The 105,939-nt window shown below is 62.3% G+C and overlaps 4 protein-coding genes across 10 annotated transcripts; 2 read left to right on the forward strand and 2 right to left on the reverse strand.

Annotated features, from left to right (window-relative positions):
• Positions 1-9,031: 9,031 nt before the first annotated feature.
• ASPG (asparaginase) lies at positions 9,032-30,257 on the reverse strand. Of its 4 annotated transcripts, none has more exons than XR_009451363.1 (16): positions 30,120-30,257; positions 24,265-24,373; positions 23,668-23,779; positions 21,658-21,783; positions 21,228-21,311; positions 20,741-20,867; positions 17,141-17,253; positions 16,441-16,623; positions 16,155-16,268; positions 15,538-15,651; positions 14,083-14,178; positions 13,743-13,906; positions 11,570-11,656; positions 10,025-10,124; positions 9,645-9,751; positions 9,032-9,237 (listed from the first exon to the last, which is right to left on the reverse strand). XR_009451363.1 is itself a non-coding variant. In XM_059685037.1 (16 exons), exons 1-16 carry the CDS (start codon positions 30,199-30,201, stop codon positions 9,217-9,219), a joined length of 1,713 nt encoding a protein of 570 aa, XP_059541020.1. In that variant the 5' UTR covers positions 30,202-30,253; the 3' UTR covers positions 9,032-9,216. The 4 variants fall into 4 exon arrangements, 2 of the variants coding, with proteins under 2 accessions (XP_059541020.1, XP_059541038.1); XM_059685037.1 differs by having other exon boundaries at positions 9,645-9,725; positions 30,120-30,253; XR_009451364.1 differs by lacking the exon at positions 13,743-13,906 and having other exon boundaries at positions 9,183-9,237; positions 9,645-9,725; positions 30,120-30,256.
• A 3,892-nt stretch (positions 30,258-34,149) lies between these two features.
• TDRD9 (tudor domain containing 9) lies at positions 34,150-87,625 on the reverse strand. The gene is made up of 37 exons (XM_059660822.1): positions 87,434-87,625; positions 83,560-83,585; positions 77,665-77,771; positions 71,417-71,514; positions 70,206-70,427; positions 69,723-69,845; positions 68,593-68,673; positions 66,135-66,299; positions 65,452-65,555; positions 60,426-60,490; positions 59,681-59,735; positions 59,468-59,552; positions 58,377-58,434; positions 57,070-57,174; positions 54,823-54,920; positions 54,310-54,441; positions 53,240-53,405; positions 53,107-53,170; positions 52,969-53,032; positions 52,434-52,478; positions 51,670-51,723; positions 49,418-49,534; positions 48,652-48,759; positions 47,341-47,441; positions 46,084-46,257; positions 44,172-44,283; positions 43,376-43,588; positions 43,044-43,133; positions 41,943-42,203; positions 41,064-41,216; positions 40,021-40,091; positions 38,628-38,737; positions 37,843-37,939; positions 36,899-37,037; positions 36,445-36,563; positions 35,434-35,506; positions 34,150-34,403 (listed from the first exon to the last, which is right to left on the reverse strand). Exons 1-37 carry the CDS (start codon positions 87,623-87,625, stop codon positions 34,302-34,304), a joined length of 4,149 nt encoding a protein of 1,382 aa, XP_059516805.1. The 3' UTR covers positions 34,150-34,301.
• Positions 81,075-82,350, forward strand: RD3L (RD3 like). The gene is made up of 2 exons (XM_059660758.1): positions 81,075-81,421; positions 81,712-82,350. Exons 1-2 carry the CDS (start codon positions 81,123-81,125, stop codon positions 81,974-81,976), a joined length of 564 nt encoding a protein of 187 aa, XP_059516741.1. The 5' UTR covers positions 81,075-81,122; the 3' UTR covers positions 81,977-82,350.
• Positions 87,626-91,336: 3,711 nt separating the features above from the next.
• ATP5MJ (ATP synthase membrane subunit j) lies at positions 91,337-97,649 on the forward strand. 4 transcript variants are annotated; one of them, XM_059685096.1, is made up of 4 exons: positions 91,337-91,414; positions 95,940-96,063; positions 96,722-96,745; positions 97,514-97,649. In XM_059685096.1, exons 2-4 carry the CDS (start codon positions 95,940-95,942, stop codon positions 97,546-97,548), a joined length of 183 nt encoding a protein of 60 aa, XP_059541079.1. In that variant the 5' UTR covers positions 91,337-91,414; the 3' UTR covers positions 97,549-97,649. The 4 variants fall into 4 exon arrangements, with proteins under 4 accessions (XP_059541079.1, XP_059541051.1, XP_059541061.1 ...); XM_059685078.1 differs by lacking the exon at positions 91,337-91,414 and adding an exon at positions 91,983-92,115; XM_059685089.1 differs by lacking the exon at positions 91,337-91,414 and adding an exon at positions 91,995-92,115 and having other exon boundaries at positions 95,919-96,063.
• The last annotated feature ends 8,290 nt before the right edge of the window (positions 97,650-105,939 follow it).

The raw sequence follows: 105,939 nt of genomic DNA on the forward strand, positions 1-105,939 counted from the left end.
CGCCAGCTGAGAACAGGCACGAGCGGGGCAGAGGGACACGTGGGGCCGGAGTCCCCCGGAGCTCCCGGGCCCCTTGCCTGAGGCTGTGGTCCGGAAAGCTCCGGAAAAGCCCCCGGGGCAGCTGCAGCGCCACCTTGTCACTACGCCAGACACGGCTCGGCCTCGCCACGTGCCTCCCGACCTCCTAGTTCAGTGGTCGGCAAACTGCGGCTCGCGAGCCACATGCGGCTCTTTGGCCCCTTGAGTGTGGCTCTTCCACAAAATACCGACGTCTGCGCATGGGCCACGAAGTTTCAACCGCACTGTACGCGCGCGCCCGCACGTGGTATTTTGTGGAAGAGCCACACTCAAGGGGCCAAAGAGCCGCGTGTGGCTCGCGAGCTGCAGTTTGCCGACCACTGTCCTAGTTCATAGGTTGACGCTCACCCACTGAGCCAGGCTCCGGCGGTCTCCCACATTGAACACCCGAGCTGGGCTCCCGCGGGACCAGCCACTCCATGTCTCTCCCACTTCGATGTTTCGCTCTCTCTCCCGCCTCCTTCCACTCTCTCTGGAAACAGCAAAGGAGAAAATATCCTCAGGCGGGGTTTTCTTTTTCAAGTTTAAAAAATTACCAGACGCACAAAGAAACAGAGAATGGCATGAGGAGGAGAAAAACCAGATGACACAGATCCCCGCGTTAGCAGGCAAGAGCGTGGGGACCGTCTTGCGACCGTATTTCCGTGCGTTCGGGGGACGCAGGCGCTTGGATCCCTTGAGCAGAGGTTGAGAAGCCGCAGAGGAGACCCCATCAGACTCCCGCGGGCGGACAAGGCCGTGTCCCGGATGAAAATGACACGGTGGGACCGAAGCGAAGTGGACACTGCAGAAGACACACGTCGATGGAATTCTCCGAAACTATTCCCGATGACGCAGGACGCGAGGCTACGGCCATGAGGGGAGCCGCGGGACGGCGAGTCCACCCCAGGCAGCTGCGGAGGGAACAGGAAAGGGAAGCAAAAGAAGTGGAAGCAGGAACAGGAAGGAGCAGAGGTCAGAGTGGAAAGCAGCGACACAGAAGACTCAGAGAGAATCAACGCAACCAGAAGCCGGTTCCTGCAGAAGATCAATAAAAATGATACACCGCTGGCCCGGCCGAGAAAACACCAACCATCGATATTCAGAATGAGAGAGGGGCCTGGCCGGGAGCTCGGTTGGTGAGAGCGTCGTCCCGGGGCGCCAAGGGCCCGGGTTCGACCTCCGGTCAGGGCACATACAAGGGGCAGCCAGCGAGTGCACAGGTAAGTGGAACAATGTCCATCTTTCTCTCTTTCTCTCACTCTCGCTCTCAAATCAATTTTTTTTAAAAAAGAATGAGATGGAGCATTGCCACAGAGCCTACAGATATTAAAAAGATCACAGTGGTTTTTTATTGATTTCAGAGAGGAAGGGAGAGGGAGAGAGAGATAGAAACGTCAATGATGAGAAAGAATCATGGATCTTCTGCCTCCTGCACACCCCACACTGGGCATCGAGCCCGCAATCCAGACACGTGCCCTGACCAGGAATCGAACCGTGACCTCCTGGCTCAGAGGGCGACGCTCACCCACTAAGCCAGGCTGGTGGGCAATAATGGGGTTTTATGCCAGTAACGCTGACAACTTAGATGAGCAGATTCCTGGAAAGCTAGGAACTGCTACAACTCAACCGAGAAGAAACAGGCTGAACAGCCTGCCTCTGTTACAGATGCTGAATGCGCTGCTGAAAATCTCCCAACAGAAAAGCAACATCAGGGCAGGGCCTCAGGGGCAGGGCCCTGGGACAAGGACCGGAGGGCCACAGAGAGCCAGGGTGGCCCTCTGGGTGGTGGGTCTGCTGGCTTGACTGCACGAGGCTTCACGGTGCACACACATCAAATGTCATCAGGTGACGCCGTAACACGGGCAGCTCACCATGTGCCCTCACACCTGTGAACTGGACAATGATGAGCAGGGCCTTCCCCAAAGACTGGGGGAGGCTCAGGAAACTTCATTTGAACGTGTCCCCCCATCCATGTCCCCCAACTGTGTTCCCCCATCCATGACCCCCCATTCATGTTTCCTACCCATGTCCCCCATCCATGTCCCCATCTGTGTACCTCTATCCATGTACCCCTATCCGTGTCCCCCATCCATGTACCCCATCCATGTCCTCCTATACATGTCCCCCATCCATGTCCCCCTATCCGTGTCCCCCATCCGTGTCCCCCATCCATGTACCCCTATACATGTCCCCCATCCATGTCCTCCTATACATGTCCCCCATCCATGTCCCCCTATCCGTGTCCCCCATCCATGTCCCCCTATCCGTGTCCCCCATCCTTGTCCCCCTATACATGTCCCCCATCCATGTACCCCTATCCGTGTCCCCCATCCGTGTCCCCCATCCATGTCCTCCTATACATGTCCCCCATCCATGTCCCCCTATCCGTGTCCCCCATCCATGTCCCCCATCCTTGTCCCCCTATACATGTCCCCCATCCATGTACCCCATCCATGTCCTCCTATACATGTCCCCCATCTGTGTCCCCCATCCGTGTCCCCCATCCGTGTCCCCCATCCATGTACCCCATCCATGTCCCCCTATACATGTACCCCATCCATGTCCCCTATCCGTGTCCCCATCCATGTCTCCCATCCATGTCCCCCATCTGTGTCCCCCATCCGTGTCCCCCTATCCATGTCCCCATCTGTGTTCTCCCATTGTGTCCCCCCATCCATGTCCCCCATCCATGTACCCCTATCTGTGTCATCTGTGTTCCCCATCCATGTCCCCCTATCTGTGTCCCCCATCTATGTCCCTCTATCCGTGTCCCCCTATCCATGTCCCCATCTGTGTTCTCCCATTGTGTCCCCCATCTGTGTCCCCCATCCATGTCCCCCTATCTGTGTCCCCATCCATGTCCCCCATCCATGTCCCCCATCCATGTCCCCACCCATGTCCCCCTATCTGTGTCATCTGTGTTCCCCATCCATGTCCCCCTATCTGTGTCCCCCATCTATGTCCCTCTATCCGTGTCCCCCTATCCATGTCCCCATCTGTGTTCTCCCATTGTGTCCCCCATCTGTGTCCCCCATCCATGTCCCCACCCGTGTCCCCCTCTCCATGTCCCCTGAAGCCTCTCAGACCAGAGCAGAAGCTCAGCCAGGTCCCCGCTGGCCCGGAGCCCTCCCAGGTGGACAGGTCTGTTTTTCGGGGTTCACCTGTCACTGAGGGTGTGGAGAAAGTGAGGAGCCGTCCCCTGCTCTCCTCCCACAGCAGTGGCGGCAGTGGGCGGAAGCCCTCAGGGCGGCCAGGGCTTACGGCCCGGGCAGGGAGGCTGTGCCCGCCCGCTGGGGGCGCCTCGGCTGAGGAACAGAGGGCCGGCAGGACCAGGGCATCCCCCGAAGGCCCAGGCCGGGGCTGTGTCCCCTCCGTCCACCCTGTTCTCTGGCTGAGGTCTAGCACCTCAGCCTCAGGCCTGTCACCCTGGACTTGGGGCAGCGGCCCCCGGCTCCTCGCCAGCCCTCGGGGACGCGCCCGCAGCGGCTTGGGAAGCGCGGGCTCCGGGGGCTGCCTGGTGGAGCTATGTGAACAGAGAGCAGCGGCTTGGGAAGGACAGGGGTTCATTTCTCTGGCGGAAAAGACGAGCGGTCCCAGGAGCGAGGGCCGCGTGTCCCCCGCCGGGGCTCCAGGACCGACTCGGAGCCGCAGCCGGGAAGTCCCGCTCACCGCGTGCCGGCCCCTCTCCGCGGCCCTCGGGGGCCTGGCTGGCCGGGAGGGGGGGACGGGGCAGGTGCGCCGGGCAGAGCCCCACGCCAGCAGCCCGTGTGCTAACAAGGGAGGCGGACTCCGCCCCGCAGGGTGAAGGCAGAGGAGAGGCTGGGATGCAGGGGCCGAGACCCGGGAGGGCTGGGCTTGTGTCTGCCAAGCAGGAGCCGCCAGAGACCCGGGAATGGAGGGGACACTTTTGAGACGCCACCCCATTGCCACCCGGCTTCCCCCACCAGCCCTCCCACGGGAGCGCGGGCCCAGGCCAGCGCCGGGGGTTGGGCTGCATCACCTCCGAGGAGCCTCCCGTAGCCCCACGAGGTGGGCAGGCGGGCGCCGCTCCCTTTAACCAGAGGGGGGGTGCTCTGCGGGAGGGGGGACTGGCCAGGTCACCTGCTCATAGGCAGCGGGGCTGGGATGTGAACCCCATGGACTCCCCCGCCTGTGTCATGCCGGCCATGGCGGGGGGGGGGATCCTTGGTCCTCCTACCCTCACCCTCCAGCCTCGCCCCTGCAGAGGACCAGGGCCCCAGCCAGGCGTGAGGGGAGCAGCCAGGGGGCGCTGTGGCAGGGGTGGGGGCCTTCTGAGACCAGAGCCAGAGGCAGGGCTGAGCCAGGCCCGCCTGGTCCTCGGGGATGAGAAGGGAGGGGGAGACCCCACGTGAGGATGCCGCCCGAGGGCGGAAGGACTGCGGCCCAGGAGCGGTTCAGTGTTGGATCAGGTGTTTATTTCCGTGGGTCACAACGTGCACATCCACCGCGGACACAGTGGCCCAGCCCTAAACAGCACCGGAGGCTCCCAGGCCTGCAGCGGGCCCAGGCTCCGGCCACCAGGTGTCCCGCCCTCCTCCGCACCCCAGTCCCTGTCCCAGGGACCCTTCATTCATCCGCGCTCACCGGACGCCTGCGCGCCCCCAGGGCCTCGGGAAGTGCGGGCTCGACGGCACAATCCCAGCTGCTCCCAGCGCCCGGTGGTGACCAGCTCCCGGCCAGGAGGGCACCGGCTGCACCTCGCCAGCTCCAGGCGGGCAGAGCGCACCTCGCCAGCTCCAGGCGGGCAGAGCGCACCTCGCCAGCTCGGGAAGCCGAAGCCGGGGCGTGCCCTCCCTCCGCGGGGCCCACCGCCAGGTCCCGGCTGGGAATTCTGCGGAGTTTCGAGAAGGGTGGGGCGCTCCAGGCGCTGGAGGGCGGCGGTGGCGTCTCCCGGCCGGCAGCGAGCCAGGAGCGTGGGGGCGGGGGCGGCCGCAGCACCGGGCGGCTCCCCGCACCGGTGGCCACCAGCGCCAGGCATCCACACGTCCGGCCACCTCCCAGCAGCACGCGCCCCTCGGCCAGGGCCGGGCTGCCGGCCGCCACACCGAGCTCGGAGGAGACGGGCGGATCCGGCGCGGCCCTGCCCCTGACTCTGCGCGGAGCGGGGCCGCGCAGGACGCGCCGTCGGTGTCGCTCGCGCAGTCGGTGTCGCCTGCGCCTCCGTGTCGCTGTCGCTGCCGCCGCCGGGCGCGCCGGGGCTAGTGGTCCTAAACATTTCACAATTGCGCTACAGACTGTTGAACTGTTGAGAACCACTGGCCCCTGCGCGCTGTCCGCCGCCGCCGCGCTGCGGAGAGAAACCCGCCACCCGCCCGGGCCGGCCCTGCGCTCCGTGCGCCCCGACAGCCCGACGGCGCGGACGCCCGGCCCGGCGCAGGGGAACACAGCCCGGGGCCGGCATGCCCGCCGCGCCGCGTCCGTCCGCGGAGCCCCGAACCCCCGACGTCCCTGCGCGTGGCCGACGGTGCGTCGTTGCCGCGGAGGGCAGCGCGGCGGCACCTTTTAAGCCACGGCCGAGGCGCCCTCCCCCGCCCGGAATGCGCCCGCGCGGCGCTGGCCCGACCGGTTCTTCCGGGCGGGGCGGCTCCCGCCGGCCCGTGGGTCGCGCGGCGGGTCGTCCGCAGCCGGTACCTGCGGGTGCGCCCCTGCGGGGGTGGCCCTGACTCACCGGCCGTGGCCCCGCCCGGCGCACCTGGCGTCCCCCGGGTCTCGCTCCCGGTGGGGGGGCCACGCCCGCACCGTCTGGCGTGGGGCGGGGGCGGGTGACACAGGCCGCCCGGGCCCGGGAGGCCGGCGGGAGGACGCAGCCTGTGGGCGGGGGCCGGGCCTGGGCTGCGCGCCCATCCCTGTCCCTCTCACTTCAAAGGAGCTCGGTGGGAGGGGAGGAGGGGAACAAAGAGAAAGTGAAACCAGAGGTGGGAGCGCGCGCAGGTTTCTAGGTCTCAGACCCAGTGCCTTCCCAGAGGGAGGGTGGCGCCGAATCCAGACCGGCACCCACACTGTGCGCCCGCCCTGCCCCCTCCCTCCCACAGGGCCCCATCCTGCCCCCCCCCCCCCACACACGCAGTGCTCCATGCCCCCATGCCCTGTGGTCTGGCCTCCTGGTCACCTGGAGATGAGGGGGAGGGGGCGGCCAGGGTGATGGTCACAGTGAGCTGCCCATGGCAGGCACACGGGCGGGGGGGTTGAGGGGGGACCGGGGTTCGAGCTTTAGGGAAGAGAAAGCTTTGGGGGAGGTGGCCCCAAAAGCCCTTGGCCACCTGGAGCCAGGGGTGTGGCTGCATGGGATGGGGCTTGGCCCAAGTCCAGGGACTGCACATTAGGGAAACTGAGGCTCAGAGAGGGGCAGCGACCTCCCGGAGGTTTCACAAGGCCCGGTGGTGGGGTCAGGGGCTGGGGCCAGGGTGAGGGAGTGATCGTCACCGAAGTGTGTGACCAAGAGGAGCCTAGGCATTCCTGCCCCCAGACCTCCACCTCGGGGGCCAGAGGACGCCCCTCTCCATCCCCAGCTGAAGCCCTCGGACAGCCCAGTCCCAGGCAGACCCCCCTCCACGCCCTCTCCTGCCTGCACCGTCTCCCGCACCAGAGGGGCCAGCGAGAAGGAAGAGGGGATGGGAGGGACTGAGGTGTGAGCAGAGGGGAGGCGGGGCGGCCCGGGGCGGGGCTGCCGAAAAGCCTGACTCTATGATGGAAAGCGCCGGGTGATGGCACTAGCAGCCGGAGATCCAGAGATAGGCCGGGACGGGATCCGCCAGGAGCCAAGCCCCACCCAGAGGGAATTGCTAGGTGTGAGCTTGCGGGGGAGGCTGGTCCCTCGGGCACCCTGAGGGGCCCTGGCTGCCTCCCACCCTCACCCTGCCCTCGCCATGCCAGGCCTTGCTCCCTGTCTCAGGCCAGCCCCACCCCACCTCCAGGAGCTGAGGAGGCTGCCCCGGTCAGTGCCAGGCGGGCGCATCGCCAGCCGCCACGGGCAGTGTGGGACCCTGCGCGCACACTGGGCCTCGCGTCTTCAGCTGTAAAGGGGGTGGGCCAGGGCCCCTCGGGCATTCGGACAAAATAAGCTGCACGCGGCATTGTCCTGGGTGGGGCTGTCCCATGCCAGTGTCCTGCGTGCCAGCCTGGACCCCGGGGCCACTCGGGGATTCTCGGAGGAGCTGGCCTGGCTCTGGACACAAAACAGCCTGAGGAACTTTCCCACTTGTGCCTGCGACTCCCCCAGCTTCCTGAGGTGCGGGCTGGTCCCTGGCCGCTCACCGCAGGGCTCTGTGTCCCCGAGTGTGGGGACCCGGAAATGGGGTCAGCCGGCCGGCCCTGGGGGCGAGGGGGAGCGCCTGGATCTGCTGGCCGAGCCGCCCCTGCCGTCCGTGACCCACTTGGAGAAGGGCCGGCTGGCAGTGTCTCCTCCGTGGGCACGCAGGACAGTGGGCGTCTCAGCTGGCAGGACCCATCCCAGGACAGGGTTCCGCACCAGCAGGCCGGCACCTGCTCTGGGCGGGCGGTGCGCTGTGGGGTGACAGGAGGGGCTTTCACAATCCCTCGTCCTCAGTCCCCTCGGAGCAGGGCCAGAGGCGGGGGGGGGGGGCACCCGAGAGGACGGGTGCCCAGCTTGGGCCTCCACCGGGCCTTCGTCTGGCTGCCCGCCCCCAGCCTTCTGAGGGTCCCAGGCCCCCAGTAGCAGCGGGGCTCCTCCAGCCCCTCCTCCCCCCTACGGCCCCCACACCCCACCATCAGGTGTTGGGGCAGAGGCCCAGGACCCACCGTGCCCACGTGGCGTCACTGGTTGTGCAAGGCCCTGGCACACCCGAGGCTGGGTGAGAATCTGGGCGGCGGCCAGCCGGGCCTGGGAACCAGGCTGAGGAGCCTGGGGCGCAGGTGGCGCCGCCCCCGGCCTGGCCCACCTGGGAGAGGCCCCAGTTGCACGGTGGGTGCCAAGGTGGAGCTCTGAGTTCACGCTTTTGCCCCAAACCTACAGGGCACAGGCTCTCCGCCCGGGGGCACAGACAGATGGACAGACAGCCGAGAGCCCTCCTATGGGAAGTTGAAGAGGTGCCAGGTGCTGGGGGACCTGGAAGGAGGCAGCCCCCGGCTCCTCAGGCCCATCAGGGAGGGGTTGGGGGTGTGGGGGGGAGGGGAAGGGATCCCCCGGGAAACCCAGGCAGAGTCACAGGTGGGGCCGAGCCTGGGGAGTGCCCACCCCACTGGACCACGTAGATGGACAGAGGACCAGCTTGGGGACCAGACGCCTGGTCTCAGTCGCACCTGGGCCTCTGAGGACGGAGCTGCCCAACGGCCTGGGCCTGCCCGCCCACCTCACACCTACGGGGGCGCGGGGGAGGGCAGCCATCCGCCCACCCGGAACCAGGGCTGCACAGGCCACCCCCTCTGGCTCCCCAGGCAGGTGGCCTGGCCGGCGGGGCTCACAGTGAGTAGTGAGTCAGGGCCCCGGGCAGATCGGGACTGGCATGAACCCCGTGGAAGGGCTGGCCCACTGCAGGGGCCCCCAGGTAGCAGCAGGCAGGCGAGGACCTGAGAGACGACCCCTCAGGAGAGTTGGAGGGGAGCGCGCATGGGTGGGGGGCCGCCTGGAGGAGGTGACTCCAAGCTCTAAGAATGAGGATTCCCACGGAGGGGATGGGGCAGAGGTTGTCTGGAGGAGGGAACAGCCCGCAGGCGGGGAGACAGGGCAGTGGGGAAAGGGGACCATTGGCCCTCCCGGCAGGGCCTGGCGCGCACTCCTGCTGCCCGGGACAGGCTGGCTCAGTGTCTCACCCGGGGTGCTGGTCACCACCCTGTGAGCCAGCGCCTGGGCCTCGCCCCTCCCCACCCAACACACACACGCACGCATGCACGCACATATACACATACACACACATACATACATATGCACACACACATACACACACACACACAGCGCGGGGCCCCAGACAGACCCACGCACAGGCTCTGGGGACCCAAGAGGGAGTGTCCCTGAGACTTTATTGTCACGCCGCCCAGCACAGACACGAGGCCGGTCTCGGGAACAGGACGGACAGAGTCCTGGCGGCGGGGGCACCAGTCAGAGCCACAGGGAGGGGTGCCCGCGACCCCCGCTGCAGGTCACAGGAGGGATGGCTGATGCCGCAGCAGACGGTTCGGTCAGACACCGGGCAGCACTTCCTGAAAAGAGAGGTCTGCTGAGGCCCTGGGCGGACGGACAAGCCCGGGCTTTCACCGGGAGGGGCCCCCTGAGGCCCAGACACATCCACCAGCCTCGAGCACCTTCCCGAGGCCGCGGAGGGAGTGCGGGTGGGCTGTCGGCGGGGGCCTGGCCAGCACAGCCTGGGAGGCAGGGGGGCACCCGGTCAGGGGGGACCTGGGGTAAGTGGGTCAGGGCGGGCAGGACACGCAGCAGGGGCATCTGAGGTGGCCCCTCCTCCAGGCAGCCCTCCCTGACTGCTCCCATCTCCCACCAGCACATTCACCTCCCCCTACACAGTGGGTGCCCGCCCACAGGAGAGGCTCTGGCCCACGCTGGGGTCCGGCCAGGCAGCTGGGAGGGGTCGGCCCTGCCTGAGGGGACTTACCGGCCCTGGAGCCGGGGCCCCAGCCCCACCCTGGAGGCTCTGTAGGAGAGTCACCACCTCCACGTTTCCAGCGGCTTCTGCCTGCAGGAGGGGGCCCGAGGGAGGAGCTGCTGAAGGGTTACTGACCAGCCACCTGGCCTCCACCCAAGCTTCCCCAGCCCGAAGCCCCCCACCCCACCTCCTCCCGCCCAGGCACACGGGGCCCATGTGTCACTCTCGCCCCCACAGCTCCGGCACTGGAAGGGGGTCATCCCTCCCCCCCACCCCACCTGGGCCCCCAAGTGTGAAGCGTGTTCACCAGGAGAGTGTGGGCATTTGTGGGAGGGGCAGGGGGGCCTTCCTGGAGGAGGCGGTGGTCCTGGAGCCCGGGGGGCACTCACCACGAGCAGGGCGCTGCGCCCATCGTAGCCCGGCTGCCCCAGGTCAGCCCCTGCCTGCCACCACGCCCGCAGGCCTTCGCTGTCCGCCCTGGAGGCCAGCCTGGGAGGGAGCCAAGGGGGGCCGTCAGGGCCTGCTGGGCGCCGGCCAGCCATCAGCCCACCTGCCTGCCCGGGTGCCGGCAGCGTCGGTACAGAGCCAACGCCAAACAGCTGACCCAGCAGCGCCGGCCGGCCCAGGGGGCGGAGGCGGGAGTGGCGGCCTGGGTCTGGTTTCACCCAGCGCGGGTGCCTGTGACTCAGGTCAGGGGTGCACACACACGCACACACACACACGCACGCACACGCAGGAGCACGCACACACGGGCATGCAGGCCCGGGCACACGTACACACCCCGTGCTGAGAGCTGCGTGCCAGTTTCACATTTCACAACACGCTCTCCCTGGGCGGGGCCCGCGGGGCCAGGAGAGTCTGAGGCAGACCCGGGGGAGGGGGGGCAGGACGGGAGTGAGCCCGGCAGCTCACGGAGGGGCCTGCCTGCCCTGGAGGAGGGGGTGGCGGGTGGCAACCCCCAAACCCCTGCCCTCTTGGAGGAGCCCACCCCCAGCTCTGGGACCTGGGGGTGCGGGCAGCCCCCCAAAGCGGCCCTAGTGACCCCCTCCTAGTCAGGAACCCACAGTAGTCCCCACGGCGGTGCTGGGTAACTTCTGAGTGCACCCACCATCCCCTCTGGGACCTGGCTGACCCGACCGCTCCCTGCCTCGGTTTCCCCATCTGTCAGTGAGGCCGAAAAGGCCCACCTGCGGGTGCAGCCTGCACCAGAGGCCCCTCTCGATCCAGACCAGAGGCTGTGGGCGGCCACACAGGTTCGGCCCGAGCCCCTCCCTCCTGGCCCACCCCCATCTGCTGGCCCAGCACACCCTCCTCCCTGACAGAGCGGTGGGGGCAGGGCCCGTTAGTCCTCAGGCGTGACCCCCACGACCCTGAAGCCAGGGCTGGAGGGGAGCTGGGGCTTTGGGGTGGGTGAGGGGGCAGAGCTGGGGGTCTTCTCCCTGTGAGCAGGCAGCTCGCCCCACCTCACTCCCCACCCGTCGTCCCGAGACCCCACCGTCATCTCAAGCCCTGGGCCCGGGCTCTGAGCTTCAGGGGGGCACACCACAGCCCCAGCCAGCGCCCCAACCCAGGCACACGGGACAGGCCTCGCCCTGCTGTCCTCCCCGCTGCCCTTGTGCCGTCTTCCCGCCTCCACCGCCCGCAGGCCAGCCTGTGGGCAGCCCGGCCGGACGCGGGAGCTGCTGGCGGCTCAGGGGGCAGCGACGGGGCCTGGGCACCCTGGGGAGGGTCCCAGGGACGGAGGAAGCCCTGGCCTGCCCTCCGCAGCCACCCACACCCTCAGCGGGGACCTCCAGGCCCGTCCCCTAGGCTGGCTGTGGTGGTCGCTCAGGGCAGCTGGGAGGTCAGTCATGCTGGCAACGGGCATGGTGCTCCGAAGCCCCCACCAGCTGCCCCCGCACAGGCCTCCCTCCCCGCCCGGCCCCAAGCCTCACCTGCACAGCTCTGTCCCCACGTCCTCCAGCTCCCGGGCCGACAGGCAGGCCCCGGCCGCCCGCAGGAGCCCGATGGCGCCCCGGTGCCTGCACGGGAAGGGGCGCTGAGACACCGCGGGGCTCCGGGCCTGCGCTCAGGACAAGAGCCCCCTGCCCCAGACCAGACCCCACGCCCCCGCGGGTCCAGGGCACCCTGGCTCCCCAGGGCGGGCCAGCCAGCCCCCTGGGAAGCTCCTGCCTCGCCCCCTGAGGTCTCCCCGCCCCCCATGCTGGGGCTGCGGCACCCCTGTGAGCACCTGGGACAGCCCGCCTGGGGGACAGTCCCCAGGCCCAGCTGCCCACCCCCTGGCACACCCACCCTGGCCGTGCTGGGCCTGGGGAAACGGAGTCCATGGGGCGGACTCTGCCCTTGGGGTGGGGAGGGGACGAACATGGGCTGGGCTGGGGGAGCAGGCCTGGCGTGGACAGTTGTCAGAGGCCGAGTCCCCGGGCCAGCCAGGCTGAGCCGGCCACAGGAAGTTGGGTGGGTGTAGCTGGGGAAGCCAGGGCAGCCTAGCCGCTGCAGTGGAGGGCGGAGACCCCTCCCCCACAGTGTCCAGGTCGACCAGAACCCCACGGCCACCTCCCCTCAAGGAGGCTGGAAGGAGGGTGACCCCAGCCCTCCCTCCCCCTCCCCACGCTGCCAAGAGCCTGCGGAACCACCCCAGGGCACAGCAGGGTGGGCAGGGGGAGGAGGCGGGGAGACCGGTTTGGGGGGTGTTGTGACAGCCGCGCGGGTGGGGAGGAGGGTGGGACCCAGGTGGGGTGACCTCATGTGCTACCCATCCCCGCCCCTGTGAGCTCCAGCCAGATCGCCAGGCACTGGGGTCCACCCTGAAGGCCCCTCCGCCCTCCGCCCTCTGCCCACCGCCCACCGCCCACCGCCAGGCCTGTGCTGAGGGCTCCGTGCTCACAGGAGCCTGGGAAGGAGGTGGAGCCCTTCACCCCTTCACCAGGGGATGCACCCCGCCCAGGGTGCACAGTGGAGGAGGGCACCAGGGCTGGGCCCTGACAGTCTGGGGGCCCAGGCCCCATACCCTCACCGTCTGCCCTGAGACTCTGGAGCCCCTCCCTGAGATAACTCAGGACCCGCAAGCACGCCCCATGCCCCCCCACCCTGCCCAGAGAATGCTGAGGGGCCCGGGCCAGGGTGGGGCCGGGGTGGGGGCTGGGAAGGGGGCTGGGGGGGGCTGGGAGGGGGGCTGGGGTGGGGCGGGGTGGGGGCTGGGGTGGGGACTGGGGGTGGCTGGGAGGGTGGCTGGGGTGGGGCCGGGGTGGGGGCTGGGAGGGGGGCCGGGAGGGGGGCCGGGAGGGGAGCCGGGAGGGGGGCCGGGAGGGGGGCCGGGAGGGGGGCCGGGAGGGGGGCCGGGAGGGGGGCCGGGAAGGGGGCTGGGCTATGGACACGGCAAGCCTGGCTCTGCCCTGGGAGGAGGAAGACTTCCCAGGGGTGGGAGGGGTGAAGAGCAACGCTGAGGTCACTGCCCAACACACGTGTTCATGCGTGCTCACAGAGACGCTGCGTCCGGGGCTGCTCTGGGCACACGCGGGCAATGGGGCCGGACGCCAGCCGGCCCCGCCCCACCTGCTGGGCAGCCACAGCGCCTGCCCAGCCCCTCCGGCCCTGTCACCTCAGGGCCACCACCCCCGGGTGTGGACTGTCCGTCAGGGCAGGTGAGGGCGGCCCCGGAGAGAGGACGGCCTGGGGAGGGCGAGGAGACGCCGGAGAAGGCACGCGGCACCCTCAGGCCCACGGCCCGCCCGCCTGACCACGGGAGGGAGTCAGCGGGCAGCCCAACAGGTGCAGCCCCTCACGGCAGCGCGTCTGGAGGCCCCCGGCTCCGGCCCGGCCGCCGGGCAGGACACCCCACTGCCTCTCCGCCCGGTGTCCTCTGCCCCCTCCCTCGAGGAGACCCCACTGGCATGCCAAACACGCCCCGGCTGGGCCCCTGCCTCAGAGAGACGGTGTGGGCCCCACTCGGAGGCACTCCTCCCGCCGCCGGGCAGGCTCAGCCTGTCTGGGGGCACCTGTGCCCACCCAGCCTGGCACCTGGCACCGTCAGCGGGCCCAGAGCTTGCCCCGCCCGGAGGTAGCTGGGTCCAGCCCCCTGCCCACATGTGCGCGCGGGGCCGGTACCTGCCCCTGACGGCCAGCAGCAGGGGGCTGAGGCCCTCCTGGTCCCGGGCGTCCACGGCCGCCCCGCAACGCAGCAGCAGGCTCACCGCCGCCGTGTGGCCCCTCCGGGCGGCCGCGTGCAGCGGAGTTTGACCCTGAAAGTCCTCCAGGCTCAGGTCGCTGCCCTGGGGTGACGTAAGGACATGTCCCCACTGCAGAAGGGCTGGCAGGGTGAGGTGGGCCACCGGGAAGGGACAGGCGGGGCGGGGTGCCCCGGGGTGGGGCCCGGCATGGGGCGCGATGGAGCCCCAGAAAGACCACCCTGCCCCCCCGGCCCAGGGTCGCACCCCCGGGGGCTCACCCGCTCTGCCAGGGCCTGCAAGGCCTCCAGGTCGCCGGCGTGGGCCGCGGCGCAGGCCAGGCTGGGGGTCAGGGCGTCTCGCACAGCAGCCGCCTCCTGGGGGGGGGGGCGGGGGGGGACGCAGCATCTGGGACCATTGCCTCACCCGGGGCTCTCAGCATCCCCCAGAGCAAGTCCAGGGCGGGAGGCTGCCACCCGCTCTGTCCTCACCAGCTGTGCCCAGGGCCCCTGCCCCTGAGACCCGCCTGCTGCACCACCTTCCGGGACATGTGACCACCAGGCTCGGGGCTCTTGGGAGGGAGCCAGCCCCCGCCCCCCCCCAGAAAGAGCCCAGCTCCACACATCCCAGAGCCCCAGCACCAGGAACCTGGGCTCTCTAGGAGCTCACCCGATGCCAGAGGCCGGGGGTCCCAGCAGAGGCCGGGCCAGGCAGCCCCGCACCGGGCTCAGCCCACGCTCAGCCCACGCCCAGCCCACGCTCAGCCCACGACCAGCCCACGCCCAGCCCACGCCCAGCCCACGCTCAGCTCGCACCTGTGGCCGGGCCTGACCACAAAGCCACCCTAATAACAGGCCACACGCATCCGGCCTCATCTGACCACCACCCAGGGGAACCGCAGTTAAAGCTCCAAAGCTCCCATGACCGGTCCACCCACCCCTGCCGTGCTGAGGGGAAACTGAGGCACCGGGCGTGACCCAGGGCCACCCTGGGTGCATGTTCTGTCCCTGGGTGCGTGTTCTGTCCCTGGGTGCGTGTTCTGTCCCTGCAAGGCTCCCACGCCAGGTCCCACTTCACCCGAGGTCGGGTGTGTGAAGGGGCACAGGGAGGCCCCAGCCTCCCCTGCAGACCTGGCCCCAGCCCCCCTCCTCTGCCCTTCCTGGTCCCGGCAGCTAGGCCGAGAAGGGGGAGGAGAGAGAGCTCGAGGCCGGCGAGGCCGTGGGGCCTAGAGCCTCACCACGTGGAGCCGGTGCTCAGAGCCTGAGAGACCCCTGAGCTGGAGCCCCTCCCTTCCAGCCCCCAGGACCCCCACCTCACGAGGCAGCCTGCACCAGGGCCACAGCGGCACCGACAGCAGCCTGGCACCGTCCCTCCAGCGACACCGTCCCACCCGCGACAGCCCCTCCAGCGACAGTCCCACCCGCAACAGTCCCACCCGCGACAGTCCCACCCGCGACAGTCCCTCCAGCGACAGTCCCACCCGCGACAGTCCCTCCAGGGACAGTCCCACCAGCGACAGTCCCTCCAGCGACAGTCCCACCCGCGACAGTCCCACCCGCGACAGTCCCACCGGCGACACGCTGCAGAGGCTCCCCTGCTCCCCGGCCTCCTCCCGCGCTGCTCCATGAACCCGCAAACCCTCCCGCTGTGGATCTGACCTCGGAAACAGGGGACCTGGGTCCGTGCCTGGTGGCCGGCGCCTGGCACAGCGCGCAGACCCGCCCCCACGGGCGTACCTGGCTGAGGCTGAGGAGCTGGGCCACCCCGAGTCCCAGGCTGCTCTGAGGGGAGGGCCGGCACGTGTCCGCCTCGGGCAGCGTCATCTCGCCCCGGAGGTCCCTGGCCAGCAGCTGGGGGAGCACAGGAGGGCGGGCCTCGACGCAGCCCCGCAGCCAGCGCCCCGTGGACATGCAGTGAGGGGCGCCCTGGGCCTGCGGCTCCTCCATTCGGGCTCCATCCGTCAGCCTGAGCACCAGGCCCTGCAGGCCAGCCCGCCCTCCACCCCCCCTCGCTCAGGGTCCCCAAGGCCCAGGCCTCCGCCCAACCAGGTGGCTGTGCCTGGGGTTGCCTGGGGGTGAGAGGGGCTCTCTAGGGCAGTTTGGGGAGCGTCTGGGTGTGCCCGACCTCAGGCTCCCCAAGAAGGTGAAAGGACACGTGGGGGGTCGGCAAAGGGTGGGGAGCGGGGGCCCCAGAGCGGTCCCTTTGCAGCATGGGAGGCCCATATCCTGCCCCCTTTCCAAACACAGGCACAGCCCTGGACCCCGACCCCGACCCCCCTCCCCTGTCTGCCCTGTCACACCCCAGCCCGCCCTCAGGATCCCGCTGACATGCCCACAGCCTGAGGGGCTCGCACCTCCTTCCTGTCGTCCAGGCTCAGCCCGGGCTGGCCCAGCACATACGACAGCTTGGCCAGGGCAGCCTCGGACGTCATGTCGAAGCCCGAGATGATGCCAGCTCCCGCCGAGGCCTGTGGGGGAGGGGCGGCGGTAAACTGGTGTGGGTCCCAGCCCAGCTCGCCCTGTGCCCTCACCAGCCCCCCCGCCCCCCCCCCACTATGCCCACCGCAGCCTGCAGAGGGGCGTGGTGGGAGGGGGGCGGTGGTGCCCTCGCCCACCCGCTCCAGGCCCAGCCCTGCCCACCATGCCCGCCGCGTAGTCCGAGGTCACGGTGCCCTGCAGGCAGTGGGTGCAGTTGAGGATGAGCAGGCCGCGCGCAGCCGCCGCCCGCAGCTCCCGCAGCAGGTCCGGCTTGGTGGGCCCGTTCCCGGAGCCGAAGGTCTCCATGACCACACCCTTCAGGGGCGGCTGCAGGAAGGCCCGGACCTGCGGGCCAGGAGGGTGAGGCCTGGGCGTCCTGGGTGACCGGCCAGAGGCAGCCGCTGCCGCTGTGCTCCAGCGTGGCGGGCGCTCCACCCATCCTCCCAGCGGGACCCTGGCCCCTGCCGTGTGCGCGCGGCTGTGGCCGGTGTGGGGATGCCCTGCCACGGGAAAGGGGTCAGAGGGGGCTCCCACCTCCCTCCCGGCCGCCCGCACACGGGGAGGCTCCCAGCAGCCGGGGTTTGGGGAAGGCCTTGCAGCTAAGCCCACATCCCCAAAAGGTGAGACTAGGCCCCAAAGCCCTGAGGAGGGGGGAGGCTGCAGGTCCCCCACCCGAGCCCGGGACACACCCCCTCCAGGCACGAGGGGCGCCCTGCCTGAGGCCGGCTTCCGGGTGCCAAGCAGCCTGTGCAGCGGGGGCAGGATGGCAGGGCAGGCGGGCAGGGCCAGCTGGTGCCACACTGGGGAGCCCCGGGGGCAGGGGAGTGAGGGCACTCGGGGGGGGGGGCTCGGCGGGACCTACCAGGCTGGCGGGGATCCCGGGGTAGAGGCGCAGCAGGCCCACGTCGCGCTCCATGCAGCTGTGCACCGCCAGCCGGGCCTGCCCGCGCGCCGTCCTCACCAGCTCCCGGTTGACTGTGGGGGCAGAGGGGCCGCGTGGGGCCAGGGAGCCACCTTTTGGCCAAGACCCCAGCCCAGCTCCTCAGCCCTTTGTGCTGCTGGCTCCCCGCCTGCCCCCGGCCCTCCGCCAATCCCCGCCATTTCCAGAGCCCTGAGCGTCCCCCGGCCACTGGGCCCTCCTGGCGCCCAGCCCTGGGCTCACCAATACCTGGCGTGTGCCAGGCCCCTGGGGCACAGTGCCCAGGGGGGAGGAGGACCCCAGGGTGGGGCCTGCCTGAGTTGCGGCTGCAGAGGTGGTGGTGGGGGAAGGCATTTGAGGCGGAGGAACAGCAGGTGGGAAGGCCGGGAGGCACAACAGATGGGGCCAGCCGCAGGATCCCCAGCAAAGTCTGCTGTCCGGGACCCCGGGGGAAGTCGGGGTGGCCTTCTCAGAACAGACAGCCTCACCTGCCCCTACCGGGCACCTACCCTGCCACAGCTGAGAGAGTGAAGGAATGAGTGAATGAGTGAAGGAATGAGTGAGTGAATGAATGAGTGAATGAATGAGTGAGTGAATGAATGAGTCTTCTGGACCCCTCACTGTTAGGGAAAGACAACCTCCATCGGATTCACCCCAAAGCCTCAGAGGCCTAATGTGTGCCCACCACTCCCCATGGCAGGGTGGGTGACGGGGGTCCCAGCCCTGTGGGTGGAGGGGCAGATGCTTGGGGTTGGTACCCCTCAAGCCGCCATGCAGAGGCTCGGGGTCTCCAGTCTGAAGGACCGACCACGGGGGTCCCCGGGGGCGAGGGGCTGGGCAGCAGGTCTGGCCTGCGAGCCCCAGGAGCCCGGAGCCCCTCTCGGCCCGGCAGCCTGGCTGGGGTTAGAGCCCATCCCGGGCACAGGCACCGAGAGGCCCGCCCATCCCAGGACACGGAGGCCCAGCGGGGGGGGCCCAGCCTCGGCTGCCGGAGTCAGGGCAGGGGCTGGAGGGGATGGGGGGCTCTGGGATCTCCACCCGGGCCTCCTCCGCCCCCACGGGGTGGGTGTCAGCCTCTGTGCCCGCTGTACCCGCCAGAGCAATGCACAGGTGATAATGACCTGGGAGACATTCCAGACACCCTGGCCTCTCACGGGGAGCTGGGGGGGCAGGGGGCACTGGAGGGTGGGCAGCCAGGAGGGGCCAGGAGGGCAGAGGCAGGAGACCCTGGGGCCAGGGCAGCAACCAGAGGGCCTTTAATTCAGGGCCCTTAGCCCCAGGGGGGAGCAGATAAGACAGTGGCAGGTGGGGGCTGACTCCATGACGGGGTTATGGCTGCAGAGGGTTTTAGAGACAAAGATGGCCACGTCCCCACAGACGCCACCCCCCTGAGCCCACAGGGCCAAGTCCCCGCCAGGCGCGCTGCCCACCACCAGAGAGGACGAGGCCTCCTGGGGGCCCAGTGTGGACCACGTGCCTCGGCCGCTGGACAGCTGCGGTCCACAGCCGGGGGGTCAGGGCTGGCCGCCCCCTCGGACCCGGCGGGGCAGGCCGCAGCACCCCCGCGCCCACCCACACGGCTGTCTCCTGAGCCCCCTGCCCGCCGCCTGCAGGGCCTCTGGGAGGGCAGTGAAAACACAAGCACCGGGGAGGGGCCCTCCGCTGCCGTGCCCACACCCCAACCACCCAGGGCCCCGCCAGCCACACCCTGGGCCTGGGCAGAGCTCCCTGTTTCTCAACAGCAGCTGCCAAACCGGACAGGCCTGGGCGGGCGAGGCCGGGTTCTCACACCCGCACGCAGCCCAGCCGGTGGGAAGCCAGCGGGGATCTGGGCCTGGGGGCCTCTTCCCTGGGGCCCGCCTCAGCCCTGCCCCCGCCGAGCCTCTGGGCCTGGCAGAGCAGGTGGTCCTGAGCCCGTGGCCTGCCTGGGCTTGGCGAGACCCCGCCAGGGGCCCAGGACCCAGCACCCTCCTCCATGCCCGCCAGCAGGCTTCACCCCCCAGGCTCCGCTCATAAGCTCCAGATAAGGGGTGACTCAGCCCCCACGGGGGAGGGTCCCTGCTCCTTCCTTCTTCAGCTGGGCTGGGTCTCCCCACACAGGCAGGAGGGGCTGAGTGCCACCACCCAGCATGGGCAGGGAAGCCAGGCCTTCTGTCAGCGCCAGCATAGGTGCCACCCCCTCCAGGAAGCCCCTGGATTGCTCCAGCTCTCAGCGAGCAGGAAGACCCTCCCCCAGCCCCCGGAGTCCTGGGAGTGCTGCACAGGCGTGAGGTGCACTGACATGTTCTGGGCCTCACTCCCCCGGGAGGCCCCCGGGAGGGAATGAGGGAATGGGCGGGGTGGGCCCAGTGGGGTGCAGGTCAGAGCTCGGGAATGGGAGTCGGGGCTCAGGGCCAAGTCAATGCCCCCCGTGTGGCCCTGCCCCTCTCCACCTCGGTCCCACCATGGGGCCCTCCTGCCCTGACGCCCTGAGCCCCTGGCAGAGGGACCCGCCCGTCACTGAGCCTGACCCCACAGCTGTGTCCTGACCTGAGATCCGAAGGCTCTGGGGGCGTTCAGGGTCACACGACCAGCCCGCCTGCTGGGAAAGAGCCCGTCCCTGCAGGACTGACCCCAGGCCTCCGGGGCTCCCCCCTGCAGACCCCGCGGGCGCCACCTCGCAGGGGCAGAGGCCGTGTGGGCGAGGCCACCTCCTTGTTCCGAGGGCCGGACGCTCAGGCAGGCGGACCAACCAGAAGAGCTGGTCCTGTGTGTCCCACAGAAGCGGCCCCACCCGGAGCGAGGCCCCAGGGCCCCAGCGCCCCCAGGAAGGGGCCACAGCGGGGGCGGGGCGGGTGCCCCAGAGTTCCTGCTCTGCCAGGAAGCACAGGCACAGCGGCTGGGGTGTCCCTTACACGCCGGGGCCAGGGGTGGCCAGGCCCCTGGGGAGGACCCACATGCCACAGGGCCGTGGGGACGCTCGGCCTGTCCCAGGAGGGCTGCCTGGGTGTGGCGGGGAGGGGAGGCACTGGCCAGCCCACTCGGACCCGGGCAGGGGGGGACACCACGGGCCTGCAGGTCTAGGGGACCCTTCGGGGCCATTCGGTGGCCCTGAGCTCGCCCCAGCAGCCTGGTCGAGCAGCTCCCACACCCAAAGCAAGTGGGGCGTCCTCCCCGGAGGTCAGGACACATGACCTGCTGGAGACAAGGGGTGCGGGCTGCCTGCCAGGCCCAGGGGACAGAGAGAAGGGCCCTGGGACCAAGGTGCATGGTGGAGCCGTGGCCTCTGAGAGGGCCTCCTGGGCTGGGGCCACCTGGCGGGGGGTGGGCACACAAGGGTCAAATCCCCCAAACCTGTTCCTCCTCCGGCCAACTCCTGGCCCAGGCTCCCCCCCACCACCCCCCCAAGCTCCCCTTATCCCCCCAGCCCCCGGGCAGAGCCGAGCTGTGCTGTCCCAGCTCAGGGGCGGTGGGTGCTCCCGGCCCAGTCTCTCCACCCAGCTCCCTGCAGGGTCCGCAGGCGCCTCCCGCCGCCCACGGCCCCTTTCCCGGCACACCGCTTACTGGTGACGTCCGCGCCCACCACAGCCAGCGGCGGCAGGTTCGGGGAGCAGAAGGCGGCGAACTTGCGGGCATCCACCTTGGTCACCCGCGTGCCCCGAAACAGCTGGTTCTGGAAGAACAGGCAGACCTGCGGGCGGGGGAGGGGGGGGGGACGGGTGACAGGGGCCCGACCGCCCCTCCGTGAAGGCCCCCCGACATGTGGGGGGCGGGAACCTCACGAATGACTCCTGGGCCCACGCACCCGGGCCAGGTGCTGAGGAGGGAACAGCCGGCTCAGAACCACGGGTTCCGTCTGCCTCGTGGGGGCTCACCCACGGGCACCAGAAAGGCGCCAGGTCTGGAGGGAAACCCATAGACTACGGCGCGCCCGGAGGCCACGTGGGCGACCTCCCTCCCTCCCTCTCCCACGGCGCACGTGCGTGTCAATCACAGGTGCGGGCAGCCCTCAGACCCGAGCCCCTGCCTCCTGGGGTGGGGGGCGGGGTACCTCGGGGATCACGTACTGGCCGGCCATGAGCAGGGCCCCCAGCAGGTTCTCGCGGCCGTCGCTCCACAGCGCGTGGATGGGCACCTGGGGAGGCGCACGGAGCTAAGGCCGCGGCTCAGGCTGGGGGAGCGGGGTCTGCGGGCCCTGCCCCCCGAGAACCGCCCCTGCTGATGCTGCTGGCCCAGCCTGGCCCTTCCCCTCGCTGCCCCCGCTGGTCCCCACACTGGGAGGTTCCCGCCCGCCTTCCTGCCACCCACAGGGACCTCACCACTGCCCAGCCCAGCCCCTGGTCCCGAGGGCACCGCGCTCCCGGGCAGGACGGGCCCTGACAGAGACGCCCTGGGAGCGCCCGAGCCGGAGCGGGATGCCCGGCCCCGCAGCCTCCCCGGCGGCCACAGGAAGGCCTGGCCTCGGGCCGGGCCCGGGTCACCTGGGCGCCCGTGAGGACCACCGTCTTCTGCAGGTTCTCCAGCGCGAAGGCGAGCGCGGCGGCGGCGAAGGCCATGGTGTCGGTGCCGTGGATCACCACGAAGCCGTCGAACTGCTCGTAGCGTGTCTGCGGAGGGCGGCTCGCTCAGCCCAGCGGCTGCGGCCTCCTCCTGGGAGCGGGGGCCTTCCCCTCCACCGCCGGCCACGGGAAGGGCCCCGACGCAGAGCGGGGCGGGGTGGGCGCCGGGGACCTGGCCTTGAGGCCGGCTGGGCAGGCTGGAGTCCCGGCCCCGCTCCCCCCGCCCCGGGACGGCTCCTTCCCTGGCTCCTGGTGTGAGCCCACCGTGACGGGGTCAGTGGACGTCCCCCGAGGACAAGCAGGACCCCCTCTAGGCTTCCAGGTTGTGTCCCCCCGAGGGGAGGCCCAGGCAGGACTCCCGAGAACACTGGTCAGTGGGGGACCGGCCAGAACCCAGCTCAGAGAGCCCTGTGCTGAGTGACATCCGCCCCAGGGCAGCAGGAGGGTGGGGGGAGCAAGCCCTGGGCCTGGCTGTCCAGCGGGTGGACCAGGCATGGGCACAGTGATGGGCAGAGGCACAGGCAGCACTGGGAGCGGCAGGGGATGCGGGCAGGCAGGCAGGTGCCGGCGGGCAGTGGTGAAGGGTCCTTCCAGGCACAGCCCTCCTGGCCAGCTCGGCAGGAGTGAGGGTGGCTGCGGGGACAGCCTCCGGCCACCACCTCCTGGAGGGCCGCCAAGACTGAGCTTCGGAGTGGTTGCAAGGGGCCCAGTTTCGGGACAAGGGGACCATGGTGGAAAGACCAGCAGCTGGCGGGGATGGCAGAGCCGAGCCACCGGGCGGGCTGGGGCGCCACCTGCTGGCCACACAGGGCTCGGTCACAGGCAGGTGACCAGCTCCAAAGGCCCTGCCTGGGCTGGCTGGACCCTGCAGCCAGGACAGTGGGCGTGTGCTCAGCAGTGCACAGGCCCCTCGGGAGGGAGACTGCCCCGGACAAGGGCCCCGACATGCCCACTGGTAGCCGGTGGCCCCATTCAGGGACATAAGGGCCAGGCCTAGCCACACGCCCTGTCCCAGACGCTCACAGTGAAGGGGAGGCAGGAGACAAGCTGTGACTGTGGGCCAGGCCCTAGGCTGCCAGGGAAGGGGAGCCTGTGTGATGACCCCCTGGGGGCCAGTGAGAAGTGGGCCTGGAGGATGGGAGGGCCCCCACCCCGGGAGCCAGGACCAGGATCGTGCAGGATGGGGTGGGCGGCGGGGGACAGAGAGGACAGCTGGTGGAGGGCGCCTGGGCCTCCGGAAAGGCATGCTGTGAGCCAAGACACCCCTCGGGGCCCTGCACCCTTTCCTGGCCCTGCCTCGGGGGCGGGCGAGGGGCGGGCAGCGGGGAAAGGGCCAGGTGTGGGCTTGTCAGTCTGCGGGCAGGTGTCACACACCCGGACCCAAGTTCCTACTGGGACAAACCAAGCGCATGAACCAACCAGAACTGCTGTCTGTCACCGGAAAGAGCTACCCTCCCCTTGCACAGGGGAGGTGGGGAGAGGGGGCGGGATGAGGGGGGGGCAAGGGCCTCAGAGGCTCTGCAGCTGGGAGGTGACCCGAGGGCCTGGCGCTTTCCTGAAGCCGCAGACCCACCACATACCCAGAGCGCGCTGCCCAATAGCCCTGCCTGACTGCAGCCCCGCCCACAGTCCCAGCCCCACCCACATCCTGCAGCCCCGCCCACTCCCGCAGCCCCGCCCACAATCCCAGCTCCACCCATGCCTCAGCCCCTCCCACATGCTACAGCCCTGCCCACTCCCACAGCCCCGCCCACAGTCCCAGCCGCTCCCACAAGCTACAGCCCCTCCCACATGCTGCAGCCCCGCTCACTCCCACAGCCCCGCCCACAATCCCAGCTCCACCCATACCTCAGCCCCGCCCACATCCTGCAGCCCCGCCCACTCCCACAGCCCTGCTCAGCATGCACAGCCCCGCCCACACACCCTGCTAACCTCAATGGTCTGGGCAATCTGAACCCACTCAGTGATGGTCATGTCACTGGAGTCGAAGAGGGGCTGGCACTCCAGCACCGTGTAGAGGATCCTCTGGTCGGGACTGGCGGGCCTGCGGGGGCAGAAGGGCGATGCCCACTGACTCCCACCTTGGCCACCTGTTCCCCTCCAGGCAGGGCCTCTGCACCAGCCTGTGTCTGCGCTTCCACACTCGCATCCTGAGTACAGGGCCCGCCTCCCTCCCTCCACCCGGCTTTCCCAGGAGCAGGGACCTGGGGCTGGGAGGGCCCAGCACAGCCCTGAGGGATGGGCCAGGCCGGCCTGGGAGGCGGTGGCGGCCGAGGAAGGTCAGTGACCAGGAGGGCGACTCCCCACGCGCCTGCCAGCCGTGAAGGGCACCAGGCAGCTGGGCCGAGAGCCGGGAAGCAGGGCCTTCACGTGGGAGGAGGGGCCAGCGGGCCACCCCAGCGGGTGGGGTCTGAGGCGCTCTCCAAGGGGGACTGGGTCAGGTTAAAGCCGTGGAAGTGGACATGAGTGACGGCCCTCCCCTGGACAGCCGGCCGCCCCCCTGGCCACCGCGAGGGAGCCCACACTCACGGCAGCACCAGGGTGTCCTCGGGGAGGCCGCGGGCCCGGGCGTGCTCCTCGTCGTGGAACATGGGCAGTGTCCTCAGGACGGCGGCCAGGCCGCTCCCCGGGACCAGCACTGCGGGGGGGAGGGGGTCAGGGGCTGGCGGCCACCACCAGCTCCCACAGCCGCGGCCCCTCCGTTCTGTGCTGGGCATTTACTGCCCCGTGCTGGGGGCCAGGCCTGGGCCGGGGTGTGGGCAGGGAGCAGGGCTGGCCCAGGTGCGCTCGGGCCTCAGGGAAGTCGGAGGCCAGGTGGACAGGCCTGCAGCTGCCAGGGCCCCATGTCCAGGTGAGCCCACGCAGGCTCCTGGGGCCTTGGCCCTCCGTGGCCTCTTTCTCAGATGCCCACTCTCCTGCCCCCACTCCACAGAGCACCCACAGACACGCTCCTGGCTCTGCCAGGAAGTTCTCAGCCCCAGCTCTCTTCCAGCCTGTCAGGTGCTTCACCCCAGCACAGGGCACTGCCTCCAGGAAGCCCTCCATGATGCCCAGGCCCTGGTGCCTTTCCCACATGCCCTCCACGGCCTCTGCTCCCTTGCTGGGCTGTGTGCCACCCCTCCAGGGTCCCGCCCAGGCCTCCGCCTGCAGCCTCTGTGCCCCAGAAACATGCTTCTACCGAAGGCCCTGGCAGAAAGGGCGCCGGGTTCTAGGCAAACCCTAAAATAGGGGTGGGGACGTCCAGCCCCGCCATGGCCTCAGGGGTGAGTTAGTTCAATGTCTGACCGCATAGAGCAGGCTCCTTTTTAAGTGGATCATTTTGTGTGGCCCGAGGGTGACGTTACAAATGTCCAACGGCCCTGGGCAGGGAAAAGGGTGCCCACCCCTGCCCTAAGCGGTCACAGTGTGCCTCCTGGAGACACCACTCCTCAGCACAGGCCTCCGCCCCACACTGCTCCCTCCAGGCACCGCGCCCTCGGGCACAGTCACTCCTCGCTGAGGCTCTGCTGGGCGTCTCCCATGTGCTCAGCTGCACTGGGCACCCGGACTCAGCAGCAAGGACAACAGGGTCCCCACCCACCCCCACCGAGAAGTATCCTCGGCTGGAACATGTAAGGCCTTCAGGACCACGGTCAGAGGTCACTCCCAGGTGACAGGCTTGCCCCAGCCTTCGCATCTGCCGGGTGTATCAGTCCCCGCTGCTGTGTAACAAACTGCCCCAGGCTGGACTGCGTAAAACAGCACCACTGCTGCCTCGCGGCTCGGGGAGTGTTGGGGGCTGTGTCCCAGCTCCCTCGGCTGTTGTCAGAATCCGGTCCCATGTGCGGACCACTGTCCCGGCTGCCTCTGACCCACCACTCTCAGCTTCTCCGGCTCCCAGCACCCAGGCCCGGGCCCCTGGCTCTGCCTTCAACGCCAGGTCAAGTCCTCACGCTTCGAACCTCTCTGACCTCCTCTGCTCATCTTTTCCCTTAAGGAGCCCAGAAGCCCGCTAGCCTGATCCCCGAGGGTCCGTCTCTGGGGCTCGGGGCCAGTCCGCTCCCTCCCTCGGGGTCAGCAGCTGAGCTCAGACCCCCACTCCTCACCCTGGGGCCAGGGGCACCAGTTTCCATCCTGTTATGTGTCCCGACAGCTTGGCCTTAGGACCAGGGCAGTGTCTTCTCTGGTGTCCACCACCTGGAAGGTGCACTGACCGGGTGCAGCGGGCGGCCAGGCGCATAGGCCGCGGGTCCAGCCCTGCTTGGTCCGGCCCAGCCAGCTCCCAGGCCACTGTGTCAGGGGGCCCAGCCCACAGGGGCTCTGTCCTCTCAACCCGTGTTGCTTGTTAGCGCTGGAAACAAAGGGCTTCGTTCGCTTCCTCCACTTTCTGGTTTCCCATAAACGGCTCATCGCTTGCGTCGCGCTCAATCCCAGGCCTGACCATGGACCCTTTTTCTTAGAAAAATTTCTACATGGAAAACAAAGCAGCTGTTTTCCGGGAAAGCTCTCCTAACGGTGTCATTAGGGTTCCCTCAATGAGCCCGGCCGCTGGCTCCGCGCTGAGCGACGACCTATGAACCAGGCAGTCACATGTGAGAAGCCGCCTATTGTCTTCTCCAGCAGAGAGGTGTGGACAAGGAACCCGGGAGCTGGTGACCCTTGAAGCCCTGGCAAGGTCAGGGCTGTGCACCCACTGTTAGTCCAGACAATGGTCGCTGAAGCAACTTCCCCATTTACTATTGTGTAAATCCTTGCTGATGGGCTAGTCAGCCTGTTACTGGAAACTGCTGGCCTAAGGGCTATGGGTGGATCCCAAACCAACAAAAGGTTGGTGAGGCCTGAGCACCAGGGAAGTCCTTCCCCTGGGGTTGGACTTGCCCGCCTGGCCCCCCGACATTTCCAAATTATTTCTTGTCTCGTCTCTTTCATTTGCGTGCGGCTCCTCTTCCGGATCCTGAACCCTGAACCACACGGGACGTGGGGGAACAAACACACAACTCTACACATCTGGCGCCTCAACGGGACATCTGGAAGAGAAGACTTCACTAGAGCGAAGAAGCGAAGATTCACCGTAAAGGTGGGGAAGAATTCACCGTATGGGGGGAGAATTCACCGTAAAGGTGGGGAAGATTCACCGTATCGGGGGGAGATATTTCACTGCACACAAAGCCCACGATCAGCCGCAGAATCAGGACCTGTAAGTAGGGTGGGAACGTTTCCTTAGCCAGGCGAATGGGGCAGAATTCGGCTTAAAAAGTAAGAAACTTTATTGAAGGTTTTTGTTTGCATGCTTACGGAGTTTAAGCTTCAGAAGGGAATCTCTTACAGCTTTTGCATGTTATTATAGGACGTAACCCTTGGTTTCTTGAAGAAGGTACATTAGATCTTGAATGTTTTGCCAAAAGTTGGTCAGAACTTGAAAGAAAGGTCAGCAGCCTCCAGACTGTTCCCCTTGTGGAACGCAGGATTTCATTTGCTAGAGCCTTCAGGAGAGGCCGGGAGGACAGATCTCCTCCCCTCGCACCCTCTGCTCCTAGGTTGGGCCGGAAAGAAACTTACTACAGACTGATTCATCTGCCTCTCAGCATAACCACTATCGCTTGTCTCATTTTTGTTCCCATGTTTATTTCTAGTCTGCAGATGCAGAATGAAGAGTCTTAAAAGGACTCGAACCCTTTTAGGTGGCATTCACTTTTCAAGATTTTTTAAGGAAATGAGAAGGGGGAGATGTGGGAAGCCGCCTATTGTCTTCTCCAGCAGAGAGGTGTGGACAAGGAACCCGGGAGGCTGGTGACCCTTGAGCCCTGGCAAAGGTCAGGGCTGTGCACCCACTGTTAGTCCAGACAATGGTCGGTGAAGCAACTTCCCCATTTACTATTGTGTAAATCCTTGCTGATGGGCTAGTCAGCCTGTTACTGGAAACTGCTGGCCTAAGGGCTATGGGTGGATCCCAAACCAATAAAAGGTTGGTGAGGCCTGAGCACCAGGGGGAGTCCTTCCCCTTGAGTTGGACTTGCCCGCCTGGCCCCCCAATATTTCCAAATTATTATTTCTTGTCTCGTCTCTTTCATTTGCGTGCGGCTCCTCTTCCGGATCCTGAACCCTGAACCACGTGGGACGTGGGGGAACAAACAAACACATCTACAGTCACAGCTCGATTCTCGGTCAGGGCACAGGCCCGGGTTGCGGGGCGTGCGGGAGGCAGCCCATCAGTGATGTTTCTCTCTCCTCCTTTCCTCTCCCGAAAACGCAATAAAAGCAGATACACACATTAAAGACCTCTCAATAAGATCCAAGGGCAGCGGTCACATGACCAGCCCACCTGCTGGGAGAGAGCCCGTCCCTGCAGGGGCTGCACCTAAGCCCTCCTCTGCCCCTCACCCCCCTCGCTGCCCTGACCTTGGCACAGCTTGGCTGTGCCGTGTACCCTGGCGGCTGCTGTTTACCTGCAGGTGCAGAAGTGCCCTCGACAGTGACGATCCAGACAGCTTTGCTGAGGCCGAGCCACCTCCCTCCCGACCTCCCGGGGGCAGAGCCCACGTCAGCAGCCCGGCCAGTTAATCATTGACACCGACACCATCCCAGGGAACGCCGGGCGGGGGGCCTGCAGTCCCAAGTTCACCCCCCTCCACCCCCCACCCCTGCTGGGCCAACTCTGCCCTGGACATGGAAAGGTCCAAGCCACCCGTGTCTGAGGACAGCCAGACACCTCAGTGCGGGTCGGGCACCGGGGCCCTCGCTGCTCCTCTCCTAGGGGGTCGGCAGGGACAGGCTCAGGTCTCCCCTCCTTCACCCCCGTGGCCTTCCGTCTGGGCCACCACTGCCTCCTGCGGGGGAGGGTCTGGCAGCGGCCGGGAGGCACGGGGGCAGGTGCCCAGTGGCGGGTTCCTTCTGGGGCAGAGCCCTCAGTTCAGAGCAAAGATGCTGCCACCGCCGCCGCGATCCCAGTGGGCCAGGCTGGGGTGCCTGCTCTGAGACCCCAGGGCTCAGAAGGCCGGTGTCCCCGCTGGCTGGGGCAGGCTGGCTGCTCTGAGCCTGAAGGGGACGCCAGGGGGCCAGGCCCAGACGAGTGGGCAGGCCAGCCCTCGAGGGAGCAGCGGCCTCTCTCCCCAGCCCTCCCAGACACAGGCTGGTCCGGCAGTCAGGTGCCCGCGGCCCCGCGGCAGGCTCCTCTGGGACCACCCCAGTCCCGGGGCTGCTGGTTTAAGGTCCAAGCTGAGGGACCTTAGTGTGGCGCGGCCCTCCTGGCGTCCACCAGCGGCGAACTGTCCAGATCGGGGATGCGGGAGGCACAGCAGCGGACAGCAGGCTCCTGGCAGCCCGGGGAGCCTCGGCCGCGATGCAGAGCACCCTGTCCCAGAGCCCGAGCCCCTCCGACAGGGCCCGGCCACTGGGCGCCCTGAGGATCTCTGTGAAGTGACCGTCGCTTGTGGTGGATGGACTAACGGGGGCTGAGGCCCGGGAAGCACTGTCGGAGGGCAGAGGGCAGAGGGCAGAGGGCAGAGGGCAGAGGGCAGAGGGCTGAGGGGCTGCTTCGGTGGGCAGCGTGGGGAAGGAGGGAGGAAGGGACAGGCAGTGCCCAAGGACGGGCCAGGGCAAAGGAGGACGTTAGATCTGGTGGGGGGGGGGGGTGCTGAGTTAGCGCTGAGGCAGGGAGGCAGGGAGGCAGGCCCCAGAGGGGCAGCTGGGAGCGGGTTGGAGGACCCCCGGGGCCGGGTGTGGGGCCGCCCCAGGTGTGGCCGGCACGTGGGGGAGCGGCTGGGAGGCGGCAGGACAGGGCCTGGGAAGTGGGGCTCCGGAGGGACAGTTCACCTGCGGACCGCCCGGAGGGGGAAGGGGCTGGAGGATGAGGCTGAGGCTGGCCTGCCGCCCGGGGAGGCGCCCCACAGGCCGGTCACGGCGCCCGGAGCAGCCTCTGCGGCGGGACCCGCAGCGCCGCCCGGAACCGGACAGCGATGCTCTTCCCTCCCCGAAGGCAGCCCCGGCCGGCAGCCTTGGCACTGGGAGCCCTGGCGGCCCTCGCCGCACACAGAGCGGCCGCCCCTGCTGACTCCGGTCAGGCCTAGGCCACAGGCAGACAAGACACAGCCCCCAGACCCCTGCACGCTGACCTCCCCCAAAGGGTCAGAGCCCCCAGGCCGGCCAGGGGCTCAGAGCAACAGGGTGGCTGGGCCGCATCACCGCGCTCAGGTCCTGGAGAGGCGCCCGCGGCAGTCGGCTGGGGAAGGGGCGACGGGTGCCCGGCCCCGCCTCCCACCCCAGGCCGAGCCGTCACCGCAGGACGCGCTGGCCGCACGCCCCCTGCCCTCCAGGTGCAGGCACCTGGGAGGAGGGGCTCGGTCCGCGGCTGGGACCACCCGTCCCGCCGACCAGAGGCCGCCCTTCCCGGCCGCCCGCCGACTCACCGCCGCGGTGGCTCCGCATCCCGATGGTGCCCCCCGTGTAGATGGCCAGGAGCCGCCGCTCGGGGCCCGCCGCGCGCGCCATGCTGGCAGGGGCGAGGGAGCGGGCAGAGAGGGCCGCGGGCGCAGGCAAGGCTGCGGGGGAGCCCGGGACTTCGGGGGGCTCTGGGGGCGGCGGGAGCCGGGACTGAGGAGGAGAGCGCCCAGGGCACCGGGGATGGTGGTGCTCGCTGGAGGCGGGGCCTGCTCGGGGAGGGGCCCATTGGGGCGGGGCCTGGAGGGCGGGGCCTATTGGGGCGGGGCCTGGAGGGCGGGGGCTACTCCGGGAGGGGCCTATTGGGGCGGGGCCTGGAGGGCGGGGCCTATTGGGGCGGGGCCTGGAGGGCGGGGCCTATTGGGGAGGGACCTGGAGGGCGGGGCCTGAGCTCCGCGCGATCCCAGTGTCCCAGGACCTGTGACAGGGGCGTAGGCTTGTGCCCCACAGACAGTGGTATCAGCAGCCGCATGGGCCTCGGTGCCCAGAGAGCCGGCGCTGTTGACCACCTTCGGTGTCCACTCCATGGGGGCCGGGCATGGGCAGAGGCCACAGCCGCCCCTTGCACCCCGTCCAGGAAGCCCGAGGGGACCAAGGGGATCTCCAGGGCAGAGCCAGGAAGAAAGTAGCTGCAGCGCAGGCTCCGTGCGGACTGATATGGAGCCTCCCTCCTGGGCACCAGCCCCCCAGCAGGCGGGACTCTGTATCAGTTTGTGGGGGTTCTGTATCGGTTTGTGGGGGGTTTGTATGGGTGTGTGGGGGGTCTGTATCGGTTTGTAGGGGATCTGTATTGGTTGGGGGGGGGTCGATGTCAGTTTGCTCTGGCAGCCCCAGCGGGAGGGCAGATGGGCAGCTTATACACAGACCGTGTCTCAGTCCTGGAGGCTGGAGTCTGAGGTCTGGGCACAGGCTGGGCTCCTCCCCAGGCCCCTCCTTGGAGCCTGGACGGCCCTCCTACACGTGATCCCCGGTGTCTGTGTCCACATCTCCTCTACAAGGTCACAGGTCGGGCTGGCTGGGACCCACACTCACGGCCTCCATTTACTCTAGTCCCCCCCAAAGGCCTGGTCTCTGAGCACAGTCGCATTCTGAGGTGCTGGGACCAGGGTTTCCACACGTGGGCGGCGGGGGTGGGGTGGGGGGAGGGGACCCAGGCTGCAGCTCCTGTCACTCTCCTGCTCTGCGTCTGCCTTGGGCTCTCCCTGCGGGTCTGACCCGGGCCTGGGCCTGGCTGTGGCAGGCCGCTCTTCCCCACGGGCCGCAGTCCACGCCTGGGGGAGCCACGCGAACACCCGCGGCGGCCCGGAGACGGGGCTCTGCTGCTGCCCTTAACAGCGCTGCTCCTCCGGGGGGTGCAGGCCGCGCCCTGTTCACGGCAGACGCGGGGTCTCTGGGCCGCAGCTGCTCTCCGCCCGCTTCCGCTCCAGCTGCACCCATGGGCTCGCTCACCCGCTCTTCGGCACTGGACTTGGCAGTGGTTTTTTGGATGTGACACCAAAAGCACAGGCAAGATACGCAGACAGACAAATGGACACAGCAGCTTAAAACATCTGTGCTCGAAGGACACTAGGACACAGCGGGAAAGCGGCATTTCCCAGCCCCACAGCCGATCATGGCTGGACGCGCGGATGCTCCCTCTGACCCAGCAGCCCGGCTCCCGGATGTGCCCAGAATCACTGCGGGTCCTGAGGACACACGTGCACCCGTGCTCACAGCTGCCCCTCACAGCAGCCAAGAGGCGGGGCCCAGTGTCCTTTAAGGATGAGGGTGAACGAAGCCGTGGTGTGCGCCGCACTCGGGACCTGCCCCCGGTGCCGCAGGATGGACCTGGGGGCCTGTGTGGCGGACAGCTGCTCACTGCTCACAGGGGACCCAGTCCGAGCGGGGCGGGAGGGTGGGGGCGGGGCGGGAGGGTGGGGGCGGCCCTCTTTATGGGGAGCTTCAGACAGCGATGGGAGTCCTGGAGACTCTCTCACAATGTGAATGTCCCGAACACCTGCAATCGGTTATGATGGAAAACGCTGTTTAACTCAGTAAATGAGTCAGACAGACAGACTAGGAAGAAATGTCACAAACAGGCCTGGCAAAGGGCTCGCATCCTGAAGGAAGGAACCCCTACAACTCCACACCCACGGGGTTCCGGCAGAAAACGAGCAGGAAGTCCCTCCAGTGCCCTCTGCTGGCAAGGCCTGGCGTTGCGCCCCTGGAAGCCCGAGGAGGCAGGTCCAGCACGATGTGGGCAGCAAGGGAAGGCGGCAGCGGAGGAGAGGCTAGGGCTCCAGCCAGCAGGGGGCGCACGCGCCCCAGGCCCTTCGGGTACGAAGGTAACGGCCACCCGCTGGATGACCCAGGAGGCCCACCTCAGGCGTCGCCTGTCGTCCATGAGGCTTGCTCGCAGCAGTTTTGTTCATAACGGGCCCATCAGTAGGAGAATGAAACTCGGTACCCGGTGCTGAGCAAAGCTGTGGCGGGAAGGAGAGCGAGCTGCAGACTCCACGTCCACGAACGCGGACGCCAGGCAGGCGAGGCCACAGCGGCGGGCGCGGGCGCGTGGGCAGGGCTGCTGTGGTGCGGGTCGCCCCGAGGCAGCTGCACGGTGTGGGTTCAGTGGAATCCACCGAACCAGGACTCAGACCCGCGCGCAAATTCCACCTAAAACAACGCGAAGGGAAGCGCCTCCAGGCAGGGCCGCGTGGACAGGGAGGGCGGGGAGACCGGGGTCTTCCATTCTATGTTAAACCCAACCACCAACCACACACGTATGGGACGATCCTCCAAGTTGTTCATAAAAGCGCTTCCGCCAAGTTGGAGTCCTGCTTTGCTGAAACTCCTCATCGACGTGTCCTACCTCGTTTCCGTACAAGGTGTCCCTACTGCCAACAGCTTGCAAGCTCGCGGGGAAGCTCCCAGTCCTGCAGCGAGCGACCCCCGGGGCTGAGAGGCGGCAGGTGGCAGTGCTCCCGTCCTGAGGCCCCACTTCCTGAGGAAACAGCACTCCCTCCCCTCGCCTCCCCGCCCCTGGAATTGGTAGCTGAAACCAAGTGTGAGAGCTCACTCGGAAAGGCCACTGAAGCAGGAAGACAGTATGAGAGCGCTGACAGGCGGTTTCTAACTCCAGGTCTCCAAAAGCAACCCTTGTTTAAGGCTCCTCCAAAGAATCCCCATCGTGCCCTGGCCATGTGCTCAGTGGTTAGAGCGCCGGCCTGTGGATTGAAGGGTCCCGGGTTCGATTCGGGTCAAGGGCATGTACCTGGGTTGCAGGTTTGATCCCCAGTCCTCAGAGCATGTGCCCTGACCAGGAATTGAACCCTGACCTCCTTCCTAGGTCCACACTCACCACTGAGCCGCGCCGGCTGGCGAGGCCTCTTTGAAAGGCAGCTCCTGTCTAAGAACGGCCTGTAACCGCGGCCACGAGAGGGGCGGCTGGCGCTCGCCCAGCGGGGGTTCCCGTCAGGACACAGGCCCGGGTGCCGGCTCGACCCTGTGTGGGCGCTGCAGGAGGCGGCCGATCAATGTTTCTCATCATTGATGTTTCTCTCCCTCCCTTACACTCTCTGAAATCAATAAAAACATTTAAAAAAATAAAAAGAGGCCTATATTCCTTTACTGGTTTTATAACTGGATTTTTTAGGATAAAACACATTTCAGTCTCCTGATTTTAAAAATGTCAGAAACAGAAACTGCGTCTCATGCTTTTATTGTGTTAACAGATGCAGCTGCCAGGTAATCTCTGATTTCCAAAATGTGAGCCAAGAGTTTTAACTTAAATAAAAACCTAAATCACACAAAACGGAGGCTCCTTTCACTGACATCAGACATGTTCCCTCATGGACAGGAGCTGGGAGCCCCACAGGGTTGGAGAAGCAGCCGTGGCACGTGGCAGGTGGGGCAGGGAGTGGGGGGGGGGCACGCGAGCGCGGGGCTGCTGAGCCTCCATCACAGCAGACACGGCTCTCCATCCATCCGGGCGTCTTTCAGAGCCACCCAGCGCCTCGCAGATTCTGTTTCCAGGAAAGACAGGCTGGGTTCCTGCCCTGCCCGCGGGGTGGAAAGACCGCTGTCCTGCTCGCCACGGCAGGGAAAAGGAGCAGGGACCGAGCTCAGACACAGGCGGTGGAGGTGGCCGCCCGCCGCCCGGGCCGCCCGCCGCGCTAGGAGCTGAGCACGATCAGCCGGTGCAGCTGGTACAGGAAGGTGCTCTTGCCGCAGCCGCCCTCCCGCTCCGCCTGCTCCATGACCAGCTTCGGGTCCACCTGTGGCACAAAGGACACGTCAGGCGCGGCGCTGGGCACCGAGGAAAGCAAGTGAGGAATAAAACGCACAGGCACAGGCACACGCACACGCACATGCACAGGCGTGAAGCAGCGGGAAGGAGTGAGTCTCCAAGCAGCGTTTACAGATCGCCTCTCCCACACTCAGCCCACAGCTGTGTCACGTGTCTTCAAATCCCTCGAATAGCACAGAGCCCTCCCTCGGGCACCCCCCACGCTCCTGTGTGGACGTGAGGTGACGTGACAGCGACTTCACTATAAACATACAAAGCCGCACGTTTCCTAAAACGTTGATCAACCTCAAAATGAAGTTCTGCTCTGAGCTTCACCCCTGGGAAACGGCAGGGGGTGGCTGGGCCCCGCCCCAGGTCCCGCAGAGCCTGTCCCAGCAGAGCAGGCTGGGGCGGCCCTGAGGCTCTGAGACGAAGCTGGTCAAGGGCACATGGAGCGAAGGCACGCGGCCCTGGAGAGGGGCCTCCTCACTGATTGGCCGAGGGCGAGGGCCTAGTCAGCTGCCTTCATCACAACACCCGGCTCTAGAGTTACAGCTTGGACCCCTCCCTGGGCCCTTTTCTCAACACCACATTGTACCCCGTGCTCTACCCTTCCGGGGGGGCGGCACCCAGGTGCTGAGGCCCTGCCCAGGCCACGACGCTTTGGGCTGAGCTGGGCCCCAGGTTCCCTGCTGAGGCCCAGACCCCAATGAGGTGAGACCAGGAGGGGACCAGGGCTGGACGAGGTGGTGCGGGTGGGACACAGCTCAAGGGTGGCTGTGCACGGGCGAGAGCAGGGTCCACACCGCACCGGCCCCTTCCCAGTCTCCGGCCTCTGAGACGGTGCGAGTGAATGGCTGCTGGCTCACCCGGGAGGTGGCTGTGACGGGGAGCCAGTGTACGGGGACAGCCAGTGCCCCGACAGCCTCAGGGCAGGACCGGGCCGAGTGTCCCGTCCAGAAACGGCGTCTGCGCGGCCTCCATAACCAGCCGCCTGCTCTCAGGCTGTCGCCACTCACCTGGTTCCACTCGTACGGCTTGTCGGGCCACTTAGGGACCGTTCTCGCCCTCGGTTTCAGCTGACAGAACAAACTAGAAGTTAAAAAAGGACAACGAGTCACCCACTGCACTTTTCCTAAAGAGTCAACCCTATACCTTCCTGCGGAATCACAACCGCAATGAGTTTCAAAGGTCAAAGCGCAGTCTGTTATGCCCGGGACACTGCGGCCACGGCAGGCAGAGCAGGCTCAGGGCGCGGCAGGCCCCACGCACAGGCGGCCCAAGCCAGGCTGCATGGCCCGCGCCCATGCCTCTGCCCGAGCATGGTGACCAGCGGGGACGCCCGACAGCACGACTCTGACCGGTGCTAGCCACAGCGGTTCTCCCTGCGCACAGTCGTGCCCTGCACCTCACAGGCTACCTTACCTGTGACGTGTGAACGTCACACACGTTCATGCAGAAGTGTTTTCATGAGGACCAGCGAGGACAGAGAACCAGAACCAGCCTCTCCCAGCTGCTCCCAGCGCTACACCACCCAGCACAGTGCCCACAGCTACGACGCCCATCCAACGCGGGACACACGCCGTCCGCTCCCACAGCTCAGGGCATGTCCCGGGCGCGGAGGGACCTGCCACCAGCCCCGGGTCTGGCTGGGTCTGGCCTTGGGGGTCCAGGCAGGGCGAGAGGGGGGTCAGGATGCTTGTCCCTGACCTCCATCCCGGGGAGGCTCACAGAGGCCGAGCTCAGCCTGCAGGCCCTGCCCCTAGGGACCCGCTGCCCACTGTGCTCTGAAAGGCTCTCTCGGTTCCATTTTTCTCCAATCACCCCGCGTGGGGGTGCCCCCCAGCTCCTGCCCGGTCCTACTGACACAGTCACAGGCGGCCGCTCCCCAGTGAGCTGGTGTCCAGCGAGCTGGGACCTCTAGAGGCCGCCTCAGCCCTGGAGCGTCAGTCACCGCGACCAGGCTCTCCTGCCCCAAACTCCTGGGAGGGCCCAGCCCGCTGGAGGCTGGAGGTGAGCGCACCACTCACCCCAGGAGCTTCTGGCGGACGCTGTCCTGCAGCTGCGCGACCCGCTCTGGGCCCAGGTGCCTGGCCCCGTTGGGCCCGTCGCACACCAGCTTGTTGATCGCGGCCCTGAGGATGTTGATCTGCAGAGAAAGGGGCGGGAGCGCTCAGTGCACCTGTGCACCTCCCCCGCTTCCCCCCCTTCCCCCCCACTCGTCTCCGAGCAAATTACAGACACAAGTCACGTCCACAGCCACAGCTTAAGAAACAGTAACAAAAACGAAGCAAAAATCAGCAAGAAAGGTCCCGCTTAGCATCAGACACTTCCTAAGCCCGTCTCCACCTTGAGCCCCATGTGGCTGTGAGCACGCGGCTCAGTCTCCCCGGATCGCAGGCCCGCCTCTTGCTCTGCGTGCGATGTTGGCGCAGGAGGGCAGACCCCTGCCGGGCGGGGGGACACAGCAGGAGGCAGCCTCACCTCGACCACGTCCTCGGTGCTGAGCTGCACGTCGAAGGCCAGCTCCATGTCGTGTTCGGGCAGGATGGGCGCCCCGGTGGCCGGGTTCCAGCCCAGGCCGCAGAGGGCCCCGGTGTAGCTCTTCCCCTCCTGGTCGACCCTAAGGGCGAGGCAAGGGTTGGTGCTGCTTCCCCGGGGACGGAGCTGACCCCGAGGTCACGGTCCTGCCAGCCCAGGCGCAGCCACGCGGCCCAGTGCCTGCTCTCTCCGTGTCCACGTCACAAGCGGGGGGTGTGCACAGTCATAAACGACACAGTGACCGACCACCGCCCAGAGCCCTCCTCCTCCCGCTCGGCAGGGGAGACGGCTGTGTCTGCCCCGCAGCTTTCCCCGCCTCCGCAGTCCCCATGCACCCCCTCAGCGAGGCTGCGGAGAAGGGGCACCCCGAGTGGCACTGCCTGGGTTCCTGCTGACAGCTGGCTGCTAGACTTCGAGCCACTCTCACAAGCCACTAACCCCAGTGCAGCCATCACATGGCATCAGACCCATGTGCCGGCTCCACACCCGTCTCCTCTGCCCATTTCCCTCACACTCCTAGAGGCTGAGTGGACCTGCCTGAGCCCCGAGCTGCCTTCAAACAGGTCCAGGCACAGACACCAATGGTCTCTGAGGCTCCCGGCCCACCAGCACCGGGCCCCCACAAGGACAGGGCGCCCACAAGGACAGGGCCCCCACAAGGACAGGGCCCCCACAAGGACAGGGCCCCCACAAGGACAGGGCGCCCACCAGCACAGGGCTCCCGCCAGCACAGGGCTCCCGCCAGCACAGGGCGCCCACCAGCACAGGGCTCCCGCCAGCACAGGGCGCCCGCCAGCACAGGGCGCCCGCCAGCAGCAGGTGTATCGCAGCCGGTTTGCGGCAACCACCTTCTCTGCCGCCCGGTTCCCGTCAGAGGCCTGCGGTACCTGAGCTCCATCACCGGGGCGAACAGCATGCTGAGCAGCGCGGGCAGGCCGGGGATGTGCGGCAGCAGCGACGTCTCCCTCAGCAGCATGGTGGACCCTGGGGACAGGTGCGTGGGTCCCTGTCAGAGTCCCGCTGCTGCCCTGGCCCCAGTCACACCCGCAGCCAAGTGCCCCCGGGGCCGGTCCCACGGCCCTGCAGACGGATGCCTGTCCCAGTCTCAGCCCAGTGACCTCTGCTCAGGGCCTTCTCTCCCTTCCTCCTCGCGGGGCAGCGGGGTCTTCGGGCCACGACTTAGCCCAGTGATGGCGAACCTTTTGAGCTCAGCGAGTCAGCATTTTGAAAAACCCTAACTTAACTCTGGTGCCGTGTCACATATGGAAATTTGTTGATATTTGCAACCATAGTAAAACAAAGACTTATATTTTTGATATTTATTTTATATATTTAAATGCCATTTAACAAAGAAAAATCAACCAAAAAATGAGTTCCCGTGTCACCTGACACGCGTGTCATAGGTTCGCCGTCACTGCCTTAGACGCTCCCTGTGCAGCCGGGCGGGGAAGAGGGAGGGGCAGTGCTTCTGGGACAGGGGAGGCCGAGGCTCCCTCTCTCAGACCTACCGCTCAGGGAGCAGCCTGACCACCCGACCACATGCCTGCACCAGCCCCAGGTCAGGGAGCCGACCACATGCCTGCACCAGCCCCAGGTCAGGGAGCCGGAAGGAGCTGGGGGGAGGGGGGAGCAGGGAGGGGGAGGAGCAGGGAGGGGGCACAGCCGCACTCACCAGTCGCGTTGACTGAAAGCGAGGCTGCCACCAGCACCCTCTGGTGCAGGTCCTCGGGGCTGTCGCTGATGGCCACCGAGTTGATGCTCTCCTTCTCGATCCAAACGCGCCTGGAAGGAGGGCACAGGTGCTGTGGGTCCCGCCGGGGCGTGTGGGTGCCCACCCGTGACGGGTCCCCGCGCAGAGGCAGGGAGCACAGGGAACACTGCGTCCCCTCCGCACCCCTCCCCTGCACCACTGCCCCTCTCCCTCCCCCACCTCAGTGATCGCACCCACTCCCTGGCGTCAGTGTCACCCACGTGCTGACAGCGCTCAATGTCCACTCGCCGCAGACTCCGCCTCTCCTCCCGACCTTGGCGGCCCCCACCTGCACCCCAGGCAGCCACCCAGGGAGCTGCGCGCCCCTCCCCATCATCCCACACGCTCCGGGAGAGCAAGAGCGGGGGTTCTGGATGCCGTGCGGACCACATGCCCCACCAGGTGACAGCGACTGGCCTCTGTGTGCTTCTTCCCGGGACCCTCCCCCCCGAAACCCAGCGCCCACCACGGAGCGCCCGCCGCAGGTGCCCTGGCCGCGTGGAGCGAAGGCTGAGCCAGCAGGCCTGGCGGGAGCTCCCACTTCCACAAGATCCCGGGCGGGGCCTGTGCTGCTGCGCCTGGGGCCTGAGGAGCCAGGGCTTCCCTTGCAGCCAAAGTGACCACAGAAAAATGCACGCAGCAGGGCTGCCCCCGGGCACCTGACCTCACACCAGCTCTGTCGCCCCCTGCTCCCCACCCAACTCCCCCCTCCACTAGTGCACTCTCCCCAGGGAGGCCTCCGCTGCGCTGGACCGTTCCCACCTGGCCCTCACCTCCCCCGCCGCACACCTTGGCCGCCTGCACCCGTGAGGCCTCAAGTTCTCTGGAAAACCTGCCTGTGTGGGGGGCCCTCCCGGTGCTTTCTGAATGCTGTGGCCCCGAAGACCCTCATCACCTGCCGTGTAATGACCGCTTTCTCCTGCATACCCCACACTGGACCCAACATTTTTGGGAGGTCACTGGCTGCATTTGTTCACTACTGACCCCCCAAACTGTGCAGTTCTCAGAACCTGGGGGCAGTCCCAGGTTTGCTGAATGAATAACAAAAATAATAAGAACAGAAAAAAACAAAGTCTTTGATGGAAAATACTAAAAAATACCTTACACAGAATGGCTTTCAGATCAGAGAGAGAGAGAGAGAGAGGGAGGGAGGGAGGGAGAGAGGGAAGGGGAGGGAGGGGGAGAGAAGGAGAGAGGCTGGGACAGTTAGAAAAGGTACCAGCGCCCACATGTTAGGGTGCAGGAGAGCCATTTCTGACGAGCTCTGTACACATGGGAGCAAGAGTGAACGCCCACGGGAACGAGCAAATCGTACCTGAACTTGGATATCCTGGTCAAACTGTGACACTTCAGCTCGTAGGGGTTAAAAGGCCCGTGAAGTACTACCTGTGCACACAACACACACGTTACCAGGAAGCAAGATACCCCTTAACATGCATTTTAAACCCACAAGTCGGCTCTATTTTAAAAAAAGAAAGGTGCGCCCGCCGGCAGGCTCAGCGGTTGAGCATCGGCCTATGAACCTGGAGGTCGGGGCACAGGCCCTGGTTGCAGGCTCGATCCCCAGTAGGGGGCATACAGGGGGCAACCCATCAATGATTCTCTCTCGCCATTGGTGTTTCTGCCTCTCTCCCTCCCCCTTCCTCCCTGAGATCAATAAAAAGGTCCTTGTCTGGACTCCCCGGCAGGATCCCAGGAGGAAACCACTCCTCCCTCGCCGTGCACACTGCAGAGCCTCTGCCCAAAGGCCACGCGAGCGCGCCAGCGCCGGGGGCGTCCTCTCCTGCAGCGCCCAGCGCAGGGTGGGCAGGCCGGGGCGCAGTGCAGGTGGCACAGGAGAGGCGGACCCCAACAGGACAGGGCGGGGCGCCCTCTCCCCACAGGCAGGCCGCAGGACCCCAACTGGCGCCAGCTCACCTGTGGAAAGGTTGGTCTAAAAAGGAGACTCGCCCTGCTGGTGTGGCTCAGTGGTTGAGAGTGTCAGCCCGCACACTGAAGGGTCTCGGGTTCGATTCCCGGCCAAGGGCACGTGCCTGAGTTGTGGTTTGCTCTCCACCCCCAGTCGGCGTGTGGGTGGGAGACCACCACCGTGTCTCCCTTCATCAATGTTTCTCTCTCCATCTCCCTCCCTCCCTTCCTCTCTGAAAAGCCATGGAAACACGTCCTCAGGTGAGAAGTAACAAAACCAAGTGACATGCGCTTGCCTATGACTTGTGTTTGAGAGACGAGTCCAGGCGTCCCCTACAGCAAACCCCGGTTTCTCTTGGTAACAGGCTCCCGGGGGAAGGGGTCGGAGAGCCAGGAGAACGGTCATGCCCCCCCCCTGGGGTGGGCAGCGCGAGCGAGGTCAGGAGGTACCTTGTGGTTTGGGGGCCCCAGCTTGTTGGAGGAAAAGCTGTCCAGCAAGACCCGGATCAGGTGCTTCTCGCTGTCCTTCGTGGGGGACGGCACACACATGTCCGTCACGTGTTCTGATTTGGAAAAGAGACCCTTGAGAGCTTCGTGGCTTTGCTGGACAAAATGAGGAAAGCGCGTTTTACTACAAGAGAAGTCGGTATGAACAGCCCTTTATCCCAAACTAATCCAAGTGCTTCTCAGGCATGACCTCTCCCTAGCTCGTGGTGGGCAAACCACGGCTCGCGAGCCACATGTGGCTCTTTGGCCCCTTGAGTGTGGCTCTTCCACAAAATACCACGTGCAGGCGCACACGTACGGTGCGATTGAAACTTCGTGGCCCATGCGCAGAAGTCGGCATTTTGCCAAGCCACAGTTTGCCGACCACTGCCCTAGCTCATCTCCGGGATCGAGGTGTCCGGAGGTAATTCTACCAAAGACACGAGAAGTGGGACCAGCTTCCAGAGGGCTCGGCCCACGCCTGCACTGCCTTCCACCTAGAGAGCCAGGCGGGTGGAGAGCGAGGAGGTTGGAGAGCGCTGTCTGCGGGGATGTCACCAGGACTGGAAGTGTGTCCACAGATGGGCAGCTCCCGCTCACAGCCCCCCACCCTCCGCTCCGGCAGGGTCACAGGATGGAACCCCGCCTGCAACAGCAGCCTGGGCAGCGCCCCTCTACCCCGCAGACCAAGAGCAACAGCTGCAGAAAGGACTTTCCCACTTTAAATGTTTGAACGATAGGAAACCAACCTCACACCCAGCCACCACAGTCTCTGAGAAACCTCGCTGACCCAAGAGGGCAGCTCAGGGGCTAACAGGAGGCCCCCGCGCCCCCCGTGCGCACCCGGGACTCATAGCACTCCTCGGCCAGCTCGGCGTGGCCCTCCTCGATGAGCACATCCCTGATGTTGACGAAGTCCTGCAGCCCCGAGGACAGGTACAGGTCCACGTGCAGGACGCTGTGCACCACGGAGAAGACCTTGACGAGCAGCGCGCGGCCGCTGACCAGGGCAGCGAAGCGCCGGCTGGCCTCTCCGCTCCAGTGCTCGCCGCACACCAGGGACCTCGCCGAGGGGCGCAGCCTGCAGACCTTGAACTCCAGCGCCTGTGGGCAAGGGCAGGGCAGGCCAGGTCACTGAGCCAGCCACCCCAAGGGTCTGCCCTGTGACTCACAGTGCTCTCGTAAACCCACTCTAGCCCGGCCCGTGTGGCTCGGTGGTTGAGCTGGTCCCATAAACCAGGTCACTAGCTCTGTTCCCAGTTGGGGAACAGGTCCAGATTTTGGGCTGATCCCCAGTGGGGGGTGTGCAGGAGGCAGCGGATCGATGATTCTTCTCACATGGATATGTCCACCTCTCTCTCCCTCCCTCTTCCTCTCCGTAACCAATAAAAAAGCACCGGAGCTGAGTGAGGCTCCAGGGGGAGGGGCCTGCGTTCGCTCCTCAGCAGCAATGCAGGTGCAGAAGGACGGTCTCAGCAGGACAGACTGCGGGTCCGGCTGTCTCCGGCCACCGGAAGTCTCCCTGGTTTCAATGTGACCAGAAACCTTATACCAAGTACGAAACCATCCGTGTATATATATTTTTTAAATATATTTTGTTGATTTTTTAGAGAGAGGAAGGGAGAGAGATAGAGAGTTAGAAGCATTGATGAGAGAGAAACATCGATCAGCTGCCTCCTGCACACCCCCCACTGGGGATGTGCCCGCAACCAAGGTACATGCCCTTGACCGGAATCGAACCTGGGACCCTTCAGTCCGCAGGCCGAAGCCCCATCCACTGAGCCAAACCAGCGAGGGCCATCCATATATTTTAACTCACTTCCAAAACAACACTGGCAAAAACACGTACAGCGATACGTTTTTAGGAAAAAGCAGAGGCCCGACTTGGCTGGTGTCACAGAACAAGCCCCTCCCGCTCCAGCCTCGGCCCGCCTCCCGGCCCACCTGGAACGGAAGTGCGAGAAGCTGGCCGGGAATCTCCATTAAGAGGTCCAGGTCCACGTGAGACTTGTTACCATAGTCCACGAAGAACACCTACAGGGTGAAGAGGGGCGCACGCTCGTGCGAGGCCAGTGCTGGCCCTCCCGTGTCCACGTCAGCCAGGGCGGTGCATGCGCCTCCGCTCCACCCCGCGGCACTCTGGGACCGAGCTTCCACGCGTCCCGGGGGGCGAGCGCTTCCTGCCGGGCCGCTCGCCTAACGCTCATTATTTCCTATTTCGTTTCCAGTCGGGGAGGACTCTGCCTGAACTGCGCCCGCCCGGGCAGCAGACGCACCTCGGCAGAACTCCCTGACACGTACAGGATCTGCGCCCTGAAGTAGCTGCGCTCATCGGAGTCGGCAAAAGGCGCCAGGCAGACCAGGTCCGGGTGCGGGTGGACGGCCAAGGGCGCCAGCTTCAGGCGCTTTATCTCTGCCGTCAGCTTCTTCAGAATCACGGCGTTCTTCTCGTCGATCCTGTACCCCCAGAAGTGCCCCACCTCCACCACCTGCAGGAGGAGGGCGCCGTGAGGCCCCAGGCCCCTGGGCAGGGCTCCAGCTCCAACCACATGGTGGGCCGGGGGGCCGCAGGCTCCCAGCAGCGCCCAGGAAAGGGGTCCTGCGGCAGCCCGGTCTCCCACCACCACAGCAGGAGCAGGAGGCCCAACCAGGCAGCCCGCCCGCTGCGCCGCCCGCTGCCCTGGAGCCAGCTGTCGCTGCGGCTGCCCAATGGCGTGGCTGCGACGCACCAGGAAGCACGCCTGTACCCCGACTGACATTTTAGCTCACGGACACCCTCAGGAATCCCGGTGCCGACGCTAACTGTGTTGACGTAAACGGACATAAATAGTACAGGCCAGGCATATACTATTATTCCAATTAGCACTTCTACATGTACCTTGTGGCTAAAACTGGTTTTTAGTGTTTTAAACGTAACATTTAAAAATTCCACTCTGAGTCGAGAATGGACCTGTGCTCCTTCTGTGTGCGGCCACATCGGCCACGCCCTCCCAGGTGACTAAGGTGTGTGAGGACCACGTCGTGACACTCGTGGCAACTCTGACGAAGGTGCGAAGCTCGCGGGACTCCTACCTCCGTGACGTCGACCGTGAGGAAGAGGTCTGGGACCAGCCGGGACCTGCCTGTCGTGCTGAAGGACACCTGGACGGGGTCCACCGTCTGCTTCTGGAAGTCCACGTTCACCCTGCGCCGGGTTGAGAGAAGGAGTCACAGGCCAGTGTGACAGAAAGGCGTGTGCGCCGTGACGGCGCTGCGGACCAGCCCGCCGCCTCCGCGGGACAAGAAGGCGCTCGTCAAACACCCGCCGAGACGGGCTTGGTCCCCTCAGCACGAGTGCCTGCTGCTTCCTGAACGGCCACACGCCCTCAGGGATACAGGCCACGGTCCGGAGCTTACAGGCTAGCTGCAGGGCTGCCGTGTTGCCCAGAGGTTCAGAGGGGAGCGGCCAGGCGGCCAGAACACGGCAGCGGCCAGGCGGCCAGGTTCCCGGAGACCAGGAAGAGCCTCACCCTCAGAGCTAAGACAGCGGCCTAACGCTGGAGAGGATGAAACACCGCTTTGCTGGAAATGAACGTTTCCTTCCTAACGCTTTTCTTTTTACCATAAAATGAAGGGATTATAACAGATCCAGTCCCACTTATTGACTACGAGCAGCTGAGGCAAAGGCACCCGCCAGATGGTCCTTGTTCCAGGCCCACCACACCCCACGCCTGGGCCCGGCAGCCCAGATGGCGCTCAGGGCACACACTGCCCTCACCGGCTCAGCTCCTGGTGGAGTAAACACTCGGAGTGGGAGATGGTGGAGGAGAAGGCCTCCCACGGGCTGAGCGAACAGGACCAGTGGCACCGTGACGTGGCACCGAGTGCAGGGTCCAAGAGAAGGAAGTGCAGGCGCTCGATGGCGCTGCCCAGCAGCAAGGGCCACAGGCGGGAACCAGACCCAGGGAAGGGCTGTGGGGGCCACACCGGGCAGCCGGGGACACAGCCTGGAGGCCCTCAAACTCACACACAGAGCTCCGGGCGACCAGCAGTCCCTCTTCTGTGCGTTTAGCCAAGGCCACGGCCATAGAAACACCGACTTGCAACAAGACCTGCCCCTGCTCCCAGCAGCCAGGGCACGGAGATGACCCTCGTGCCCGCTGGTGGATGAGTGGGTAGGGGAAGGGTGCATGTTATTCAGCCATAAAACACAAGGAAGCCTCATCATTTGAGACAATGTGGATGGACCTTGAAGGCAGCGCCCTAAGGGAAATCTAAAACAAAAACAAGACCACACACACAAAGAAAACTCTCAGGCCCTACTGGCCTGGCTCAGTGGTTGAACGTCGACCTATGAACCAGAAGGTCACAGTTCGATTCCCAGTCAGGGCAATGTCCGGTTGCAGGCTTGATCCCCGGTGGGGGGCGTGCAAGAGGCAGCCGATCAATGATTCTCTCATCATTGATGTTTCTCTCTCCCTCTCCCTCCCTCTCTGAAATCAATAAAAACGTATATTAAAAAATAAAAAGAGCTCATACCTGTGGTTCTGGGAGGCGGGAGGGGGTGGGGAAGGGGAAATTGGAGGAAGGTGCTCAGAGGACAGGAAGGTCCAGCTGCAGACCCTAAGTCCACACTGCCCCCAGCGGACAGGACAGGTGTTAGGAGTGAACCCCGGTTCTCATCACAAGAAGACCTGTTTCCTGCTGTAAGTATCTGGGAGGCGGGTGTCAGTGAACCGCGTGTGGTGATCACTACAACCCACGTGAGCCGCACCAGCACGCTTAAGCCCTCAACTTGCTCAGTGAAACGGGAAGATGGAAACCTGAGACTCCGGAGGCGAGTGATGTGCCCAGCACGCAGCCAGGAGGCGAGGAGGCAGGATTCGCAGGCAGCCCTGGCCGGCTTCCCAGCCAGGGCTGCCAGTAGGAGCGTGAGCGCGGTTGGCCGAGTAAGAAAACTGGGGCACGTGGAGGCGTGGGCAGAGCCTGGCCTCCCCGGCAGTACCTGGTGCTCCTGAGCCTGGACACGGCGCCCCCCTGCACCCGGCCCTCGATCTCCTCTGCCGAGTGCACGCTGAGCTCCAGGGCCACCTTAAGCTGAGACATCTTCACCGCCATGTACACCGCAGGCAGGACCTTGAACCTCTCGGTTGGGTTCCGGGAAAACTCCACGAAGGCTCTGTTCCGCAAGGCAATTAACGTAAAGTTACCACCCTGGACGGCCTGGCTCAGGAGACAGAGCGTCGGCCTGCAGACTGAAGGGTCCCGGGTTTGATTCCGGTCAGGGGCATGTACCTCGGTTGCAGGCTCCCAGCCCTGGTCAGGGGCATGGGCCCTGGTCGGGGGCACGCAGGAGGCAACCAATCAATGTGTCTCTCTCATATCGATGTCTCTCTCTGTCTCTCCCTCTCCCTTCCATTCTCTCTAAAAGTCAATGGAAAAAATATCCTCGGATGAGGATTACAAAATATAAATAAAAATAAAGTTACCCGGCACCTGGGAAAGCAACCGAGTGCATGAACTTCTCTCAGGTGAGAGGTGCTCAGTCACCCCTCTCCTCAGGACACCAGGGCCCTCCCTCACCGAGAGAAGTGGCCACGACAGTGACACGTCACTTCAGTGACAGCAGGGATCCTCCTGCAGAAGATGCAGACGGAACTTTCGGGCAAGAAATACCTGTGTTCACGGTTAGAACAGAACACGGGTGTGGGCTTCCTTTCTGTCTAATGTGACATGAACCGCAGAGAAGAGGAAACCACACATGAGCAGGAGGTCCTGGTGGCCTCCCTCCAGACACCAAGCTATCACCCAGCCGAGTGGCAGCTGCCCCTCCCCACCCACCTGGGGGTCAGGCTGCAGGGCACCTGCCCTACACCTCCTTCAAGTACACGGGCTGGTGAATGTCAAATGCCCGGATCAACATATTCCCCCCACGCCTGCCATGGAGTGAGGGACGCCCGCGCCGGAGGGCAGTGCGCCGAGGGCAGGCAGCCCAGAGAGGCCCTCACAGGAGCTGGGGGGGGGGGGGCCTGCTCCAGCCCTCCACAAAGGAACCTCTGGGACCTTCCTCTCACTGTCCCCGCCTGTGGCCCCTTCACCGCCCGCCCCCCCCCCAACTCCTGAAAGGTGCTGACCATGTGCCTCTCCCTCCCACCCATACAAAGGCCCACGTCCACGCCACGTGGTGCCAGCCAGCACTGTAACCATGGAGATCACTGACGCGCCTCCGTCACGGCAGTGGTGACAGGAACCCACGACTCACTTGGTGCCGTCGAACACGATGGACTTGACCTGGCCGCACTGCCGGAAGAGGGACTGCAGCTGCTTGTGGTAGAGGAAGCCGTAGGGCGGCGTGTGCTTCAGCTGCAAGCACACGGCCACTCAGAGCACGGCCAGGCCGGAGCCTGACGCGGGGCTCACGTCCTGCTCCTGTCGCTGCTCCAACCAGACGCCACGGCCAGGGGCACTCAACACTAGTGACTTAACGGCAACTAAATCCAGCGGTAAGTATGTTACACAGAGGCCAACTCTCGCCTAAACCCGCCCGGACGCCCACAGGGAGGTTACGGTTGCTCGGGGGCATCCCCGCTGCTCCGGCTGCGACCAGGTCCCATGTACCACGGCCCTCCCCCGCTCCATGCGGCGCAGGTCTGAGCCCACACCCTGCCCCATGGGATGTCCAGAGGCAAGCTAGGGGGTGCCCCTAGGACTCAGCACGCACAGCACCAAGAGCGGGGGATGACGCCTCCCCCCTTCGGGCAGCGCCAAGGAGACGCGGGTGCTCACGCTGTGCGCAGCAGGAAGGCCGCTGGGGGCAGAAGGCCGCCCACCCCTGGCGCCCGGTGAGGGGACCACGGGAAGGGCTGTGGGGAAGCCTCAGGAGGCCTGGCCCCACAGTGGCTGGCGACTGCCCTGTGGGATGAGCATCCCTCCCAGGCGCTCGCCGCCTAGCTGAGAACCGGCTCCGTCCACATCTTCCACTTCTGCCTACGTCCTCCCTGAGTGGCAACAGCCAACGTCACCAAGAAGAGCGGAAAGCCGCGTGCGCGCCACACACCAGGCTGCACCGTTAGGTGCAGGCGGCAGTGGAACCACGAGGTCCAGAAGCCAGCTCCCACCTGTCACCCTGAGCTACAGGGCTCAGCCGGCAGGTGTCCTCACGGGCTGGCCTGGCGGTCAGTGTCACCTAAACCCCCAACCGAGGTCACTGCTGCTTCCGGCCACGCCTTCTAGCTCAGAAACTGTGGCAGGGCCTCAAGCACGAGCGGCACAGACCGCAGTGCTGGCGGCCACCCAGTAACCTCTCAGTTTGTGTGAAACAAGCCGAGGGTGAACGAAATGTGCCTAAACTCACGGAGAAGCGCCCACACCTTCAAGATGGCCCCGGGTCGGCACTAGCCGAGCACACGCTTCTCAGGGCTGTGAGGCCAGGCCCACAAGAGAGCAGGACGGCGGGGCTCACATGCGTGAGGACACCCCCTGAGGATTCAGACCGACTCCTGCCAGCCGTGCTCGGGTGGAGCCCCGGGGGCCTCCGTGGCCGCTCTCCCCAGGAAGGCCTGCCCCCACCTACCACGATGGTCGTCTTGGGGTCTTTGCCGGCCAGCTCCCGCACCGCCATCTCCTCGTCGGGCTGCCCGAAGGTGAAGTAGTTGGGATAGAAAGCACCGGCCAACACCACCTGGAGGAGAAACTTATTTCCATGCAGCAGGTTACAGCGTCCCCTCTTCCCAGGATGCAACGCTGATAACGTAAGGGGAATTTTATAAAAACCAGACCCCCTACTCAAGCAGGAAGCCATGATTCTGGTCACTTCGCCTAACAGATGTGCACTAGGCCGACCTGCCTCCTAGGAGCGAGAGCACTTCTTACCGAGGGTCAGAGGGCGGGAGCTGAACAGGGATGGGGGGGGCTTGAGGGTGAGCAGGCAGACGCCCCCTCGGCCTCAGGACTGGCTGGGCTCCTGCAGCAGCCCCGCAGGTCCCGTGGAAAGCCCTCTGCGAGGCCCTCAGTGACCACACCCCCTTCCAGTGCCGCCCAGCTGACTCCCCGCGCACAGACGCCCCGGGCCCCACGCAAGGGCTCTGCCATCTTCCGGAAAATCCCTGCCGCACTCATGGTAGGTTCTTTCCCACCCGCTCATCGGCCCGCGGCCTCAGAGCTGCGAGGCTATTCCGTGTGAGGGCGGCCCGCGCTGAGCGATGCTGGAAGCGGTTTGTTTTCTCGGAAGCTGCAGCGCAGGCTCAGGCCCGGGCAGCCGGCAGTGTGCTGCCCACACGCCCTGGCAGCAGAGCGGCCGGGGCGGCAGCCGGTGTCAGGAAGGGGAGGGCCAGGCGCACCTGCAGGATGAACCGCTGCTTGTGCGTGTACTCCTGGTCCAGGGCCGGCCGCCGGGAGCCCGCATTCATGTTGAACTGCGAGATCCTGCTCTTCAGCTCCTCATACAGCTCCGCCACCTGCGCAGACAGCAACACGGTCTCGGGGCGGCGTGTGCAGAGCAGGGACACCGCAGTGCCCGGGAGCACCCATCCACCGGGAGGCGCGGCTGTCACAGCGGCTCATGAGAGCTGACTAATCAGGATCGAGGGATGCTCAGCACCGCACGGACAGGAAATGCCGGACACTCACTTCCTGCACATCGTGACCCCACGCCACACGCACGCCAGCGCGACCACCACCAACGCACAAGCACCACCGACAGGAGGGTTGAAAAGAGCAAATGGCCATGACGGGTCCTCTGCTTTAAGTCCTCTGAGCACAAAGCCTCTGCCTGACGGCGGCTGCTCTCGTGACGGAAACAAGCCGGATGGCCAGCAGCCGCTGCGCACAGCTGTCACTGCAGTAACACTGTGCACCGCGGCCCTCACGGGAACACAGCTCCAGGCGCCTCTGCGCTGATCATGAAGTTCCCCCAGAGGTGCCTCAGTCAGTCACAGAGAGCAACCACCACACAAGCCACACGCTGGAGACACAACTGAAAGGACAGACAGACAGACAGAGCCACGGGGGCGGGGGGGGGGGGGCCTGGGCAGCAGGAAGGCCACGCCCAGCGCACACAGTACATGTGTCTCCAGGTTCCTGAACGCCTTCCTCGAGGCTGCAGTCACGTGCACCCTTTCTAATCAAAAATCAACTTCAAATTAAGCAAGTCACTCACTCGGCCAAAAGCAATAAACTCCGAAGCCAGCAGCAGAACAAAAGCTCTAAACCACCTCCTTGCCCAGCGCTCTTCGAGAGCCCTGCCCCGGCAGACAGGGGAGACCAGCGCTCCCCCGGCCGCCCTCCCAGCCGCAGGCGCTCCCAGGGCTAAGGAGTTCACCATGCATCTGGGAAGACAACAGTAAGTAGAGACATGGGCGCTGCATTAACAAGAAAGCAAAATTAACCCATGAAAGCCTCCCCCTCCCCATGCTCCTCCCCCAAAACCCACGTAGTGAATTCAAATCGAGAGTGCGTCCTCCGAGCCCGGCTGTTGGTGCCCCAAGTGGTTAGAGCCTCGCCAGGGCACCGAGGGTCTCAGGTCTGTGTCCCCGTCAAGGGCATGTACCTGGGTTGCAGGTTCAATCCCTGGCCCTGGTCATCGGGGTGTGTGTGTGATGCAACCAATTGGTGTCTCTCTCACACGGATGGATCGCTCTCTCTCTCTCCAACCTCCCCAACTCTCCCTCCCTCACTCCCACTCTTTCTAAAAAACAATGGAAAAAGTACCCTCTAGCAAGAATTAACAAAACAAAAACCACAGAAGAGTAAGTTCTCTGAAAACACAACAAACAGGTAAGCGCCTGTGCACTGGGCGGCACAGCCCGGACTCAGCAGGCCCGGTGTCCACGCCCCACACGTCCAGACAGGCCGGCTCCTCGCGGACCGGAGCCCCTGGACCATGCGCCTCGTGAGCGTGTTTGGCTGAGGCCCTGGACACAGCGCTGTAGGCCGCACGGCCTCTGTGCAGAGGGCCCTGAGCCATGCAGTCACGGGGACCTCGGAGGGGCTGCCAAGTAGCTAAGACCAGCCACGCGGACACCCACGCCCACCTAGCCCAGCCCCGATAAGACCCGGGGCAGCAGGACTTGGCCTTGGTGAACACATCACTGCGGGGAGAACCAATCGTGCCCATGACTCCTGGGAGCCAACGGGGCCTTGCGCCTGGTACTGCTGGCTCCTCCCCGGGCCCTGGACCTGCGCTGACTCTATTCTGCCCCTCTAGCTGTAGTAACCCTCAGCCACACGCATAACAGACAGCTGGTCTGAGCTCTGTCTTTCTAGCCAATCGCTGAACCCGAGGGTGGCCTTGGGGACACCCCCCCGCCCCGCCCCAGCACACAATCCAATCAAGAAACAGAGACGACACAGGGACCCAACACCCGGAATGAGACAGAGGGGCCACCACCTCTGAGAGGACAGGACAAGGACAGCTCTATGTAGCTGTACTGTGTGTTACACACTGACACGTAAGTAACAGCAGGTTACGTAAAGTGTAGCCTTATCTCACATAAACACGTTTCTATGTAACACGCACATATGAATTCTACTCAGGCTGCAACAGGATGTGCCTCTGGGAATACCCATTACTGCCCTGGGGACCACCACTTACCTCTCTAATTCTCTTGATTTGAATGTAATTTAGCCGTCCCCAGTCAAGTTCATCCTTTAAACACATAAAAGCACAGTACTCATATTACAGCAGCAAATTGGAGCTAATCTGCTCCCATAACACACATCTCATCCAGCAGGAGTCCAGGCAACAGAGAAACCACCTGCTGAGCCTCTAGCACAGTGGTTCTCAACCTTCTGGCCCTTTAAATACAGTTCCCCATGTTGTGACCCAACCATCAATTATTTTCGTTGCTACTTCATCACACTGTCATGTTGCTACTGTTATGAATTGTAATGCAAATGTCTGATATGCAGGATGGTCTTAGGCGACGCCTGTGAAAGGGTCGTTCGACCGCCAAAGGGGTCACGACCCACAGGTTGAGAACCGCTGGTCTAGCGGGAGCTCGGTGAGCGCGGCAGACGGAAGCACACACACCTGCCCACAGGCCTGGACCTCGCCGGCCCAGAGCCAGACCTGGCCAGGAAGGGCGGGCACCGTCAGGCCGGGTTCCTCTCAGCCCGCTGTCTAAGGACAGCAAAGACAGGCCTCGGGTTCTGAGTGGAGCGGGTCCACGCGCATCCCCACCAGCACCGAGCACCCCAGGGAGCGGCTCCAGACGCTCCGAGGGTCACCGCTGCTCAGGCAGGACCGCCGGGCTGTGTGCCCGCGCCAGCGGAGGGAGTGCAGTGTCCTGGCTCAGGCTCTGGCTCAGGCTCCACGTCTCACAACGCCTCGGGCCCCAGCGCCCCGGGAGCGCCTACCTTTGGATGCCGCAGCTCCCCTCTCTGCCTGCAGAACTGCCAGGTCTGAAAGGAAAGGACCCAAGTTTCAAAATGCTTCACTGACAACTCAAACTGCTTTCTACACGTTCATTTTCAACACAGTTGGACCACAGAAAGTTTACAAGTTTAATTCTTCAATCAACTTCATAACATTGGACTCCCACCCCCACCCACTTCCTCCATTTTATTTTTTTATGTATTTTTATTGATTTCAGAGAGAGAGGAAGGGAGAGGGAGAGAGAGGGAGAGGGAGGGAGAGAGGGGGAGAGGGAGAGGGAGAGGGAGAGGGAGAGGGAGAGAGAGAGAGAGAGAGAGAGAGAGAGAGAGAGAGAGAGAGAGAGAAACATCCATCCATGATGAGAGAATCATGGATCGGCTGCCTCCTGCACGCCCCACACTAGGGATTGAGCCTGCAACCTGGGCATGTGCCCTGACTGGGAATTGAACTGTGTCCTCCTGGTTCATAGGTCAACGCTCAACCGCTGAGCCACGCCAACCTGGCCAGAGAACTTACTTTAAATGCCTCGACCAGCGCGATGCAGTCGCTCTTACTATTGCCAGAGAAATACACCTTATTCCTACAACGAATAACACGCAAGGTCATTGATACCAGCAAGACCAAGCAGCTGTTCACAATGGGAATGCTACCCACCTGTACCCGTCCAGGTGCTGCCTAAAAGGCATCGCAAAAAAATTCTTCAAAGACAGCGCTGCCGCTGGCAAGAGAAACCACAGGATGTCAGAGGGGAGGTCCCGGCGCCGGCGCGGCCCACGCCCTCACTCACCTATGATGAGACACTCGTCCAGGCACCCGAACACGTGGCCCAGCACGATGAGCTTGCCGAGCTGCTCGTTGACCGGCAGCTGGGCCAGCACTCGCCCCAGGAAGGTCAGCTCGCCGTCGTGCGGGTTCTCGTCCTCCCTCTGCCCGCTGACGGCCAGCGCGCCCACCTGCGTGAACGTGAGCGTGTGAGCCAGCCTGCCTGACGCTGCTTCCTCACGGCAGGAGGTGAAACCCAAAGTGAAGAGGGTCCGGTGAACCCAGCCCTAAAGGCACCTGCCCATCGTGGAAGCCGGGAGCACAGGGACACTGACAGCCTGGCTGGGAACTCGGAGCACACCTAGACTCCAGAGAGGGGACCACCCCCAGGCCAGCCCCACAGACGCCCCCGTAACTCACAGCGTGGCAGCGGCTGCACTGCACTAGCGCACTGCCCGCTCGCGTCACGCTGGCCACTCCCAGCGAAGCATGTGACCTGCGTGCAGAAAAGACTGCCTTCGCGTGACTAAGTGTGTTCCACAGAAACCCAAGCAGGTATTAAATGAAGGCAAAACACCAGAGGCACCTCCGGCTTGGAGGGCGGAGCCCCACAAGGAACAGGAACCAGGTGCATTGGCCAGAGCACAGCCGAGGGGGTGGAGTCGGAGCTCCCAGCCATGGGGGGGGGGGGACAGCTAGAATGGAGGGGCAGGGCCAGAGGGGTGCGCAGGCCATGGAAACCAGATGGCTGTCCCACAAACCCGGGCAGCAGGCCGTAGCCTGCAGACACGACCTGCACAGCCCTCACAGGATGGACACGCCACCTGGCGTGTTACATGAAGACAGAGGTGAGAACCGCTCAATGGTCAGCGCTCCTCATCTCAGAGCTCCTCGGCCCTGGGAGGCGAGTGGGCGCCAGGTGCGGGGAGGGGAAGCGATGCGGTTGTGCAAGACAAGCCTTGTTGGGATCGAAGTCAGCGCTTCGTCACTACCCGGGCTCTTTTAAGCAAATGCTGATCATTCATGACAAAATGTCCTAAAGCCCCGCAGCATGAAGCCCGCTCCTCCCGCCCGTGCCCCGAGCGAGCGGCCTACCTCCTTCAGCAGCAGGATGGTGCGCTCGATGTCCCCAAGGCTCGGCGGGGACAGGGCCGTGGCCAGCAGGGCCCTGGGCTCCCCCATGTCCAGTAGCTTCACCTTCAAGATCGTGCTGCCTAAGGGACAACGCTGAAGAGGACAAGCTTGCACTCAGTGTGGTCCTGGAACTAAGTCAAGTCCTTGGGGGGAGGCGGGCCAGGAAGGGGAAGGAGGGAGAGGAAGGGGGAAAGGCACAGGGCGAAGAGAGCGAGCTGGAGGGGGCGGGGGAGGGGAGCAGAGCACACTGCCTGCCCGTGCTGCCTCACTGAGGAGGGTGGAGCCCGCGGACACCCGCTCAACAGCGAGCAGACGAGGAGTTTTACGGAATCTAAGTCACGTCACTTAGAGCAGCGGTGGCCCGCGGACTACTGGTGGTCCATGATGTCTGAAAAGTCGGCGACTGCTGACTTAAGACTGTTCCGTAAAACTGTCTATAGAAAGTGAACTCTGAAATTGACCCCAGCGTATTACCAACATCTCCGGAATGACGTGGTCAGGGATGGCGTTGTCCCAGAAATCCCTGTGCACCAGGCGGTAACAGTAGCCTTTAGACACGCGCCCAGCACGGCCTGCACAGGAGACATTCAGAGGCCACGGGCATTAGTCCCGTCAATGTCAGCAGACACCAAGAATGACCCCTGACCCCTGAGAGGACCCCTGTGTTTCTAGCAGACAGGCCAGACGGACTCTGGGCGAGGGCAGTGCTGAGCAACCCTGCCTGCGGGGAAGCGCTGGCCCCACCTGGGGACCCTGGTGTGAGGCCCGCGCTCCTAAAGCAGCAGCCGTGGCCCCGTGCGTGCGTGGAAGCAGCACATTCCGGGCCACGCCTCCTGCCGGGCGTGGTGAGTGCTACAGAGGCACCAAGCCAGCGGCGCAGCTCCCCCAGAAAACGGCCTCCCCACAGGGAAGGCGTGTGCAGGAGGCGGCCACTTGGTCCTCCGCATCCTGCCTCCTCCTCAAGGCGCGCCCCCACCCCAGCTACTGCGTAGTGAACGAGCAAGTCCACGCGGAGCTCAGGACCAGGCAGGGGTGGGGGGGCACCACCGAGCAGCTGTACTGCTGAGGATGTACCCCCAAACCGTAAACTCTCCCAAGGAGGGGGGAGGATGTGCTGCCTGCGTGGAAGCCCAGCCTTTAAACAGCAGGGGCAGCCAGCAGTGCTCCTTCCTGGGGCGTGCAATCACACAAGGCGGGGGGGGGGGGAGTCTGCTGTCTGCCATGCCCCCTGGCACCCCACCCTTCCCCAGTAGTTCCCGTACCAAGAGGGTGGGTGGGGAGTACAGACCTCCACAACCCCACCCCCACCCCCCACCTCATCTGCCAATGACAAGACTTTCTGAGCAGAAAAACCCAAGATAATGACAAAAAGAAAAACAGAAACAATTCCTGGAACAAATTAGTGAGTTCAGCGAAGCCACCGGACACATGATCAGGAAGATCAATGGTGCTTCCGTACACGTTGAACATGTGAAAACTGAGCGTAAAATGCAGGGCCACTGAGATCCCTCCAAGCGCAGCTCAGCCCTCAGTGTGGCGCCCGGGCCAGGGCGGCGTCTGCATGAGCAGAGCACGTGCGGACGGGAGGTCAGGAACATAGCAATGCAGGCGCCTCCGTGGGATGTGCCCACGCTCACTCTCAAATCCACGGGAAGGCCATGTGCGAGAGCTGGACACCGGGGTGACGAGCCAGCGGGAGGAAGCGTGTTCTGTGTTGAGACTCACTAACAGCGGGCAAGGCAGTGTCGGGTGGAGGGACAGACAGATAGACAGAACACACAGAACCCGACAGAGGCCCCCTGCCCCGTGGCCTGACCTCTATAGAGACCGTGCAGGTGAAGGCACACTGCCCGCCATGGGGGAGGTTTGCCCACCACATCCTGGAAAGAACGTGTGAAGACCGAGCATAAAGCAGAGCCTCCGGTCAGACGACGCCTCTCAGACCCCCACGCAGAAACACCAGCGATCCAGGCAGGAGGCCGGCCCATGGGGCGGCACTTCCCTGGAGATGCCGGAGGCCAGCTAACCTCCTGACACGCGGCTCGACCTGAGGCTTTCCAAAGCGAGGAGAGGGTCAGTCCCATGCCCTTACTTTCATGACCACTTGACCTTTCCCCTGAACCCCTCGGGCTGGGTCACGGCAGAGCCTGGCTGACATGGGCCCAATCCCAGCCGGGGCCTCCCAGGGCAGCCTGCGCAGGTTGCTCCTCTGTGCCCTGCGGCCCTGCTGGCGGGGTGGCTTGGGGACAAGGACGGACACCGGAGCCAGGCCTGCGCATGGCAGGCACCACACCACAAGCAGGTCTCCTGGAGCAGGTCCCCGAGGACAGCACGCTGCGCCTCCACTGTGGCCAAACCCCAGGCCCAGCCCCAGCCCCAGCCCCACCCCAGCGCCTGTGCACACCCGAGCAAACATAGGCCCCGTGCGGCCAGCTCAGGAAGGAAGTGCAGAAAGATCAGGAGTCGGAGGAAGGGTCGCCAACAGCTGACAAAGGAGCCCCTGGCTCCAGCTCCTCCCGGAAGTTCACGGATTCTCTGCGCAATGACAGCGGTGGCGGGACGGACCTGCCCGTCACGTGCACACAGCCTGTCACCAAAGTGACTGGACCAGAGGGTCGCAGGTTCGGCCAGAGCCTGAGAGCTGGCCCCGTGGAGGAGGGAGGGCCGAGCGCGCGCAGAAGCGCAGGTCTGAGGGGTCGGAGGGCGTGCGGCCAAGCTTACCTTTCCTCTGGTTACAACTGGTCTTAGAAGCCCAGCTCAGGCGCAGACTCTGATAATTCGTGTCTTCGTCACAAACCAGAGTTCTAGTCAAACAGAAGTCTATAACTGCCACGTAAAGAGAGGAGTGTGAGCACAAGGCAGTGAGAGGGACTGCCGACCACAGCGCACAGCGAGGGCAGAGCTGGGGGCAGGCCCTGCGGGAGGCCCTGCCTCCAAGGACCGGGTCGTGGGGCAGGAAGGACAGGCCCCTGCAGCCCACCTGGCAGCGGAGGAGCCCAGCTGGGGGCAGGGAGCTGCCCGGCCTCTCTGTGCGCAGTGTCCTCGCCCGTGGCCCAGGTGACAGAGCCCCTGCCACTCCTTGGGCAGACCCTCCTGTCCACTACAGAAGGGCGTCTCCGAGGCAGGCACTGAGCCTGGGGCCTGGCCCCGTCCTCCCAGCCAGCCCCCACCACTCCTCCTGCTCCTTCCCTCCACTCAACACAGCGTAGCTCTCAACCCATCTGTCCCGTGAGGACCTGCCCCCCACCCCCATCCCTTTAGGGCCTCACTCCTTCTGCCCAAAGCGCAGTCTGCCCTCCCCGCCCTCGAGCGCCTGCACCCTTGGCCTGCGCTCTACCCGTCTGCCCAGGCCCAGCCCTGCTCAGTGACAGCTGTCCCCACACTCGTGCCAAGCGGCCAGAGGCCAGCAGGCTGCCGGTCCCTTCACTTCCTGGTCACCAGCTGTGCGGGGCCCACAGACACCCCCGTCCACTCCATCTTGTTCGATGGCTGCCCTCAAGCTTCTGGCGCCCTCTCCCTCCTCACTCTCACTGAGGCCCGGCCTCTGGGCCCCGAGGATGCGGAGGCCGCTAGAGCTCCTCGAGGCACCGCTGTCCTCCTGCCGCCCGCCCAAGGCCAGGGGTACACCGCGCCCTCTATCTCGACCTTGTCACTCAGCGAAGCCGCCCGGGGCCTCCTGGCAGGGCGTGAGCTCTCATCTCCTTGGCCCCTCGGCTCCCTCTACACCACGTGCCAGGAGTGCTGTCAGCCGGCGTCCAGGCCCCTCCTCCTCCCTCAATGTCTCATGAGAACAAAGACTTGTTTTCTGCTCTTCCCCAGCTCCCCCACCCCCACCACCGCCCCCACCCCCGCCCCCCACACAAACACAACCCACCCACCCTGTCCTGGCCACACGCCTTCCTGCTGCTCCTGGGGCCATCCTGGGCCAGAACCCCATCTTCGCACAGTCGCTCCCTGGCAGCTCAAGTCCTGCTCCCACGCCCTCCTCAGAGCTTCCCGCAGCCCCTCGGTGCGGACGCAGGTCTTACCGTACTTGACGTCGGGCACGGTGACCGAGCTCTCCGCAATGTTGGTGGACAGAATGATCTATCAAACAGCAAGGAAGGACCGCGTGCTTACCGACCAGGAAATCAGCAAGGCTAACGCACTCACACTCAAACAGCACTGACAAGCTTCGAAAACACTGGGCTCAGGTCTCTGAAAGGCATCGTGTTCCTCTTGTGTCCCCGTCGCACTTGGCCAAGGGTCCTGGGCTGGGGAGGGAGGAGTCAGTGTCCTGGGGCCTCAACAGCTGACCCTGCCTTGGACCCCAGCTCCGCTCCACAGCGTGGGACTCGGGCGGCACGGCCTGGTTTTCTCGTGAATGAAAACAGAGATGGCACCACCCACTCACGCTGCGGGGATGCCCCTGAGAGGTAACGGAGCTGGCGCTGTGAAGCTCAGGCCGCAGCGGGAGCCGGGTCAGGGAGCAGCCGTGTCGCGGTGCGGCGCCCTCTGCAGGACACCCGCCTGCGCGTTGGAGGCTCCCCCTGTAAGCGGGCACCTGTCACCCTAATTGGCCTTCCTGACAGCTCTGCGCGGGTGTGACTGACTCGGCTTCAAACGTACCACGCAGGCTGAGAGCAGTGGTTTGCTCGTCACACAGCTGCAGGTGAGACCCATGTCACCTGCCCAGGCCCACCTTCCAAACCCTTCGCCTCAGCGTAGCACCTCCTCCTCCAGGGGCCAGGCCATGCCCAGGGGGAACCCGACAGATGGAAGGGCTGCGAGCAGTGGCCCTGGGGGCCAGCGAGGTCCCGCTGCCCTGGAGGCTCCGACTGGAGCCAGGCCCCACCCACTGCAGCAGCTCTGCTGGGCCGCGATGGGACCACCCTCGCTCAGGCACAGGCTGAGAGGAAAGGAACCAGGAGGCGCTCACCAACGTCACCTGAGCAGTGCCAGGGACACCGGACGGTCCGCGCGCTGAGACGTGACCGAGGAATGAAACCCTGGCAAACTGACCAAAAGCCAAAGACAAGACGCGCCGGCCGGCTCACCAGGCTCGCGCGAGTCTGTGGCTGAGCTGCCTCAGCCCGCGGCCCAGCACAGGGCCACAGTGCCCTCCGGGTCCCACGCCCACCTTTCTGTAGCCGGGCACCGGGCTCAGGAACACGTTGTTCTGCTCCTCCAGAGTCACGCTCGAGTGCAGGGGGTAGACCTGCAGCCTGGGGGGAGGGACACGGCCATGAGCACAGGACGGGGCTCACACCGGGGGCTGCGCTCACGGCGCTCCGTTCATCATTTCAGGCCGAAGCCAGCCCGTGCTGAGGAGGACTGGGTGTCCTTCACACACCTTTTCTGGATCATGTTGGTGAGGAGCTCGTGCATGTAGTTTATTTCACTCAGGCCTGGGGGGGCAAAGGGGGGCAAGAAAGAGATGGGTGTTTAGTGCTGGAAAGCGCCCTCAGGTGAAGAGCACGTCTCTTTCCAAGAGGCCTCCCCATTCACTGTATCTCCTTGTTACCCCCCACCTTGCGGTAAGAGCAACAGCGCGAACGCACAGCAGCACCGAGTCCAGACGCTGGAAACACAGGTGGAAACACCTGGACCCCCCCGCCTCCCCCGCCCCCCTGTCCCCGCCCCCCCGGGAGCCCCAGCAGTGCTGCCGGTCAGCTGTGCGCGAGGCAGCTACTCTTCTCGCCCCCACTCATTCCCTGATTTTCTACAACGAGCATGAAAAATTTTACAGCCACAAAATAGTGGTTAGAAAGTATTAAATGTTATTACTCTACAATATTAATATTAAAATAGTGAAGAAGGCCTGGCCAGTGTGGCTCTGCGACTGAGCATCAACCTGTGGACAAGGGGGTCAGGGTTCCGTTCCCAGCCGGGGCACTGCCTGGGTTGTGGGCTCGACCCCCGTGGGGGGCATGCAGGAAGCAGTCAATCAATGATTCTCTTATCCTTGCTGTTTCTGTCTCTCTCTCCTTCTCCCTTCCTCTCTCTCAAATCTATATTTTAAAACCATATTTGAGAGAGAGAGACAGAGAGGACCCCTCTCCTGGCGCTGCCATCCTGGCCCGAAGGCTGGCACTCACCTGGCAGAAACACCAGCACACTGCCCCGCTCCCACGCGAGCTGGGCGCCCGCCCAGGCCTTGTTCCTGTTAAAAACGTGAGGTGCGCGCGTTAACCACGCGAGGACAGCAGTGCCGCTCCCAAACCTTCCCCAGCCTGCAGCGCCCGATGGCGACAGCCTCGCCCAACCACGCATGTAACCTTCTCCGCATGAGGAAAGGCAGGGGCCGAGTGCCGGAGCCGGTCCATCCTTGCTGTTTCAAGGGACCTGGCATATATGGCATACAGTTCTTAATATGTTTGCTCACCTTCTTGGCACTGTGTGTTTTAACCAAGGTCACCTCTCTGAGAAAGGTTGTTTCACCAGGTAGGGATTTTCCCCTGAAGTTAGGGAGGGAATAAAACCCCTTAACTAAGTGCCAGGCGGGTAGTTAATCACTTTAACTATGAACAATCATGCTTAAGCTACATAATCTTTACTCCCTGGAATGGAGATAAGAAATGCCCTAACCTTTGGAAGAGAGATTGATAGGATTGGAATCAACTGGTATAAATACAGATGTAACAGGACACAGAACCTAGACACAGAACACAGACACAGAACCTAGTCACGGAACCTACACAGAACCTAGAGACAGAAGAACTTCCCTGGAGAGAACATGGCAAAAGATCCTGGACAGAAACTGGCCACAGAACCTAGAGACAGAACCTAGCGAGAGAACCTGGCTGAAGAACCTAGAGACAGAATCTGGCTACAGAACCTGGATAGAACATGGCAAGAGAACCTGACTAGAACCTGGTGACTGAACCTGGCTGGAGAACCTAGCGAGGGAACATGGACACAGAACCTGGTTGGAGATCCTAACCAGAACTTTGCTGGAGATCCTGGCTAGGCTGCTGATCAACTGAACGCTGTCTCCGTGTCGTTCCTTCTTCGCCGACTCCGTCCACACCTTTGGGGACCCCTGGACCTGCTGGGGTTGGACCCCAACAGCTGAGGAGGAGTCCCAGGCAACAGTCTCCCATCACTTTTCCTATGAAAACTGTCTGTCAAGGTTTTCCTGGGAACTTAATCCACCCTCAAAGCCAAACACTGGAAATGAACTCCATGCCCTGGCCGGGCCGCTCAGTTGGTTAGAGTGTCATTCCGATGCGCCAAAGTTATTGATTTGATCCCCAGACAGGGCACATACTAGAGTCAACCAATGAGTGCACAAAGATGCGGACCAACAACATCAATGTTTCTCTCTCTCTCTTCCTCTTCCTCCCTTTCTCACTCTAAAATCAGTAAAAATATCTTTAAGATAAACTGTAAGTTCAAAATGTCATTAGGAAGCCTTTTTTCAGGACAAGATCTCAAACCATCCCCTCGCCGCCCCACCCAGCTCCTGTCACTGTGACTGCGTGTGCAGTGAGAACCCTGCCCTGCAGACCTGGCAGCCCCTCCATGCCAGGCCTGCGTCTTTGAAAAGACCAACAGCACCGATGCCCGACCTGCGGCAGAGGAAGACCAGCCGGTGCCAAAAGCAAGGAAATGCCCGTGCCCAACGACATGCAGCCAGCTGTGGACAGCTGATCATCAAAAAAGAAAACTGACTGTGGTTAACTTTGATATTTAAATAAACCTAAGTCTCAAGAGGATGAGAAGACAAGGCAGAGACTGAGCGAAAACCTTCGCAGAAGACATCTAACGAGCTGTTATCCAAAACACAGGCAACTCTTCCGGCTCAACCTTAGGAAACAAGCAACAGGAGAAATGGGCAAGATCCCGAACAGACACGTCCTCACCGAAGATGGACAGGTGACAAGTAAACGTGAAAAGATGCTCCGGCCACGTCGTCAGGAAGGTAAACTGGAGCCACGCGACCCACTGCACACTGACAGGACGGCACAGCCAGGGCCCGGCCCCGCCAGGGCCTGAGGGGGTGGAGCAGCGGGACAGGACGGGACGGGACCTCGCTCACTGCCGGTGGGAACGCCAACGGGGCGGCCCCTGGGAGCGTCTGCCGGGTCCGCCACAACCGCACACACTCTCGCCACAGCCTCGGAGACGTGTTCCTGGGCACTGACCCGAAGAGCTGAGAACTCAGGTCTGAGCATAAACCGGCACTGGATGCTGACCACAGCTTTAGTCACGGGGACCCAAACCTGGAGCCACCGGATGTCCTCACATGCCCAGCAGGCCGTGCCTATCCCTCAGCATCAGCAGAAGGAGCTGCCCCGCCAAGGAAGGCTCGGAGGAACCTGAGAGGCACAGGCCACGTGAAAGCAGCGTCTGAAGCGGCCACATCCTGTAGGATTCCGACGACACGACATTCTGGAAAAGGCAAGACTGTGGTGCCAACAGGTGATCAATGGGCCCTGCCAGTGCGGCTCAGCTGACGGGTCATCATCCCATAGACAGGAAGGCTGTGGGTTCCCGTGCCGGGTCAGGGTACATACCTGGGTTTCAGGCCCCCCACATGGGAAAGCAACAGATTGATGTCTCTCTCACATCAATAGTCCTCTCTCTCTTTCTCCCTTCTCCTCTCTCTAAAATCAATAAGCACGTCCTCAAGGACAAAATAAATAAATTAAATTAAATAGGCTGTGGTTGCCAGGGGTTACGGAGCGGGGACGAGCAGGCAGAACCCAGGGTTTTCCAGGCAGTGAAACGACTGTCGACACCACAGTGGTGGACGTGTCATTACACACTTGTCACACCCACAAGACACACGCCACCCAGAGCACCTGAGTGTGACCCCGGGCGTGGGCAACGGCCTCCATGTGAGATGCTGGCAAAGGGGGTCGCATGAAGACTTCTGTGCTTTCGGTTCCAATTTACTGTGACCCTAAAACTGCTCTGGAAATGAAGTCTATTGAAAGGGGGCCCATGAGTCCATTGTGACATCGAGAGAGACGGGGGAGGCGGGGAGAAGGGCGGGGGTAAGAGGGAAGCTCCTTTTCACAGAGTGACCTCAGGGAGGAGTCAGAGCGAGTGACAAACCCGCACAGTGGGCACGCGGCGACCACCAGGGGAAAGGCTGTCGGCAGCAACGCCCACGCTCAGACTCCGGGAGTTCAAGGGGCAGGAGGCGGCGGGGAGGGACCACAGCTCCAGCCTGCGCTGCCCCAGAGGCACCACGACTGCACGTCAGCCCGACCAGAACACAGGCTTCCCTGCAGGAGCAGGCAGACCAAAGGCGACTCTCACGTCACGAGACGATGACAAGAAAAGACCACCACAGCCCAGGAAGAACGATGAGAACGAGTGCACTCGATGTATGCAGGTTACTGCTCGACAAAGCTAACAATTCAGGAAAAGCAGGAGTATAGAGAGGATTACATAGCAACCTCACTTTTACACCTAACAAAACTATTCCAAGAATGAAATACAGTTTTAGCTAAATAAAAACTAAGCTGCCCAGCCAGGGCTACCAACAGACGTTTAAAGAATATATATTTAATGATTTTAGAGAAAGGAAGGGGGAGAGGGAGAGGGAGGTTTGTTGTTCTACTTACACATTCATTGGTTGGTTCTTTCTTTAAAAATAAATATTTATTGACTTCAGAGAGGGAGGGAGAGGGAGAGAGAGAAACATCAATGATGAGAGAGAATCCTTGACTGGCTGCCTCCTGCACGCCCCCTATTGGGGATCAAGCCCACAACCTGGGCCTGTGCCCTGACCGGGAATCAAACCATGACCTCCTGGCTCACAGGTCAACGCTCAACCACTGAGCCCCGCCGGCCGGGCACTTGTTGATTCTTGTGTGAGCCCTGGCCAGGGCTCAGGCCTGAAACCTCTGTGTGGCAGAACACTTCAACCAACTGAGCTACCAGCCAGGGCTCCCAAGGACCTTCTTTAGGAAGAATGAAAATGACCTAAGAGGAGACTAGGCTGCAGCAGAAAAAGATCCTATCTAATAAGGCAGAACATGCAAATTAACCATCACACCACGACAAAGATGGCGGCGCCCACAGCCAATAAGGAGGGAATGTGCAAATTGATGCGACAAAGATGGCAGCAGCCAGACAGGGACGCTTGCATCATCACCATGGTGACAACACAGGCGGTCCTCTCCGGCAGCTCTGGGCCTCTGGGCAGCGCAAGCGCATGCAGGCGCAGAGCAGCCCGGCAAGACACCTGCTATACTGGGGGGGGGGGGGTGCAGGGGAGTGGAGGGAGCTATAGGAGGGCGGCAGGGCCGGAGCGAAGGTGGAAGGCGGCAGCCAGGGGAAGGAAGGCCTATTCTTGCACAAATCTCCGTGCATCGTGCCTCTAGTGAGTAAATAAAATGACACCCATTTGGCCAAATCTAAGCACAAAAATGGTAGAAAGAATAATGAAACTTGTGGAGTTAAAAACAGAGCTAAACTGGCACTCAGCTGCAGGGGCTGGCGTGCAACTGGGTGGCCCCTCGTCCGAGGGCTGCAGGGCAGTGACTGCACCCGCCAGACTATCTCCCTTTCACAGCTGGTGAAGGCAAGAAGAGGCACGTGGGGGGGTGGGGGGGCTCGCAGGCCCACAGGGACAGTGCCCCAGCCACAAGGGGAGAGCGCACGCTCCCTGCATGCTGCTCCAATGCACACTGCGTGTGTGTGCGTGTGTGTGTGTGTGAGCTCAGCGGGGCAAGCAGCGAAGGTCCCGGATGCAGCGCCTGCTATCAAAACAACACCCTCCAAGCACCACTAGAGCCTCGGGCTGTCCCTCAGGGAGACGTGTCCAGATCCCAGCGAGTGGACGTGGGAGCACAGCAGACTCGGCGCGGGAGCACCTCGGAGATGGGAGCCATGGAGAGGCGGCTGCGCTCTGTCCTCGGGCTGCGTGGACAGCACGTCGGGGCTGTGGCCCTAGCTTTCAGACGGCCTGTCCGGAAGCCATACGTGGCATGGTTCTAACTTCAAGGGGAAAACGTTACAAGATACGTACTAACCTCCTTTCTGACTACGTAGAGTGACTACTGAGAAAGTCTCTACGTTAAACCTTAACATAAAAAAGCTTCCAGACGAGCCACCCGCCTGGAGCCCCTGCGCGGCACCGCGGCTGCTGCAGCCGAGGCCTCCTACCCGCTCTCCTTCATGTCCATGTCGTCAAACATCTGAATCAGGGAGACGGCGACCTCGTACGTGTCCTTCGTTATCACTGGCTCCTCCAGCACGTGGGGGGAGAGCTGGAGGCAGGAGGAAACTGAGGGGGTCAGAGGGCATCAGGCTGGACTGCGGCTCCCCCTTCAGGGCGGCACTGTGACAAAGACCCCAGAGGCAAGGCATGTGTTTGCAGCCAGCGTCTGTGCACCGAGCCTCACCTCACGGGGCGCCCGCCCCGCCCGAGAGCAAGGTCAAGGTGGGCAGAGTCCAGGCGCCGCAGCCACGTGCCCGGCAGGGAACCGACTTTGAAGACAGAATCAGTGGCTCCAAACGTCTATGGGGCCAGGAGTTGTGAGCCCAGCGTTGCCTGGTCACCGCCAGGAGCCCCAACATGGCAACCTCGCCCTAAAACCACAAGTCCCAGGGCCAGGGAACCCCCGGCCCACCTGCCCACTCACGCACCATCAGGTCCCTGCGGGTAGCGTGACCCAGGTCGGGGGTCACGGTCACCAGACCACAGCGAGCTGTGCACTCAGGCGGGCGGGGCCAGGTCCTGGTGACTGCCTCACCCCCGCGCAGCCCCCCGACGAGGTGATGTTATGCTGTGCCTGACCTTTCCTCCGCTCCCCGGAGTGGACCCCCGAGGACCAGCACCCGCGTACCCTGCTGTGCGGCACGTGCTCCAGGTCGCCCAGATAGAACTCCTCGATGGAGTGGGGCTGCCCGGCCACCTCAAACACGTAGGCAGGGTTCATCTTGTTCTGAACAGGAACCGCAAAGTAGTCCGCAAACTCCCTGCAGTTGATGGTGGCCGACATCAGGATGACCTGCGGGCGGGCAGACCCGGGAGGCAGAGTGAGTGCGGACGGCCTGGAGGGAGCCCGCACCCAGGGCCGGCTGCTTCACACCTTCCGAGACGCCAACGGGCGGACTGGGCCTCTCGTGGGATGCGCTGACGGCCAGCTTTCACTCTCTCTTCAAACACCTATCAAGTGAGGAGCTACAGGGTCCCAGTGACGCTGCACCCGTTTCCCTAAAAGGAACCTCTAGGGAACCTCTGCATCAGAAACAACTGGACACAGAAGGGACTGGAGGAGGAGCTCCAGGAGGAGGTGCAGCAGCCCAGAGGACGGCGGGACGGCTGGACACAGAGGGCAGCGACCAGGGAGCCGCCCTCACCTGCGGACACAGGACTTGGCTTTGCCAAAGGGAAGGTGGGGTGGTGGTGTCCTCACAAAACAGCTGAGAGGCAGGAGCAGCCCCGCAGCTCACCATGACGGTCTGCACCGCTCACCCGTCTCCCAGTGCCCAGCACGGTGAGCGCACCCGCTGGCCACTGACGCCCAGTGCACATGCATCAGGAGTCTGTCGTGCATATCTTAGTGCAGTGATGGCGAACCTATGACACATGTGTCAGAGGTGACACGCGGACTCATTTTTTTGGTTGATTTTTCTTAAATGTTAAATGGCATTTAAATATAGAAAATAAGTATAAAAAATATAAGTCTTTGTTTTACTCTGGTTGCAAAGATCAAAACATTTCTATATGTGACCCGGCACCAGAGTTAAGTCAGGGTTTTTAAATGCCGACACGCCGAGCTCACAAGGTTCGCCGTCACTGGCCTAGTGGGAGGGTAAACGCAGGCGTTCAGTACCGAGAGGAGTGGCCCCAGGCGGAGAGGAAGCTCCGAGAAGCACCGGGGAGGCAAACCTGAGGCCAATCGGACCTGGGCTCAGGTGCAGGCAGCGCTGCCCGGCCCCGCCTCCTGGGCGCCCCTCACCCCGGGCTCTCCTCGCTCCTAGGACCCCTGCCGCCCCAGCTGGTCCGAGTGGCCGGCCAGCAGCGAGCAGGGTCCGGGCTGGCGAGGGCCGGAGCCAGTGGCCTCCACCGTTAGTGGGAAGGCCCGCCGGCCTGTGCTCGGCACCTGCTCTTTTTAAAAAGTAATGAGAGGAATTTTTGAGTTTCAAAACCTGATTGCAAAGCCTTCTAGCACCTGAATTCCACGGCCTTGGCCTGGCTACACACACCCTATCAGTTCCACGTTTGGAAAACACCCTGCTCCAGGCTTCCCAACAAACCAGGAAGCTGTGAGCTGACGGCGGCTCCGGCTCCTACACAGCAGGGCAGGGCCCTGCCACCAGGCAGCAGCGGTGACTCCCTAAAGACCATGACTCTAACTCTCTTGACTACTGAAAACTAAAAAAATCAAGCAACTACCTGAGAGCAAAAAAGCCATGAAAATGACAATCAAGAACGCTCTGGCTTGTCTACCAACCTTTAACGTCACCTCTGTTCGAATTCCAGAAGGAAAGCCATGGCCAACCCTCTGAGGCGCCAGTCACCTCAGGTGTAAGACAAGGCGCTGCAAATGCCGGCTCCCGCCCACCAGGTGAGAACACCTCCGGCTGGGGGCCCCTCGGGCAGGGAGACAAGAGACGCCCCTAAGCGAGTAGCTGAAGCACCTGAAGACAGCATGGCCCGACTCAGAGGCACCTGTCTCCACGGCAGGGGGCCCGTTGCAGCCCTCGTCATTGACAGAGCCGCGCTCTGCCCCCCGCCCTGCCCCCCCATCAAGGGGCCCCAAAGGCCTCTGGCCAGCAGCATGGCAGCCCTGGTCTAGGCATATAATGATTAAGGCCTCTCCCACCCCTCCTTCGGCGAGAGCTCATGCCTTCCCTTCTGTTCAGAGGAGGGTGAACAGCACTGACCACCCAGGGACTTCAGGTGCCGTGTCACGTGACTGTCTAGGTCCTACCTAGACTCTAGGACGCAGTGCGTCTGACTGGGCTCAGACTCCCATGCGCTTTGGTGCTGTTTTCAAAACAGCGACTGCAGCCGCACGCACACGCCTGTCCACGTACGCGGGACTCCAGCACCAGCCTTTCATCAGTCAGCTACTCTCAGGCCCTCTCCTCCAGGCTGCAGTGTTACAATCTCAGCAACACGATGCCCAGCGGACCACACTCCCTCAGAGCAGGCCTCCCGCGGCCTGCTAGCCAGACCCGGTGCGCTGCACGTGGCAGGGACTTGTAAGGGTCCCTGTTAATGTTAAAATAAAGAGAAGCAAAAGTACAAAGTGTCAGTCCTAAGTCGTCCTGTTCCTCCTGAAGTCGCGTTACCTTCACAAAACGGGAATTTGTCCTCAGAAGCTTGCGGACCACCAGCAGCAAGAAGTCCATTTCCTCGGTCCGCTCGTGCACCTGCAAAAGACGCCCGGCGCTGAGGGACGGGGAGGGGCCGGCAGGGAGCCAGCGGCTCTGCTGGGTCAGTCCCGGCTAAGAGAATCCCACTGGCATTTGGGTAGAGTGATGTTTAGCATCCTTGGCCCTGCCCACTCAATGCCAACAGTGCCCAGGCCACTGTTACAGCCAACCCCCCACCTGGCCCCAGCACGGAGAACCACGGGGCCGGGGCCACGCCCACGCCTCTGCAGGTCAAAGTGAACTGCTGCTCAGTGGTGAGTGCCGGATGGCAGCGGCCGGGACAGCAGTGGTTCGTGCACTGCAGGACCGATGACCGGAGGCTGGCCCTGAAGACGGCGCGGCCAGGAGAGCTGCAGAGGCGGGGGCCACGGCTGCTTTGTGGTCCTCCTCAGGCAGAGGCCTTCCTGGCCAAGAGCCACCCTGAGGGCCTGGAGCCACCCTGGCCTGCCCCACCCCAGCACCAGCTGACAGCAAAGGGGCAGGACCTGGGGCTGTTTCCCCATCACTTAGTCAGGACACCTCGACATGCAAGCCGACAGTGAGATGCTACTGAGGGACATTCCTCTGCCAACTGGAGAGAGCAGCTGCTGTGCCAAAGCCAGTCCCTCCCGGGCGTGGCACCTCGAGCCTGCTGCGCAGTGTGGGGAGGGAGCAGGAGGACAGACACCCGCCGCTGACACTGCGTAACGCTCACACGTGATGGCTGGGGACCCAACAACGCCTGAGCAGCCCTCATGACGCCCCCAGGCCCCAGAGCACGGCCTCGCACTTCACTGTCTCCCACTTGAGAAAGGCAGGAAGCTGCTCCTCACGGAAGCCCCGAGGGCCTCTCCTCCATGAGGTGCGCAGGTCCCTCAGCCTCCCCATGGCAGTTCCCATCCGACCCCGCCGCTCCCGGGCTCCCGGCTGGCCCGCAGCCCCCCGCACAGGCATCAGGGCCCCCCCCACCCCCCCCCCCACCCCCCCGCACAGGCATCAGGCCGCCGCACCGGCTCTGTGAGCCGTGAGCTGAGACGCAGCGGAGCACAGCGGGGCAGCGCACGCACCTCGTCGATGAAGATGTGCGTGAAGGCCACCAGGCTCTTGGCGCTGACGACCTTCTGCAGCAGGACGCCGGTCGTCATATAAATGAGCCTGGTGTCCTCCGTGGCCACCTTCTCCAGCCCCACCTAGGTGGGGGAGGAAAGGAGAAAGGGAAAGTTTGCAGGTTTAAATGGCTGCATTTAACTCCAAAACATCCATTTTATCAGGGGGTATCATTTTTACATTAAGACAATTATGTATGGAAACATCTACATACAAGAATATAATTAAAAAGTAAAAGTATAAAAGCCATAAGTCAGAAAATTCTTTTGTCCTATTCAATTGGAAAAAAATTAAAGTTATTTTCAAGAAATTCGGAGTTTCGTTATTTTTAAAATTATGCCACAGTTTAAGCAACTGAACTCATTTTAATCCCAGCAGAAAATCATCAGATTAGACGGCAGTTCACCGTGCCCAGGAGCGCGGTCCTCCCGGGTCCAGCCCACCTGGTAGCCCACCAGGCCTCCCAGCGTCCAGGCGCGCTCCCTGCTGATCCAGCGGGCCATGCTGCTGGCCCCGATCTTGCGCGGCTGGGTGACGGCGATGTGGCAGTAGGCGCCGCGCTGGAGGCAGTGGTCCAGGACGTACTGCGGCAGCTGCGTGCTCTTGCCGCTGCCCGTGGCACCGTGAATGATCACCACAGAGTTACTTTCTATCAGAGAAATCACCTGCAAGTGAAAACAGGTCTCTCACCATTCCCACAAAATTAACAGCGACGTGAAAGGACCTAAGAACCAACGTTTCTCTTGAGAAAGCTTCAGGGTGACCTGCCTTCCGTCTTTAGAAGCTACTGAATAGCCACCTGAGCAGCACAAAGGAGCAAGAAGGCTACGTTTGCTCCATTTCAACCAGCGTGACCACCACCAGCCACTGTTTCTACAGGAACCAGACCAACTTCCCCTCTACTTCCCAACCTCTTCGTCTAGAAAAACGAAACACCAAGCGGGTTTCTACAGCTCTTGCTAAGTCTAAATTTCAATTATTGTTAAGTTTTTAAGTAATTCTACTGAGAAATATGAAAATCTAGTAAGAAAAACATGGAAACATCGCTGTTACTACACTCAGTGGCTTTAAAAGTCCACTTAAAACTCTGTAGACACCTGTTTAAGCAGCTTCCACTGCCCACTTACAGGGGCCATGGGCATCTTTAACCCCCGCCCCCGCCAGGCCCTGCGCCCCCCCCCCCCCCCCGGGCTTCTGTGGGCGAGTGCTGGCGTCAGGGAGCACCACTCGGTGTGACTACTGGCCTCTAAAGCCTAGCAGTGTGTCTCCTCTGTCAACGTGTGTGAGTCCATCTAAAGCAGAAATGAAAGTTCCACCTGGAGCCCTGGTCGTCTCTCTGTGAGCGCGCTCCCCCCACCACACAGTGTGGAACCGTGGGCCGCTGTCCTGGCGGCGAGGTGGGCTCACGGCTGCTTCAGAGGACGACTAGGCAGCAGCCACGTGAGAGAAGAGCAGCGCGGACGCTGAGCAACGAAGCACAGCCCAGGAAGGCCCGGCGCTCGCGGCGGCCACGCCAACACCCTGCCTGCCTCCTCTGCTCAGAGCCTGGCGCGCAGGCACTCGCGGGCTCCTCGACACTCAGCCTGTTCACCGAAAGGGTTGGGCCCGGCACTATTCACACCGCAAAGTCACACCATGACAGGAAGACTCTTACCTCTTCCTTACACCGATTTATAGGCAAATCGGGGTATGTATACGTTGTCTCTGGGATGCACGGGACGGTGCTGGATTTAGCCAAAGGTGGCCTTGGACCTGGATTCAGACAAAATGAACACAATGCTATTTCTTACCTGAAAGAGACCAGGCAGCCCCAGCCGGCCTGGCTCAGTAAACAGAGCACTGGCCTGCGGACCAAAGAGCCCCGGGTCCGATTCTGGCCAAGGGCATGTACTGCGGTTGCAGGCTCCTGGTCAGGGAGCGTGCAGGAGGCAACCAATCGATGTGTTTCTCTCGCATCGATGTTTCTCTGTCTTCCCTCTCTTCCACTCTCCCTAAAACTCAATGGAAAAATATCCTCGGGTGAGGATTTAAAAAAAAAAAGACAAGGCAAACAACCCAATGTTATTTCTAATCTGTACGTACACCATATTCTCTCTCTCTCACACACACACACACACACACACACACACACACACACACTCTAGGCCAGGGATGGGCAACCCCTGGCATGCGTGCCAAACACGGCACGCCAGTAACTTTTGCTGGCACGCGAAACCCTCTCTTATAATATTCCATTTACAATTTTTGTGAACATTTGGATGACTTAAATGTTAAATTACAAAGAACTGGCAAGACACTTGATGTTATGTTTGGTTACAAAAAGGCTTTTGAAAAGAAACTGGGAGCCTTTAAGAGGGATGTGGATGGTGAGAGATTTAGATATTTCCCAAACCTCAAGAGGCACATCAAAGACCTCCCGAAAGATGACAGAACAGACTGTCAAAGCCTTCAAAAGCTGTTTTAAACATCATTGAGTCAACTATTGAGCAGTTCTTCTCAAGATTTGCGAAATTCAGAGAACTGGAAGAGACAGCAAAATTCATGAGGTTTCCAGACAGCATGAAACTGGAGGAACTAAACTTACAAATGTTTTCATGGATAGACATGGCTGACTTTGAAATGCAATTGATTGAATTTCAGAGTAGCTCAATTTGGAAACAGAAATTCATTGACCTTAGAGTTGACTTGGAAAACATTGAAACAAAGCGATTAGAGACAGGAGGACCAGAGAGAAGTGTCGAAAACCAACTACTGAGGACTTGGACTGCCATTCCAGAAAATTTTTTCTGTTTAAAGAACTTTGCAACAGCGTTACTCTCCATGGTTTCATCCACATACGCTTGTGAATCTTTGCTCTCAGTGATGAATTTTGTTAAGTCTCGTCATAGGAGTAGCCTGACGGATGAAAGTAGTAGCTCGTGCCTATCTCTGAAGGTCACGAAATAGAAACCTGAGGTAAAATCTGTCATCAGTGATGCAGCAGCAAAAGTCCCACTGATAATATCAAACGGAATCATAAAGTTTTCTGTCGGACTATCAGTGTACATGTATACATGAACAAATAAATGTATTTTTCATCATCATATACTGTGTTTTTGTCGCTCAAATGAACTTTATTTCTTCAAGGTTCTTCACATACGTACACCTTAAGAGATATCAAATAGGTGTAACATGTTCTCAAAAAATTAGGGTTGGCACGCAGAAGAGTTCTGAGTCAGAGATTTTGCTGGTTTTGGCACGCACTCACAAAAAGGTTGCCCACCCCTGGTCTAGGCTCACCCTGAGAGGGTAATTCTCGAGTTCCCTGGTCCCAGCTCGTTGCGCATCTGAGTGGGGCGCTCTCCCATCCCCGCACCACAGCCGGCGCTGCTGCCGGCACAGTGCTCCTTGCTCGGCAATGGCGCTCAATCAAAAGGCGAACACACAGAACAAAACTCATTAGAAACGTCAACAGAACACACTGTGTGAAGGGCTCGAGGTTGCTCCTTGCTACCAAAACAGCTGGTAGCAGACAACAGAACACAACTCATGAGGTACAGGCGCCAGAGAGGGCGCCCTCACGCTGGGAAAGACCAGGACGGGGCCCGCCCACTCGCCGTGCTCCTGGGAGTTCCTCCTGTGACTCTGGACCTCTGCACCTGACTTGACAAACTGACCAACATTAGAATTCATGGTCCATGAACTCCTACTGGGAATAATTTTACTTCCAAATTAAACTCTGCGGCCTCCATCTCTCCCAAGTCTCGGCCCGGCTCGCCGTCCTCTCCTCCAGCCCCGCTCTCCGCCCAGCGTCCCTCCCTCCACCTTCCTGGTCCCCTCCGTCCGACACTCTGCACAGCTCTCCTTTGCTCTCAGTGTCCTCCCTGCGTCCGCAGCTTATTAGCTGCTCTGATAACAGGTGATGGGAGGTAGCCATCTGCCTGTGTTTGCATCAGGCTGTGGCACTTGTTCTGAACTTGAAAGAAGAGCCAGAGCTGTCAAATCTCTCAGAGCAAAAGGAGCTACTACTGCTGGGCCATCAGAGGCCACTGACTTCAGGGGTGCCCGCTGCACCCACCCAGACAGCTTCCCAAGCCTCACAGCCTCCCCTCACTGTCCTCCCACAGCTCCCCTCAGCTGAGACGCATCAGTGCTGCCTTCCTGTCCTCCCAGCTGGTGAACACCCTCCCCCCTCAAAGGTGCCCTGGCCTGTGCTCAATGGTTAGAGCCCTGGCTGCGGACTGAAGGGTCCCGAGTTAGATTGCGGTCAAGGGCATGTATCTTGATTGCACTCGATCCCTGGCCCCAGTTTGGGGCACGTGCAGGAAGCAACCAGTCAATGTGTCTCACATTAATGTTTCTCTCTCTGTGTCTCTCCCCCTAAAAGTCAATGGGGAACATCCTCAGGGGAGGATGAACGACAACAGAGTCCTTTTAAAGCCAACCCCACGTGTGAGCACTTGCTAACTCACATGTCATCAGATTATCTGGAATCTGAATGCAGTTGGGTCTCCAGGTTGGGGATCTAGGCCAGCCCACAAATGCAAGCACGGACACGATGTTTATGCAAACAGGGAAACACCTTCTTGATGCTGGAGGTGTCTCAACCACTAATGGGACTTTCCCACAAATATATGGAAGGATGAGAGCCACGCGGCCCGGAGAGTGAGGGCGACGAGGGAGGGCTCCTGGGCGGGACTCTGCTGCAGGAGGGAGATGCGGCAAGTGTGGAGGACAGAGGGGCAGTGAGGAGCGCAGGGAGGGCCTCTGAAGAGGAGAGACGCTGAGAAGGCAGCAGCTGTCCTGCTGAGCCCTGAGCCCGGGCCCCTGCTGCCGCCCCTGACAGCACTGACGGGACATACACCCCTGGCTGCAGGCATCAAAGACAGAAATTCTCAAAAACCAAACAAACAAAACCCAGAAGCTCTAGCGGTGCTGTCTAAACCACGGCCCTTCCCCTGCACAGAACAGGCAGGCTGACATATTCAGGTCAGTGGCTGAAGCAGAGCCAGCACAGGTCAGGCCAGACCCAGAGGGAGGGCAGGGGCAGCACCAGGGGGAGGACAGGGGCATTGGGAGGGCAGGGGCAGGGGGAGGGCAGGGGCAGGGGAAGAGGCAGAGGCAGAGGGTGTTCGCGCTGTGCGTCTCTCGTTGGGCGCCAGCAGCACGCCAAAGGCAGCTGGCAGGGAATGCACCGCTATGCTCTCCTGGAAAAGGCAAATCACAAACTCGACACAGCCAAGTGCAGTCCCAACGGGACACGGGAAGCACCCCAACCTCACAACGGGCTGCTCGGTCCCCTGCTGCCTCTTACTGGAGGTAATTAACGTTACAATATTTTACACCCACTGGAAAGGTCTGGAGACCGTAAGCCTCGCTGGTTTCTGTTCACAAAGTCCCCCTTCTAGGAAGTCGAGTGGCGAGGGGTTCCACAGGACGGGGTGGCTTTCCTGGAGAACATACTGTATTAACGTTTCTCACCTTAAACCCAGACCCTACATCACGGAGAGCAGGCTGACTTCCTGCCCTGCTGACTGAAGCACGAGATTCAACCTTCAAATAGGGGTCTGCACGCCGCTTCTCCCGGGGTGGGCGGGTATCTCACACCAAGTTAAACCGAACGTCTCTCCTTTGGGTTCTCATACGGGGAGGGGCAAGCGCAGAGCTGTGAGTCCGGGGAACACTGACTCCGGATGCTCACTCACTACCGGGTCATTTATTTGTACCCCAACTGCAGGCCTCTCCTGCCCGCCCCTGAACACTCAGCAGAGGCCAGCCCTCAAACCAGAAGAGCTACCAGCACTCAAGGACCCAAGTTAAAAGGCGGCAGCCCTGCCCTGACCGGTTTGGCTCAGCGGATAGAGCGTCGGCCTGCGGACTCAAGGGTCCCAGGTTCGATTCCGGTCAGGGGCATGTACCTTGGTTGCGGGCACATCCCCAGTGGGGAGTGTGCAGGAGGCAGATCATCGATGTTTCTCTCTCGTCAATGTTTCTGACTCTCTATCCCTCTCCCTTCCTCTCTGTAAAAATCAATAAAATATATTAAAAAAAAAAAAAAAAAAAAAAAGGCCGCAGCCCTAAGGACACACCCAGGACAAGGAGAACCTGCCATGTCGAAGCAGAAACCCTGGGAACAGGAGCCAGTTTGGAGCCAGGCTCACAGTTGGAAGATGCTATTAAATCTCAATTTTTAAAAAATAATGTGCCTTTTTTTAAAACCTTCATGTAGTGCCCTGCTGGTGGCTCCGTGGTTGGCGTTGGCCCTCGCCCCTGCAGGTCTGGGCTCAATGCCTAGGCCAGGGCGCTGCTGTTTTCTCCTCAGTCCTTGGCACCTCGGCAGCACTGACTCAGCGCGTGCCAGGGACCGTGGCGGGCACATGCTAAGTGAAGGCCTGGCCCCGCCTGCAGAGGCTGCCCTTTGCACAGCTGTGCTTCTGGAGACAGATGTGAAAGGCAGCGCTATGGGTCCTCAGACAAGGGCTTCTGACGTGAGCTGGGGTCTCAGGAAAGTGGCAGCTGCTCCAAACGGGAGTCCAAACCAAGGCCGCAGAGCGGACGCTGGAGTCGCAGGCCTCACGCGCAGCCTGCTTCCTCCCCAGGGGCAGCTCCGCAGGCCGCAGGGGGCTCCGAGCCCAGGGGCGCTGGATGTGTGTAAAGGGCCGCGGTCCTAGGTGTAGCCAGCGCATCGCCTGGCCCCAACGCCCTTCCCCAAATGGACACCCAGACCCTGTGTCTCCACACCAGCCTGCGTGGCTCTCCTGCTACTGGAGCCGCACGCCCTCCCCATCGGGTCACCGCTCGCCCTCGGCCGGCTAGGAGGCGCCCTGGCTTCCCAGAGAAGCGGCTGCGCAGTCTGCGTTCTCCCCGCAATGCTGGTACTTTCCTTAGAGACACGAGAACCCGTGGGGGGGCACACGCACTGAGAACCACCACTTCTGGTACCAACTTACTGGGTGTCTGACCAACGGGGGGGCAGCTAAAGAGGCTGCACGACGTCCACAAACACCCTCTTTAAGAACCAGAGGGTTGAGGAGACCATGTGGAGGCACCGGGCCAAAGTCGGCACCAGGCAAGAAGGCGGCGGGGGAGGCACAGGTGAAAGGCCTCCAGTGAGACAGCAACGTGAGGCACGGGACAGAAACGGGACCACAAAGCTCAGCGAGCAGTGGGCACGGCAACGGCTCCGACCTCCGGAGCGAGGGCGGCACCAGCACCTCAGTTGTCAGGAGGCCCCGCTCAGCCCGGAGGACGGAGGACGGAGGACGTGCTGGGATGTGCTGTGCGCGGACTCTGCTCCATGGCCTCTAAAGGCTACTGAAGAGGAACTACTGCTCTACCCGACCTCTGTCCCTGGCCGGAGCCCGCACGCCGAGCAGGAGCAGAGCCCTCGGCTGCCGGCTGCCCGCGGAAGTCCGGGTGAGCAGCCTGTGACGCCGGCGCCCGCGGTGACCAGCGCTGCTGCTACAGAAAGTCGCTTCATCCAAACTCAGAGCAGAGCGGCCTGTCCTTGAGGGCGGGTGCTAGGAAGGACCTTCACCTTCACGTTACAAGTTATGCTCTGGGTAGATTTTTGTCTTAATATATTTATTTTTCTTAAACGATAATTCTTAAATAAGTTTCTAGTTAATAGTAAGATAACGTTATTAGTCTTCCAAAGAACAGACTATTTAGAACCTATATTCAAAAGAGAAAAATGATCACTTTAGCCCCCCCCCAAATCCCAAATTAGCAAGCAGCATGAACTCTACTGACCAAAAGGCTACATCATACATTGTGCAGGTGATATACCAGGGAATTGTACACTGAAACCGATATAATTTTATTAACCATCATCCCAAAAAATTCAATTAAAAAAAAGAAGTTAACGTTTAGCGAGTGAAGAGCTCACACTTCCCATTTTGCAACAGTGAACGAGGCGGTTACCTGGCCCGCGGGCTGGGTGATCACTGCCATGCATGTCAAACTCCTGTGCTTCGAGCTGTCGGTACTTGCTGATATACTCCAGTTCCCCGCTCTTCTGGCTCAGTGACCTGCAAAGAGTATCAGAACTTAGTACACTCTTTCCAAAAAGCCAAGGCGGCACCCTGCGCCGAAGGCCTGAACACTCTTCACTAAGTCACAGAAGAAACGCAAATGGTCCATAAACAAGTAAAAGGAGCCGTAGCCGGTGTGGCTCAGTGGACAGAGCGTTGGCCTGCGGACCAAAGGGTCTCGAGTTTGATTCTGGTCAAGGGCATGTACCTTGGTTGCAGGCTCCTCCCTGGCCCAAGCCCAGGCCCTGGTTGGGGCTCGTGCAGGAGGCAACCAATCAATGTGTTTCTCTTACACTGTTGTTTCTCTCTGTCTTTCCCTCTCTTCCACTCTCCCTAAAAATCAATGGAAAAATATCCTCAGTGAGGATTAACAACAACAACAAAAAAGTAAAAATACACTCAAATTCGTAGTCATTTTCCAAGCAGATGCAAATTGAAGTGATGCGAAACCATTCCTTCATCCTTCAAACTGGCAAATAAATAAATTCTTAGATTATAGGGAGGGTGGTAGATCGGTCTGGCATTTCCTCTGAAGGCAGGCCACCTGCCGTGTCCATTAGAGCCCACAGCTCTGCAGCCAGCACCTGTCCCCGCCACGTCTTCTGCAGAGCACGTGGGGGCAGCACGTGGGGGCAGCAGGCGCGGGCAAGGCAGCGCAGATGCCCGGGGCATTCAGCGAGTGCTGCCCGTCGCCAGCACACGGGAGGCAGTCTCAGACCCAGAGGCGCAGCAGCGACAGCCAAGCCCGGCCCTGGAGCGTCATCCCAGGGAAGAGACATCCAGACCTGCAGGACCCTCATTTGTGACAGGCAGGGCCTAAGGGTCCCGGGAGGCAGGGTGCCTTCTCATCAGACTTGTGAGAGTTAAAACCTGGGGGGAAAGGCCCCACAGGGGGCCACGCTCACCTATGGCCTCCTCTTACTTAACCTGTTTCCTTTTTTAAAGAATGCCAACGGAGGCTATACCCACACTAATAGACACAAGGTCCCAAACAGCCTGGCTGGTGTGGCTCAGTTGGTTGAGCGGTGTCCTGTGCACCAAAAGGCCGCTGGTTCGATTCCCGGTCAGGGCACACGCCTGGGTGTGGGTTCAATTGCTGCCTGGGCATACTGGAGACAGCCATTCAATGTTCCTCTCTCTCTCTCCCTCTCCCCTTCCCTCTCTCTAAAATCAGTTTTTTTAAAATGTCCAAATCGTTCAGTGAGAAAAGACACTTACACTGTGACATGCAAACCACCCGCGACATTGGGGCTCCTGGGAGGGTCCACCTGGAAGGCGCTGCTGTCAGAAGGACGGTGATGCCAGCACTGAAGTGTGCAGTCACTTGAATACAATGGATTCGCATTAAAGGCACCACTTGTCTGATACACCGGCCCCACCGGTGTTCTTCTGATCACAGTTTCCCTGCTATCTACTCCTATTCCCTCAGCACAGCGTCACTCAGAGCCTGGCGGCTGCAGTCGGCTAGGGAGGGAAGGACCGTGGGGAGTGTGGCAGCGGTGACAGGTTCCCAGGGAGAACGCAGCAGAGAGGAGAGGGGCAATGCTAATAGGACAAGGAGACATTTAGGCCAAGATCAGAAGAAAAATGAGACGTGCCGCGCAGGTCTGCATGCGGGCACAGCCAAGGCGGCCCAGAGGGGTGGCGAGGGTCAGGCCTGGCTGGGACAAAGTGTGCTCTGGGCAGAGCCAGAGGGGCCAGGTGGGGGGACGCGGGAAGCCTGCAGAGGCCTGAGCAGAAACCCTGTGCTGGTTCCGCAGCCAACATGCTCCAGGTGGCCTGCACCATGTCCGAGGCAGCATGAATCCCAGCAATCAGAGGCGGACACCCGGGGAAGCAGCAGCAGAGGCCGCAGGGCACTGTCCGAGCACCGGCCGCCACTGCACTGGGAGCCTCCCGGCCGCAGCTGATGGCGCCGTCTGCCCTGTGAGCAGCTGGCGCTGCGGAGGCCACACCTCGGCCTCTCTCACCACGACACGCAGGGCTAATGTGAACCAGTCTATTCTTCACGGGTCATTTGGAGGAAAAGGCCGGAGAGAAAGATTGTGAAATGTCATCCAAGGCGAAGCCGCTGCGCTGTCATCGAACACAGGCCTGGGGAGGGGACCCCGCCTGCGCCCTGGCCCTCAGCACCCGCCAGACAGGCGGTGGTCGCTACAGTGAGTCATATGTCCTCACGGGTCCATTTTCCCGGCCTTAATCCATTCCTGCCTCGGCACCGTGCTTCCAGAGATCGCACGCACGTCAGTAATCTGCTTGCATACACGTGGCCTCCACTCGCTGTGACCCGCCTGCACACCCTCCTATTCAGAAAGAAACGAGTAGAATCACGGCTACGACCCAGCGCGCACTGCCCCTTTGACTTGGTTATGGGACTTGCTCAGAGCGGGTGCTTCGCAAACAGTCCAGCCTGGTCCACTTTCCCTGCTGTCACCACAGAGGACGGGGACCTGCTCCCAATGCCTGGGAGCGAAGCTGAAGAATCAAAGCAACAAGGTTATTTTGGGAGCTCCAGAGGCACGAACTGCAGCTCCACTGTGACCCGCAGCGCGCAGCAGGCAGCGGCAGGCGACAGCCCCGCGTCCTGGGGGCACATCTGCTGGCTCGGCGTCCACATCCCTCCCCGACCCACGTCGGAACGCATCGAGGGCCAGCACCGGGGCCGCCGGCATCTTTTCAGATGACTGAGCTGCATGCAAAAGGCAGCCTTATGTAAGTGGTGCAGCTTCGGTAGTAAGTTATTTTTGTCGTTTCTTCCGCTTGCTTACAAGGTGAATTAATGAGCGCTCTCCACGGGAAGACTTCACAACCTCGTTCCCAACATAGAAAGTTATTTATTGCAAATGCAGCCCCAGTGGTGAGCGCGGAGGCGCCTTCCGCAGGCACAGCAGGAGCAGCGGAGGGGCCGAGCGAGACGGCGGCCGCAGCCGAGTCAGCACCCCACAGCGGACCGCAGCCCAGGTACGCTCTGACCCCTGTCTGTCCAAGCCGTGTCAAGCATGTTTCCGGAGCACTGGGCTGTATGCTAATATTTTAAAGTGTCCTAAGAACTTTTAAGAGCAAGTGTTCAGTGTGACTCTCAGAAAATGTTCAGTCTGCAGATTCTCTCTCACTTTGTGTATTTCCTTTCTGCTTAGCTACACAAAGTATTTTTAAAGCTTGGTTCAGGGCACCGACCTAGCTAGGAATTAAAAGACTTTAATCACGTTTCGATCTTACTTTGTATATCTAACCAGTGGAAAATTCATCCACTTTTCTGGGAAATGTATTATGAAGAGACAAATATTTGCTCATCAGAACCGTGACACTGTATGCAAATAAACGAGCGGGGACACTCCCACAGGCCAGATGCCACTCTTCGGCTGGATGAGGTGGCCCAAGCACAACCCCTGCCAAGCGGCGCGCCGCCCGGGCTCCAAGGCCGTGGCCAGGACGCTCCTGCGGGAGCTGCAGTGGCACCTGCAGGAGCGAGAGAGGTTCATACAAGAGGTGGACCGTGAGCACCCCGGGGCGCGGGCGGGTGTGGAGCACACCTGGCTGAGAACCTACCAGAACCCCCACACGACCATCCCTGCTACTGAACAGAGGCAGCTGGAAGCTCTCTGTGCACAAGTTCAGCCCTGCCAGGCGGGAGCCATTCTCAGCAGGTAACAGCCCCCACTTCCTCGTGATGCCCGTACCGTGGGTCTCAGCACTCACGCATCCAGGCGGGCAAGGGCCCTCTATCAGCAACCGAACACCTCTGAGAACTACCTGTCACTACCTTACCGGCTAGACATGTTTTCCGTCACTGAGATCCCTGTCCTAGACGCATAAACTAAGCCGCGTGCAGACCCACAGGTGGGCACCGCCACACGGCCACGGGACAGGCTGCATGTGGGAGGCGGGGGTGGAAAGGGAACAGCTGACCCACGTGTGCGTCACTGCTTGCCTCTAGGTTTCGAGAAGTTCTGGCAGAAAACGATGTGCTGCCCTGGGAAGTTGTCCGCGTCTTCAAGCGGGTTCTGGAGGACGCCCTGGGCGGCCCTGAGAAAGGCGGGCAGCCGGGCCTGGCGGCGGGGGGCGTGGGGGACAGCGCCCGGAGTTCAGACCAGGATGAGATTCCCACTGTTTCCAGTTACGTGGACCGACACGCGGAGAACAGGCTCCCCACATCCTCGCGCAGGACGTGGAACCTGCCGTATGACCCCCCGCCCAGCTAGGCTGCTGGTGACCAGCGGCGCTGCAGGACCATGGCCGGGTCGGAGCCTCACATTCGGACTAAGGTGATGTGACCCACGTTTCTCTCTGTCGCGAGGCCCAAGTTAAAAATCCCTGTGGCGTGTCCTGTTTTAGACAGTGTTCCCTCTGAACCCCTCCAACAGTGCAATGTTTCCTAACAACTAAAATGTTTCCTAAATATTTTGAAAAAAACATTTGAAGTATTTTCTTATACCGCAAAACGTCTCGCAGGAACTAGGGCATCTACCAGTGTGCAGTCGGAAATTTGACAAATTCTGTGTGAAACCCCGACATCAACCTGGACTTTGATTCTAAGACGAAGCTACACACAGAACAAAATAAATGAGTGGCGTGAATCCTCTCTCCGGTGACTGTGTTGCCAGGGCATCCTCTCAGAGGGGAGACCCGCGGGGCAGGAGCGAGGACAGCGAGGGGCAGGAGTGAGGGCAGCAGTGAGGACAGCGAGGGGCAGGAGCGAGGACAGCGAGGGGCAGGCGTGAGGGCAGGAGCGAGGACAGCGAGGGGCAGGAGCGAGGACAGCGAGGGGCAGGAGCGAGGACAGCGAGGGGCAGGAGCGAGGACAGCGAGGGGCAGGCGTGAGGGCAGCAGTGAGGACAGCGAGGGGCAGGAGCGAGGACAGCGAGGGGCAGGCGTGAGGGCAGCAGTGAGGACAGCGAGGGGCAGGAGCGAGGACAGCGAGGGGCAGGAGCGAGGACAGCACGGGCAGCAGTGAGGGCAGCAGTGAGGACAGCGAGGGGCAGGAGCGAGGACAGCACGGGCAGCAGTGAGGACAGCAGTGAGGACAGCGAGGGGCAGGAGCGAGGACAGCGAGGGGCAGGAGCGAGGACAGCGAGGGGCAGGCATGAGGGCAGCAGTGAGGACAGCGAGGGGCAGGAGCGAGGACAGCACTGGCAGCAGTGAGGGCAGCGTGAAGACAAAGCTTCATCCTGACACTCTCCATTTTTAATCTCAGCACAATTAAGGGAAAGTCTAAAATCACAGCTGTGTGTCAGATCAGGAAAGAGATGGCCTGCTTTAACATTGATAGCTGCTACTCTCGAAGGAAACAATGCTGACGTGTACTTTACACCAATATCATGTTCATTTAAAATAGCAACATATTTAATATCTAATTTAAAAATTTCATAATTTCACTAAAGTAGGAAATTATTCATTAGTCATTTATTTTTATGATCAAATGCTAGACTTTACCATTCCTGTTTGTTTGTTAATCCTCACCCGAGGATATTTTTCAAATTGCATTTGAGAGCGAGAGTGGGAGGGGGAGACAGAGAGAAAGAAACGTGAATGTGAGAGACACATCAGCTGGTTGCCTCCCACACAGGAGAGCAAGCCTGCAAGGAGGCACGTGCCCTTGACCAGAATCGAACCCAGGACCCTTCAGTCGGCAGGCGATGCTCTAGCCACTGAGCCAAACGGGCTAGGGCTAGCCTTTCCCATTCTTAAAGGTAATTCCAAGGAACCTAATGTCTATAATTTTATATTTGGAGATTTGTGGGGGTTATTTTTCATCTAACAAGTAAGAAAAAAGAACAGAACATACACGCCAAAGCCCGCGCCGGGCCTGGCCTCCCAGCACAGCCCGGGCCGGCCTCCCGTGGCCCCGATCCCAGCCGCGCAATAAACAGGGGCAAGCCGACCAGGGTTTGATGGACGGGCCCCTGAGAAGCCCAGAGAGGCCGACACTAAGGAGCTGCTCGCTGCTGTGCCCTGTTCCTCCGTGTCCAGGAGGCACCGCCCAGGGCGCTCCCATCGAGAGGCTTCTCGCAGGAACTCCCTGTGCAGAGACCCAGGACGCAGCCCACAGTGCCCGCGTCCACGCGTGCCAGGCACTGAGCAGGGACTGGCTCCGTGGGTCGGCGTCCCAAAGGCTCGCTTCCTGTGCTGCCATCACCACTGACAGGCCTGCCTGGCTCTATACCGCCCGCGGGCCCTGCGTGCTTCCGAGAGGGAAGGCGAGGCAACCCGCAGGGGCGAGTCTATGAAGCCACAGTGCCAACGGGCCCAGCTGATGGCTAGCATTTTTAGTGAAGGTATGTCCACAGGTTCAAACATACTGTACTGCATGCGTACAGGCCACAGCATGGCGTGAGCGTGGCTTTTACAAGCTCTGGGAACCCACGTTCACGTGACTCCCTTCACTGTGACACTCGCGTGGTTGCGTGGTCTGGGACCGAACCTGCAGAATCTCTGAGGTATGCCTGTGCCACAACTTCAGCTTAAAACACAGCCCTGTGGGACCGCAGGTCTGTAAGCCGGAAGTGCAGGGAAACGCACTGGGTCCCCTGCGGAGGGTCCCACAGGCCAGCATCAAGGTGCTCACAGGGCTGCGTCCCCATTGGAGCCTCATTCATGCGGCCAAACCCAGTGCCTTGAAGTTGTAGGTCTGAGGCCCCCTTTCCTTGCTGGGGAGCATCAGCTGGGACCAGCCCGGGCCCTGCACGCCCACAGCCCACAGCCCTTCTCGTGCTAACCTGAGGCCTCATCTAACGAGACCAGGCCAGTCCCTCTCCCGCCTGAAATCCCCGCCGCGTCAGAGGTCTCTGCTTTGAAGGGTGCGTGTGACTAGTAACCCTGGTAGGCTCCCTCCTCTAGGCTCTGAGCCCTCGAGTGCGTCTGCAAAGCCCCTCAGCCGTGTCACCCGGCACAGGCTCCAGGGACAGCTCTGGGGCCATCACCTCCCAGGACTTCCTCCTGGAAGCTGAGCAACAAGCCGCTCTCCCACCAACCTTTGTCTCATCTACAGTCGGAGCCACCCCCCCGACCCCCACACACCCCTCCACACACACACACACACACAGCCCTCCACACACACACACACACACACAGCCCTCCCCCCCACACACACACACAGCCCTCCACACACACACACACCCCTCCACACACACACACACACACACGCACAGCCCTCCCCCCCCACACACACACCCCTCCACACACACACACACACACAGCCCTCCACACACACACACACACACACAGCCCTCCCCCCCCCACACACACACAGCCCTCCACACACACACACACCCCTCCACACACACACACACCTTCACACACACACACACGCACAGCCCTCCCCCCCACACACACACACAGCCCTCCACACACACACACACACACAGCCCTCCACACACACACACACACAGCCCTCCACACACACACACAGCCCTCCACACACACACACACACACACACACAGCCCTCCCCCCCACACACACACACAGCCCTCCACACACACACACACACACAGCCCTCCACACACACACACACACAGCCCTCCACACACACACACAGCCCTCCACACACACACACACCTTCACACACACACACACACACGCACAGCCCTCCCCCCCACACACACACACAGCCCTCCACACACACACACACACACAGCCCTCCACACACACACACACACACACAGCTGTGTGGAGGGCTAACAGGGCTCCACGGTGCTTCCCTGTGCCCACCACGGGCGGGCCCACCACGTGAGGGCCTGGCATGAGATGTGCGCGTGTGCAGGCCAGGACGCTCCTGTCAGGAGGCGGATGGAGACAGACGATGGTGACAGTTTGCCTGCACCCGTCACGCTCCTGGCAATTTCACAGTAATGTCAGACACTGATTGTAATGATTTTTAGAATGGGACTTATGTTTTGTCTTTTCATTTATTTTACAAAAGTCTCAGTCCATAAAGGACTGGAAATTGAAAAAACTGATCCTTAGTAGCTATAGGGACACTTAAATCTACACTATCATTTCTGACAAGGTTAATAATTTACTTCCAATATCACACCAGGATGAGTTATTTAAAGGCAATGCTGTCTGTCCTCCAAGTCTAGGGAGCAGGCTGGGGGGGGGGGTGTCAGTCAGGAGGGCAGCCTGCGGTCACTCAGCAGGGGAAGCCCAGGGAACAAAGGCACAAGCACGTGGGCACAGGGTCTCTGCCCTCCTGCCGCCAGGAAACATCCCCCAGGCCCCCCCGGTGCACCTGAGCCTGCACAGGCTGGGCCACCATGAGAGCCTGACCCACAGGTCAGACAGAGCAACAGACAAGGTCAACAGAAAATACAAACAAAACCACTCTGCGACTGTAAAGGGCCTTGAACTGGGGAGAGGGGCCCAGCAGGGAGGCAGTCGCTCGGGGCTAGAGGTGCCTCCAGGGCCTTGAGAGAGAGCAGGTGTCCTGCTCACCAGGTCTGGCCCCTAAAAGCAGCGGGCGTCCCCTGCCTGTGCCACCAAAACTACGTGACCAGGCAGCAGCTGCTTACGTCAAACAACAGAGGGGAGCCGAGCGCCCACAAAACCCAACAAAGCTCCAGCTTTCCGGCTCCGTGGTATTTGTCCAATTGCGTTGAAAACGTCTGACCCCACAAAAGCCTGGGCCTGGGTGCTCACGGCAGCTTTACTCGTAGTTGCCCAAACTCGGAAGCCGCCCACGTGATCTCCAGTAGGTGGTACCCAGACATGGGATGTGACTGAGCACTTGAGGAGAAGGCGCTCTCGGCCATGAAAAGGCCTGGAGGAACCTTAATCGCGTCTGGCTAAGTGAAAAAAGCCAATCTGAACAGGCTACGTACCTGTGATCCCAGCCACAGAACATTCTGGAACATGCAAAACAACAGAGAGATTAAAGAGACCAGCGGTTGCCAGGGCGGGGGGCATGAATAGGCGGGGCGGGGCAGTTTTCAGGGCAGGGAAACCGCTCGGTGTGACGCTGATGGGGGACGCATGCCCTCGTACATTCGCCCAAACGCACAGACTGCACAACAAACACCAAGAGGGAACCCTTCTTAGCTACGATGTGTCCACACCGCTTCACCCGTAGCCCATTAGAGCAAAACGTTACCAATCGGGCACATGCTGGCGGTGTTGGGATGGGGCGGGGGGTCCACGGCACTCTGCACTCAATTTTTATGTAAAATTCAACTGCTCTAAAAAAATAGCACAGCCCAGCCCAGCCGCGTGGCTCAGTGATTGAGCATCGATCTAGGAACCAGGAGGTCAGGGTTCCGTTCCCCACCGGTCAGAGCACAGGCCCCCGGGTTTCGGGCTCCATCCCCAGTGTGGGGCGTGAAGAAGGCAGCCGACCCATGGTTCTCTCTCCTCATTGATGTTTCCCTCTCCCTCTCCCTCCCCCTCTAAAAGTCAATAAAAATAAGTAAATAGAATATCCTATTAATAAAAAGACTAGAACTCCGCATCTGGTAGGGAGAGGTTAGCTGGTGTGGTGGCGGGACGGGGTCTGTCTGTGGCCAGCTCGCTTTGGGGCGGCCAGGCATCGCCCAGGCAGCGGGGACCAGGGACGTGCCAATGGGGCCCACGTCCTCTTGTCCGGGCCCGCTCCCACCCGCAGCCCGGCCGCCTACCTCCTGGATGCCCCCTGATGCGCCTGCGCAGGTGGCCACGCCTGCGCCTGCGCCTGGGCCTGGGCCTCAGCCTGGGCCTGGGCGGCGACGGGGCTGGCCCCAGGGGCTCTGTTCCTGCGCTGGGCCTCCTCTCTGGCCGCCTCCGCCGGGAAGGCGGGCGGCGAGCCCAGCAGCTCCACATCGGTCACGGTCTTGCCGATGGTGAACCAGTCGTTGATCTGGTCGATGGTGAGCTTGCGCAGCATGGTCGCGGCCTGGCCTCGGCGCCGCCTCAACCGCCTGACTACTGCCTGGGAACGTGGCTCAGCGTCGCGCCCAAGGCCCCGCCCTGCTCCAGGCCCTCCAATCAGAGTGTGGCCCAAGGCCCCGCCCTGCTCCAGGCCCTCCAATCAGAATGCACCAGCGCCCACGTGCCCAGGCCTCGTGCCTTCCAACCCACGCCCGGCCACGCTAGGCCTGCTGGGAGCTTGGCTCGCCCCGCCCCCACCCAGCGCCCTGGGCTTTCAGGTCCCTCGGGGCTCCCAGGTCCGCCACCCCCTGCGGTGACCCGGAGTTGCGTAATGTGACCCCAGGGCCCTGGGGGTGGGGGGGAGGCGTCAATGGACCGGGATGTGCCAGACCCAGCCTCGCCCTCTGAGGGTCTCTAAGGGAGGCTTGCGCCTGGCCCGGGGCAGGGCCGCGGGGATGGGGCGCCGGTGGAAGCCAGCCTGGGAAGGGAGTGTGGTTGTCGCGCCGAGGTCAGCAACTGGCTGCGGCACTGAGACCCCTTGCACCCGATCTGGGGGAGAGGAGCAGGGGAAGGTCACGGAAGGCTGTTAGGAAGGACACCTCCAGGACAGCCAGGCCCCATGGACGGGAGAGGACTCAGGATCCCAGAGGAAGGGCCGGTGGTGAAGGCCCGAAGGCAGGCAGCCCCAGTGGCCGAGGCGAGGACCCGGAAGAAGGAGCATAAGCCAACTGAATGCACCTTCCTCCTTGTACCCCCGCATCCCAGCTGCACTGACCGCCCACAGCCGGACAGGCGGTGAGGGGCACGGGTGTGGGGGTCCTCGGCACGTGGACGGCGCTCAACACCCCAGAGCTGCTGACATGGTCCCTGCCACTTGCTGGACCAGTGGAGGAAGGCGGAGGACAGAGGTGGAGGTGTGCAGGAGGCAGCTGATCGATGTTTCTAACTCTATCTCTCTCCCTTCCTCCCTGTAAAAAAATCAATAAAATATATATATATTTTTTTAAAAAACCACAGTACCAAAAGCTATTTTTTTTAATTGTTTTAAAAAAAGAAAGAAAGAAAGTGCAGCCGAAGTCAGAGTAGGCGGGCTTGTCCCATTGGTGCCCAGCACGGCACTGTTACCAGACAGGGCACCTGGCCCCCGGCCCTGAGCGGGTCTGCCTCGGCGGCCAGGTGTGTGTGGGTTCCTGACCTTGTGCAGGAAGGATTTCACAACAGGAGTCCAGGTGACCATGAGGGCACGTTTATGAAAGCTGAGGACAGTGAAAGCAGGAAGGGCCAAGCAGAGAAGCAGCAACAGGAGAGCCCGGGCTGGGCTGCTCTGGCTCCCGGGGACGTCGAGAGAGGGGCCTGGGAGACGGGGTCGGGGGTGAGCCCGGTGAGCTGTCACTGCCCATTGCTCCCGGGTCGCTAGCCTCGAGGGGTCCTTAGCCTTTAGGGAGTGCCCGCCTGTGGGAGAGGGGGGGGGTGGTGCAGTGTGCTCCCCAGAGGGAGAGCTTGCTCTGGGCCCTTCGTCTTGATGGTTTTCTCTCTCTCTTCCAGGCCAGAATTTTCAATGGGTCTCGGGAGGATTTAGCCAACTATTCACTTGTTTCCTGTGTGTGCTCTTTCGGGGTCGTGGTCTCCACCGATTGGTCAGCGCCAGAGCAGGCGGTTCATGGGTCACTGCAGCTGGTCCAGTTGTATCACCCACTCGGTTTTGCTGCTTTTCTGGGCCTGGAGCTGAAATACAACCGAGGCCTAGGTGTCATCTCTAGGGAGGTGACCTTCGTTATCTGGCTGTAAGTTACTCCGCCAGTTGGTTCGGCTATCTCAACCTCCCCATTCTGCTGGCCGAGGAATCTTCCAGCTTCTTACTATCCTGACTCAGCACGGAGCTGGGAGTCCCAGGCCCAAATCCTGGCCACGCCACTAACCTATATTACGAGCTCCGGACCTTGTATTCTATTCTGAATACTGCAGCCTCCAACGGCATGATGTTTGGCCGGGGACACGGAACTTCACAGGCCAATGGAGGCTGCGGGCACTGGAGGGTTTGCATATTGGCTTCCCAGAGCTGCCCGAGCCGCACGCCCAAAGGGAAAACAGCCGATGCACGAAGCAGCCCTCTCCCGCAAGCAGCAGAAGCCACGGCCGAAGCGCCTTCACGTCTCTGCTGACCTTCTCAACCACAAAATGCCGCATCTGCACTTTGAGTGAATCTGCTGGGGCGGCCGGTTCTTTCAACGTTGTTGTCTTTGAAGATGCGTTGGATTTGCAACTAAAGACATTAAAAATCTGTTGATCTCCAGTCAGGCTTGAAGTTCAAAAGCTTTGTCTCGAAATAGCTTACCACGATGCTCTTCAAGCTCCCCCTAGATGTGTGTTGCCCTCGGCAGCTTTCTAACTCATCATCGGTCCGAAACACTCCTTTTCCGAGAGAGTGGTCCTCAGCCCTGGTCGTCTCAGGGCTCCGCTACACTCTGAACAATAACTGGCCGGTGTGGCTCAGTTGGTTGGAGAGTGGTCCCATGCACTGAAAAGTCACAGGTTCGATTCCCAGTCAGGGCACAGGCGTGGGTTGCACCTTTGGTCCCAGTTGGGGCAGGTATGGGAGGCAACGAATGGATCAGTGTTTCTCTCTCACATGGATGCTTTTCTTTCACATTGATGTTTCTCTTTCTCCCCCTCCCTCCCTCCTTCTGTCTTTCTCCCCCTTCCTTTCTCTCTAAAACCAGGAAATCATATCCTCAGGTGAGAATAAAAAATAACTGGCCCTGGCGGGTGTGGCTCGGTTGGTTGGAGCCTCATCCCGTACATCAAAAGGTGGAGGGTTCGATTCCCAGTCAGGGCACATACTCAGGTTTCGGGTCCCCCCCCCCCCAATCCGGGTGCATGCAGGAGGCAACTGATGGATCGATTTCTCTCTCCCCGCTCTTCCTCTCTCTAAGATTAATTTTTTTAAAAAAACTTACAAAAAATAAAGCCATGTGATGTTAAATGAATATTTTTTATGAGAAGTAACTAAAATATTATTTTTCCTGTGGGAGAAGAGTGACACGTTTACATTGTCAATGATCTCTTAATGTGGCCATGCTGGGAGACAGCTGGACTCATACCTGATGTCATTCTCTTGTGACGTCACAAGTCACGCAGCCTCTGGAAGACTCCACCTTGCCCTGGTGAGAGAACGCCAGTGAAAAATGACATTCGCATCTTCCCATTGCAATGAAACAGATGTGACCCCCAGGAGGGGCTTGGAAACCCCCAAACCGTGCTCTGAGAGCCACTGCCTAAAATGGCCAGCCTCCGGGTTTTGCACGCGGCCTGCTGTGCTTCTGAGCGGTCTTCTCCTGGAAGCAGAACGCCCCCCCCCCCCCCATCCCATTCTTCCATCAGAGCTCATTTCCTTCTGCCTGAATAATGAACTGTTGACTTTTTTTTTTTTTTAATGCGGATCTACTGGTGATTATTCCCTGTCTTGGTTTGTCTGAAATATCACTTCACCTTATTCACTAAATGTTAACCTCCTTATGCACTGAACGCCAGGTTGGCAGCTGTTTTTAGTTTTCCATGGTTTTGTTTTCAGGTTTCGAGGCATCCGTTTATTTTCCTGTACCCGCCTGCCTGGCTTCCATCAGGCCTTTTGAGTCTGTGCTGTGACTTTTCTTCCATCTCTCCTGGAAATGTCTCAGCCACCTGTCTTCTCATGTTCCTGCCCGTCTCTCATTTCCCTCTAAGACTCCAGCTGCACATCTGACCGCCCTCTCTCCCAACGCTTGTCGCTACATTTTTGAAAGGTTTCTTCTGTCTTCCGATTCAGGTAAGTCTTCAACAATCTAACCCGTTGCCAAACACATCCCATTCCTCTTCGGCTCTTTTTCAGATCCGGTAAGTGGTTTTCTTTTTGTTTCACTGGTTACAATCTTCTGCTGAAATTTCCAGTCTTGGTTTTGTCTCCTTGCCCGGGGAGGTGGCGCTTTTTGAAGGCTGTGTCTGTGGGGTCCAGTGCTGGAGCCCGGTGCGCGTCTACAGTGGCTCTTGCGTGGAATCACTACACACAGAACCGGTGCACACGTGCATGCGGGGCACACAAGTTAATACAAAGAGAAATGGCAGGACAACCGCAGAGACCGGACACTCGACTTCCCCGTCTTCAACAGCAAGGAACGACGGTCCCCTTTTCAGGTTCACCAACTCGTCCGCTCTGTCCAGGCCCTTCCCGGTTTCCGCACGGAGTCCCGCGTCGGGGACAACTGCACACGGCTCGTCAGCTTATTATGACCCCGCAGCCCCACTCCCCACGCGCTCCCCTCCCCGGCGCTGCGCCTCCAAGCTGCAGCCTCGGCGCGGCCGCTGGGGGCGCTGTGGTGCGCAGGCGCCGCCTGGGACGCGCTCTGGCTCTGGGGCGCCGCTCCTTCCGCCTTCCCGGCAGGCCCTGCGCGGCGCCTGCGCGTTCGGTGACCTTCCCGAGTAGCTGGCTGTGCGGGTCGGGGCTGCCCGAGCCGTTGGTCCTGCGGCGAGGTGAGTGCGGGGACCGGGGTCCGGTGCTTGGTGCGGGGCAGCCGCGACCGTGGGGGACGGGGCGGTGGCCGGCGGCGGCCCGGGGCCGGATGTGCCCGCGGAAGGAGCCGGCGGCGAGCGGGACCCTCCCCAGACCCAGCCGCCTCGACCCCCGCCGACCTTGCGGCCCGGCCCAGCCCCTGCCCGACCCCCGCCGGCGCGAGCTGGGCCGCCCGGCCCCCGAAGCTGGAGGCGGTGGCCCGGGGGCTAGGGTGCGTGGGGACCCACCGCCCCTCTCCCTCTTGGACGAGCGCCCTCGCCGCGTGGGTTCCCGCCGCGAGCCAGTGATGGAGCTGGAGCCCCAGCCGAGAACCCGAACCCGCCTGCAGTGCGTCCTCCCCGCAACCCTCAGCTCCCCGCGCACACTTGTCCCGGAGCTACACTGCGCCCCTGACGTGGGGGAGCGAAGCGGGGCCGAAGCGGGGTCCAGGGGCGACGCTTGGGCTGTATGGTCCGGAGCCTGCGCGCCCGGGTCTGGCCGTCGCGGCGAGGGAGGGGGTGGCCGCTGCGGCTGCGCCGAAGCGTCTGCGGGGTGCGCGGCCTCGGCGGACACCTTCTGACCTTTGCGGAGGACGGGCCTCGGAAGGCAGTTGCTGGGAGGCCCGCCCACGGGGCTGGGGATGCGGGGGGACGGTGGCTCGGGTAGCGAAAGAGGGGGGCTCTCGCCATTAAATGTTGAGGACATGTCCGCTGCCCAGCCAAATGTGGCAACTCGGGGTGAAAGGAAAGTCGGGGCTCCTGGCTGGTGCCGCCCAGTGGTTGCGCATCCATCAGGGCGCCTGGGTTGCGGGCTCCATCCCCAGTGCGGGGCGTTCGGGAGTCAGTTGGCCAGTCATTCTCTCTCATCGATGTTTCTACGTCTCTCTCCTCTGAAATAAATGAAAACGTTAAAAAAAAAAAAAAGGAAGGTTGGGGGGAAGGTAAGAGTTGGCATTGTACTGGGGGCAGTCCCAGGCAACTAGGTGAGAAGACGATGCCGGGCACCTGGGCCCTGAGCTAAATGTCGGGGTGACTAGCGGTTCTTCGGCCCCTCTTACCTCCTGTGCAGCCTCCAGACTCTCCTGTGGCCCCGCACGGAGGGCCTGGCCGAGGGCGTCCTCTCTGCCCTGAGGCTGGGTGTCCGCAGCCTTTCTGCTGCTGCTCAGGCCGCTCACTGAGTTTTACGCCGTCTCCTCGAATTCTGGGGAGCTCCTGGGGGGCAGGAGGAGGGCTCCCTGCTTCTCAGAAAGGGAACTTCTGAACCGGCAGCGTCCGGACCTGCCCGAGGCCGGGAGAGAGCAGGCAGAGCTGGTCCAACAGAACCCGGGGTTCCAGGTTCTGCCCCGTGGCCCCTGGCACCCTCCTCCCCACCCACTGCGGGCGCAGGAGGCAAGGCTGCCCTCAGACACCTTCCCAGTCAGGTTGTTGGGTTCGTGGAACCTCATTCTGACGGAGCATCTCAGTGTAGTGTGAGGACGGGGGGTGTGAGGGCTCAGGGGAGGCCACGGCCCATCCTGCGAGGTCCGTCCTCCGAGCGTCAAGCCTCAGGCCCAGTAAGCTCTCTCTGGGACGAGCTGGCAGCCGGGCCTGGCTGAGGACAGGCTGCCTTCCCCAGGGCCCACGTGTAGGGCTGGGGAGCGGGGAGGGATTAGGTGTGGAGCACCTGGTGACGCTGTGAAATGTGCGTTACGTTTTGGGGATAAAAGCTGAGCTGTTCCGCGCCTCCGGGCCCTTCCCTAGTCCCCCGTGGTATTGGGTATAACAAGCGCTCGACGTAAGACACCCCGACATAGGACACCCGGCGCTGAGCCCTGGCGCAGGGCAGCTCGTCTGCACACCCTTTGAGGTGGGTGCCGTTCACCCTGCTCTACAGGTGAGGGAACAGGCTGTCTGGCTCAGCTGGCGGGGCAGGGCCAGGGTCAGAACCTGGGCGGCACAGCGGCCTTCCCAGCCCCGCCCTCCCAGCTCCGTCTGGCCTGGGGTCAGGGCGCATACCCGGCCGCCTAGTCCATGCTCAGCTCACGTTTGCCCGTGAACAGCGACCCCGCGGTGCAGGTGTCCGTGCGGAGACCAGGGGAATCGAGGACAGCTCTGCAGCGAGGGGAGGGCGAGGAGGTCGGAGTGGGGGGGAGGCCGCGGCACCAATGGTGCGAAGTAGCCTTTACAAGTGAAGGAGGGAGGACGAGGGCTGCGAGGTGGTTTGAATGACTGTAGGCAGCAGACCAGCTGTTTCTACCGGGCTCACCTGAGGATGGGTTTTTGTTGGTTTTTAGAGGGGCGGAGGGGGGGCGGGGGTAGAGAGAAACTCCATCGGTTGCCTCCCCTGTACCCCGACTGGGATCGGCCGCAGCCTTGTGTGCGGAATGAGACGCCCACCCACGGAGCCGCCGGCCAGCGCGTCACAAAACTGATTCAAGTGAAAGTGGGGGGGCTCGCTCAGAGTCTGTAGTAAATGATAAATGTCATCGAAGCGTTCCTGTGAGACCTACACATGACAGTGCGCTGTGTAAGTTCAGAAATGGATGGCTCTGTCGATCAGATCCGGCCATTATTCATGAAGTAAGTTGTCATCATCGAACTCTTAGGAAGTGACCTGTCTTAAGCTGCCTGCTTTGTGTTTAGCAATGGACTTGGAGACGGGTACATATAAAGCATTGTGACCCTAGTTAACACCGTTTTTTATTGTCTAATTGCAATTTGCTGAGAATGGAACTTAACGGTGTCACCAAAAGAAAACATGAGGCGATGGACGTGTTACCTAACTGCACAGCGTGTGCGTGTATGAAGCCACCGCCACGATGCACACTTTAATATGTGTGTGTGTGTGTGTGTGTGTGTGTGTGTGTGTGTGTGTATATATATAATTGATTTTTTACAGAGAGGAAGGGAGAGGGATAGAAAGTTAGGAACATCGATCAGCTGCCTCCTGCACACCCCCTACTGGGGATGTGCCCGCAACCAAGGTACATGCCCTTGACCAGAATCGAACCTGGGACCCTGGAGTCCGCAGGCCGACGCTCTGTCCACGGAGCCACACCGGTCAGGGCAGTGATGTACACTGTAAATACCGTACAGTGTTCTGTCATGTCAGTTAAACCTCCGTGAGCGGACACTTGAAGAGCGAGGACCGAGTTGCCGCTGTTGCTGTGCTCCCGGCCTGGGTGTTGTTCTCACAGGAGGTCGTCCTGCCTTGGCCATGTTCTTGTTCTGCTTTGAATGCCAACAGTTCTGCCCGGCCAGCGGGGCTCAGTGGTTGAGTGCCAACCTATGAACCAGGAGGTCACAGTTCGATCCCTGGTCAGGGCACAGGCCCGGGTTGCGGGCTTGGCCTCTAGTGTGGGGCGGGCAGGAGGCAGCCAATCCATGATTCTCTCTCATCATTGATGTTTCTCCCTTTCCCTTCCTCTCTGAAGTCAATAAAAATATCTATATTTTTAAATGCCAGCTGCTCTCAGCATGATGATGCAAACACTGTTCCCAACTTAAAGTTGTAAAGGTGGTGTGTGATCGGGCAGGACATTCGTGGAGGGCAGCCCTGGGGGCATTGCTGACTGCGGGATGGCACAGGCCTGAGGAACGAGGGTGACTGACCGGGAGCTGCTGGCCCTGTCGGCGTTGGGGGAGGGTGCAGCTCAGAGAGCGAGAGCAGGGGCCCTTCGGGGGGAGCAGTGGAGGGGGCGTCTGGCATCAGCAGATCCCCGATGAGTCGTGGGAAAGAGCGTGAACTGCATGAGCAGACGGAAATCTCCTGCCATTTCCGTTTGAAACCATGGTCATGTTACTAGTTCTCACTGCTTTCTTTCCAGATGTTTCAGAGCCTGATGAGAAATGTGTGGGTCCCCATGAGGCCCTACTACACCCAGGTGTACCAGGAGATCTGGGCGGGCGTGGGGCTGATGAGCCTCATCATCTACAAGATCCGCAGTGCGGGTGAGTGTCCTCGGGCTGCGCTCTTGGGGTCGGGGCTGTAGTTCTTACCTGGGAGTGACCATCAGGACCCACTGGGCCTCTGTGAAAATGTGGGGAGCACACAGCGGCCGAGAGCTGTTTGGGGAAATAGGAATAAGACGTGGCCATCAGGGAACTGACTTTCCTTAGGTGCGGCCCGTGGTGTTTCGAATGCATAGGAGAGAACCTTAGCGTTAAGAAGTGCAGACTGACTGTTGGGGGGGAAGTCCTGGTATACAGTGTTTATGGCTCCTTTTCCATTGTTTGAAATGTTTTATGCTAAGAGTCACGGCAGGGTGACCATCTCGTTGGCAGAGGAGCAGAGGTGGGGCCCAATCACGCACTGACAGCAATTGGCTCAAAGAGGAGAAACGAGGAAACGTTCCAGTTGCAAGATGAGGGCTTGGGGTGTGGAGAGCCCTGCCACGCGGACGCGCCGTCACCGCCCAGAGCACCTCTGTGGCAGGGGTTCCCTCGGCCGTGAGACGGGGCTCCCTCGGCCGTGAGACGGGGCCCAATTCTGAGAGCTCCCTGTCAGCTCTGCCCAGGCCGTGAGCTTCCCGCCACGTGCTGGTCCCACACTGAACTGGCTCCGGGCTTTTGTAAAGCACTAATCGCTTTTTCTTTCTTTTTCTTTCAGATAAAAGAGCTAAAGCTCTGAAAGGTGAGGTGTTTGCTTTTTCAGTCGGTGGGAATGAGCCCACCGGACTGGGGAGGGAGTCGGGGCCTGAAGGGAACGGAGAGGGTGCGATGGGGGCTTGCGAAGGTGAAGCCTGCTCCTCGGGGTCTGATGTTAGAGGCGGCGCTCGCCCGTGTGCGGCAGGAGGGAGCGTGGACAGGCAGGGAGCTGGCGCCCCTGGAGGGAAGCCCCAGTTGCTGGGAGCACCCGCCTGGTCGGGGTGTGAGGGGAGCCCCATGATTTTGGCCAGCCGCGGGCAAACTACGGCCCGCGGGCTGGATCCGGCCCGTTTGAAATGAATAAAACTAAAAAAAAAAGACCGTCCCCTTTTATGTAATGATGTTTACTTTGAATTTATATTAGTTCACACAAACACTCCATCCATGCTTTTGTTCCGGCCTCCGGTCCAGTTTAAGAACCCATTGTGGCCCTCGAGTCAAAAAGTTTGCCCACCCCTGCTCTGGGGCCTGGTGCTGGGCAGGTCTTCACGTTGCTTCCCGAGTGACAGTGAAATGCTGTCATCTGAGCCCTGCACGCCCCGGGCTGCCCCTGGCCCTTGGGGGCGGGAGACATGACATCGCCCGCCCTCTATCTTGCACCTGCGAGTGAGCTGCGTTCACGCATGGGCAGCCTGTGTAGAAACAGCCTCTTCATACGATGGGACATGCTTACAGTTTCTGGCTTGTTGAGGCTGAGACAGTAAACTGCACTCTGCGTGCTCTTCCTAACTATCTGTTGTGCTTCTTTCCAAAGGTTCGAGTCCCGCGCCTGCTCATGGTCATCACTAGCAGCCGAGCCGAGGGCGCAGCGGGGAGCGTTGGCTGTTAGATGGGGACGAAGGACAGTATCTAGAAGTGCCGTGCCCTTGCTGGCATGAATAAACATACCTTAGACACCACGCCTGCGCGCTCTCCCTCCCTCCGCCTGCGCCTGCCGACCCCACACGGATCTCTGACAGCAGGAGCAGCCGGGCGCTCCCTGAGCCGGTCGGCCTAGGGGCCCCCAGGACTGGTGCCAACATCTCGGTTCTCGTAGCAGTTGGGGGTCAGGCCCAGGCACTCTCCCGCCTGGTGCTCAGTGCCCGTAAGCTTGCCCACCGGGCGCTTCTGCGTCCTGGGGGGTGGGGGTGACGATGTGCACGTTCTGACTTAGAGCCGTTGGGAGGGGGTGGAGAAGCATTGTATTCCAGCTAAAATGCTTTAGAAGGAGGCCCCGTTAGAGCGCGGGCGGGCGGGGTTAGCTCAGCATGTCATCAGGAGGCAGTCGTGACATTAACCATCGAGCCTTCCCTTCGGTGAGGCAAGCGCCACACGAATCCTGCGTGACCTTTCCTCCGCCTAAAGCAGTGACCACACCCTTAGAGCTGCTTGCTTTAACCGTCTAAAGCGGGGAGCTTGGAGGCGCAGGGAGCCCAGTGTGAAACCTGGGTCCTGGCAGGTTAGGGCTCTGGCTGTGGAACAGAGATCACGCCGTGGCCTGGTCCCTGGCTGTTTCCTTCCCTGCTCTTCCTCTGCGTCTCCGGCACGCGGCCGGGTCTGGCCCTGTCGGAGCCGACCAGTGGCTGCCGCGTCCTGTGGGGCCTGTGCCTCTGTGTCTGTTGGGTGGTGGGTCAGGTGGGCCGCCGCCTCTCCCTGCCTCAGGCTCCAGCAGGAGTTGGCGTGAAGGCATTGGACTCCCGGGAACGGGGTGGGGGAGGGAGTTCCATTCCCACAGGAATGGCATTTTCTCCCGTAAGAGTTCGGCCTCCAGGGGATGAGTTGGCGCTTGGTTCAGAAAGACTATCTTAGAATTACTCACCTGGGTGCTGTGCTCAAACCAGCTGGTGTCAGTCACCTGGGGGCTCACAGGACTGCTGGCCTGGCAGGGCCTGAGACTCCTGTCTGTCTGACACGTTCCCGGGCGAGCTGATGCGCAGGGACCACTAGGAACACGGAAAACTGCTGATCCTACAGAGAGCGGCACCCACAGCGCTTACGGCCATGGCACCGCTCGCCACGGTTCTAAGCCAAACGAGGTGGGGCTCCAGGCCCACGTACAGAGGAGGAAGCTGAGGCTGAGGCCGTGCGTGCGAGAGGTCACCAGCCAGTGCAGGGCCTGGGACCTGGACTCCAGAGCCTGAACTCGCCCAGAAAGGGAGAAGGTGAGGCCCAAGGGAAGTGGCCCTGGAAGGGACGGCTGGTGCCCGCCCGGCGCCTGTTCCCTTGCCACCCTGGTTCCTTCGTGATCGTCCAGGCAGATGAAATTGTCTTTAATATTAAAGATGCTTGTCACCCACCATGGACCGGCACCTGTGCCCCACCTCGTGCAGAGCGGTGGGGGTCGTTGGGGTTCAGGTGAGGGGATGAGCCGAGATCGAGGGTGCCCTCTGAAGGTGGCCGGTCTGCTGGCTGCCGCATGGCGGTTTGTCGCAGGGCAGCTGGAGGCGTTGAAGGTAGAGGGGCTCGCCCGCCAGCCCCAGAAGTCCCGCAGGGCCAGGGGGCCGGGAAGTGAGCCGCCTTCCCGCTCACCGGCAGCTTCCTGTGCGCAGGCCCCGCCAGCCCAGCTCCTCGGGGCTTGGGAACAAGCCGGTCGTGGCCTGGGGTGGCCTGTAGGTGGAGCCAGCGAGCAGCAGGAGCTGCCTGTGGGTGACAGCCCCACGTGGGGACTGCTGGGTGCTGGCGCTGGGCAGAGGGGCCTGTCCGAGGAGCCCTGGGGGCGCTGCAGCCACAGAGCCACAGCGGTCCCGGCCCACAGGAGGGAGCAGCCGCTGCTGGGAGCCCACGCAGGCCTTTCCTGAAACCCGCAACCTCCATCCTGGCCACGTGCTCTGCAGAGGGCCGAGAGGCGGAGGAGAGAGACCGCAGCCGGGCATCTGAGGGGCGTCTGACGGTGTAACCGCTCTCCGCGCTTTAACTAGGCCTCAGGGAGCCTTCTTGTCACTGTCCCCGGGCCCCTGCGCCCCACTGGAGACTCTGGAAGGAACGGGACGCTGGGCCCCTGGAGCCCAGAACTGGGTCTGAGATGGGGGCTCTGCGTCCCTCCGGGCCTCTGGCCTCGCCTGCCAGCACTTCTCCCTGCCCTGCCCTCTCCTCCCTCTGCCATGACCTTTGACCTCACTACCCTCCTCCCATGGCACCTGCCGCCCTGTCCTGGTGGGAATAGCTGAGGGGACATCGATAGCCGTAGGTCAGGGCCGGCCTGGGATGAGCTGCCTGGGCCAGGTGCCCACCCTCCACCAGCGGCGTGACCCGACCCGAGGGGACTGGGAGCCGCTCTCCTTCCCGCCGGCTCTGATCCTATCCGGCCGCCCTGACACCCCATCCCGTTTCCACCTCCGCTGGTACAGCCCCAGATGGGTGAAGTGTTATTTAACCTCTAATGGTGGTCGCATCGTGTCATGTCCACCGGCGAGTCTGACCTGCAACTCCAGGTCTGGGCGGCAGTAAGTGTGCTGTGAGCAGGGCCCGGGGGCTGGCCTGGTCCTGGATTGGGGGGGGCCCGGCCCTCCCCCCACAGCAGCCCCAGAACTCTGCGTCTCTCCAGGGGAAACTGATCAGACAGGTTTCTCACCTCAGAGGGAAGCAATGAAGCTTCCCTGTCACTGCCCACAGCAGGGGGGGGGGGTTCACCCCGAACTCCGCTGGCTCCTGGGGGGCTGGGCGTGCCCCCAGGATGCTCGGGCTCTAGGGGTGAACTCGGGGCCCAGTGACAGCAGCACCCCCTTCTCCTCCACCGACGGGGGGGCTGATAAACACCTGGAGGCTGGAGGTGGGGCGCCTCTACTCCAGGAAATGAGCTCAGGAGAGCTGGTGGCCTGGATCCGGTGGCCTGCCAGAGTCACTTACACCCACATTACACTGGCGTCCGGAGTAAGTGGCCAGGGAAGTGTTTGTCCTCGCGGGCGAACAAAGCAGCCTTTGTCGCCGGCTGCCCGCGCCAGGCCCTGCGATAGGACCTGCTGGAGCCGTCCCGGCGCCCGCAGCTGCGGGGACGGTGAACCCTTCTCGCGGGGGTTGGCTTTGCAGGGTCTCTGCTCCCCCTGGGCCCTCCAGGCAGCTCCCTCTCAGCCCCCCAGGTCAGCGAGGGGGCTCTGTCTCCTTGTCTGAGAGAAGGTGGCCTGCACCCCTCAGAACAGCCTGTGGAGGCCCCTGGGCCCCACCTTCCTGGGGTCTCACCCCGCCCCCAGGTCCTCGGAACGCTCCCCGTGCACCCCCAAGACTCACACACCCTTCCCCTGGGCCCCGGCTGGGTGACTTGGTTAAGTTCCTGGTGTAGGAGCCGGCTCACACCCACAACTTCCGTGGGCCGGTTCACAACCATCCCGGAAGGAGGGACCGGGCGACGGCCAATGCAAGCTCTGGGCTGAGCTGTCCCGGGCGCGGGGCAGAGGCCAGGTGACCCGCCTCTCTGGAGAGTGTCCCGCGTGGAACGCCAGCCGTGCGGGCACAGTGCAGGCCAGGACTCCCCGGGCTGGATGGCGGCTCAGGCAGCAGGGCCCACTGCACCCCGCAGCCACAGCCAACACCTCAGGAGCCACCTGGGAGGGGTCCCCTGTGCGGGCTGCGGAGCCCAGAGGACCAGAGGGAGCCCCCAGGCCCCCCTCCCGCCCAGCAGGAGGCCTGCGAGGAGGCCCAGGCCCGGGCAGGACGCGCTTCCCGGGACCCTTGGTGTCGGAGGGGGAACCCGCTGGCATCGGGGCCCTTTAGCCGGTGACCTCCAAGGAGACGGCACAAAGTGGCAGGCGGGCGTGGCCCTGGGAAACCAGGCCAAGGAGGCGGTGCGGGCACGGGCACCAGGAGCACTCGCCCGCCGCACCCTCCGCCCCACCCCTGGCCTCTCCGCCAAGCCCTGCCCATCGGGGTAAAGGGGCAAGGCCAGCGAGGGGCAGGTGCCCTGAGCTGGGGTGACTTGGTGACTTCCGGGCGCTGTGAGTCAGGAGGAAACGGGTGAGGAACTGGAGGCACTTCCCGCGCTTCCTCCTCCGGCAGCTGCCCAATGAGGGCCTCTGGGTGCACAGCAGGCCGCACCCCTCGCCCGCCCGGTGGCCTGGCCTTGACAGCACGTCCTTGCCCTGAGCCAGTCCTGGGGATGGTGCCCAGCAGAGGCCACCGGAGCGGGCGTCACCGTGAGAACTGACACTCTCCCGTGGGGGGTGCAGCCGCAGGACCAGGCCCTGCCCTGGGCCCACCTGGCATGGAAGGGGGCTCGGACCCTGTCCTGGAAGGCGGGGTCCACTCGGTCATCTCCCAGCCGGGCCACCCAGGGGAGCGGGGCCTGGAGGAGGGACAGCGTGTGGCTGGACAGTTCCTGTGTGATTCCTCCGCGTCTGGCCAGAGCCCTCGGTACGACGCCCAAATTACAGCGAATCACCGAGATCCCAGAGGCCCCGACTTCCTCCCTCGGCGTCTGGACTCTGGCCTGGGTCCCCCTTCACTGGCCGCTTGTCCGTGGTACCCCACACTCCCCAGTCAGGCCTGCCCTCGGTCCCCGCCAGACCCTGGCCCTCACAGGGTGGCAGGAACCCGGGGTGAGTCACACGACCTCTCTGAGCCTCAACTTCCTCATCTATGAAATGGGCCTGTCCCTGCCTGCAGGTCATAAGATGCAGTCTACACCCTGACGGGGCACGATCACCAAGATTTAGTTTGCTCAAGGCAGCGGTTCTCAACCTTCCCAACGCCGCGGCCCTTTCATACAGCTCCTCATGTGGTGGTGACCCCCAACCATAGAATTATTTTCATTGCTACTTCATAACTGTAATTTTGCTAATGTTATGAATCGTAAATATCTGATACGCGGGATGTATTTTCATTGTTACAAATTGAACATAATGAAAGCATAGTGATTAATTACAAAAACAATATGTAATTATAGATGTGTTTTCCCATGGTCTTAGGCGACCCCTGTGAAAGGGTCGTTCGACTCCCAAAGGGGTCGAGACCCACAGGTTGAGAACGGCTGGCTTAAGGGAAAAGCAATTTATAGGACAATACATTTAGAGTGACACCATTTGAGTTTAAAAACACACACAGGCCTGGCCGGCGTGGCTCAGTGGTTGAGCATCAACATGTGAACCTGGAGGTCATGGTTCGATTTCCAGGCAGGACACATGCCCGGATTGGGGGCTCGATGCCCAGCAGGGGGTGAGCAGGAGGCAGCCCATTGAAGTTTCTCATCAATGTTTCCATCTCTCGGTCCCTCTCCCTCCGTCTCTCTCTAAAAATCAATAAAAACATTTAAAACACACACACACAGAGGCACAAAACGCAGACCGTGTGATTACATAGGCATGTGCCTGCATGTAAGTAACCCACAGGAAAAGGCTGGCAAAATACACACCAAACACCGGGCGGGGGGCAGGTTAAAGGGCTTGGATTTTCATTGTTATGCTTCCATTTTATGAGACTGTGGCCTGAGTGATTATTATTTCACATAAATAAAATCTTAAATCGCACCCAAGGGTGTGGAGAGTTACCCCTCAGAGCCGAATGCGGCCCCGCCCTCCTGCCCCTGCCACCCCCCACCTCTCAGCACCTCCATCCGAGAGCACGCGCCCCTCCAGGTCATTTACTCACTCATCAGGCACGTGCTGCCGCCTCCTCCATGCTGGCCTCGGGCCGGGCTCCGGGTCAGAGGCGGGCGGACTGCAGCTGGCTGGACCGGAAGGAGGACTGAGCACCAGCCTGGCCTCAGCAAACATCTCCTCGGTGTCTGGAGGTGCGGGAAACCCAGCCACGGCGTTCATGCCCAACACCCAGGAATGTTTCTTCAGAAGAGAACACGGGCCCTCGTTAGAGCGTCGGCCTGCGGACTGAAGGGGCCCGGGTTCGATGCCAGTCAGGGCACAGGCCTGGGTTGCGGGCTTGAGCCCCAGGAGGGGGCGTGCAGGAGGCAGCCGATCAACGATTCTCATCGTTGACGTTTCTATCTCTCCCTCTCCCTTCCTCTCTGAAATCAATAAAAATATGCATATATTTTAAAAGAGAGAGAATTGGTCAGACCAAAACTAGTTAACCAAACAGAAAAACACAGCAAAACTGAAGGAGGCCGCGACCCTGGCCCCCAGCCCCTGCGAGCCCCGGCCGCGCCCTGTGAGCGCTCCCACTCGAGGCTCTCCCACGGGCCCTCCGGGCAGGCACCCAGGTTGACGGCGGCGCCCACAGCGCCCCCCCCCCCTCAGCACCCAGACCCTTTCTGATGCCCATTTCCCCTCCGGCCCAAACCCCGGGGGTCTCTACGCGAGCGAGGATGCCCTCAGCCCCCCCCCCCCCCCCCCCCCCGTTCCTGGAGCCTGTTTGGCGAGCACGGGGGCCTGTCTGACCAAACCCTGGGGTGCAGCGTCTGCCCCTCCCAACCTCCCTGGGCTCGCCCGGGCTCCGGAAGGCCCAGACCTGGCCTGAGATGGTGCTTCAGGCCCGGTGGAAGGCCGTCCCCAGGCGGCCACCAGGGAAACCACCCAAGGTCAGCCTCCCGGAGCCACGCCTGCTGTCTGGTGCCCGCTGGGCTCGGGGAGGCCTGTCACTGCTGGGCAGCAGCGCCCTGTCCGAGGGGCAGGGCCGGGAGAGCCGCGTGAGGGCAGGGAGCTGGGGGGCGGGGGGGCTGGGAATGGCAGGCAGGAGGGTGTGAGCAGGGGCAGGAGAGCCCAGCCCAGGGAAGCCCCCTGGCAGACGGGGGGAGGGGAGGGGGGCTCCCGTGCCCGGGCCAGGGCCTTGGACCAGGGAAAGGAAGTGCAGGACGCGGCCCAGGTCGGGAGTCCGGCCTCACGCTGACCCCACTCCTGCCAGCCGCTCCCTGGAGCCCTGGTGGATGTGCGGGCCCCTGAGATGCCCTCCGACGGGCCTGGGAGGCGTGGCTCTCGGCAGGCAGTGAGGCCCCGTCACCGCCCAGTGAGGTGCTGCCCCGCACCCAGCTCCGTGCTTCCTCAGGACACCAGGCCAGGCTCACTCACAGGTGCATGTTCTTTTTTTCTTTTTAAATCTTTGTTGTTGAGAGTCTTACAAAGGGTCCCCCTTTTCCCCACTGACCCCTCCAGCCCCACCCCTCCCCGCCCCAGGTCCTCACCACCCCACTGTCTGCGTCCGTGGGTTACGCATATATGCATACAAGGTCTTTGGTTGATCACCTCCCACCCACCCGCCCCCCACCCGCCTTCCCTTCAAAGGTGCAGGTCTTAACCTCCGCCACCGGCCTGTGATCACGGCCAGCAACACTGACCCGGGCTCCACGCCACCTCGGCTCATCCTCACAACAGCCCGTGAGGCAGGATGGTCCTCAACCCACTTCCCAGATGAGGAACTGAGGCTCCGAGAGGGTAGGACACCTGTCCGCGGGCACAGCGTGTGTGCAGAGAACAGGAACTCCAGCTCGCAGCACCACGCTGTGCCTCTCACCCCAAAGCACTACCGCAGGGCGGTCAGGCTGCCGACCCTCCGGCCACCTCCGGCCTCATGGCCACTGCCCGCCTGCCCGACCCGCTGCCTGGAGGCGTGAGGTGAGCTGGAGGACACCAGGTTCAAATCAAATCCGGCCACTGAGTAATGTGTGACTTGTGACCTTGCCCCCAGGCCTCAGTTTCCTGGTCTGTAAAATGGGGTTGCAATGTCACAACAGCAGCTGATGGTGAGACAACGTGGGGTGAACTTAGGTGACCTGTGTTCCTCTGGGCAGGGAGAAGGGCTCAGCCCTTAAGTCAGGGCCACAGAACAGGTCAGAGCACGGGGTTCCTCCGGACCTGCCAGCCACCAGTGGGGGCCCCGTGTGCGGGCCCAGATTCAGCCTGCAGGTGCCTCCCTTGTAGGAGGGGGTGGGCCGCACACACAGGATCTCAGGGGCCATCCCTAACCGGGGAGGCAGCCAGGCCCCCTGCACCTTCCCACCTGCCCCAGCGCCAGCATTTGCCCCGCCAGCCACCAGCCGCCCCCCCAGCACCAGCAGGAAGCAGCTGGAGAGGCAGGGGTGGCAGCAGCCGCGCTGTGACCCTGTGTCTGAGGCCCCAGCGGCGGGGGGGACCGCCCATCCCCCCACACCTGCCCCTGCCCCCACCCGGCTGTGCAGAAAATACCCGTATTTTTTAATCAGCGTCAGGCCGGAGGGGCCGGGGTGCAGACCCCGTCTGCCAGCCGACAGCCCTGCCCTCCGTGCCTCAGGGATGCTGACTAGATCCTGCTGCTGCTGCTGCTGCTGGTGGCCTGCGATGAGCT

Source organism: Myotis daubentonii, chromosome 1, assembly GCF_963259705.1.
Source record: "Myotis daubentonii chromosome 1, mMyoDau2.1, whole genome shotgun sequence".
NCBI lineage: Eukaryota > Metazoa > Chordata > Mammalia > Chiroptera > Vespertilionidae > Myotis > Myotis daubentonii.

What these genes read in the sequence shown, in the direction of transcription:
- ASPG (XM_059685037.1), bottom strand. Translation starts at nt 30,201, where the DNA reads ATGGCGCGCGCGGCGGGCCCCGAGCGGCGGCTCCTGGCCATCTACACG. An exon ending in GATGCGGAGCCACCGCGGCG is followed by an intron (nt 24,374 to 30,119) that starts GTGAGTCGGCGG and finishes TCCCCCCCGCAG; the next exon opens with TGCTGGTCCCGGGGAGCGGC. An exon ending in CGGACTACGCGGCGGGCATG is followed by an intron (nt 16,269 to 16,440) that starts GTGGGCAGGGCT and finishes CCTCCCCCACAG; the next exon opens with GCCTCGGCGGGAGCTGGCAT.
- RD3L (XM_059660758.1), top strand. Translation starts at nt 81,123, where the DNA reads ATGCCACTCTTCGGCTGGATGAGGTGGCCCAAGCACAACCCCTGCCAA. An exon ending in GCGGGAGCCATTCTCAGCAG is followed by an intron (nt 81,422 to 81,711) that starts GTAACAGCCCCC and finishes GCTTGCCTCTAG; the next exon opens with GTTTCGAGAAGTTCTGGCAG.
- TDRD9 (XM_059660822.1), bottom strand. Translation starts at nt 87,625, where the DNA reads ATGCTGCGCAAGCTCACCATCGACCAGATCAACGACTGGTTCACCATC. An exon ending in ACCAGGATATCCAAGTTCAG is followed by an intron (nt 38,738 to 40,020) that starts GTACGATTTGCT and finishes CCCTCCTTCCAG; the next exon opens with GCGCGTTTGGATCGAGAAGG. An exon ending in AGCCGTACGAGTGGAACCAG is followed by an intron (nt 34,404 to 35,433) that starts GTGAGTGGCGAC and finishes TTTGTGCCACAG; the next exon opens with GTGGACCCGAAGCTGGTCAT.
- ATP5MJ (XM_059685068.1), top strand. Translation starts at nt 91,704, where the DNA reads ATGGCAGGACAACCGCAGAGACCGGACACTCGACTTCCCCGTCTTCAA. An exon ending in GCCGTTGGTCCTGCGGCGAG is followed by an intron (nt 92,116 to 96,721) that starts GTGAGTGCGGGG and finishes TTTTTCTTTCAG; the next exon opens with ATAAAAGAGCTAAAGCTCTG. An exon ending in AAGAGCTAAAGCTCTGAAAG is followed by an intron (nt 96,746 to 97,513) that starts GTGAGGTGTTTG and finishes TTCTTTCCAAAG; the next exon opens with GTTCGAGTCCCGCGCCTGCT.